The sequence below is a fragment of the Ovis canadensis genome, chromosome 13 (assembly GCF_042477335.2).
Source record: "Ovis canadensis isolate MfBH-ARS-UI-01 breed Bighorn chromosome 13, ARS-UI_OviCan_v2, whole genome shotgun sequence".
Lineage (NCBI taxonomy): Eukaryota > Metazoa > Chordata > Mammalia > Artiodactyla > Bovidae > Ovis > Ovis canadensis.
The window spans coordinates 68,432,043-68,550,983 of NC_091257.1; the positions used below are offsets into that span (position 1 = coordinate 68,432,043).

Consider the following 118,941-nt stretch of genomic DNA (forward strand, 5'->3'; position numbering starts at 1 on the left):
CTGTGAGTTTAAAATTACAAAGCCAATTTCACTACCCACGATCAGTGCTCAGATTATCTATTTCTTTCTGATTTCAGTCTGATTCAGTTGTATGCCTCTAGAAATTTGTCACTTTCTTCTAGATTGTCTAATTTGTTGGCATATAGCTGTTCATAATATTACCATGATATTTTGTATCTCTGTGATACCAGTTGTTATTTCTCTTTCATCATTCCTTTCTTTTTTCTACTCCTTTAAGTTTTTTCCTTTTGTTTTTATTACAAATAGTATTAAAATAAAAGATTTACATGAATTTATCAGGCTTTAGGTGTTCCGAAAATCTTTTTCATCATTTCTTATTTTGTTTATTTCAGTTCACTATCTTTTCTACTTTTGAGCCTGGCTCAAGGTTTATCAATTTCATTAGTTTTTTCAAAAAATCAACTGCAGTTTTCATTTATCTTTTCTATTGTTTTCTGTCTCTATTTTCTTTATATTCTCTCTGATCTTCATTATTTTTTTCATCCTTCTGAATTTTGCCTTTGTTCTCCTTTTCCTAATTCCTTTAAATGGTAGGTGAGGTTGTTTATTTGAGATTTTTCTTGTTTCTTGATGTAGGCCTGTATCACCATAAACTTTCCTCTTCAAACTAGTTTAGCCACATCCCATAGATTTTGAAAAATTGTGTTTTTGTTTCATTTATCTCATGAAATTTTTAAATTTCCCCTTTGATTTCTTTATTGACCCATTGACTTTTTTCATTACATAATATACTTTTTTCAAATTTTTTATTTATTTAATTTTAATTGGAGAATAATTACAAAATTGTGATGGTTTTTGCTATAAATCAACATGAATCAGCCATACGTACATGTGTCCTCCCCATCTGAGCCACCCTCCCACCTCTTCCCCACCTTATCCCTCTAGGTTGTGCCAGAGCACAGGCTTTGAGTGCTCTGCTTCATGCATTGAACTTGCCCTGGTCATCTATTTTACATATGGTAATATGCACGTTTCAATGCTATTCTCTCAAATCATCCCACCCTCTCCTTCTCTCACTAAGTCCAAAAGTCTGTTCTTTACATCTGTGTCTCCTTTGCTGCCCTGCATGTAGGATCGTTGGTGCCATCTTTCTAAATTCCATATATATGCATTAATAACAGTGTTTGTCTTTTTCTTTCTGACTTACTTCAGTCTGTATAATAGACTCCAGATTCATCCACCTCATTAGAACTGACTCAAATGCATCCCTTTTATAGCAGAGTAATATTCCAGTGTGTATAGGTACCACAACTTCCTTATCCATTCACCTGCCAATGGACATTCAGGTTACATCCATGTCCTAGCTATCGTAAATAGTGCTGCAATGAACACTGGGGTACATGTGTCTCTTTCTTTTTTTATTTTTTCCAGCTGTACTGAAATTTAAGATATACAATATGTTGATTTGACACATTTATATTTTTCAAAATTATTACCATTTTAGTGTTAGCTGACATCTCCATCATGTTGCATAATTACCATTTCTTTTTCTGGTCAGAACATTTGATCTATCCTCTATCCTCTTAGCACCTTCCCAGATAGCTTCCCTGATAGCTCAGTTGGTAAAGAATCCGCCTGCAATGCAGGAGACCCTGGTTTGATTCTTGGTTCAGGAAGATACCCTGGAGAAGGGAAAAGCTAACTACTCCAGTATTCTGGCCTGGAGAATTCCATGGAGTCACAAAGAGTCAGACACTACTGAATGACTTTCACTTCACTTCTTAGCAACTTTCAGGCACACGGTACAATATCATCAACTATAATCACCTTGCTGTGAAATAGATCCCAAGAATTCTGGTTTCCTCAGGGTATACGCCCAACAGTGGGATTGCTGGGTCATATGGCAGTTCTATTTCCAGGTTTTTTGTTGTTGTTCACCTTTTTTGTGAACCAAAAAATGATTTAAAAAAAATTTTTTTTCAAGAGAAAAGCACCAGATTATTGTTTTCTTCTTGGGATGGAAAGAAGAGTGGATCAGAAAGTTCACTGCGTGCTTTCTAAAGTGCTTTCTCACTAAACACTGAGGCTGCAAGCCTGGGGAAAAAAAAAAGTCATTGAAACATGTGCGATTGACTATTCTTTGCCTGACACTTAGTGGTAATTTGAAAGAACTGCAGTTTTGACCTGTGGGAGGGAGCTCCATGGGAAACCACAGGGAGGAGAAATGGCTTCGGGTTTTGTTCTCTGCATTCACAGGAACCTGAATGGATCACTAAGAACTGACCCTGGAAACCAGGAAGGTGGGCTGTGGACACAGAGCCTCCCAATCATCTGATTCCCTGCCATGCTTCAAGAGAGACCCAAAAGTAGGAGACAGACAAATGTATTTTCTTATTTGCTCTTTTAATATCATGTCACTTTTCTCAGCTGATGATTTTGTGAAGAAAATAATGAAAATCAACATTGAGTTTTGCAATGAAAAGAGATATTCAGGGCAAGAACTTAAAGAACAAACAACAGGGACTTTCCTGGTGATCTAGTGGTTATGACTTCCCCTTCCAGAGCAAGGGGATGCAAGTTTGATTCCTGGTTGGGGAGCTAAGATCTCCCATGCCTTGGGAACCTGAAAACCAAAACATAAAACAGGAACAATATTGTAACAAATTTAATAAAGACTTTTTAAATGGTCCACATAAAAAAGATCTTTAAAAAAGAAACTAGCTAGGAATATAAATGGGTATCATCTTTCTGGAATCCTGTTTGGCATGCTGTATAAAATTGTTTTTTGAAGTATTGCCTCCTTTCTTGTTATGGATGAATGTTTGCATCCTCTCCCCACCCCTCATGCTTTAGCCCTTCATCAGATTTACAGATTGAAGCCTAATCCCCAGTGTCATGATATTTGGGGATGGAGTTATTATATTCCTAGTTTTTTAAAGAAACTCCACATTGTTCTCCATAGTGGCTGTAGCAGTTTGCAGTCCCACCAAAAGCGTAAAAAGGTTTCCTTTTCTCCACACACTGTCCAGCATTTATTGTTTGTAGACTTATTGATGTTGGCCAGTCTGACCAGTGTGAGATGATATCTCATTGTGGTTTTTATTTGCATTTCTCTAATAATGAGTGAGGTTGAGCATCTTTTCATGTATTTATTAGCCATCTGTATATCTTCTTTGATGAAATATCTGTTTACATCTTTTGCCCACTTTTTGGTTGGGTTGTTCATTTTTCTGGTATTTAACTGCGTGAATATTTTGGAGATTAATTTTTTGTCAGTTTTTTTCATTTGCTGTTATTTGCTCTCATTCTGAGGGCAGTCTTTTCACCTTGCTTATAGTTTCCTTCACTGTGCAAAAGCTTTTAATTAGATCCCATTTGTTTATTTTGTTTTTATTTCCATTACTCTGGGAGGCAGATCATAGAGGATCTTGCTGCGATTTATGCTGGAGAATGTTCTATGTTTTCCTTTGAAGTGAAGTGAAGTGAAGTGAAGTCGCTCAGTCGTGTCCAACTCTTTGTGACCCTGTGGACTGTAGCCTATTAGGCTTTTCCGTCCATGGGATTCTCTAGGCAAGAATACTGGAGTGGGTTACCATTTCCTTCTCCAGGGGATCTTCCCGACCCAGAGACTGAACCCGGGTCTCCTGCATTGGAGGCAGACGCTTTAACCTCTGAGCCACCAGGGAAGCCCATGTTTTCTTTTAAGAGTTGGAAATCATGGAAATTAAGGAAACAATCCCATTTGCCATTGCAACAGAAACAATAAAATACTTAGGAATAAATTTACATGAAGAAACAAAAGACCTGTATATACAGAACTGTAAAATATGATGAAAGAAATCAAAGATGGCACAAATAGATGGAGAAATATACCATTTTCTTGGATTGGAAGAATCAACATAGTGAAAATGAGTATGCTACTCAAAGCAATCTATAGATTCAGTGCTGCTGCTTCTGCTGCTGCTAAGTCGCTTCAGTAGTGCCCAACTCTGTGCGATCCCATAGACGGCAGCCCACCAGGCTCCCCTGTCCCTGGAATTCTCCAGGCAAGAACACTGGAGTGGGTTGCCATTTCCTTCTTCAGTTCATGAAAGTGAAAAGTGAAAGTGAAGTCGCTCAGTCATGTCCAACTCTTAGCGACCCCATAGACCGCAGCCTACCAGGCTCCTCTGTCCATGGGATTTTCCAGGCAAGAGTACAATCCCTATCAAACTACCAAATGTATTTTTCATAGAAACTAAAACAAGTAATTTCACAATATGTATGGAAACACAAAAGACCCTGAATAGCCAAAGCAATCCTGAGAAAGAAGAATGGAACTGGAAGAATCAACCTGCTTGACTTCAGACTATACTACAAAACTACAGTCATCAAGACAGTATGATACTGTCACAAAGACAAAAATATAGATCAGTGGAGCAAAATAGAAAGTCCAGAGATAAATTCACCCACCTATGGACATCTTATCTTTGACAAAGGAGGCAAAAATATAAAATGGAGAAAAGACAGTCTCTTCAACAAGTGGTGATGGGAAAACTGGTCAACTAGGTGTAAAAAAATGAAAACTAGAACACTTTTTAACACCACTCACAAAAATAAACTCATAATGGATTTAAGAGGGTTAAATGTAAGACCTGAAAGTCTTGTTCATGGAATCTTTAAATATTACTAATACTGCTTTCAACAGTTTTGTCTAATGATTGTAATTGAGGTATATCATAAATGTTATTCCAGCAAGCTACAAAACTTTTACCATTGCTAAGAGTTGTTGTTGTTCAGTTGCTGAGTCATGTCCAACACTTTGTGACTCCATGGACTGCAGCACATCAGGATTCTCTGTTCTTCACTGTCTCCCACAGTTGACTCAAACTCATGTCCATTGAGTCATTGATGCCATCCAACCATCTCATCCTCTGTTGCCCCCTTTTCCTCCTGCCCTCTGTCTTTCCCAGTGTTGGCTCTTTGCATCAGATGGTCAAACGACTGGAGCTTCAGCTTCAGCATCAGTCCTTCCAATGAATATTCAGGGTTGATTTCCTTTACGATTGACTGATTTGATATCCTTGCAGTCAAAGGAATTCTCAAAAGTCTCTAGCATCACAGTTCAAAAGTATCAATTCTTCAGTGCTCAGTTCCCTTTATGCTGCAACTCTCACATTCATATGTGACCACAGGAAAAACCATAGCTTTGACTAGAAAGACTTTTGTCAGTAAAGTGATGTCTCTGAACTTTTAATACACTGTCTAGGTTTGTCATAGCTTTTCTTCCAAGGAGCAAGCATCTTTAAATTTCATGGCTGTGGTCACTGCAGTGATTTTGGAGCCTCTAAAAATAAAGTCTGTTACTGTTTCCATTTTCCCCCCATCTATTTGCCATGAAGCAATGTGATGGGATGCCATGATCTTGGTTTTTTTGAATGTTGAGTTTTAAGCCAGGTTTTTCACTTTCCTCTTTCACCTTCATCAAGATGCTCTTTAGTTTCTTGCTTTCTGCCCTTAGGGTGCTGTCTTCTGCATATCTTAAGTTGTTGATATTTCTCCCAGAAATATTGATTCCAGCTTGTGATTCATACAGCCCGACTAAGCAAAGGCATTTTTTAAAAATGTGTAACTCTGTTAACATTAATCCAATCATCCAACTTAGTTTTATCTTTCATAATGACTCATATGCAAATTTTTTATGTGTCAAACATTTCTAAGTTCTCCATATGAGAACTGGAGCCTCCCTAACCTCCTGCCAATTTCCACCTCTGAGAGAAAACCACTTTCAACTCTTTTAACTGATTATTAGATTTTAGTGCCAAATATCATATAGCATGGGTTTCTCAGATGGTGCTAGTGGTAAGGAATCAGCCTACTAATGCAGGTGACATAAGAGATATGGGTTTGATCCCTGGGTTGTGAAGATCCCCTGGAGGAGGGCATGGCAACCTACTCCAGTATTCTTGCCTGGAAAATCCCCATGGACAAAGGAGCCTTACAGTCTCAGTCCATAGGGTCATAGAGAGTCTAACACCACTGAAGTGACTGAGGATGCATGCACATGTCATATAGCATGCTTCTATAGCAACTTCTTGTTTTCTCACCCATAGGCATTATTTATGGAGATGACTCTATGGAAGATGAATATGTAATATTTTGTTACTCCTGACTTCATGCCACACAGATGCATCTGATTTGTATGAAAGTCAAAAAGCAACAGCTAGGATTGGACATGGAACAACAGACTGGTTCCAAATTGGGAAATGAGTATGTCAAGGCTGTATATTGTCACCCCGCTTATTTAACTTACATGCAGAGTACACCATGCAAATGCCAGGCTGGATGAAGCACAAGCTGGAATCAAGATTGTCAGGAGAAATGTCAAAAACCTCAGATATGCAGATGACATGACCCTTATGGCAGAAAGTGAAGAAGAACCAAAGAGCCTCTTGATGAAAGTGAAAGAGGAGAGTGAAAAAGTTGGCTTAAAACTCAACATTCAGAAAACTAAGATCATGACATCTGGTCCCATCACTTCATGGCAAATAGATGGGGAAACAGTGGAAACAGTGGCTGACTTTATTTTGGGGGTCTCCAAAATCACTGCAGATGGTGATTGCAGCCATAAAACTAAAAGATACTTGCTCCTTTGAAGAAAAGCTATGACCAACCTAGACAGAATATTAAAAAGCAGAGACATATCTTTGCCAGAAAAGGTCCGTCTAGTCAAGGCTATGGTTTTTCCAGTAGTCATGTATGGATGTGAGAGTTGGACTACAAAGGAAACTGAGCCCTGAAGAACTGATGCTTTTGAACTGTGGTGTTGGAGAAGACTCTTGAAAGTCCCTTGGACTGCAAGGAGATCCAACCAGTCCATCTTAAAGGAAGTCAGTACTGAATATTCATTGGAAGGACTAATGCTGAAGCTGAAACTTCAATACTTTGGCCACTTGATGCAAAGAACTAACTCATTGGAAAAGACCCTGATGCTGAGAAAGATTGAAAGAGGGAGGAAAAGGGGAATGACAGAGGACAAGATGGTTGGATGGCATCACCAACTTGATGGACATGAGTTTGAGTAAGCTCCGGGAGTTGATGATGGACAGGGAGGACTGGTGTGCTGCAGTCTCTGGGGTCGCAGAGAGTTGGACATGACTGAGCAACTGAACTGAACTGAATATAATTTTGAATAACTTGGTAATGTCTATGTTATGTTATTGTGACTGAGGTTGCTATTTATAGCTGACTTGGTAACATTCCTGGTTTTGGCTTGTGTTGACCCTCTCATCTGTGTGTTTGTATAACCAGCACCATGATCAGGATAAACAGCATCACATCACCACACAGTCTCTCACATGATAGCCCTTTATAATGACATACATCTCCACCAAACCAAACCTCTGGCAAATGCCATTGTATTTTCTTTCCATATAATTTCAAGTATGCTATATCAGTGGAATTCATATTTTGAGACTGGCTTTGTGTACTCAACCTAATACCTTCAAGAAACTTAAAATTGCTGCACACACACATATTTAAAACTCATCCTATGGGCTGTTGAATAGTATTTCCTGTTATGGATGCAGTTTGTTAAATTGTACACATTTGGTAGATTTTTTTTTTCAAGTTTTTTGCTTTACAGAAAAGTCCTCTATAACATTCATGCACAGGTTTTGTGTGGAGGCAGTTTTCATTTTTCTGAATAAATGTCTGGGAGTGTAATTTCTGGGTCATATAATGCACTTCCTTTTGTGAAAGAAGTAAGAAGTGATTCCTCTTTTGGAGGCAGGTCATACAAGTTCTGAGGTCCACATTGCACTGTGAAATTGGCTAAGTTTTACTAATTACATCATTAACGGATTGGAGTAGAAAATCATTACAGGAGCAGACCTGCTTCCATTCCACAGGGTTGAGGGGCCCTGGAAAAACTTCTTTTGGTTGAGGTAGGTGTAAAATGAGACTACAAGCCAGCCACATCCTAGGGTCCTGGAGTTGGTACTTTGGGACAAGCCCACAGCCATAGATTCTTCCTGGGGTCTGTGAGTTTGCCTAGGGCTCCCAAACTGGGGTTCACCATGAGTGGGGTCAGGGGCCCAATGGAGAGAACAGTGCCCCAAGTTCTAGCCAAGTGAGGAGCAAGTTTATTCCTATTAGGCTTGTTCAGTCTCTCCGAAAACATTAGATAAGTGCCGGGAGCCAGCACAGGAGATCCCACCCATGACAAGGTCATGTGGAAGAGACTTGACGAGCAAGGCAGATCAGGACTCGAAGGACCCCATGGACCTGCTCGAGCATACCCCCAAACCAGAGTCTGTCTGTCTTACTATTTCGTGCCTTTCACCAACTCTTCTGACATTAACAGGGGGCTATCCCCGACCACCTTTCTCTGGAAACAAATCAACTTAGGGCTAGTTGATAAGTCTTTGGGGCATGAGAGGAATATTTCAAATCAAACCCCTCTGATGGCTTTCTAGCTTGTCTGACAGGTTTATCCAGACTCTTTCAGCTACGCATGTGATTATTCACAGCCTCCCAACTGTGAGAGGCACAGGAAGCCTAAAACATTCTAAAAATATAGAGTCTTTCGAGTTAAAAACTATTAGAGCAGTGCTGGTATAGGATTTCACTGTTGAGCCAATGCTTGCTGCTAAGTTCCCATATCTCTTATCTACCTGGGAGTGCAATAGTTAATGCAGTTGGAATTTAAGAAAAACAAGCAATAGCCTTGGAATTAACCATATCAGACTTTTGAGCTAATTGGTTCTTTCTTTGTTGTAACTCACTGCACCTTTGCTCCATGAGAATGTAACTCTGTTTAATACTTTCTGAGGCTGACATAGATTAGAAATATAAAGAAAAAACATTTCAAGGGAAAATAAGTTTTCTGGTTGAGCAGCCTTTATCAAAAGAGGGTCATAAAATGTCCACAGGCCTCCAAGGCCAGAAGATAATGTACACAACATTGTTTATGGGAAAGGTATGCAGAAAAAATCCTGGTTTCAATAAAGACAAAATAGATGCAATGTTTGGGATGACTCTGTATGACTTTGCATCTTTCATTTCCCTCTATGTAGAAGTCAAGGTATAAAAGCTTCCCTGAAAAATAAAGTGACAGACCAGGATCAGTTCCACGAAAGCCTGGTTCCCCCGTGTCTTTCTTTCTTTCTCTCTCTTACTCTCTTTTTCAGGCTGATCCCTTGGAGCACAGAGGCTCTCTGCGTTCACTTTCATGCCTGGGCTTCTAAGACCTGAACAGGAAGGCGCTCTGCGTCTTCACTCCCTTGGGAGACCGGGAGGGTGCCTGCGGCCTCCATGAACAGAGCAAGTGCCTTATCTGGAACTTTATTGGCTTTCTATGTAAACCAAGGAATATCAGCCTCTTTTCTCTCCTCTGTTTTCTTATCTGCAACATTCTTTCTTTATCTCTCTCTAAATCTCTTCATTGACACCATCACATTTCGGATACCCTGGATCCAACCGGGGCAGGGCCCCAGCAGATAAGTAACTCCTCACTCTCCATGAGCCTTCTCTGTTTGAATTCTATTTCACCATCTGAAGCAGAAACTGTCTAGAATGTAGAAGCAGATTACAATTTCACAAACATTTCACATCATCATAGGCACTTCCTCTTACATCATGGGAGGTGGGGCTTCTCTCCTCTCCACCAAGCACAGTTCTTTGGGTTTTCCCTAGGACACATTTGGACAGAGCAGGCTCCTCAGGCCTCTATGATGCCCATCCCTGCCTTCTGGGTCCACCCTCCTCCTCTTTGCCTGCTGCTGACTCTGCTGGTGGGACTCACAAGTAAGTATTCCTTTGGGTAGAGTCTCCTTTATCCTGCCCTCTGGACCTTACACTGCCCCAGTATTTTTAGGGTCTCCATGTAAACATGAGTGTTCAATCCATGCTACAGAAGTCCAAGGGGTGGACATTATCTGAGGGCATGAAATCAGGGATCTGAGTGTTTTCTCTGTGGATCCATCACCTGCAGCCTATTACCAGAGGCTTCCAAACAGATACTTCAAACACCAACCCTGAAAGATTTGTGCATATTATCTAATTCTCACAGTGTCCTAGTGTGATAACTATTAACAGTGAACTGCAGATGGGGAAATTGAGGCAGAGAGTAACTTGACCAATGTCACAATGTCATCTAAGGCAGTAGAGCACAAGATTAAAATCCAGGATGTCCAGCTGCAGAATTGATTCTTTGAGCCATGTTGTGCTGCTCAGCTTCTCAGAGGAGCCTAATTGCATAAAAATCAGAAAACAGAGAAGTAAATAATAGGTAAGTCATCACACACCATGCTACTCATTTTAAAATATTGCAGTGTGTACTCCCAAACTTTTGTCGGTGATGTGTTAGATGGTCCCTATCTGCTAATTTTTTTTAAAAACTGGGCTTTAAACATCTGCTATAATGCTGTTTGATCCTCAAACCAGCCTGTACACTATCATGCTAGGCTACACTTTAATACATGTTTGTGGATGCATGTATTTATGTATGTGCATGTTTATGTATGTGAATGAGTGGGTATGAAGAAGTGTTCTCAGATATGAGATTTCAAAAAGACTTTCTTATTTTTCCCATGAATCATTTTTCACTGTGTGTGAAATGACATAGACAGATAATTAGTTTCTGCTGTCTTTCAGCAACAACTCTCCTTTTAACTTCTCTATATATTTATCCCTTGGAAAAGTGAAAATGTTAGTTGCTCTGTTGGGTCTGACTCTCTGAGACACTATGGATTGTAGCCCACCAGGCTCCTCTGTCCATGGAATTCTCCAGGCAAGAATACTGGAATGGGTAGCCATGACTTTCTCCAGGGCATCTTCCCAACCCAGGGATCGAACCCAGGTCTCCTTCATCCCAGGGGGGTTCTTTATTGTCTGAGCCACCAGGGCTTACCCTTCCTCAAACTCTTAAGAAAACTTGGTTTTTGGTAAATGGGTAGAATTTTGTGCATAACCATCTCGGAGTCCCATCTTTTGTGCTGGATGGGGTGAGGAAGAAAGGAGGGGATTAAAGACACAGAGACTCTTGCCTATATGAACTATATACTCATATCCATATCTGCAATTATATTTAATATCCATATTTATAAGAATCTATATCATCTAATGCTGGTTGAAGCCTCCAAGCCTCAGGAAATCTATTGAATAATAACTATTCATTTTCTTGCACATTCGTCATGTGCCAGACACTGTTGAAAATGCTCACAGTTGTTTACTCATGTAACATTATATCCAAACTAGAGCCTCTGGTCACCCCCACCTTACAGAGAAGAAAACAGAGCAAGGAGAAGTTCAAGGTCATTCAGTGGTAAATGGTAGAGGTGTGATTTAAATTCAAGCAATCTGATATTAGCGCTCATGAGTTTAACTTTGGTCTTCTTGATGCTGTGGCCCTGCTTTTATCTCATGATCATGAGATTTCAGCCACTTCTGTCAGTAAGTATGCAAAGCAGAGAGTGTGGGGAAGAGGGTTTGTGGTTTTCTTCTTCTGGGCTCTTCTGCTTCTTGCATACATACAAGTCACTTCTGTTTTTCCCCAAGTCATATATTTATTCTGGCATTTGGTTGACAATAGACTACTGAGGACATAGAAGCAACTAGAACACTTGAGGTTATGATACATGCAAAAAAAGAAGATTTAAAAATGGCTAGCACCTGGACAGTAGCTAGTAGAGATAAGAGGGAAAAAATTCAGGTTCTGGGTGCACGCTGAAGAGGATTTTCTGATGCATAGGATTTGTGGTGGGAGGAAAGACTATGGCTTTGAGATTCGTGCATCTAGAATAAGTATGGTGGCTCAGCTGAGATACAGAGGGTGGGGGGGTGGGGATTCAGTTTGGTTTCAGATGTTGTTAACTGTCAGATATTTATTTCTATCCAAAGAACATGACAAGTGGATAGTTGGACAAGCAAGTTCAGAGGAAAGACCTGGGCCAAAGATGTAAATTTAAAAGTTATTGATTCATGATTGTAGAGATTTTTTTCCCCCTATTCCTTGATTCTCTGATCCCTCTTCTCTACTCCCTCCATTTCTCTCTCCAACTTTTTTTCATGTTTCTTACCGTTTTTGTCTTAGCAGTTCACCTTCCCCAACCTCAGTCTTCTGTTTCAGACTTTAAAAACTAAACCATTTGATGATGTTGGTACATCACAGGACCTTCCCTGTAATAGGGTGCACTTTTGTTAGGAGGCATAATTGGTTACAAATAGTGCATAAGCAAAAGTCACTCAGTTGTGTCCGACTCTTTACAACCCCACAGGCTATACAGTCCATGGAGTTCTCCAGGCCAGAACGCTGGAGTGGGTAGCCTTTCCCTTCTTCAGGGAATCTTCCCAACCCACGTCTCCTGCATTGCAGGCAGATTCTTTACCAGTTGAGCTATGAGGGAAGCCCCAAATAGTGCTTAGTGGGTGGATTTATCAGCTCACACTCTGCTCAGGTGAACCACACATGTTCTGTCTAAGAAGTAGGGAAGAAATAGAAAAAGCAAACAAACAGGATTTGTTTGTGGCAACAAAACAACTTGCTCTTTTGATTTACATCCCAGCAATTAGGCTCATGCATGTTTAATAGGATATTTCAGATAAGAAAGAATGTGTTTGTACTTCTCTGTATCTCCTGAAACTAGATAGTCAGTGAGGCAATGAAATTAACCCTGAAAATTTGTACCTGTAGTTAAACAGTTGGCTCAATGGTGACTCATGTCCCTTCAACTCATAACTCATTGTTCAAATGTATTAAAACCACCCAATGTTCTTTTCAAAACACTATTTTGGAGTTTATTGTTTCCTTGCTTTCTTGCCCTTATAGTTCTCTCTCCCAGTTCATCTACAGGTTCCTCAAATGTATTAACAGTTAGAACCAGACATTTTGTTTTTCCTTGAGTCATGGAGTTCAATTCAAAGGTTCTACATGGGACAGTCACCTTGTTTCATTTTTATTGCAGTAAAATACACATATCACAAAATTTACCAGTTTCACTATTTTTAAGGACACAAAGTGGCAGTAAGTATCTTCACAATGTTGTGGAGGCCTCACCAGTTTGCATTTCCAGAACTTTTTCAGCCTCTATAACAGGAACTCTATTCATTAAATTCATTAAATTATAACTCCTTCTCTGCTTCCCTGGTAACATCTATTCTACTTTTTCTCTGTGAATTTGCCTAGTCTATGTATTTCATATAAGTGAAATCATTTATATGTCCTTTTATATCTGGCTTATTTCACCAAGCATAATTTTAATGTTCATCCATGCTGTAGAAGGTATCAGATAGTCATTGCTTTTTAGGACTTATATATATTCTATTGTATGTATGTAATTTTATTTATATATATATATATATGTATATATATATATATGCATCTCACATTTTATTTACCCATTCATCCATTGATAGAATTTAGATTATTTCTACTACCTTTTTTTATAATCAAAGTGTAAGTACTGTAAACTATTATATAAGTTACAGTTGTACAATATAGTGATTCACACTTTTTAAAGGCTATACTTCATTTATAGTTATAAACTATTGGCTGTATTCCTGGTGTTGTACAATATATCTTAATCCCCTGAGCTATAGTCACCCTCCCACCTTTTCTCTTTCCACTGGTAACCATAGTTTGTTCTCTATCTTTGAGTGTTATGTTTCATTGTTGTTAAATTAACTAATTTGTTGTATTCCTTATATGCCACCTGTAAGTGATATCATACAGTATTTATCTTTTCATTGCTGTTTGACTTACTTCATAATGTCTTCTCAGTCCATCCATGTTGTTGTAAATGACAAAGTTTCATACTTTTTAAAGGCTGAGTAGTAATTCTTTATATATATATTTTTTTCTTGATATATATTTTTTTCTTTATCCATTCTTCTGTTGATGACATTTTGGGTTTTCTGCTGCCTTTTGGTATTGTGAATAATGGTGCTATGAATGTTGATTAAAAAAAGTACGTTCTTGAATTCCTGGTTTTAACTATTTGGGATGTATAACTAAGAGGGAATTATCAGATTAGATGGTAAATTCTATGTTTAACTTAAAAAAACTAACAAAGAATTAAAAGTTTTTTTAAAGAAACACTGATGTTTTCTACAGTAGTAGTAAAATAGTTTAGTTGCTAAGTCATGTCCAACACTTTCAACCCCATAAACTGTAGCCTGCCAGGCTTCTCTGTCCATGGGATTCTCCAGACAAGAATTCTGGAGTGGGTTACCATTTCCTTCTCCACAGAGACTCCACCATTTTTGTACTCCTATCAGCAATGCACAAGGGTTTCAGTATTTCAACATCTTAGACGACCCTTATTTTCAGTTTTGTTTTGTTTTTTGTTTGTTTGTTTTTTGATAATAGCTATCCTAGAGGATATGTAGGGCTATCTCACTGTGATTTAAATTTGCATTTTCCAGTTAGTAGTTATGTTGAGCACTGTTTTATATGCTTGTTGACTGTCTATATATCTCCTTCAGATAAATGCCTGTTCAATCTTTTGATCATTTTTGAGTTGGGTTGTTTGTTATTTTGTTGCTGAATGGTAGGATTTCCCTTTCCAGTTGCTTTCTGTGCATCTCACATGTATTTATATTATGTGTTTATGCTTTCATTTGTCTCCAGGCATTCTCTAATTCCCCTGGTGATTTCATCTTTTACCTACTGATTTTTTAAGAGAATGTTGCTTGATTTTTATGTATTGGTGAATATCTTATTTCTGTTTCTGTTATTGATCTAGTTTGATTTTTCAAACGGTTTGACTGCTGAGCTGCTTGAGTAACTCTCATTCAGATTCCATTAATTTGCCTCATCATTCATCCTGCGTGACAATGACACATACATAGATTTTTGTTATGGCAACTGGTTTCTGTAACTGTCAGGACAGATATGGGTGATAGAAAATAATCCCCCAACATAGGAGGAGCAATCAAAATTGTGAAGTAGGAGGACACCTAAGTGTGGAGTAGGCAAATACTTCAAAAGTACATTTACATACAGAACAATTTTCACAATATTTACTGAGCACTGGCAGAACTTAGACTTTTGAAATGGCAAGAAAATCTCCCTGCAACCGGATAGGACAAAAGACAAAAGAAGAAAGTAAGACAGGAATCAAGAGGGAACCTGCACACCTTGTGGGGAAATGTGAAAGAGACAAGTTCCTGCACCCTAGGAAGACTCCTCACCAGTAGGGATATAAGCTGGGACAGAGGGGGAGCTTCAGAGTCTCAGAGGAGAATACAACACCTGGTTTGCAGTAGTTAGACCAGAGAGAGACTTGCACAGATGATCAGTGCCATTGATCAGCACTCCCCAGCCTGAGAAAATCATGGGCCCATTGGGTGGGAGCTGGGTGCTTGTAGCTCAGGATTCAGAGATCAGACCCTGGCAAAGGATTGTGTGGAAATAGCCTGAAGGTGCAGGAGCCTGATATGACCTCACCTGAGGAACAACAGACTGGTTCCAAATAAGAAAAGGAGGATGTCAAGGCTGTATATTGTCACTCTGCTTATTTAACTTATATGCAGCGTACATCATAAGGAACGCTGGGCTGGAAGAAGCACAAGCTGGAATCAAGATTGCCAGGAGAAATATCAATAACCTCAGATATGCAGATGACACCACCCTTATGGCAGAAAGTGAAGAGGAACTTCACTTTCATCCCTAAGCCTCTTGATGAAAGTGAAAGAGGAGGGGTACTCTTTCTGCCCCCTTCTGATGCCTATGTCAGAAGCTTTCTCCATCTCCTTTATACTTTGATAAAACTTTATTACACAAAAGCTCTGAGCGATCAAGCCTCGTCTCTGGCCCCGGATTAAATTCTTCTCCTCCGGGGGCCAAGAATCCTGGCGTCGTGATTCAACAACAACCTTTCATCTTTGGGGCTCGTCCGGGATCCTTCATGACAAGATGGCAGTTCTTTTGTTCGGGATGGAAAGCGTAAAGCAGGTTATGCCGTGGTGACTGCTGAACAGGTTTTGGAAGCAAAATCTGGATTACAATGAAGTGGGAAGTATCCTGGAGAGGACTGGGAAATTGATTTTACTCATATGCCAAAAGCTAATGGATATTCTTGCTTATAAGTTTGGGTAGATAATTTTACTGGATGGATTGAGGTTTTCTCTGTAGTGAACAGGCTAAGGAGGTTATAAAGATTCTCTTCATCAGTGGAAGGCTTCCCGTGGTGGACATCTCCACTTCAAGGAAAGGACTTTCTCCAAGTCTGTGAATACCTTCAACAACAATCACATGCGATGCCTCTTCTTCATCTGATGACATCTACCAACCCTAAAATGGACTAGTGCAACACTGTACTTTTAACTATGGACATAATGTGACTTTTAATTTTGATTCTGATTGTTTTGTTTTTACTGTTTGCTCCCTGCATCTGTAACTGTGTAACTGGATTTGTTTCTAGCCGCATGAAAGCCTTTAAGTTACAAATGGTTGCTCAAACTCCTGCTACTGCTGCAACTTCCTCCAACTACTATTTGGGGCCCCTGGATCAGATATCCTCAATATGAGGATTAGGAGAATATGTTGCCTCCCCAATTTAGGGACAACGCCCCTTCTCAGCTCGGAAGCAGTTATGGAACTAGAACGACGCCCCTTTTCCCTAAGCAACATAATTCTCCTAAAAGAAAAGGAGGGAATGAGAGAGTCATTTCCTAGGCAGGTTGATAAGAAGTCTAGGGGTCCCCAAGGAGAGAGGGGTCTGGAATTCTCAAGGAGGAAGAAAGGACAAACTTTTTTCCTTCTCTACATTCCTTAGGATTATATAACAACAATGTATTCTGTATTCTGCCTGAGGACAGTCTCTGGATTAAACCTTCTGGCTAATTCCATTATCTTAAAATGTAAATTATGGGAGTAGGTCTGATGAGGTCTTTACAACCTCCAAACATTCTTTTGATTTACTGGAGAGTATATAACTCCATTGTTAACACTAGCAAGGGGGTACTCTTTCTGCTCCCTTCTGATGCCTATGTCAGAAGGTTTCTCTATCTCCTTTATACTTTAATTAAACTTTATTACACACATACACACACACACACACAAAGTGAAAGAGGAGAGTCAAAAAGTTGGCTTAAAGCTCAACATTCAGAAAACTAAGGTCATGGCATCTGGTCCCATCACTTCATGGGAAATAGATGGGGAAACAGTGGAAATAGTGGCTGACTTTATTTTGGGGGCTCCAAAATCACTGCAGATGGTGACTACAGCCATGAAATTAAAAGATGCTTACTCCTTGGAAGGAAAGTTATGACCAACCTAGACAGCATATTCAAAAGCAGAGACATTACTTTGCCAACAAATGTACGTCTAGTCAAGGCTATGGTTTTCCCAGTAGTCATGTATGGATGTGACAGTTGGACTGTGAAGAAAGCTGAGTGCCAAAGAATTGATGCTTTTGAACTGTGGCGTTGGAGAAGACTCTTGAGAGTCCCTTGGACCGCAACGAGATCCAACCAGTCCACATTCTAAAAGAGATCTGTCCTGGGTGTTCTTTGGAAGGAATGATGCTAAAGCTGAAACTCCAGTACTTTGGCAACCTCATGAGAAGAATTGACTCATTGGAAAAGACTCTGATGCTGGGAGAGATTGGGGGCAGGAGGAGAAGGGGACAACAGGGGATGAGATGGCTGGATGGCATCACTAACTCGATGGACATGAGTTTGAGTGAACTCCGGGAGTTGGTGATGGACAGGGAGGCCTGATGTGCTGCGATTCATGGGGTCGCAAAGAGTCGGACACGACTGAGCAACTGAACTGAACTGAGGGTGTATTGTTTCGGGGGTGTGCAAAGGGAGAGGTAGGACCCACCACTGCAGCCTTTTCCTCTGCTCTCAGGTGGCAAGATACTGCCTACACAGCTCCAGGAGGTATCACCAGTCACTCCTGCCAACCCCTTGTTTAGGAGCAGTCTTGAGGAGCAGTTGCACTTAGGAGGGTACTGTTATGCCCTGGGGCTACAAGAATGGTCCAGAGCTATGTCCACTCCCATAATGAGCTCCAAAGGCATGTGTGAGTGACCACCACTGCCATGAACCCAAGAACTAGGCACCAGCCGCCACATCTGCACACTCCCCTCAAGGGAATAAAGGTGAACATACCCTGAGGGAAGAGGTGGCAGGCATCCACACTAAAAATAGCCTCTGCCCCAAAATATTAAACCCACAAAAACTACACAGGGATGCTCCCACAATAAATAGTCCTCCAAGACCACAGAAGATATCTTTTCTTCTAAACTCACAGAATAAGAAAAGTATAGGTAAAATGAAGAAGCAAAGGAATCAATTTCAGTTAAAAGACCAAGAGAATTCCCCTGAAAGAACAAACAATGACACAGACTTTTTAAGACTAATAGACACTGATTTGAAAAAGGAAATAATAATGCAAACAGTGAGAGTTTTACTTCTTTTTTCCAATTTGGATTCCTTTTATTTCTTTTTCTGCTCTGATTGCTATGGCCAAGACTTCCAGGACTATGTTGAATAGTAGTGGTGAGAGTGGGCACCCTTGTCTTGTTCCTCACTTTAGGGGAAATGCTTTCAATTTTTTACCATTGAGGATAATGTTTGCTGTGGGTTTGTCATATATAGCTTTGATTATGTTGAGGTATGTTCCTTCTATTCCTGCTTTCTGGAGAGTTTTTATCATAAATGGATGTTGAGTTTTGTCAAAAGCTTTCTCTGCATCTATTGTGATAATCATATGTCTTTTATTTTTCAATTTTTTAATGTGGTGTATTACATTGGTTGATTTGTGGATATTGAAGAATCCTTGCATCCCTGGGATAAAGCCCACTTGGTTGTAGTGTATGATCTTTTTAATGTGTTGTTGGAATCTGATTGTTAGAATTTTGTTAAGGATTTTTGCATCTACGTTCATCCGTGATATTGGCCGGTAATTGTCTTTTTTGGTGGCATCTTTGTCAGGTTTTGGTATTAGGGTGATGGTGGCCTCATAGAATGAGTTTGGAAGTTTACCTTCCTCTGAAATTTTCTGAAAGAGTTTGAGTAGGATAGGTGTTAGCTCTTCTCGAAATTTTTGGTAGAATTCAGCTGTGAAGCTGTCTGGACCTGGGCTTTTGTTTGCTGGAAGATTTCTGGTTACAGTTTCAATTTCCATGCTTGTGATGGGTCTGTTAAGATTTTCTATTTCTTCCTGGTTCAGTTTTGGAAAGTTGTACTTTTCTAAGAATTTGTCCATGTCTTCCACGTTGTCCATTTTATTGGCATATAATTGCTGATAGTAGTCTCTTATGATCCTTTGTATTTCTGTGTTGTCTGTTGTGATCTCCCCATTTTCATTTCTAATTTTATTTATTTTATTTTTCTCCCTTTGTTTCTTGATGAGTCTGGCTAATGGTTTGTCAATTTTATTTATCTTTTCAAAGGATAAGAAAGCTGTGGTACATATACACAATGGAGTATTAGTCAGCCATTAAAAAGAATACATTTGAATCAGTTCTAATGAGGTGGATGAAACTGGAGCATCTTATACAGAGTGAAGTAAGCCAGAAAGAAAAACACCAATACAGTATACTAATGCATATATATGGAATTTAGAAAGATGGTAATGATAACCTTGTATGCGAGACAGCAAAAGAGACACAGATGTATAGAACAGTCTTTTGGACTCTGTGAGAGAGGGAGAGGGTGGGATGATTTGGGAGAATGGTATTGAAACATGTATAATATCATGTAAGAAACGAATCGCCAGTCTAGCTTCGATGCAGGATACAGGATGCTTGGGGCTGGTGCACTGGGATGACTCAGAGAGATGGTATGGGGAGGGATGTGGGAGGGGGATTCAGGATTGGGAACACGTGTACACCCGTGGTGGATTCATGTTGATGTATAGCAAAACCAATACAATATTGTAAAGTAAAAATAAAATTAAAAGGAAATAATGAAAATACTAAAAAAAAATTAAGCAGGTTATCAACAGACATGCAGAATATTGTAAAAAAGAACTAGAAAAGTCATTTGCTGAGATGAAAAGTGGACTAAAGGCAATATATAGAAGAAAAAATAATGCAGAAGAACAAAAAAGCAATCTGGAAGACAGAGTAATGAAAACCACTGCATCAGGACAGTAGACAGACATTCAAGCAAAAGGAAACCAAAGCAATAAAAGCAATAAAAAAAATATATGAGACTTACGGGATAACAAAAAGCTTGAAAACCTACACATAATAGGGATTCCAGAAAGAAAGAAAGAGAAAAGGGAGTCAAAAATTTGAAGAAATTGTGGCTAGAAACTTCCCAAATCTAAAGAAGGAAACTGGCATTCAGGAACAAGAAGCTCAAAGGGTCCCAAATACCATAAACCCAAACAGATCTATACCAAGGCATATTAAAATAAAAAATGGCAAAAGTTAGAGAATTCTAAAAGGTAGCAAGAGATAAACAAAGAGTTAATTACAAGGGAACCCTCAAAAGGCTACCAGCAGATTTCTCTACAGAAAGATTGCAGGCCAGAGGGGGTGGCAAGACATTGATTCAAAGTCCTAAAAGGGAGAAATCTGCAACCTAGGATATTCTACCCAGCAAGATATTCATTTAGAGTAGAAGGAATGATAAAGAATTTTTCAGACAAGCAAAGTTAAAAGCAAACATCAATACTAAACCTATTCTAAAAGAAACATTGAAAAGTCTTCACTACCTAGAAAAGGAGTACAAACATACAGGAAAGAGAAAGTCACAACTGAAAAGCAAATCACCTAAATAAGCTAATACATATATTTTAAAATAAAAATTCTATGAAAGTGATGATAAACACAGTGAATGGCAAAAGGATTAATATGAAGATGTAAAAGGGGACATCAGAATCATATTGATGAAATGTAGGGAAGGAGAGTAGGAAAACGTACCTTTAAAAAATTTCCTAGAAAGTGTTTGAACCTATATAACTATCAGTTTAAGGCAAGTAGATATATGATGGGGTTAACATACTTGAGAAACATGGTAACCGCATAGCAAAAACATACAATAGATTCACAAAAACCAAAAACATGAGTATAATAGAAAAGAAAATCATCAAACCACAAAAGGAAAAAGAAAGAGACAATATAGAAATATAAAATTGATGGGAAAACAAGGCATAAAGTGATAATAAATACATATTTATCAATAATTAATTTAAATATCGATGGAATGAATGCTCCAATCAAAAGACACAGAGTGGCATGTTGGATTTAAAAAAGTAAGAGCCTACAGTGTGCTGCCTTCAGGAGATTCACTTTAGGGCAAAGGACACACATAGATTGAGAGTAAGGGGATGGGAAAAGATACTTCATGTGAACAGAAATGGCAAGAAAGCAGAGGTCACAATACACATATCAGACAAAAACAGACTAGTATTTGTCAGAGGTTCTAGTTGAAGGTTGGGATGGCAGAGATGACAGGCAACAGGGCAAAACAAGGTATCCATGGTGTAATGGAATTGCTTTGTATATTGAATGTGGTGGTAGATACACAAATACATACACAAAGATAGTGGACTGTAGCAATGCCAATTTCTTGGATGGGATATTGCACTGTAGCTTTGAGAAATGGTATCGCTGTGTCAAGATCAAGGGCACATAAGATCTGTCTCTGTTACTGGTGACAGCTGCAGGTGAATATACAATTACCTAAAAACAGGAAAAAATAAAATGTGTGTGTATGTGGGTATATGTGTATATATATTTTATTTTATTGATTTCAACATTAACTTTTCCATTTTAAGATATCTGAATATTTATTAATGTCATTATGTTGTTATTTGCCACTGTTTTTCTATTTTAATTGCATATAAATTAAAGATGTATTTACCATTTATGGTAAAAAAAAAAAACCAAAGGCCATAAAGATAAATGACAAGGCCACAGTACGTTGATAAAAGAATCAATATAAGAATAGGTTTTAATACTCATCAAAGTATATGCACCTAATATAGGAGCACTGAAATACACAAAACACATACTAACAGAAATAAAGGGAGAAGTTGATAGGAATGAAATAATCATAAGCTACATTAGCACACCATCACATCAATGGACGGATCTAGACAGAAAATCAATAAGGCAGCAGAGATCCTAAATGATATAATAGAACAGTTAGACTTCACTGATATTTTCAGGACATTATAAAAATTTAAAAAAAAAACAGAAAACATTTGTTTCAAGTGTGTATGAAACATTCTCTTGGACTGATCACATACTGGGACACGAAACAGGTCTTAACAAATTTAAGAGTACAGAAAGCATCTCCTGCATCTTTTCTGACTACAACAGCATGAAACTAGAAATGAACCACAGAAAAAGAAATAAGAACAATTACATGGAGAACAAACTACATGCTACTAACAAACCAATTGGGTAAGTGATGAAATCAAAGAGGAAATCAAAAAACACCTTGAGACAAATGACAATAAGAACGCAACCACACAAAATCTGTGGGGTGCAGCAAAAGCCGTCCTGAGAGGGAAGTTCACAGCAATACAGTGTTTCATCAAAAGAAAAAATAAAGAAAGAAAGAAAAATCTCAAATAAGCAACCTGACCTACCACTTAAAAGAATTGGAAAAAGAAGAACAAACAAAACCCAGAGTCAGTTTGTCCCCAAAAGAAGAACAAACAAAACCTAAAAGGAGGAGATAATAAAGATCAGAGAGGAAATAAATAAAGTAGAGATTTTTCAAAAAAGGAGAAAAAAAAATCAATAAAACCAAGAACTGGTTCTTTGAAAGGGTAAACAAGATTGATAAACCTCTGGCCAGAATCACCAAGAAGAAAAGAGAGAGAACCCAAATAAACAAAATAAGAAATGAAAATGGAGACATAATACCCAATACCTTAGAAATGCAAAAGCCCATAAGAGAATACTATAAACAATTATATGCCAAAAAATTTAACAACCTAAAAGAAACAGACAAGTTTCTAGAAACATATACCCACCAAGAAATGAATCAAGAAGAAATTGACAATTTGAACAGACCTGTTACTAGAGGTGACGTAGAATCTGTAATTAAGAAAAAAAAAATTCCTTATAAACAAAAGTCTGGAACCAGATGGCTTCACAGGCAAATTCTACCAAACATATGTAGAAGAACTTACATTAATTCTTCTCAACTCTTCCAAAAAATTAAAGAAGAAAGAGCACTGAGGGCACTCTATGAAGCCACCATCACTCCGATACCAAAACCAGACACAGATAACACCAAAAAGAAAATTATAGCCCAGTTTTTTGATGAAAATAGATGTAAAAATTCTCAACAAAATATTAGCAAGCCAAATCTAACACATAAACAAGATCATACACCACAACTAAGTTGGATTCATGTCAAGTTCACAAGTGTGCTTCAACATATGCAAATCAATCAATGTGATATACTTCATAAACAAAATAATAGACAAACCATGTAATCACTTCAATAGATGCAGAAAAAGCATTTCACAAAATTCAACATCCGTTCATGATAAAAACTAACCAAAGTGGATATACAGGAAACATATCTCAATATAATAAAAGCTATTTATGACAAACCCACAGCTAATATAATATTCAATGATGAAAAGCTGAAAGGTTTTCCACTAAAATCAAGAACAAGACAAGGATACTTACTCTCACCTCTTCTATTCAGCATACTTTTGGAAGTTTGAGCCGCAGAAATCAAGCAAGAAATAAAAGGTATCCAAATTGGAAAAGAAGAGGTGAAATGTCAATATATGCAGATGGCATGATACTGTATTCAGAAAATCTTAAAGATTCCACACAAAATATACTAGAACTCATCAACAAATTATGCAATTTAGCAGGATAGAAGATTAATACAGAGAAATTGGTTGCATTTCCTTATGCTAACAACAAAATATCAGAAAGGGAATGTTAAAAAAAAAAAAGACAATACCTTTTAAAAAATTACAATCCCTAAAATAAAATACTTAGAAGTAAATCTGAGTAAGGAAGTGAGGATGAACCCTCCCAGATTGAAAGGTGTTCAATATTCTACTGGGAAAGAGTAGAGGGCAATTGCTAATAGCTCCGGAAAGAATGAAGTAACTGGGTCAAAGTGGAAACGATGCTCAGTTGTGGATGTGTCTGGTGATGAAGGGCTTTCCCAGCGGCTCAGCCGTGAAGAATCTGGCTGCAATGCAGGAACCACAGGAGACATGTTTTTGATCCATGGGTCGGGAAGATCCTCTGGAGGAGGGCATGGCAACCCACTCGTGTTCTTGTCTGGAAAATCCCATGGACAGAGGAGCTTGGCAGGCTACAGTCCATAGGATCGCAAAGAATCAGACATAACTGAAGTGACTAAGCAGCAGCAGCTGGTGGTGAAAGTAAAGTTTGATGCTATAAAGAATACTATTGGTTAGAAACCTGGAATGTTAGGTCCATGAATCAAGGTAAACTGGATGTGGTCAAGCAGGAGATGGCAAGAGTGAACATCAGCATCTTAGCAATCAGTGAACTAAAATGGATGGGAATTGGCAAATTTAATTCAGATGACCATTATATCTCTCACTTAGAAGAAATGGAGTATCCTTCATAGTCAACAAGAGTCTGAAATGCCGTTCAGTTCAGCTCAGTTCAGTCACTCAGTCGTGTCAGACTCTTTGCGACCCCATGAAGCGCAGCACGTCAAGCCTCCCTGTCCATCACCAATTCCCAGAGTCTACCCAAACCTATGTCCATCACCCATGTTGGTAATGCCATCCAACCATTTCATCCTCTGTCGTCCCCTTCTCCTCCTGCCCTCAATCTTTCCCAGCATCAGGGTCTTTTCCAATGAGTCAGCTCTCCGCATCAGGTGGCCAAAGTAGTGGAGTTTCAGCTTCAACATCAGTCCTTCCAATGAACAATCAGGACTGATCTCCTTTAAGATGGACTGGTTGGATCTCCTTGCAGTCCAAGAGACTCTCAAGAGTCTTCTCCAACACCACAGTTCAAAAGCATCAGTTCTTTGGTGCCAGCTTTCTTTATAGTCCAACTCTCACATCCATACATGACCACTGGAAAAACCATAGCCTTGACTAGACAGACATTTGTTGGCAAAGTAATGTCTCTGCTTTTGAATATACTGTCTAAGTTGGTCATAACTTTCCTTCCAAGGAGTAAGCGTCTTTTAATTTCATTGCTGCAATCACCATCTGCAACAATCTTGGAGCCCAGAAAAAGTCAGCCCCTCTTTCCACTGTTTCCCCATCTATTTGCCATGAAGTGATGGGACTGGATGCCATGATTTTAGTTTTCTGAATGTTGAGCTTTACTTTTTACTCTTCTTTTTCACTTTCATCCAGAGGCTCTTTAGTTCTTCTTCACTTTCTGCCACAAGGGTGGTGTCATCTGCATATCTGAGGTTATTGATATTTCTCCCAGCAATCTTGATTCCAGCTTGTGCTTCTTCCAGCCCAGTGTTTCTCATGATGTACTCTGCATATAAGTTAAATAAGCAGGGTGACAATATACAGCCTTGACTTGGATGCAATCTCAAAAATTACAAAATTATCTCAAGTTCCTTTCCAAGGCAAACCATTTAACATCACAGTATCCAGGTCTATGCCCCAGCCACTGATGCTGTAGAAGCTGAAGTTGACTGGTTCTGTGAAGATCTACAGCACCTTCTATAACCAACACCAAAAAAAGAAAAGTCTTTTTCTTATAGGGGATTGGAATGCAAAAGTAGGAAATCAAGAGATATTCAGAATAACAGGCAAGTTTGACCATAGAGTACAAAATGAATCAGGGCAAATGATAACAGAGTTTTGTCAAGAGAACACACTGGTCATAACAAACAACCTATTCCAACAGCACAAGGGACAACCCTACACACGGGCACCACCAGATGGTCAATATCAAAATCAGATTGGTTATATTCTTTGTAGCCAAAGATGGAGAAGTTCTATACAATCAGCAAAAACAAGAGCTGGAGCTAACTGCGGACCAGATCATGAGCTCCTTATTGCAAAATTCAGGCTTAAATTGAAGAAAGTGGGGGAAATCACTGGACCATTCAGGTACGATATAATCAAATCCCTTATGATTAAACAATGGAAGTGACAATTAGATTCAAGGGATTATATCTGGTAAACAGAATGCCTGAAGAATTATGTATGGAGGTTTGTAACATTGTACAGGAGGTGGTGACCAAAACTATTCCCAAGAAAGAGAAGTGCAAGAAGGCAAAGTGGTTGTCTGAGGAGGCTTTACAAATAGCTGAGGAAAGAAGAGACGTGAAAGGCGAGGGAGAAATGCAAAGATATACCCAACTGAATGCAGAGTTCCAGAGAATAGCAAGGAGAGATAAGAAGGCCTTCTTCAATGAACATTGCAAAGAAATAGAGGAAAGCAATAGAATGGGAAAGGCTAGAGATCTCTTCAAGAAAATTGGAGATATTAAGGAAACATTTCATGCAAGTTTGGGCATGATAAAGGACAGAAATGCTAAAGACTTAACAGGGGCAGAAGAGATTAAGAAGAGGTGGCAAGAATATACAGAGGAACTGTACAAAAAAAGCTCTTAATGACCTGGATAACCATGATGGTATGGTCACTCACCTAGTGCCAGACATCTTGGAGTCCGAAGTCAGGTGGACCTTAGGAGGCATTACTACTGACAAAGCTAGAGGAGGTGACAGAATTCCACCTGAGCTATTTAAAATCCTAAAAGATGATGCTGTGAAAGTGCTGCATTCATTATGCCAGCAAATTTGGAAAACTCAGCAGTGGCCACGGGACTGGAAAAGATCAGTTTTCATTCCAATCCCAAAGAAAGGCAATGCCAGAGAATGTTTAAAGTACCATATAATATGCTCATTTCACATGCTAGCAAGGTAATGCTCCAAATCCTTCAAGCTAGGCTTCAGCAGTACCTGAACTGAGAACTTCCAGATGTACAAGCTGGATTTTAAAGAGGCAGAGGAACCAGAGAGAAAATTGCCAACATTAGTTGGATCAGGGAGGAAGTAAGGGAATTCCAGAAAAACATCTACTTCTGCTTCGTTGGTATTGAATGAGTTCAATAGTATTAGCACAGAAACAAAGATATGAATCAATGGAACAAAATAGAGAGCTCAGAAATTAACCCACACACCTATAGTTAATTAATCTTTGACAAGAAGGGAAGAATATACAATGGGAAAAAGTCTTTCAGCAAATGGTGTTGGTAAAGTTGGACAATTGCATATAAATCAATGAAGTTAGAATACACTCTCTCATGACACTCAAAAATGAACTCAAAATGTCTTAAACACTTAAGCATAAGAAATAACAACATAAAGCTCCTAGAAAGGATCAGAGGCCAAATAGCTTCTGACATAAATTGTCCCAATGTTTTCTTAGTTCAATTCCTCAAGGCAATAGAAATAAAAAACAAAAAAGAGCAAATGAGACTTAAACTTACAAGCTTTTGCATAGCAAAAGAAACAATACATAAAACAAAATGACAACTTATAGAATAGGAGAAAATGTTCAAAAAGGATTTGACTTACAAGGACTTAATGTCCAAGAGTATACAAACAGCTCGTACAACTCAACAACAATAAAGGAAAATATCCAACTTAAAAATGGACAGAAGATGTAACAGACATTTCTACAAAGAGGAAATACAAATGGCCTACAGATACATGAAAAGGTGCTCAAAATCACTAATTATTAGAGAAAAGTGAAAGTGTTAGTCACTCAGCCATGTCTGATTCTTTGCAACTCCATGGATTGTAGCCCATGGGGTCCCTCTGTCCATGGGATTCTCCACGTAAGAATTCTAGAGTGGGTAGGCATTCCCTTTTCCAGGGGATCTTCCCAACCCAGGACCCAAACCCAGGTCTCTTGCAATCCAGGAGGATTCCTTACAGTCTGAGCCACCAGGGGAGCCTCAATTATTAAAGAAATACAAATTAAAACTACAATGATGTACCACTTCACACCAGTCAGAATGACCATCACTGAAAACTCTAAAAATAACAAATGTTGGAGAGGATGTAAAGAAAAGGGAACCCTCCTACACTGTTGACAGGAATATATTAGTAAGTCGATATAGCCACTATGCAAAACAGCATGGAGGTTCCTCAGAAAAATAAAAAAAGAATTGCCATATGATCCACCAATCCCGCTTCAGGGCATATATCCAGATAAAACTCTATTCCAAGAAGGTACATTTACCTTTATGTTCATAGCGGCACAATTCATTGTAACCAAGACTTGGAAACAATCCAACTGTCCATCAACAGACAAATGGATGAAGAAGATGTGGTACACAATATAACTCAGCTATAAAAAAGAATGAAGTAATGCCATTTGCAGCAACATGGATGAAGCTAGAGATTATCATACTAAGTGAAGTAAAAAAAGCGAGAGGCAAATACCATATGATATCACTTACATGAGGCATCTAAAATATGACACAAACATGTCTATGAAACAGAAACAAACTCGCCGTTGCTAAGGGGGAGACGGTAGGTGGAGGGACAAAGTGGAAGGCTGGAGTTAGCAGATGTAAGCTATTGTATATGTGATAGATAAACAACACGGTCCTACTGAAGAGCATAGAGAACTATATTCAGTATCTTATGATAAACTACAATGGAATATAATATATTAAAAATGAATATGCATATGCATATACATGTATATATCTGAATCACTGTGCTGTATAGCTGAAATTAACACAACATTATAAATTAACTATTGTTCAATAAAAAAGTTTTAAACCAAGTAAACAAATTTGCTAAAATGCCCCTAAAGAGATCCATGTCTTAATACTCATCTGTGACTATTTTATTTAACATGGCCAAAGAGATTTTGTAAAAGTGATTGACTCTTGCTATGGGGAGAATAACCTAGATTATCATTGTGGACCAATATACCCTTATAAAAAGGAGGCAGGAAAGCCAAAAGTAAAGAAGCACAAGTGACAATGGAAGCAAGACTGGAGTCATAAGAAGATGGAAACCATGAGAAAAGGAGTGTAGACAGTCTCAAGAATTTGGAGAGGCAATGATCACAGCCTCCAGGAGAAATGTAGCCCACTGACTCCTTGATTTTATTCCAATAATACAATTTTTGGTACTTTGACATTCAGCATTATAATGAGACTGTCATTTTAAACCACTAAATGTTTGAAAATTTCTCTTAGAGCCTTAGGTAACTAATATAACATGACCATGTCATTGGAAAAAAATTCCAAGCACCTGTTCTACTTTCTTCTTAAACTGCATGTTCATTGGGTGTTGGGAGCTCTGCATATCACTGTCACTCAAGTATCTAGGTCGTTGGAGCTAAGTCCAACATGAGAACGTGTATTTCTGGGGAAGGGGGACATTGGTTCATAAAGGTTTTTACAGTTAAATGAAAAACATGCCAAATACATCCATCACTTCTCCTTACAACTCAGTAATCTAAGAGGTCATGTGGTCTCACCTAATGCAAAGGATAGAAATGCATCACTCTCTGAGAACACACAGTGAACAGACAGAAATATTTGGTGGAGCATGACACTTCCAGAGAGGGCTTAATGCACAAATCCAGTCTCTGCCACATCACTGACCTCTCTGTGCCTAGGTTCCTCTCTTGTATAAGGGTCTCATATAACAGGCTGATTGGGGTTACATGCAATGTACACGCAACATACATGCAAAAGGCTGAGTTCAAGGCTGGATCACGGAGTACAAAGTCAACGAAAGCTGTTATTGATAAATAGTGGAGAAAACCTACAGGATCACGTGAGGATGAATACATAACTGCTCTGTGTCTTCCTCCAAGCAGCAGGTGAAGGGGAGCTGCAGGTGATTCAGCCTGAGAGGTCAGTGTCAGTTGCAGCAGGAGAGACGGCCACTCTGCACTGCACCATGACCTCCCTGAGCCCCATGGGGCCCATCAATTGGTTCAGGGGAACTGGGCCAGGTCGCGAGCTACTCTACAGTCAAAAAGGAGGTGTCTCTCCCTGAGTAACAAGTGTTGCAGATACCACAAAGAGGTACAACATGGACTTTTCCATTCGCATCAGTAACATCACCCCAGCAGACACTGGTGTCTATTACTGTGTGAAGTTCCGGAAAGGAGAACAGGGCGACGTGGAGTTTAAGTCTGGACCAGGCACTCATCTCACTGTGAGTGGTGAGTACAGCCTTTGTCCCCTGGATTCTGATAACTTGTCAACAAGAATGCCTTCCACCCTTTGAACCAAAAAACACAATCATGTACAGCAGTGGGTGCTCATATCATGATCTGGATCATGATCAGATTTCACTCCCTTCTATAGATCAGGAGAGTTGAGGCCTGTGGGGTTCGTGCTATTTGTTCAAGGCCCCATGGCTGGTAAAAGTGAGAAAATTCTGAGTCCCCTGTCTGCCTGGCTCCACAGCCCTTGGCTTTTTCACTCCATTCAGCCCTTTGGTTCCAGGGATAAAGGAGATGAATGTCTGAGTGACTTGCCCCATCACTGTCCAGACCTCATTCCTGCCTCCATAGAATGCTCACCTCAATGTGGCTGAGTCTTCTCTTTATTCACACCTACTATTCATAGTGTGTGTGAATACTATTCATACTGAACACCTACTGTGAGCCAGGGCCTGGTCCAGATGCTATGGAAGCAGAAGTGAACAAAGCAGAAAAGGGCTCTTATTCCATGAATTTCCTCTGAAAGAAGAGAGATTCATCTAGGGCAAGGAGTGAAAATTTTGTCTATTTCCTCTTCAGAAGCATCACACCGAGAAGAAATTCCTATAGCACAGGCTCAGTGTTTACTCTGATGGCCCTGCTTGGAGGAGAGGCCTAGAGGTTGGGTGCTTCCTGGGAATCTGTTAAGAAGACCCTCCTGTGATTCAGGGATTGACTCACACAGTCACTGAAGGCTGCCAGCAGAGCTGGGTCATCTCAGAATGTCCCTCCCCAGGGAAGAGGTTCATGTGGGTGACTTAGGAGCAGCCCCACTGCGGTGGCAAAGGTGATCATTTAGAGTGTTCTGACCAAAAACTCAATCCTCTTTCTAATTCCTGAATCCTGGGCTGTCAGCAGAGGAAGGACCTTTAGACACCATCCTCCCAACCTCCCATGTGCACATGGGGGCCTGAGAGCAAGAGGTATAGGGGCCCTGACCACAGTCACATGGTCAGTGAGGGGATCCTTCCAGAACCCAATCTATTTCAAAGCCAGTCTTCTTCCTGCACTAGCACTGGAACTCAATTCATGGAAGAATCTGGCACATAGGATTTGCAGAATAAAAATTCCTGGAATTAATCATGGAATAAGCTCTTTTCATGGTTTTCCCAAAGTTTCTGAAGGCCCCACACATTCAGACCCTGAACCTGATGTGACTGGAAACCACTCCTTACTTTCAGCCGCATGATTCCAAATCCCTCATTTCATATGAGCACCTAGAGCCGCCCTGTTTTCCAACAACTACCTAACTCTCAGCATATGGAGACAGCATCATTCATCTTACAGTCTCCTGTTGATGGACACTAAGTTGTTCCTAACCTTGGGCTACTGAAACAGTGCTGAGGTCAATAATCTTTCTATCTGTCACTCTCCTCAAAGGGGAGGTAACCACTGGAAGTGGCTTTGCTAGGTTGCAGCTGTCAACTGAAAAAAAATGTACAATGTGAGAGTTGTGGGTTTAGTTTTATTTGGAGCAAAATGAGGACTGTAGCCTCAGAGACAGCATTTCAGATAGCTCTGAGAGATTGCTCCAAAGAAGTTGGTGGGGGAGCAATATACATGTGCTTCTGGTGAAGGGAGAACACGCAATCAAGCACACGTTTTTTGCAGAAGGTTTATGCTAGTCACAAGGAACAGATGTCACCATGAAAGATTTTGGTACTTTTCTAGATATGAGGAGATGCAAGAATTGGGCTCATAAAATCATCTTCAGAAAATGTCTAAGTATCTGAAGGCCTGATCTGCCAGGTTTTTCCAGATCACAGAGTGCCTCATTTTTTATCTTCTTTCAGGAGGTGTTGAAGGTCAGCAGCTACAATGGCTCATAGTTTAACCCTTGTAAAGATAGAAAGCAAGTGTCAATTTGTAGGTGACTGAGGATATGTGTACGATTATCTGAGTGGATATTGCTAAATTTCCCTCTTAGTCATGGTAGCAACTGAGCCTCCTCAACCTTCAGACATCAGCAGGGAAGATGGTTTTTTCCTGATTTGCAGATATTACTTAACTTCCTAGATGGTGGGTCCCTTGCTCAACCTCGGTCACAAGTAGTAAGTGTTTCCATCGCCACTCAGATATGTGGCTTCCTGGAAGGTGGATCATTCTCTTCTTCAGGCTGCGTGCCCAGGTGATTCCCTGGATGAGAAAGGAGGGAGGCGAGGGGGCCAGAGAGCATCAGCTTGTCAGATACTGAACCTTTCTCATGATGTTTACTCCTTGTAACCAGTGTTCAGAAAGAAGAGTGTCTGTTTTCCCTTTACAGATGAGGACACTAATGCTCAGAGAAGGGACTTGTTTAGTGAGCATGTAAGGGAGCCAAGATTGAACCCCAGGCACTTTGACACACAGCCCTGCTCTCTGCACACCCCACTGTGCTTGTCAAAGTGTGGGGGAAATCTCCAGCTCTGTCCTCTGAAATCCTTGTATTGTTCTGTTCTTTAGCAGTGGCACTAAAGAGAAGTCCACTGTGGGAGGTAAGTTTACCTTTACAACCTGGACCAGACAGATACTGCAGTGTCTCTTGATGGGATGGGCTGAACCTCTTCTAAATGGCAGCACTCAGCACACTTAGCAGCACCAGGAGAGTTCCTCCATTGCTGTGATGTTGCCCCTTCACTAGGCTCCTATGGAGCAGGTCTGGGAAGGTTAGTGTGGACAGAGCCCAGAGGGACCACTGCAATCCCAGCAGCACCAGGCATGCCCATTCCTGGCTCTACAGACTGAGGATGAGGAGGGGGAGGTGTTCCCTAGAGGGTGGTGGGATCCCCATGTGAGCAAGAGTTCCTATTCTAGACTCAGGTGTCAGGAGCTTGTGTCTTTCCTTGTGGCTTCAGAGACTCTTCAGAGAGACTACAGCCTCCCTGTAGTCACTTGAAGTCAAGAATCTGAGAGAAAAGGGGAAAGTGGTGGTCATTGTGGGGGCTCCTGAAGATGGGTGCTTGCTCTGCTGTTGGAAATGAAAGCTTGGAGCTGACAAGAAATATTGGGACATAGTACTCTTGCCTGGAAAATACCAAGGACGGAGGAGCCTGGTGGGCTGCAGTCCATGGGGTCGCGAAGAGTCAGACATGACTGAGCGACTTCACTTTCACTTTTCACTTCCATGCATTGGAGAAGGAAATGGCAACCCACTCCAATGTTCTTGCCTGGAGAATCCCAGGGACGGAGGAGCCTGGTGGGCTGCTGTCTATGGGGCTGCACAGAGTCGGATGACTGAAGCGACTTAGCAGCAGCAGCAGCAGTGGAGGGAAGGATGAAGACTTAGTCCCTTCGTTTCTTTCAGCTTCAGTTTTCTCTTCTGTAAAATAGTAATCATCACTGTCTCCTTTCAGGAGAGTTGGAAGTGTCTGAGGTGCTCTGTCTAAATCACCAGTGCAGAGTAGAGACACCCAAAGTGGGGTATTATTTCAAAGCTGTGACCCAATTCCCTGTGTCCCCATTTCTCCCCTGTAATGTTTGCAGAATGTACTGAGGGCACATGACCCGGTGACAAGGCAGCCCCTCAGAGAGCAATGGTGCTGACCTCCCAGGCTGTGTGGTCCTCACAGGGCCTCTAGTCCTCAGTTTCCCCATCTGTGAAATGATGGTAATCACACTACCTTTCAGGAGTCTGTGATGACTGGAGAGGGCTAAGAAACCCTGGATGGAGTGGGTTAGGATGTCCCTGAGCTCAGTGCACAGCAGTTGAGAGTCTGAGCTGAGCCCCTGCCTGGGCTCCTATTCCAACTCTGGGGCCTCTGACGAGTCCCTCCCAAGTTGGCGCTCAGTGTCCTCGTCCTTCAGTGATGGCCCCGCCCTCACAGAGCAGCTGCAGGGACTGAATAAGGGACGCATGTCAAGAGCTTAGAGCAGAGCCAGGCATGTGATACGTGTTCCATTAATGTGGGCTCTGATGTGCCACAGACAGAGGACCTCCATAAACCATAAACAAAATGAAAAGACAATCTACAGAAAGGGAGAAAATATTTTCAAATGATGCAGCTGACAAGGGCTTTATTTCCAAAATATACAACAGCTGATATAACTCAAAAATACCAAAAAACAAACAACCCAATTGAAAAATGGGCAGAAGATCTAAGTAGACATTTTTCCAAAGAAGAAATACAAATGACCAAGGCACATGAAAAGATGCTCAACATTACTAATTATTAGAGAAATGCAAATTAAAACTACAGTGAGGCACCACTTCACACTGGTCGGAATGGCCATCATTAAAATTTGTATGACTCATATTGATGTATAGCAAAACCATCACAATACCGTAAAGCAATTATTCTCCATTTAAAATAAATATATATTTTTTAAGTTGTACAAATAACAAATGCTAACGAGGATGTGGAGAAAAGAGGAGCCCTCCTATACTATTGGTGTGAATGTAAATTGATGTGACTGCTATGGAAAATATTATGGAAGTTCCTCATAAAACTAAAAATAGAATTACCATATGATCCAGCAATCCCACCCCAGGGCATATATCTCTTTCTCCAAAAAGATACATACATCCTTATGTTCATAGCAGTACTAATCACAATAGCTAAGACAAGGAAACAAAGTACATGTCCATCAATAGATGAATGGATGAAAAAATGTGGAACATATATACAATGGAACAGCTGTAGTACTGTTACTACTGTACTACTGTTACTACTCAGCTGTAACAAATGAAGAAATAATGCCGTTTGCAACAGCATAGATAAACTAGTGATTATCATACTAAGTGAAGTAAGTCAGAACAAGAAAGACAAATACCATACGATATCACTTGTATGTGGAATCCAAAAAATGACCCAGGGAGTTGCCTGATGGTCCAGTGGTTAGGATTTCATAATTCCATTGCAGGGGCCTGGGATTGATTCCTGGTAGGGGACCAAAGAACCTCAAGGAACACGATGTGGCCTAAAAAAGAAAAAGAGAGAGAGAGACAAATGGACCTACCTATGAAACAGGAATAGACTCAAGGACATAGAGAACAGAGTTGCAGTTGTCAAGGTAATGGGGTAGGGGTTAGGTAAGCTATTATATATAGAAAAGATAAAGAACAAGGTCCTACTGTACAGCACACAGAACTATATTCAGTATCCTGTGATAAACAATAACAGAAAAGAATATATTTTAAAATATGTATAACTGAGTCACATTTTGTACTGCAAAATTAATACAGCATTGTTAATCAATACACTTCAATTAAAACAAGTTATAAATCAAGTAAACAAAACATAGCCCCCCAAAGAGATCCATGTCCTAATACTCACTAGTGAATGTTTTACTTTACATGGAAAAAAAAACTTTGCAAACGTGATTAAGACTCTTGCTATGGGAGACTATCCTTGCTTATAAATGGGAGCCCAATATAATCTTATTAGAAGAGGCAAGAAATCCAAAGTTAGAGTACAGGTGACAATGGAAGCACAATAAGAAGATAGAAACCTTGAGAAGAAAGTAGACAGTGTCAAGAATTTGCAGAGGCAATGATAAGAGCCTCTAGAGAAATGTAGCCCAGTTGACTCCTTGATGTTAGTCCAGCAATCCTGTTTTTGGTCCTTTCACATCCAGAATTATAAGATAATAAAACTATCATTAAGTCACTAAATTTTTGTTAATTTATTACAGCATCCTTAGGTAACTAGTATAACATATGTCATTGTGACACACTGTCACTGTGCCTTTGGAAAAAGTCCCAGGGAGTTGAAACAATGTTTTACTTTCTTCATAAACTAAATGTTCATTGTGTGCTGGAAGCTCTGAATATCACTGTCACTCAAGTATCCAGGTTGTTGGAGCAAATTGCATCATGAGTGTGTGGATCCCTGGGGAGGAGTGAAGTTGGTCCATAAAGGTATTTGCAGTTTAATGAATAACATACAAAATACATGCATCACTTCTCCTCATAACTCAGTGATCTAAGAGGTCATGTTCAGCCCAGTTCAGTTCAGTTCAGTCGCTCAGTCATGTCCAACTCTTTGCGACCCCATGAACCACAGCACGCCAGGCCTCCCTGTCCATCACTAACTCCCGGAGTCAACCCAAACCCATGTCCATTGAGTTGGTGATACCATCCAACCATCTCATCCTCTGTCATCCCCTTCTCCTCCTGCCCTCAATCTTTCCCAGCATCAGGGTCTTTTCAAATGAGTCAGCTCTCCACATCAGGTGGCCAAAGTAGTGGAGTTTCAGCTTCAACATCAGTCCTTCCAATGAACACCCAGGACTGATCTCCTTTAGGATGGACTGGTTGGATCTCCTTGAAGTCCAAGGGACTCTCAAGAGTCTTCTCCAACACCACAGTTCAAAAGCATCAATTCTTCGGCACTCAGCTTTCTTTATAGTCCAACTCTCACATCCATACATGACTACTGGTAAAACCGTAGCCTTGACTAGACAGAACTTTGTGGCAAAGTAATGTCTCTGCTTTTAAATATGCTGTCTATGTTGGTCATAACTTTCCTTCCAAGGAGCAAATGTCTTTTAATTTCATGGCTGCAGTCACCATCCACAGTGATTTTGGAGCCCAAATAAGATATCATGTGGTCCCACCTAATGCAAAGGACAGAATGCAGCACTCCCCGAGGACACACAGTGAGCACTCAGGAATACTGGGTCGATCATGGCACTTCCAGAGAGGGCTCACGTTCTCAGTCCCCGTCTCTGCCACGTCACTGACCTCCGTGCCTCGGTTCCTCTCCTGTATTAGCGTCTTACATCACAGGCTCGTTGTGCAAGCTTCATGCAATGTACATGCAGTGGGCTGAGTGTAAGGCCCATTCATGGTGCAGTCAGACAATGAAAGCTGTTGTTGATTCTTGATAAACATTTGAGAAAACCTACAGGATCACGTGAGGATGAATACATAACTGCTCTGTGTTTTCCTCCAGGAGCGGCAGGTGAGGGGGAGCTGCAGGTGATTCAGCCTGAGAGGTCAGTGTCAGTTGCAGCAGGAGAGACAGCCACTCTGCACTGCACCGTGACCTCCCTGAGCCCCGTGGGGCCCATCAAGTGGTTCAGGGGAACTGGGCCAGGTCGGGAGTTAATCTACAGTCAAAACAGAGGTGTCTCCCCCCGAGTAACAAGTGTTGCAGATACCACAAAGAGAAACAACATGGACTTTTCCATCCGCATCAGGAACATCACCCCAGCAGACACTGGTGTCTACTACTGTGTGAAGTTCCAGAAAGGAGAACAGGGCGACGTGGAGTTTAAGTCTGGACCAGGCACTCATCTCACTGTGAGCGGTGAGTATGGCCTGAGAGTCCTTCATCCCCTGGTCTCTGACAAGTCAACAAGAATGCCTTTCACTGTTTGAGCAAAAAAAGAAATCCAGTACAACAGTGATCTGGACATGATCTGATTTTACTCCCTTCTACAAATCAGAGTATTTGAGGCCATGACGGCTGTGCTATTTGCTCAAGGCCCCACAGCTGGTAAACGTGGGAAAAGTCTGGATCCCCGTCTACCTGGTTCCACAGTCCTTGTCTTTTCCATCTCATTCAGTCCTTTGATTCCAGGGATAAGGGAAATGAAAGTGAGTGACTTGCTGCTTGACAGGCCAGGCCTCACTTCTTACGTCTGGAGAGTGCACCGTCAGTGTGGCTGAGTCTTCTCTTTATTCAGCACTTATTGAGCACCTCCTGTGCACCAGGCCCTGCCCTGGATGCTGTGGAAGCAGCAGTGAACAAAGCAGGCAAGGGCTCCTCTCCCATGAAGCTTATGTCCTCTTCCTCCCAAAGGGGAGAAAGCCATCCAGGGCAGGGAGGGGAGATGTGTTATTCTTTATTTCCTACTCAGAATTTCCTAAACTGGGAAGAAATTCCAAGAGATGCAGTTTCAGTGTTTATTTTTATGGCCCTGCTCGGAGACAATGCCAAGAGGTTGGGTGTTTCCTTCTGTCCTTCAGGGACTGACTCACACAGTCACTAAAGGCTCCCAGCAGAGCTGGTTCATCTCAGAATGTCCCCGCTCAGGGAAGCAGTTCTCCATGTGGGTGACTTAGGAGCAGTGCCATTGAGGCAGCAAAGGTGCTCATTTAGATTTTTCTGACAAAGACCCTGAATCCTTGACTTTCAGCACAGGATGGGCCTTAGGCATCATCCTCCCAACCTCCTATGTACAGATGGGGCCCTGAGGCCAAGAGGTGATGGGGGCCCAGACCACAGTCACATAGTCAGTGAAAGGATCCATCAAGAACCCAGTTTGATTCAAGGCCAATCTCCTTCCTGCACCAGTATTGGAACTTGTTTCATGGAAGAGCCTAGTGCATAGAAATTGCAGAATACAAATACAAATACCAGAGTATTGATTTTTTTTTTTTTTGGCCAGAGTTCCAATATGTTTCTAATGAGCAGCCATGTTTAAAAACAGCTGGACTATATGAGGATCTTTTACTTTTATTTAGTCTGTTCCAGTTTTTCTATTTCATATTCAGTGCTCCCATCTCATTGAGTTTATGTTTTCCAGTTTCTCCATCTCTTCTTTTTGTTGATGTTCATTTCTCAAACCTTTATCAAGCATAGTAGAAAAGCTTTTGTATACATATATATAAATTATATATAACATATATACTTTATAAAACTTATGAATTTTTACCTAACTAAAAAAATATGATATTTTGATTCTACTTGTTTGACTTAGCATTAATAGAATGCTAGATATCTAGTTTAAAAATATAGATATGCAATAAGCAACAAAAGTTCACTATATAGGACAGGGAACTAGAGTCAGTATCTTATAATAATTTATAATGGGAAATAATTTCAAAAATAACATATGTATATATGTAACTGAATCACACACACACAAAATGATTCTACTTTTTGAGATTTAGTTATGTTTATCTTTTGCCAAAAGGTATTATTTCAGTTATTCTTTATCTTGCAACTGGGATTCTGTGCTATTTTCACACGAGTTTCTGATCGTGCCAGAATCTCCCTCACCCCTTTTGGGGAGGGATATACTGAGCAAGGTCCATACCTCTGTTTTCATGAATATGGAGCCCTCGCTTTCTCTCCCTTTATGGAAAATCTGTGGGTCGAGCACAAAATGCTATTCCTGTAATTGTTAAGCTCAACGACCCGCACTTATTTCCACATAAGAATCAGTATCCACTGAAACCTGAGGTTAAGGAAGGGTTAAAACCCCTCATCGAAAATTTAAAGGAACAGAGACTATTAATTCCCTGTAACAGTCCTTGCAACACTCCTATTTTGGGTATAAAGAAATCAAATGGTAAATGGAGACGAGTTCAAGATTTATGTATCATAAATGAGGCTGTAGTTCCTTTACACCCCGTGGTGCCTAATCCTTATACTCTATTGTCTGAAATTCCTGAACGAGCCAAATATTTCTCAGTAATTGATTTAAAAGATGCCTTCTATTCAGTGCCTTTGGCGAAAGAAAGTCAATTTCTATCTGCCTTTGAAGACCTTACACAGCCAGCTTCTCAGTTAACCTGGACAGTTTTGCCCCAGGGATTTTGTGACAGTCCTCACTTATCTGGACAAAGTTTGTCACGGGATCTACAAAACCTTAATAGCTCTGAAGCAGTGGTGTTACAATATGTAGATGATATTTTGCTCTGTGCTGAGACAGAGGAAGCTTGTTTGCGAGCCTCAGAAGATTTCTTAAACTTTCTGGCAGGCTGCGGTTACAAAGCATCAGGAGAAAAGGCTCAGCTTTGTCAACAATTAGTTATCAACAGTCAGATATCAATTAGTTGTCAACAGTTAGATATCTGGGCCTAGTCATATCAGATGGAGAAGGAAATGGCAGCCCACTCCGGTATTCTTGCTAGAGAAACCATGGACAGAGAAGTCCAGCAGGCTATAGTCCGAGTAGCAAGAGTCGGACACTACTTAGTGAGTAAACCACCACCACCCCAAATCTCCTTGAATTAACCAAGGAACAGGCTCTTCTCATTCCTTTCCCCAAGGTTCAGAAGGTCCCTCACATTCAGACCCTGAGCCTGAGGTGACTAGAAAACTCTCCCTACCATGATCCCAAAACCCTCATTCCATATCAGCACCTAGAGCTGCCCTGTTTTTCAACTACTTAACACTCAGCATATGGAGACAGCATCATTTATCTCACAGTCTCCTGTTGATGGAAACTAAGTTGTTCCTAACCTTGGGCTACTCAAACAGTGCTAAGGTGGAAAAGTTTTCCAAGTGTCACTGTACTCAGAGGAGAAATACCCACTGGAAGTGGCATTGCTAGTTCAGACATGGAATGAAGTGAAGTCGCTCAGTCGTGTCCGACTCTTTGTGACCCCATGGACTGTAGCCTACCAGGCTCCTCCCTCCATGGGATTCTCCAGGCAAGAGTACTGGAGTGAGTTGCCATTTCCTTCTCCAGGGGATCTTCCCAAGCCAGGGATCGAACCCAAGTCTCCCACATTCCAGGCAGATGCTTTAACCTCTGAGCCACCAGGGACTCAGCCACCAGTTCAGACAGTATGTGGATTTTAATTTGTGTGATGCTATTGCCTAATTTCCCTCCTAGTCTTGGTAGCAAATAATCTCCCCAAACACCTAGCCATCAGCAGGGAAGGTGTTTTTTCCTGACTTCTCAGATATTACAAAACTTCCCAGATGGTGGGTCCCCTGCTCAGTCTCAATACAGCTAGTAAGTGGCTCCACCATCTCTCAGATCTGCTGGCTCCCAGAGCTCTCTTCCGCAGGCCACCTGCCCAGATGATTCCCTGGTTGAGAAAGGAGGGAGGGGAGGGGAGGAGCAGCCTGTCAGATGGTGAATCCTCCTTAGGCATTTACTCATTATAAACAGTGTTCAGAAGGAAAGGTTGTCTGTTTACCACTTTTACAGATGGGGACCCTGAAGCTCAGAGAGGGAACCTGATTTGTGAACTGGTAGAGGAGCCAAGATCGAATCCCAGGCACTCACAGTCACACAGCCCTGTTCTCTGCACACCCCACTGTGCTTATCAAAGTGTTGAGAAGACTCCAGCCCTGTCCTCTTAAAATCATATTTCATTCTTTTCTTTAGAGATAAACCTTGTAAAAGGCCCTGTAAGGGAGGCAAGTCCAGTTTTACAACCCAGATGAGACAGATCATTCAGTGTCACATGATGTGCTGAAAAGTTCTGCAGTGACAGGGATCAACACTCTTAAAAGCATCAGGAGATTTTCTCCCCATTGATGTGATGCTGCCCCTTCACCAGGCCCCTGTGGAGCAGGTCTGGGAAGGGTGGTGTGCACAGAGCCCAGAGGGGCCACTGCAATCCCAGCAGCATCAGGCACGCCCATTCCTGGTTCGGCGGACTGAGGATGAGGAGGGGGAGGTGTTCCCTAGAGGGTAATGAGGGCCCATGTGAGCAAGAGTTCCTGTTCTAGACTCAGGTGTCGGGAGCCCATGTCTTCCCTTGTTGTTCCAGGGTCCCCAGGGCTGGGCCCTGAGAGGCTCCTCCTCCCTGTAGTCACTTGAATTCAAGAATCTGAGGGAAAAGGCAGGGTGGTGGTCAGTGTGGGGGCTCCTGAAGGTGGGCAGTTGCTCTGCTGATATCCTGAAAGCTTGGACTTGACAGGATATTCCAGGACACAGTCAGGGGTGAGAGGAGACAGACCCTTCATTTCTCTCCACCTCAGTTTCCTCATCTGCACGATGGTGGTCATCATGTCTTTCAGGAGAGCTGGAAGGATTTGAGGAGCTCTGTCCAAATCACCAGCACAGTTCCCTGTACTGGGCACCCCCTTCCTCACCTGGAGAAAGAGGATGATCACACAACCTTTTCAGGGTGTCCTGAGGGCAGAATGACCTGGTGAAAGGAGAGCCCTTCAGGGAGCGATGGTGCTGGCCCACCCAGGCTGTGGGGTCCTGGGCACGTCTCAGTTCCCTCTTGTCTTCAGTTTCCCCATCTACGAAATGATGGTGATCACACAACTTTCAGGGTCAGTGATTGACTAGAGAGGACCTAGGAAGCTCTGGATTGGGGCCCAGGGGGTGGGAGGTGGTTAGGGTGTTCCTGAGCTCAGTGCAGTGTCTGAGAGCCTGGGCCAAACCCCTGCCTGGGAACTCATCCCAACTCTGCCCCGTCCCAGCACTGGGACCTCTGCTGAATCTCTCCCCACTCTGGGCCTAAGTGTCCTCATCCCTCAATGACAGCCCTGTCCTCACAGAGCAGCTGAAAGGACTTAATGAGGGACACATGTCAAGAGCTTAGAGCAGACCCTGGCATGTGATACATCTTCCACTAACATGAGCCCTGATGTTTTGGAGCCAGAAGACCTCAGACAGGGTCACTTTCCTTCCAGGACTGAGTACCATTGAGTTACTGTGGAGCTGGGTGCCTTTCAACCTCAGCTGCTCATTGGAATCACCTGGGAGATGGTGACAAGATCCCAGGACCCTGGCTATACTATAGAAATCCTGATTTAAGTGCACAGACATGGCCTGGACAGCTGAGTGTCTTAACTCCTGCGGAGGATGCTGGTGCCCAGCTAGGGCGGGGAAGCCTGAGCTGTGTGTTCTCTGAGGTCACCAAGAGGGAAGGCTGTGGTTTTTCCCTGATAGAGGTCAGTCCCCTGCTGTGCCTGGGTTATAAGAACAGCTCTCCCAGGTGTGAGAGCTTCAGAATAACCTGTGATGGTGACAGATCTTAGGAGGCCCAAGAAACTCAGCCTGAGTGGAGTGGCAAGGAGACCCACACCCCAACAGAGCTCACCTGCGTTGAGAGGGCCTTCCTACTCACTCAGACCATCCTGTTCAGACCAGAGCTTCATCACTGGGGAAATCTTCCCATCTTTAGACACCTGTGTGCCTAAACAGGCATTGGAATCCCTGCAAACACTCCCTTCTCAGCCTGGAGCCCTCCGGCCTCAACAACCACAGTGACTCTGATGAAATCTGTCCTCTCTCCTTTCAGAGTGCTTCTAGCTTCTATAAAGAACTAATCTGCAGGAAAATGCCCGTGGTCTCTTGTGTGTTTTGAAAGCTAATTCCCCAAACTTATTTCTGATGGGATTTTTTTTATAATCGGGGACAGATTCATAATTTGGTGTTCCTACTATTTTTTTTTAATGTCGATTTTTGCATGGCAGCTGTTTGGAGCAGAATATGACTCTTCTTGGTGCTTCAGCTGTGCTTTTGTTTGGCTTCAGAACTAGAATGACCAGATCTTAGGATAACAAGGGCATCTCTAGTGGCTTAGATGGTAAAGAAAGTGCCTACAATGCTGGAGACCTGGGTTGAATCCTTGGGTCAGGAAGATCCTCTGAAGAAGGAAATGGCAACCCACTCCAGTATTCTTGCCTAGAGAATCTCATAGACAGAGGAGCCTGGAGTGCTACAGTCCATGGGGTTGCAAAGAGTTGGACACAACTGAGTGACTAACACTTTCACTTTTCTTTTATGATAAGATCATGGATGTTATTGATTAAGCACCTACTATATGCCAAGCTCTGTGTTTTATATACATCTTCATCTTACCAGGTGGTGCTTGTATCCACTTTGTCCAGAAACAGTGAGGCTCAAGGGTAAAGAACAGCGACACTAAAATCAATCAGTCCTGTGTGCAGTGAGGTGAACTCTGACCTTAATTGCCGCGTGTCCTTGGACAGCTTCACTCTCTCTGAATTTTGTCCTGTATATGGGGCCTGAATTTTGTCCTGTATACAGCTCTGAGCCTTCCTCTCAGAGCTGTAGGGGGGATTAGAGAGCTGAGGGTGATCAAGAGATCAGGCCATCTTTAGGCTCTGAGGAAACTCTGGATAAGTAGTAACTGATCACAGTACCTCATCCCTTTAGGGATGTCCAGGATGCTGGTGTTTATACAATTTGACATATTAAGGTAGCTAATATGAGGAACATATAGCTATGTATGTCCTCAAATGTTTGATGAGTTTTAGGAAGCAAGCTAAATATTTAGAAATGCAAATATCTGTAATGTTTGCTGTCTACAGACTTTTACAGGAGGTATTGGGTAATAATGAACAATTGAGAGACACCCTACGGGACTCCTCTACAGCGACCCTCACATTTGACTTGCTCATTTGTGTGAATCTGGGTGTTTTGTAGGCCTATGTCTGTGTCTCTGTGGATTTAATACCAGTTAAGAAGCTAAGCACCTGTGGCTTCTCAGCACTCAGTGATCTTTCTTTTCAACCCAAAACTAACCCAAGAGAAAAACCCGACTCAGAAAGATGCCTGTTTGCACCCTCCTTTGAAATTCAGGGATTGATATACTAGTCCTACTGGCATTTTTGTGGGAAGAGTAACTACCTGAAAGACAGTTCTGAACATAAAGAGTCCAGGTTCAAGAGAGAGATGTATTTGTTTAGTTTAGTGAAGCATCTTGTTTTACTCCCAGCAAAAACACTTCCAGCACCGGATTTAACTCTCCCTGAAGCCTGGGCAGGATAATGCCAGCCGCCGTCTTTCATAGATGAGGAGCTAGAAGGCGCCCCGAGCACACCGCTCATCCGCTGGCCACCCTGCTTCAGCTTCTGTGTGGTCCTGCTGTGCTCCTGCTTCCCGCATTTCCTTCTGTAAATGCATTTTCTGAAGTTAGTTAAGTTTTCCAGGCGAGCCCAGTCAGGAATAGTTAATAAAAGAGTGAGCCCCCAAAAGTACTTTTGTTCCTGTGCCCAGATTGGTGGGAAATCCCCTGGCAGAGGAAAGAAGGTGGACTCTGAACTCAGGTCTGGAATTCCAGTCAGCCCTGCCCCTGATTCAAAGTCACCCCTGGGAACCTGTAGGTCTCCCCTTAACGTGACGATGGTAACACTGCCCTCCCAGAATTATTTGAAGAATTTAAAAATAATATATTTGCAATTTCTTAACATTGTCACAAGTTTTTGTTAGTGGTGATAATCATAATCATATTCAGTGTTTATAAATGTTCCTTTTGTAGCCAAGCCCTCCCCGCCCATGGTATCTGGCCCTACAGTGAGGGCTACACCTGAGCAGACAGCGAACTTCACCTGCACATCCCACAGCTTCTCCCCCAGAAACATCTCCCTTTAATGGTTCAAAAATGGCAATGAGCTCTCAGCCTCCCAAACCAGTGTGGATCCAGAGGGAGACAGTGTTTCCTACAGCATCTCCAGCACAACCAAGGTGCTGTGGGCCCCAGGAGATATTCACTCCCAGGTCATCTGCGAGGTGGCCCACCATCTGAGAGGGGGGCCCTCCTCTCCTTGGGATTGCCAACTTGTCCAAGACTATCCAAGGTAGGTGCCCCTCATGTTAGCTCAAGTCCACACCTGCCCCCAAGACCCCAGCTTGCTTCTCCCACCTGCTTTCTGCTCCATGCCTTGAACTGCCTGGAATCTACTTCCTGACATTCCTGCCCAACACCAGGCTTCCAGTTGAGCTCTTCACTCACTTCTATGGATACCTGTGCCAAACTCTATGCTAAATAGTTTTCTTTACTTTATCAATGGCTTCTCCAATTACTGAGCACCTACTATAAGCCATGGAGAAGGAAATGGCAACCCGCTCCAGTGTTCTTGCCTGGAGAGTCCCATAGACAGAAGTCTCTCGGACTGCAGTCCATGGGGTCGCAAGGAGTCGGACACGACTGAGTGACTAGGCGACCTATAAGCTGGTCCCTTATGCGCCTAGGGATTTCATTTGTTTTGCTGCAGTTATTATGTTCCTACTGTATGATAAGGACTGATCCTGCTGATTGCAAACATTATAACCCTAATAGGAGCTATCAGTTTTTGAGCACCCACTGTGTGCCCTGCACTGTGCTTAGTGATTTCATTGCTATGCAGAGAGACCCTTTGAGCACTTGCTGCCCACCTGGCTCTGACCTGGGTGCTATGACCTGTCCCATATTGTCAGAGCTTCTTCTCTGTGCTCTTTCAGTTTTACCCACCTTGGAGCTTACACAACACCCCATGGGGAACCAGGTGAATGTCATTACCTGCCAGGTGAACAAGTTCTACCCCAGAGACTTGCAGTTGACCTGGTTGGAGAATGGAATCATATTCTGAACAGAAGTGACCTTAACCCTCATAGAAAACAAGGATGGAAACTTTAACTGGACGAGCTGGCTCCTGGTGAACTCCTCTGCCCACAGGGAGGCTGTGGTGCTCACCTGCCAGGTGGAGCATGACGGGCAGCTGGCAGTCACCAAAAATCATACCCTGGAGGTCTCTGCTCGTCAGAAGGACCAGGGCACCCACAAACTCCCTGGTGAGGACTCCACTGCAACTGACCCAATTGTTTATAATGAAGGGAGTACTTCATGCTTTATCGAACAATCTAGAAGTCAATAGATATAAACTAGAACTTTAAAGTGAATTCCCTCCTGACCACTGGTAAGAGTATGGTATATTCTTTATAGATCCTTTGACATAAACATCCATGGCATTAAGAGAGAGAGGAAGGAAGAATGTCGTCCTGTTCAGTGTCCTGCCTCTTTCTTTCTTCAAATAACTGTTTCTGTGTTCACCATTCTATGTCTGCCCACTTGCCACCTCCTTATTCTTTCTAACCTCTGCCTGGCCTCTCTTCAGCCTAGACTTTTCCATCCATATCCAGAACATCACGCCAGTAAATGTCTGTACTTACTACTCTGTGCAATTCTGGAAGGGGAGCCGTGAGTTGCCCCAAGCACCCCGGTGACCATGAGCGGCCACCACGTGGGCTCCTTTGCCCTTTGATTTGTGACAGTGGGCCAGAAATGATCACAAGCGCTCACTGCACATTGACTAAATGCAACTGTCAGTTCATCTCCTTTTCTGCTCCAGCCACCCAGTGGGCTTTGAGTTTACAGAAGGGACTCAGGGAGCAGTGGGGATGGGGGTGGCTCTTGTGTTGTTGAAGATTTGTTGCCTGTAGTCCAGGGCACTGGGCTAAAGTAATCAAGGTGAATGAGTTCCTAAGGACAGGAATCCCAAGCCTGCACAAGAGATGCATGCTAATTACAGACTTGTTCTCCCACAGCTTGGACTTGTTCCAATGACAGCACCCCCGCTTTATGTAAATAAAACATCTCGTAGGCTGTCATGTAACATCAAGAGAGGGTCAAGTCAGGTTTCCAGGAATCTTTCTCCAGAAGACCTTTCAAAGGCCCACATTTCTTCCAGCATGCCCTATGGTATTGTCCTCATCTATTGGGTCGATGCTGGGTCACTGAGTGTCCATGTCCCTGCCTGCTGGAAGAATTAAGAGAGGAAAGGGAGAGCAAACAGCTTCCTTTAAACTAGTGGTATAGAGAAGTTGGATAATTGTGTCCACAACTTATGTGTGTCAGTGGTGTCTGCAATTGTGTGGTCTTTTCATTAGGGACATTATTTTCTAGAAAACTAGTACCAATGTACACTTAATATAATCAATACTAATTCCCAATATCATTTAAAGTGGAATATAAATTCAAATTTTTCAAAACATCTTTTATAATTATTTTTTGTTCACCAAAATTGTTTTTAATTCATCTGTAAGTTTTTGACAAAATTTTCCCATGACACCATGTGGGTCATGAGAATCTTTTTTTTTTTTTAATTTGAAGCAAAATTTTAATTGCTTAAGACTATTCAGAACATTCATTTCATATTGTGTGAGCTGTGGTAGGCTGTGCTTTTTGAGTTATTTCTTCCATTGTCTCTGAGTTTTCAAATTGCTGCCTGTACAGTTGTTCATAAAATTCTCTTATTATCCACTGATACCTGCAGAGTCTGTACTAATGTCCTCCATTCCCATTCCTGTTACTGGAAATGTGTCATTCCTCCTTTTTTATTTATTTATTAGAAGCATTTCATTTTAATGGTGTTTTGAAAGAACACACTCTTAGTTTCAGTTATTTTCTCTATTGTTTTTAAGTTTCATTGATTTTTCTTTTCCATTTTTGATTTCTTTTATTTTTCTTATTTCTGTATTATTTCCTCTCTTCCTTTTGCCTTAGGTTATCTTGCTCCTCATTTTCTAATTTCTTGAAGCAGAAATTTAGATTATTGGTTTAAACTTTCTTTTTGTCTAGTGCCACATCTGGGTCTCTTTTTGTGCTAGGGAATTAGGAGAGCGGACCTGGGGGGCTGACTGCTGTGCTCTTCCTCCAGTCCTCAGGTCTCCAGCCTGTTCACCTCTTCTTCCACCCAGAGTTCTCCTATACTTATCCTCTGTGTTATTTCTAGGGTTCAAGTTGTACTTAACAGGGAGTGTAGGAGAGAAGAGTTCATGCAATCTTGTCTACAGTGGCTTGGAAATGCTTTCTAATCTTCCATCTCCTGCTTGGACTCAACCAGGGTTGGTACTTCTGGGCTCTCCCATCAAGGTTGCTAGTGAGTAAGGCTGGAAGCATTTTTTGAAACATTTAGGTTGGCAGGCTGAAGAGAAGTGTAAAAGGCTGATATGACCCTTCCACCCAGACCCAAAGCCTACCCTGAGCATCTGAGGGCTCCAGCCATTGCACTCCTGGGTCCAGTGGGTCTAGTGTGAGGATGCATATCTTATTGTTTGTTCTTACGGTACTGAAATGTCTTACAATATTTCTAGCCTCTCTTCTCTCAGCACAGCATAATCTAACATTTAAAGGAGTTTTTGGTTAGTTGGTTTTCATAGAGGGAGAAAAGTTGTGAGTCCTCTCATTCTTTGGTTCTCTTTCATCTTTCAGGAACGTAAATCCTGAAATCCCTTCCACTATGTTTTTACTTTTTCCCATTTTCCCTTCACTATTCAATAGCCAAACAGTACTTTTTCCTTCTTTTCACCTAGAAGCTGGGGCTTCCCAGGTATCTCAGTGGGTAAAGAATCTGCCTGCAATGTAGGAGTTATAGATGTCACAGTTAGATTCCCGGGTCAGGAAGATCCCCTGGAGGACGGCGTGGCAACCCACTCCAGTATTCTTGCCTGGAAAATCTCATGGTCAGAGAGGCTGGCAGGGGTCACAGGTGTCCATGGGGACACAAAGGGTCAGACATGACTGAAGCGACTGAGCACGCACGCACGCACACGCAGAAGTTAAGCATGTTAAATTGTGACTCTCCTTGAATTAGGTTCCTATAGTCACTGTAAGTAGTTACCATGTTTGGTGATTTAATACAAGCATATTAATACATATATATATATACACACACAAATATGCTTAATATAGTTGTAGAGGTCAGACGTCTACGATGGTGGCTGGGCTGTGTTCCCTCCAAAGGCTCTAGAGGAGAATCCATTTTCTTGCCCTTTCCAGCTCCCAGAGGTGCCCACACTCCTTGGCAAAGGGCCCCGCATCACGCTGACCTCTGCTTCTGACATCGCACCTCCTTCTCTGACTCTCCTGCCTCCATCTTTTACTCATAGGGATCTTCGTGATCACGTGGGCTCCACTCAGAAAATCCAAGATAATGTGCCATCTTAAGATCTTTAACTTGATCACTACCGATCACCTCTTTTGACACATATGGTAATCTATGCACAGATTTGGGGGATTGTGTGCCAACCATATTAAATCAAGAATAGGTTGAAACCCTTTCTTGTGATCTATGCACTGTTCTGCGGGACACTTTTTTTTAAATATTTTCAAAGTTTAGGCAAATTTCACATTCATGATGTTATTTTCAAATATCTAGATTCCTAACCTTATCAGACTTGACTATTTCTCCTGAAATTTTTCTAATGGCTGACTGAGGATGGAATTGCAGCCTAGTGAGAGACTGTGCACTAGGACTTGCTGAATTTTCTCTTGTCTCACAGTTACTTTCACTTCTGGAATTTTGTCTTCAACTTATAGGACCACTGAAGCCTGAGAAAAGAGAGTGTGAGATGAGGGATTCCTGTGCCCTAATGTCTGCCTCAAGCTTGAGGCCAGCAGGCAGGTCAAAGCCACAGAGTGTTGGTGGGCCCAGGTGGCCTCAGATGGAGTAAGTGGAGGCCCTGGGAATGGTTCCTCTGTGATCCTTCTAATCAATCCTCTTATCACCTGATTTCCAGGCCCAGGACAGTCTTCGCCTCTCCTGGTAGTTTTCCTCCTAGTCCCCAAGATGCTGCTATTGGCTGGTGTCTCCATCATCCTAATCTGCAAGAAGTTTTGAGCATAAATGTAAGTTGGGGTGGGATGGAGGGCAGGACAAGTTCTGTCCTAGAGCTTAAGGAGGCTACTCATAGACCACACAAGGTCAGGGCCCACGTGGAGTTAAGAGAAGGTGAAGTAGCTCCCTCAATCCCCTCAGGAGACCCTGCTTCCCTCTCAGCGTTACCCAGTTCTCAGGAGGTGTGTGAGGTCCTAGAGGAGATGGGCTGGATCAGGGGTTTTCAAAGGGTGTCCACAGAGTCTTAGAGGTTCTATAGAGGAAGTGGGCAGAGGGTGCTGAATGAGGAACACCTGAGTGGCTGGTTCACTTAAAATCTGGGACTTCTTGGGGCAAAAGAAATCCATATCTTAGGGCAATGTTGAGAAGTTTGGATTAGCTGTTCTGATCTTGTTCTGATCCTCTGTGTAACAGGAGAAAGGCTTAGGAAGGGGCACCAGGGGCACAGGACCTGGGGAAGGGAAGGAGGCTGAGAGGGTAAAGTCCTATCTCAGGAGCTGCCCATCCTCTCAGGATAGGTATCCTAGGAGGAGGACACCTGGGTACATCAGAGGGATTCATGAAACGTTTCTTGAGTGATGAGCACATAACTATGACATTTTCCCACAGCTCCATCCTTCCCGCCTGCTTGGTGCCACCCTCTGTCTCTGCTGCCTCCTTCCCTCCCTGAAGGGCCCAGCCTTGGAGAAGAACCCAGCTAGAAGCTCCCACAACTTTGCTCCAAATGCCTCCCTTCCATGGAGACCTGCCTGCTCACATGTTCCTGAAGCCCCCAAAGCTGTGTCTTCATACTTGGTCCTGAGTGGGGGTCATGGGAAGTAGTTCTGGGGACTGACTCATGACATATCCCTGGAATGTGAGAAATAAGTCAGATCAACACAGGTCAGGTTATCTCTCGTCTGTAACCCTGGACTTGGCTCACACTAATGTTCTCTGCAGAGAAGTGATTCTGTCTTCTGTTCACTGGACTCCTTGCCCTTTGAGTATAAATGATGCCTTATCTTGGTTTTAAGAAAAATTATTCTCCTCCCTCATTGTCTCAATAGCCTATTTTTCAAACCCACAGAGTAGTGTTCCCTCCTCTCTCTGTGATGGGAAGAGTAGTCTTTCTATCATTTTGCATCCTTCCTAACCCTGGTGCTCATGGTAAATACACTATGTCCAGAAGCCTAGAGTCATCCTTGATTTCTCTTTCTTTTATATCACATATTCAATTCTGTCTTTAAAGTGATTATGTCCAGTAGCATGATGGTAAATCTTTAACAACTGTTAAAAAAGAAAAAATAAGCCCAATTGTTAGTACATGTCAAATTTTGATGTAAAATGCTTTCAATGTGGTCAATTTCAAGTTCACAACCATTTAGCAACTTAAAAAATTCCTGAAAATGTAAATATTGCCTCTCTTGAGCCAGTCCAAGCCTCTCACAGCTCACCACTGAACTCTGTCCATAATCTGTACACTCTCACGCCCATCACCACTCCCTGGTCCCAGACACCATCATCCCTTCCCGCACCACTGCTATGGTCTCTAACTGGCTTTCCTGTTTCAGGCACAGTGATTCTCGGAATGTCAATCAAATCCTATCTCTACCCTCACCTTCTTCCTCCAACATGTCTGCTTGGCTCACTCTTTTCCTTCCTTGCAGTCTCTGCTCAAATGTCACTGTACCAAGGCGCCTTCCATATACCACACTGTATAAAATTTCAGTTCCGCTCTCACCATGGCATTCCATGAGCTCTTAACCTGGTTAGTTTGTTTCCTGAGCACTTATCACCATCTGACATAAAAGATAGGCAGCTCTCACTTTGAATGGTAGAAAAGGACTATAAAAATTACTGTGTAAATGGAATCGTGGAATCTGACCTCAGTAAGGTGGGATGAATAATGATCGTTTTGTGACTTGTAAAATTTGTTTTTAAAGCATTAGAAACTCTCTGATTGTCAGCTACTAACAACATATAGTTTGACAAAGTAGAAACACTGAGTATTAAATCAATTAATTGCTTTATAAAAACTTATCTGAAGTGTTTGAACAGTGCCTGCTTTCTTTTTCTTATGTAATTTATAATATAAGAGCACTTTTTTTCCAACTTGGTGAATTAGGCTCCTTGGTAAGTTTGGATCAGTTTCCGACATTTTGTGCTTATACTCTTGAAGTTGTGGAATCTTTACAAAACTTCCTTTGATTTGAAATTTTTGCTGCTGTCACATCCTCTGGGTCATTTTCACCCTTTTCTCACCACGAGTTTCCTCATTTATGTGGTAAGTTGGCCTTCACTAGGTTCTTCTGACTGCATATCTGGAATCTTTCTTACAGTGTTAACTATTTTTTCTGTAATCCATTTGCATTCAATTTGAATATAACTTCTGGCATCATCACTTTTTGTCTCTCCATTGCACTTTTATTTGTTGCCAATTCCCTTTTACAATTGTTCACCTTGTAAATAACAAATGAGTCCATCACTGGGAGAACAGAGACAACACAGCTCCTTATTTTTCTGTCTGTGCCCAAAACAGAGTAACAGAGTCACAGTGACCAATCCTGCAGACTTTCGAAGAATTAACAGGCTTGGTTATTGATCGTGATGAGCATCTGTTAGTACATAGTGATTTGTGGACCAACGTAGAGCTAGCAGCAAAGTTGGACTGCGTGCAATTGTTCACAGTAAATTTCCTGTGATAACTGAAATCTGAACCATGTGTTGGGGGTTGATGTTACTCAACTAAACTGAAACTAATGCACCATGCAACATGAATTCCGACGTATGTTGTCTCTTCCTCAAACAAGATGTCAGATTTATGAGAATAGACTGAATCCTCAGTTGCCAGAACATTGACTGCCACATACCAGGCCATTAATGTTTAATAAATGAGTGAATTAGTTTTTACTAAATGTTGGGTTTCAAAATAAAAATTGTCTAATTCAGTCACCTGACTCTTGTGTTCTAAAGTCCTTTCATTAAAGGCTAAACTCTCCTCTTTGTGTTTAGAAGTCCTATCAAAAATTCAGTATCCTTCGGAATATAAGGAAGTGAAAAGCCAAAAGAAAACAAAACCAAAATACAAAAACTGACATTTACTAGAGTTTGTCAAAGGGGCTCAGGAAACAACCGAAAGAGGCCCCAGTGGACAAAGCTGGAAAATTTGAGCAACAAATATAATAAGTATTGATGTAATGCTTTTGTCACTTCGAAATTCATATTTAAAATGTTAATGCTCAATGTACCATGCTTCCAGTTGGTGCATTTGGAGCACAACTAGTTCACAAGGGACCCTCTGTCATGAATGGGATTAGTACCTTCCAAAAGAGACCCACAAGGTCTTCCTAGTTCTGTCTGTCATGTGAGGATACAATGAGAAATCTACAATCCAAAAGAAGGATTTTGGATCAATCCAAAATCATGCTGCTACTATGATAGTGGAATTTGAGCCTCCAGAACTGTGAGCAATAAATTTCTGTTTTCTGTCACTCAGTCTGTGATATTTTGTTATAGCAGCCAAAATAAGCTAAGATTACAACTTCAAATATCAAATAAATATCTGTGAGTCCATATTGATGTAAATAAATCATTGAATATATTAATGAATGGAGCAGAATTTTTTAAAATCTTCTGTATAGGGAAGTCTTAAATAATTTATGGCGATCAGTTCAGTTCAGTTCAGTCTCTCAGCCGTGTCCGACTCTTTGCGACCCCGTGAATCGCAGCACACCAGGCCTCCCTGTCCATCACCAACTCCCGGAGTTCACTAAACTCACATCCATTGAGTCGGTGATGCCTTCCAGCATCCTCTGTCGTCCCCTTCTCCTCCTGCCCTCAATCCCTCCCAACATCAGAGTCTTTTCCAGTGAGTCAACTCTTCGCATGAGGTGGCCAAAGTACTGGAGTTTCAGCTTTAGCATCAGTCCTTCCAAAGAACACCCAGGGCTGATCTCCCTCAGAATGGACTGGTTGGATCTCCTTGCAGTCCAAGGGACTCTCAAGAGTCTTCTCCAACACCACAGTTCAAAAGCATCCATTCTTCGGCTATCAGCCTTCTTCACAGTATCCAACTCTCACATCCATACATGACTACTGGGAAAAACCATAGACTTGACTAGACGGACCTTAGTCTGCAAAGTAATGTCTCTGCTTTTGAATATGCTATCTAGGTTAGTCATAGCTTTTCTTCCAAGGAGTAACCGTCTTTTAATTTCATGGCTGCAGTCACCATCTGCAGTGATTTTGGAGATACTTCACTCTAAAAAGGAGAAACCCAGTTTACCACTCCTGAGGTATAGACTGCAATGTGGTGACTCATTTCCAAAGAAGACAGAATGGAAGGAGGAAAATGGATAACTTTATGGATAACTTTATGGATAACTAAATTTGACAAATACAAATTATCCAGGTCATTAAATGTCCTTCAACAATCAAAATCAATATCAATAGACATAAATCATGTAGATCTGATGAAAATGGCACTTTTCCTCTGGGATCTTCTTCCCACGAAACTTATAACCATAGTTTAATTACGAGAAAGGCATCAGAAAAGTTGTATAGAGGGACATCGTACAGTCAATTTGAGAAGTACTTATCAGATCTGTCAAAATCATCGAAAACCAGGAAAGTCAGGAAGCATATCGCAGCTGAGAGGAGCCCAAGGAGAAACATGACAAGTAAACGTGTGTGGTACACATCCTGTGTGATCCTGCACAGGATCATTGAAAAGACAAGGGCTTTATGAGAAATTTAAGGACATCTGTTATGGCCCAAATGTTTGTGTCCTTCCAAAATTCATTCGTTCAAATTTAATCCCTGATGCAATGGTGTTTGGAGGTGGGTATTTGTGAAGGAGTTAAGTCTTGAGGGTGGAGCCCTTTCCTAGACTGTCATATATTTGGAATCATGCAGCATGTAGATTTTTGCTTTCAGTTATTAAAAACAATTTAAGATTCCTCCACATCTGTTAAAGGATTGAGAGCTGATTGCATTTTAGTCCAGAATAATATTTGATTATCTGGATTCACCCATTTCTTTACCAACTCATCTAGGCGATTTTCAAGTTTTTGCAAGTATGAATAAAGCTGCTATGAACTTTAGGGAGAATATTTTCCAGGGCTCTCTCCTGATACCTCAAATATCCCTTGGATTGTGGATATGCTCCATCTGTTTCACAACATCTTCTTTCTGTGAATGACAGCTAAACTGTGCTTGAACTCCTGATTCACACAAGTATGAAATAATAGACTTGTGTTTTTAAGCTACTGTGTTTGTGGTAGCATGTCATTAAGCAACAGAAAACATGCACTGAAACTGAAAAGTCCACCAAGAGGAAGTCCTCCATAGTTTCCTAGAACTCCTCTGGCAAGCACTCTGCATATCTTCTGTGAACTTCATGACAGTGCTGCTTATGTACCACCCAAGAACACATCCAAGAACAATTAACTACTAAGGAATAACATTTCGTTGGCTAGGGTGAGCATTGATTAACATGAAACACTTTGATAGTTAAGAATTTTCACAGACATAGTTAAGAATTTCCACAGTCATAGTTAAGAATTTCACAGTTTTCACCCATTAGGAAAAATATCAATTCCATGGAGAAAAACAAGAATTAACATTTATTTTTGTGAATTGGGATAAGTTGACTTTTGCACCATAAAAGAACTTGTGGAAAATGGAAGGTGGCTTTTTCTCCAGGTAACTCTCTGAGTATTGTTTGTTTTGTTAAGATCACATTGTCCTTAGCCTTAGGCCTTATCTCTGATTCCAAAACATACAGAGTCTGACACAGACTCTATTTGATATTTCTTGTTTATTAGAAGGGATTCCCTCGTGGCTCAGAGGGTAAAGCGTCTGCCTGCAATGCAGGAGACCTGGGTTCCATCCCTGGGTCAGGAAGATCCCCTGGAGAAGGAAATGGCAACCCACTCCAGTACTCTTGCCTGGAAAATCCCATGGACAGAGAAGCCTGGTAGACTACAGTCCACAGGATCACAAAGAGTCGGACACAATGTATTTGTCCTCGTTGTAGTGAAAAGAAAGTGAAGTTGCTCAGTCGTGTCCGACTCTTTGTTACCCCGTGGGGTATAGGCCACCAGACTCCTCTGTCGGTGGGATTTTCTTGGCAAGAATACTGGAGTGGGTTGCCATTTCCTTCTCCAGGGGATCTTCCCAACCCAGGGATTGAATCCAGGTCTCCTGCACTGCAGGCAGATGCTTTAACCTCTAAGTCACCAAGACGCTTACTCCTTGGAAGGAAAGTTATGACCAACCTAGATAGCATATTCAAAAGCAGAGACATTACTTTGCCAACAAAGGTCCATCTAGTCAAGGCTATGGTTTTTCCAGTGGTCATGTATGGATGTGAGAGTTGGACTGTGAAGAAGGCTGAGTGCCGAAGAATGGATGCTTTTGAACTGTGGTGTTGGAGAAGACTCTGGAGAGTCCCTTGGACTGCAAGGAGATCCAACCAGTCCATTCTGAGGGAGATCAGCCCTGGGATTTCTTCGGAAGGACTGATGCTAAAGCTGAAACTCCAGTACTTTGGCCACCTCATGCGAATAGTTGACTCATTGGAAAAGACCTTGATGCTGGGAGGGATTGGGCAGGAGGAGAAGGGGATGATAGAGCATGAGATGGCTAGATGGCATTACTGACTCGATGGACAAGAGTTTGAGTGAACTCTGGGAGTTGGTGAAGGACAGGCAGGCCTGGCGTGCTGCGATTCATGGGGTTGCAAAGAGTCGGACACGACTGAGCAACTGAACTGAACTGAACTATGCTCCAGGCCATCCTTATATCCTAATGGAGAAGAGAGGTGCCATCTTCCTTTCTATGCATTGGTTCCCTTCTTCTAACCCAGGTGGCAACCACATTTATAATTTTTATACTTTGATGCTAGTATACGTGGCTGAAAGAATGTGGAATGAAATCTCACCTTGATTGACACCAGAACTTCAAAACATCTTGAGCAAGACAAAGAAGATGAGCAATGAGGCGACATTTCTTCTAAGAACTTCAGATAAAGAGTTCCAGGTGGACCAGCCTGAGAGTCAAGTGTCAGTCAAGGCTGGAGAGGCTGCAACCAGGGCTGCAACGTGCATTCTCAGTCCCCAGGAGGTCTTGTCTGGTGGTTCAGTTGGGACTGGGCCAGAATGATAACTGATTAATGGTTTCAATGGAAGGCAATTCCCACAACTATTCCAAGTGGAAAACACAGTGAAAAATGAACTAAATAGACTTCATCTGCATCAGTGACGCGTCACACGGGATGTGACACCAACCCTGTGTGTAGTTAACGAAAGGGCATCCTGAGAAGCCCACATATCTTGTTCAGGCAACTAAGTGTTCACAAATGGTAAGGATAATCTGATAAACTACTTCCCTTTGCCTGGTAAAAGTAAATTTTTTATGCAGTGTGCACTAAATCATTATCACACACTGGATATTGTGCTCCTTCATTCACAAACAACCGCACAGGCTAGAATCCTGATGATGGCCCTTCTGGTTATTCTTTTAAGAATCCTGTGTCCAATACTGATTCAAGCCAGGTTGAGATGCTATGCCTTTCTGTGATGGCCAACTTAAGACCCTGGACATTCCAATTAAAACCCAAACATAAGACACTGGGCATTCCCAATTAAAACCTGAATATGACATTGGACATTCCCAATTTAAAAAAAAAAATAGAGGTTGGAAAAAGGCAACTAAATGTGTGCACTGTAGGGTCCAAAAGGCTGGAAAACTGAGACCTGGATGGCTAACAAGTCATTCTAAAATGTGAAAGTGAAAGTCACTCAGTTGTGTCCGACTCTTTGTGACCCCATGGACTATACAGTCCATGGAATTCTCCATGCCAGGATACTGGAGTGGGTAGCCATTCCCTTCTGCAGAGGATCTTCCCAACCCAGGGAGCAAGCCTAGGTCTCCCACATTGCAGGCAGATTCATTACCAGCTGAGCCACCAGGAGAAGTCATTCTGAAGTTTTAGACAAATCCGGGCTCCAAAACATTTATTGCCTCTCTTATGACCTATTTCTTGACCCTGACTATCAGAAACAGATATTTGTAGCTACATTTTCACTTCTGGATTTAGGATGAAATCTCAACATGGGTGAAGTTTGCCCCTAGATCCCTAATATCAACTGAGCCAAAGCAACGGAATCTGCAAGCAAGCAGAATCTCTTCCAGTCTGCAAATTCCAATCACCCATTTCCAACTGGAATATAACTGGGGCCTGTGGCAGTTACCTGAAGGGCCACCACAGTTCAGTGTGGGACCTCATCCCCTACACAGGAAGTCAATGAACGGGTATGTCCTCCTTACTATGGCCAGAATTTGCTCTGGGGAATCATGAGACTAGAAGGAGTGAGTGTCACTCAGTTCCAGATTTTGTTAACAAAATTCTTCCAGGAGAGGTTAAGTCAGACTCCTGACCCTTGACCTTTCCCTGGTCTGCTCTGAGAATTGTACCCTAAGGTCTATTGTTCTTTCGTTCTATGGGAACAACCAATGTTTCCTTGCCACCTTCTGCTTTAATGTTGTGAAATATATTGAGATGAGTGTGTTTTTCTGTTCTGAACACAAAGCCAGCAGAAGGAAGAACATGTGAAAAATTAGAGCAGAGATAAACAAAAGCGATGAAAATCAAAAGAAGGCAGTAGAGAAAAAGGGAGGAGGAGAAAGATACAAGAAACACAGAGAACAATTAACAAAAGAACAATAGTAAGTCCTTCCCTATTAGTAATTATTTTAAACTCAAATTGATTCAGTTCTTCAATACATCAATGTATAGACATAGATCCAGATCACCTGAATCTGTTTGCAATGTGGGAGACATGGATCCCTGAGACAGGAAGATCCCCTGGAGAAGGGAATGGCTACCCACTCCAGCATTCTTGCCTGGAGAATTCCAAGGACAGAGGAGCCTGGCAGGGCTACAGTCCATGAGGTCGCAAAGAGTCGGACACAGCTACTACTTTCACTTCTTGCCCTATTAGCACTTATTTTAATTGAAAATTGATTCAGTTCCCCAATACATTAACACATAGACATAGATTGACTAAATGGGGAAAAAGCAACCAGGATACAAGCATATGGTATCTGTAAGGGTCTAAATTTAGATCTATGAACATACACAGTCTGAAAGTGAAAGAAAAGAATAATGTGCTCCATGAAAATAGTAACAAAAATATAGCAGGGGGTAGAACTATCCCTGTAGTAGATAAAATAGAATTGAACTTTAAAAACTGATACAATAGTCAAAGAGTACATTATGTACTGTCAATAGAGCAATTCAACCAAGAAAATATTATTAATGGTTGTACATCAAATGTCAGTCTTCTACATATAAGAAGCAAACTTTGCCAAAATGGAAGGGAGAACTAGACAGAAATAAAACACTAGAGAGAGATTTTAATACCTCATTTTCCATAATAAATGAAAAACCAGAATGAATATTAATAAGGACAGAGGACTTGAATAACACTATAGATTAATTGACTTCCCAAGTGATGCAGTGTTAAAGAATCCACCTGTCAGTGCAAGAGACACAAGAGACGTGGGTTCAGTCCCTGGGTCGGGAAGATCCCCTTGAGTAGGAAATGGTAACACATTACAGTATTTTTGCCTAGAGAATTCCATGGACAGAGGAGCCTAGTGGGCTATAGTCCATAGGATCACAAAGTGCTGGATATAACTGAGCAACTGAGCACACACACCTAGATTAATTGGACATCACAGGCATGTTCAGGACATTCCACCAAATAACAGCCGAATAGACATTCTTCTCAAGTGCACATGGAATATCCTCCAGGATAGACCATGTGGTAAGCAACAAAATAAGCCTCAACAAATTTTAAAATATTGTAATTACAGAAAGCATCTTCTCTGATTACAGTTGAATGAAATTACAAATCAATAGCAGAAGAAGAACATGAAAACAAAGATATTTGGAAATTAAACATACAACCAATATATGAAAGAAGAAATCATCAGGAAACTTAGATAATACTTTGAGATAAATAAAAACAAAAACACAACTTACCCCCTTACCAACAGTTATGGATACAGAAAGCAAGGCTCTAATACTCCAACCTGTATTTAATTAACAACATTTAGCTCTATTTGCCTTACTTTGAAACATCAAAGAAAAAAGATCTTCTTTTGAGAAAGAACTTGTGACCAGTTCCTGGGAAAAGAAGACACAGAGGGCAGGCAGGCAGGGGTAATTTCAATGGATGTTTCTTTCTGTTTTTTTGTTTAACTGTCCCCACCCCAAAGATCAGTACCAAACCTTCTGGGATACAAATCCAGGTGAACCAGAGAATCTCTGGTGCCATATGCACTACTTCTTTTTTTCAGTGTGTCCAATAATCTTTGCTGGTATTACTAGGTCTGTAATTTATTTTTAAAATTTTATTGAAATGTAGTTGATCCACAATGCTGTATTAGTTTCAGGTGTACAGCAAAGTGATTCAGTTATACATATACACGTATTCATTCCTTTTCAGATTCTTTTCTTGTATAAGTTATAACAAAATATTTAGTAGAGCTCCCCTTGCTATATAGTAAGTCCTTGTTGGTTATCTGTCTTGTGTACAGTAGTGTGTGTTAATCCTTAGCTCCTGATTTATCCTTTCCTCTACGTTTCCCCTTTGGTTAGTGTAAGTTTGTTTTTGATACCTGTAATTAAAAGACTCTGACTCCTTGGAAGGAAAGTTATGACCAACCTAGATAATATATTAAAAAGCAGAGATGTTACTTCGCCAACAAAGGTCCATCTAGTCAAGGCTATGGTTTTTCCAGTGGTCATGTAGGAATGTGAGAGTTGGACTGTAAAGAAAGCTGAGCACCAAAGAATTGATGCTTTTGAACTGTGGTGTTGGAGAAGACTCTTGAGAGTCCCTTGGACTGCAAGGAGATCCAACCAGTCCATCCTAAAAGAGATCAGTGCTGGGTGTTCTTTGGAAGGAATGATGCTAAAGCTGAAACTCCAGTACTTTGGCCACCTCATGTGAAGAGTTGACTCACTGGAAAAGACCCTGATGCTGGGAAGGATTGGGGGCAGGAGGTGAAGGGGACGACAGAGGATGAGATGGCTGGATGGCATCACCGACTCGATGGACATGAGTTTGAGTGAACTCTGGGAGTTGGTGATGGACAGGGAGGCCTGATGTGCTGCGATTCATGGGGTCGCAAAGAGTCAGACACGACTGAGTGACTGAACTGAACTGAACTGAACTGAAGTCTGAAAATAAGTTCATTTGTTCTGAAAACAAGTTCATTTGTAATGACGCTCCACATATGAATGATATCATATGATATTTGTCTTTCTCCATCTGACTTATTTCACTTGGTGTGATACCTCTAGGTCCATCTGTGTTGCTGCAAATGGCATTATTTTGTTCTTTTTTGTAGTTGACTAATATTTCATCCAGAGAAGGCAATGGCACCCCACTCCAGTACTCTTGCCTGGAAAATCCCATGGATGGAGGAGGCTGGTAGGCTGCAGTCCATGGGGTCGCAAAGACTCGGATACGACTGAATGACTTCACTGTCACTTTTCACTTTCATGCATTGGAGAAGGAAATGGCAACCCACTCCAGTGTTCTTGCCTGGAGAATCCCAGAGACGGGGGAGCCTGGTGGGCTGCACTCTATGGGGTTGCACAGAGTCGGACATGACTGAAGGGACTTAGCAGCAGCAGCAGCAGCAGCAGCAGTGTTTCATCACATATATGTACCACATCTTATCCATTTCTCTGCTGATAGACATTTAGTTTGCTTCCATGTCCTGGCTGTCATAAATAGTGCTTCAGTAAACTTTGGGGTGCTTGTATCTCTTTGAATTATGGTTCTCTCCAGATGAATCCCCAGGAGTGGGATTGCTGGATCATATGATACTTTTATTTTTAGTCATTTCAGAAACCTCCATACTCTTCTCCTTAGTGTCTGTACCCATGTGAGCCGCTTCTATCCCACCCACCTGCACCTCGTTGGGTTGGAGAACAGGTCAAAACAAGACCTTTAGAGTCCCCCCAAGTCACTAGAAACCCAAATGGGACCTACTCTCTGGAGCACACCTGGAAGGCAGAGTCCATGCTGTACGGCAGTGAGTTGCCTGCTGGGTGGTCTGGAATGAGCAGCTCCCAGTCCAGGCCAACATCACCCTGCAGGCTCAGGTGCCTAGACTGGGGGAAGGTGGGTACAGTCTCTCGCCAACCCCTCTGCATAGCATGGCTGAAAATATCAGGTGTGAAAACACCTGCCATCTGCCTGGGGTGCAGACAACAGTAGGTCAGGACTCAGGGCAGCAGGTGATGAGGTTAAGGAAGGGAGGACACTCTGGGCTAATGATAAAAGTCTCAGGCACTCATCCTCAAATTTCACTTCTCCATCCTCTACATCCTCCTCGAGAAGAACGAGTCAGACTTCTGTCCCCAGTTCCATGCACTCTTCTGGTTGAAAATTCTCTGTGTTTCTCTGTCTCTCTTGACTGCAGTAAACAATAGACACTAAGGACAGCTGTGCCCCCAGATTCCTCCCAGGAAGGCTTTAATCAATACTGGTTCCGCTGGAAGTTATTGGAAGTCAATTTTAAGGAGAGGCCCAGATTCTTGACTGGCTTAGCTGGGAAACAGGGAGACGCAGGTGTGAGATTCTCATTCTCAGGTGTGTGTGTCTCTCTCTTTCTCTCTTCTATCACTTCAACTCCTCCTGCTCATTCTTCATCTTTCCTCCCCAGCCGAATCCTCTTTCTCCTCCTCATTATTTCACCCTGTGCAGTCTCAGGTGACCTTCTCCACAAGGAAGAGCTGCCTGCTAGCAGCTCAGACCAGAGGAAGGATGACTTTGTAAGTTGGCTTGGGAGAGGGCTTCCTTGGTGGCTCAGCAGAAAAGAATCTGCCTGTTCTGCAGGAGATGTGGGTTTGATCCTTGGAAGTTCCCCTGGAGGAGGGCATCGCAACCCACTCTAGTACTTTTGCCTGGAGAATCCCATGGACCGAGGAGCCTGGGAGACTAGAGTCCATAGGGCTGCGAAGAGCTGGACATGACTGACGAGACAGCACACACACATGGGGCTGGGAGAATGAATGACCGGGAATGAGGGCAGGGATTGTGGGGAGTGGGAAGGGATGGAGAAAAGTTAGGTTCAGGAACAGGATTAACAAGTTCCAGGCCAGGCAAGGATAAAGGAGAGTAGGGAAGGAAAACCCCTTATAGGCAATGAAAACTTCTCTGCCTGCAGCATGTATGACAGCCCAAGCAACCACTAGCAAAAAATGTGTAAGGGATGCTAGGCTACAGATCCACACATCTTCACGATAGGGACACGACCTTGCATTCCATCTCTCCCCGAATGCACTGGCCTTTCCTGCCTGCTCTAGAAATATGCAGGGGAAATGACTCCACTACCTCTCAACTCTCAATGACATGTTTTTGAATCCAGCAGAAATAAGAAAAATGTATGAACATATCATACATTTATAAAGTGAAATACAGAGATCTGGCTGAAAAACTCCAAACTGTTAACTTTGGATTAGAAGCAAGGTACATTATTTTTTTCTTGACTCACCCTGAGTATTTCCTCTGTCTTATTTTTCTCCTTTGTCTGCATACATGGATCTGTCCCAGTCCTGCAAGGTTAATCCCCTAAGAACATCCCTTTGATTCTGTCACCATCCTGTGGAGCTGTTTGATGTGCCCTCTGGGCTGCAGTGGGGAAGGGAAACTTCCTTTTCTGACATCAGGTCCCCTTTTGTTTAGTGTTCATGTGCCTTTGCAGCAACACCTCTGCAGCCTGACCCCTAAACCCCTTCTTCAGCTCCCACCCCTTATACACCCCTACCTCTGTGCCTCTGGTCATGTTTTCTGACACCTGTAGAGCACTAGCCACCCTCACATATGTTGTCTGACATGTGACAGCTGGGACAGGGAGCAGAGGAATCAGATCTCAGGGGTCTCAAACAGCAGAGCTGGGATTCGAAGGGAAAGTTGTCTATTCACAATTTTGGAGTATTTTCTGTATTTTTCTTCCATCCTCTGTGTGAATTCAAACTTTAATGTTATCTAAGTCTTATTTCAAATTTCCACTTCAATTCTCTATATTAGATATTTATTTCTTCCTGAATTGTCATGTCTACACACATTCAGTTCTCACTTTTGGCACTGACTTCAGGCCTCCTGCAAATTCCTGACTGCCATTTGTGCCTCTCTTACACCTGATGTTCTCACAATCAAGAAACTGACACTGGGTCCTATATTTGGAGGTGGCCAGAATTTGGAGCAGAACGGATCTGTGTCACCTCTCAGGGCTGCCCCAGGCCATCTGTGACCTCAGAGAAGGCACAGTCGTTCCAAGCTCAGTTTCCTCAGCTGTGCAATAATGATACTATGTCCATTTCATGGAAATCAGCTAAGATTCCTTCCCTTGAACCCTGTTGGCATCCAGACAGTTGTGTACAGTGGGTACCCTGTGATGACTGTATATAATTTTCATGTTGCCCAGCCCAGAGCTGGACTGAAAGTCGGAAAATATTGAAGTTCATTGATAATAATGGGGACAACTGTGGAGAAACAGAGGCAGCTGTGATGTAACAGAAAGAGTCCTGTACTTGGAGTCAGAATTTCTGGGTTGGAATGCAAGTTCTGTTTGCTGTGAGGCCCTTGGGTGAGTCATTAACCCTCTCCTTTGTTAACTTCTCTCAGTTATGTCCAACTCTTTGCACCCCCAAGGGTTGTAGCCCACCAGGTTCGTCTGTCCATGGAATTCTCCAGGCAAGAATACTGTAGTGGGTAGACATTCCCTTCTCCAGGTAATCTTCCTGACCCAGGATCAAACCAAGGTCTCAGATTTTTTACCGTCTGATCCTCCAGGGAAGCCTATTAACTTTAGAATATGATTAATAAATATTTCTCAGGTAGTTGTAGTGGGTCTACCCTGACAATAGTTACAACTTATAGTGTGAATACTATGTGCCATATATTATGATATATGTCAGTTACTTTACTGAATTTCTTAAATAACCAAGAATTAAGAATCATCCCCATTTTACAGATGAGGAAACCAAGTCTTAGAGAGTTGACCTGTCCAGGCTCATGCACAAAAGCGGCTGGGAGTGCAAACTTGGGCTGAGTGTGACCACAAAGCTTGTGCCCCTACCTTGGTCCTATGCTATCTGCCTTCATATGACCTGTCTTGGGAACACTCAGACACCTTTCCCTATCCAGGGACTGGGGGCAGAGCTGAGCCTGGTCACTGAGCACAGACTCTGGGAACTTATTTTCTGGTTAAGAATCCCAGCCCTACTGACCTGCGGAGGAGCCTGGAGAAGGTACCAAGGTTCTGGCCTCAATGTCCTCATCTGTGAAATGGGGATAAAATCAGCTCCCTATTCCAGGTTACAGTCAGAACTCAGAGGATTAGGTTTTAGGGTCCGTGAGTGGGGTTGTGAGGTGTGGGTGGGAGTCAGGCCTCTTTACACACCCTGAAGTCCCTATAGCTTCATTGCCTGGCCTCTGATATCAGTTTCATATTGAACTCCTGTGAAAATGTAATCTTCAAACACTATGGAAGAGGAGGCAATATGGAGGCAATGCCTCCATAGAGGCATCTCCTCTATGGAGATGCTGAGGATTTGCTCACACTGGGTTTGGGCTCCTCCACATCCTCTCACAGGCAGGGTCTCTACTACAGGCAGGAGCAGCCACTCTTCGGCCCTGCAAGGCCCCCTTCAGCAATCTGAGCTGGGCATTATCATCCAACTGACCTTTATATTCCATAGATTCCCCACAGGCCAGGTTACTATGACTTGGCTTTAAAAAGACCAGAGGCTATTAGAGATCAGTGTCCACCCTCGAGGAGAAACCTAGAATGTGACAAGCAGCGTTCTCATTCTGCAGGGTGATGATGGGCACGCCCTTCTCTACCAGTCAAGCAGAGATCACCACTGGTTTCCCAGGAAACCATCAGTCTGGACCTTCTCAGGAGCTGTAATATAGAGTTAGGCTGTCATGTCTCTGAACCCATTTCCTCATCTGAAAAACGGGACGTCCCTCACTTGACTGTGGCAAGGATACCATACTTTACAATGGTAAAGTGCTCGGCGTATAAAGCATTTGTATTAACCACACAGAAGTGGTAATTATTAGTTATTCTTATTGACTATTCACATCACCCCTCAGAATTCAGTCTCCTTTCCCATTTTTAAAATGGAGATAAAATAATATACCAATTTAATATCAACATTTTGAAATTAATGTATATGAAGAGGATATAAAGATTATTGTGAACTTTAAATTTTAGGGACTATGCTATCTTAGGCCATTAGTCATGCCTGGGTAAAGACTTGAATTCATTCTGACTTTTTGTTGAATTTCCGGCCTATATAGGTGCTTAGTAGGTCTGTGATTCACGGAGGTTATAAGGTATCATGCCTAAAGAGAATCTTAGTGATCATCCCTCTGCTTATGACCCTAAAATCCTGAGAAAGCAAGTGAGGGGTCCAAGGTTACACAGCACTAACATTAATTATGTACATATCAGACTTCAAAGTTTACAAAATGTTTCCCCCTCATTTTGTGTGCTATTATCACTTCATTTTACCTGGATAAGAATCATATCTCAAATGAGCCCAGCACTGGGTCAGCAAAGTATATTTGAATGGGCTAACTTATTTAATGTGTATTACTGCCCTATTTTGCTTGTCCCATTCACTTCCAGAAGGAATTCGATTTCAAGAAGTGAAGCCTGCCTGAGATTGTAAAGGTGGGTGAGCAAACATTGACATGAATTCAGGCTTCAGATGGTGCTGTTTAGCAGTTATGGGACCTCTTGCTTGATACTTAAGTTCTCTTAGCCGCAGTATGTTTGATTGTAAGTTGAAGAATTATAGTTCAGGGGGTCCCCCTTATATGAATATTTATTAAATAAACACTATGTATTAGGACAATTGTATAGAGAGGCTGCTGCTTCAGTCATGTCCAACTCTGTGCAATCCCAGAGACGGCAGCCCACCAGGCTCCGCCATCCCTGGGATTCTCCAGGCAAGAACACTAGAGTGGGTTCCTATTTCCTTCTGCAGTGCATGAGAGTGAAAAGTGAAAGTGAAGTCACTCAGTCATGTCCGACTCTTCGCAACCCCATGGACTGCAGCCTACCAGGCTCCTCCGTTCATGGGATTTTCCAGGCAAGAGTACTGGAGTGGGTGTATAGAGAGGCAAATATTGTCCAAAACACAGATTTTCACAAATGAATTGATCACCTATGAAGTTTGCCCCTGTTCAACAATGCCCGCCTCTCAGGTTGGGTTTCCCATGACAGAAATAACTCATGGGTCTCTTTATTTGGGTTTCCTAAAAAGCAGAGCCTAAAACTAGGTCTTGCATGTAGGTGATTGGAAGGTAATCCATTGGAACTGGGATAAGACATATGGAAAGTGAGAGAGGGGGTGAGGGAAACCCTTAAATGAGTGAATTATTGAATTGGGTATCCCTGTGGATAACTGAGGCTAAACACCACTGAGGACACTCTGAGGAACTGTGTGGACTACTCCTTAGGATTGTCCCATTGAGAAAAGAGGCTTGAATGTGCCTGGACAGGCTTGTTTCATGGGTGTGGAGAAATCCCCAGGCAGAGCCTCATGGAGGAAGTGTTTTAGGAAACTGAGTTGGGACATGTCATCACCCAGCTCTGCTGCTCTGAGATCAGGTGGATTCAAGAGGTGGTAGGGAGCCCAGAAACCCTCTGCTTTAGGATTTGAATGATGGGTAGAAAATTTTAGATGATACTGTGTAATCAGACTCTCACACCCATCACAAAGCAAAATCAGAGATTTGGCGAAGTGTATTTCAAGAAGTTGATGCAAATGATGCTGGGGAAATGCTGGGATCATAGGTTGTCTTCTGAGCATTTAAAGATGGAAAAAGAAAAACTATCTATGATACCAATGACCTCTGAGCACTTGAAAAGAGAACATTTTGATTGGGGCTGGTGCATGGGGATGACCCAGAAAGATGTTCTGGGGAGGGAGGTGGGAGGGGGGTTCATGTTTGGGAATGCATGTAAGAATTAAAGATTTTAAAATTTAAAAAATAAAAAACTAAAAATTAAAAAAAAAAAACAAAAAAAAATAAATAAAAGAGGCCTCTGTGAAGTGTGATAGAACACTCAAATAATTTCAAAGACACATGTACCCCAATGTTCACTGCAGCACTATTGAAAATAGCCAGGTCATGGAAGCAGTCTAGAAGTCCGTCAACAAGAATGGCATTGAAACATGTATAATATCTCTTTCCTTCTTAATGAGCCTGTCTAAAGGTTTATTAACTTTGTTTATCTTTTCAAATAACCAGCTCTCAAAAAACCAGGTTTCATTTATCTTTTCTAGTGTATTTTGTCTCTTTTATCTATATCTATTCTGATCTTTATTATTTTCTTCCTTCTTCTGACTTTTCATCTCATCTGTTCTCCCAGTTCTAATTCATTTAGATGGTAGATTAGGTTGTTTATTTAAGATTTTCCTTGTTTCTTGAGGTAGGCCCGTATCACTATAAGCTTTCCTCTTCAAACTACTTTTGCTGCATCACACAGATTTTGAAAAGTGTCATTTTGAATTTCATTTGTCTCATGGTGTTTTCTGATTTCCTCTTTGGTTTCTTTTCTTTGACCATTGGTTTTCTAGTATCATGTGTTTTAGTCTCCAAGTGTTTGTTCTTTTGCATTCCTCTCCCTGTAATTTATTTCTGCTTTCATCCCATTGTGGTTAGAAAAAGTAGTTGATCTAATTTTTATCCTCTTAAATGTACTGTGACTTGAATTTTGGCCTAATATGTGAACTATCTTGGAGAATGTTCCATGTATGCTTGAAAAGATGTATATTCTACTGCTTTATAGTATATATCTATTAATTCCAACCAGTCTACTCTGTCATTTAAGACCACCTTATTGATTTACTCTTGGATAATTTGTACATTGATGTAAGGGGTCTTCAAGTCCCCTACTATTGCTGTATTATTGCCAACTTCTCCTTTAATGCCTGTTAATATTTGCTATATATTTAGATGCTTCTGTATTAGGTGTATGTATGTTAATGAGTTTAATAATCTCCTCTTAGACTGATCACTTTACCATTATATAATGCCTCATTTGTCTTTTGTGTAGCCTTGCTTTAAAGTCTGTTTTTTCTGATATGAGTATTAGTATCCCTGTTTTCTTGGCATTTCCATTTGTATGACATCACTTTTTCATCTCCTCAGTTTCAATCTCCTGATGCATTTTCATGAAAAACTATTTTAGAATTATTGCTTGATTTCATTGAATTTATATATGAATTGGGGAATATTGAAAATTTTCAAATATTGAGTTCTCTCATTCATGTATATAATATGCCTCTGTTTATTTAGTTTTTCAAGTGATTTTAAATTCACAATTTTACAGTTGTTTTTACCACGAATGGTCTTATTCATCTCTAGTTAAAGCTGTCTTCAATACTTTCTAGCTTATGGAATCTTTAAAAATTATTATTACTGCTTTCAATAGTTTTGACTATAAGATTGTATTTGATGTAGATCATCATTGTTTTGTCCGGCAAGCTTTAAAGTTATTACCATTGCTGAACAGTAAAGGCATTCTTTTTATGTGTAACTCTATTGACATCAATCCAATCATCTTTATATCTATTAAAGTTTCATATGCAGATAGTTTATGAGTCCAATAGTTCTACAAGTTATACATATGAAAACTGGAGTCTCTCTAACCTCCTGCCATTCTCCACCTCTGAGACAAAACCGCTTTCAACTCTTTTAACTGATTTTAGGTTTCAATGCCAAATGTCACATAGTATGCTTACTGATACTTCTTGATTTTTTTCACTCTTAGGCATTATTTATAGACATCCCAGTGTGGAGGATGAGGATGTAACGTTCTGTTACTTCTGACCTATGCACACATTATTCCTCATCACTCTAATATAATTATAATTTTGGATAGCTTAATAGTGTCCATGTTATTGTTACTATGAGATTATTATTTATAGCTGAGTTTGTAACACTCTTAATTTTGATTTATGTTGATCCTTTCGTGAGTATGTATAACCACCACTGTGGGCAGGCTGTAGAACGTTCCATAGCCACAGGGTCTCCCACGTGCTAGCATGACAAATTGACACACATCCCCTCCAAACCAAACCTCTGGCAAATGCCATTCTGTTTTATATATATAATTTTGATAATGTTGTGCAAGTGGAGTGATACTTTGAGACTGGCTTTGTTCAGTCAGCTTAATGCCTTCAAGAGACAAAGCTGTACTCATATACAACTCATTTTTTTTTGTACTGTTGAATAGTATTTCCTCAGATAGGTTGTTAAACTCTTCCCTTTTATTAGACATTTTGCTTTTTCCACTGTTTTGACTCAAAAAGAAACATTTTAAAACATTTGTGCACAGATTTTGTATGGACAGAGTTTTCACTTCTCTGAGATAAATGCCTGGAAGTATAATTTCTGGGTCATATAATCTACTTCTTCTCCTAAAAGAAGTAGAAAATGATTCCTTTTTTGAGTGCTGGCCATAAAAGTCTAGGTCCACATTGCACTTTGCAATTGGGCAAAATTTTACTAGTGACATCAATAAAGGTTTTGAATAGGAAATCATTTCAGGTGCTGATCTGGTTCCATTCCAAAACAGAGAAGGCCCTGGTGAACCCTCTTCCTTTTTCTAGCAAAGAGCAGGTCTTTGCTGAGGCAAGTACAGAAGGAGACCACAGACCAGTCAAATCCTAGGGTCCTGGGCTTGTGTCTTTAGGACATAGACCATAACCACAGATCCTCTTGGTTTATGTGAGTTTGCTTCGTGCTTTTGAAAGAGGGGTCACCATGAATGGGACAAGGGACCCAGAGGAGAAAGCAGAGACCCCAGGTAGGGAGGAAGCATTATTTCTGCTAGGCTTGTCCAATCTCTCTGAAAACACAAAACTCATAACTTGTACCTATGTTTTCTGCCCGAGTCCTATTTCATTGTCTAGAAAAAAGAACTACAAGAATCCAGAAGCAGATTACTTTCTCACAGACATTTCACCCCATCACAGGCACTTCCTTTTATATTATGGTAGGTGGAGTTTTTCTCTTCTCCACAGAGCACAGAAATTCAAGTTCTCTCAACTGACATGTTTGGACAGAGCAACTCCACAGGCCTCCACAATGACATTCTCTGCCTGCTACTTCCGTCCTCCTCCTTCTTGCCTGTTGCTTACTCTACTCCTGGGACTCATAGGTGAGCATTGCTTAGAGTAGAATCCCCTCCCCCTGTCCCCTGGACTTTCCCCCTTCCTTGTGCTTTTAGGGTCTCCATGTAAACATGGGTATGCTACCTGAGGCAGTCACATACGGCCAAGGGCTGGGCCTTATCTGAGAGCATGAAATCAGGGATCTGAATTTTCTCTGTAGATCCATCATTTGCAGCTGGTTACCAGAGGCTTCCAAACAGAGGATGTTTTAAACACTGACAGCTTTGTGCACATTTACTTGGCTAATCCTCACAACATCCCTATTTGATAACTATCACTCCAATTGTAAATGGAGAAATTGAGGCACAGAGTAACTTGTCTAATGTCACCTATCTAAAGCAGTGGAGCATAGAATTCAAATCCAGGCTGTCCAGCTCCAGAGTTGATTCTCTGAATAATGTGCTGCTCAGCTTCTCAGAAGAGCCCAATTGCAGAAATATCAGAAAATACCAAGAAGCAAACAGTATATTAGTCATCACCCATCATGCCGCTCAGAGAAGAGTTCAAATTTTTCAGTATATTGCATGGGTCCTATGCGATGACATTTTTACTGAGATTTTAATATGTGTTATAATTTCTTTTAATGCTCCAAACAGCTTGTACATTAGATTGCTAGGGTACTTTTTAATACATGTTTGTGGGTGAGTGTGTTTATGTGTGTGTATGTGCGTGTATGTATGTGTGGGTATGAGAAAGTGTTTCCAGACACATGGTATTTCAAGAAGACTTTTTCTGTTTTTCCCCTTAAAACATTTTTCAATCTACATGAAACGATATGGACAAGATTCAGTTTTTGAGGTCTTTAGCAACATCTCTCCTTTTCTATTTCTCCATAAATCTACCCCTTCAGTTCAGTTCAGTTCAGTCGCTCAGTCGTGTCCAACTCTTTGTGACCCCATGAACTGCAGCACGCCAGGTCTGTCAATCACCAACTCCCGGAGTTCACTCAGATTCACGTCCATCGAGTCAGTGATGCCATCCAGCCATCTCATCCTCTGTCGTTCCCTTCTCCTCCTGCCCCCAATCTCTCCCAGCATCAAAGTCTTTTCCAGTGAGTCAACTCTTCGCATGAGGTAGCCAAAGTACTGGAGTTTCAGCTTTAGCATCATTCCTTCCAAAGAAATCCCAGAGCTGATCTCCTTCAGAATGGACTGGTTGGATCTCCTTGGAATCCAAGGGACTCTCAAGAGTCTTCTCCAACACCACAGTTCAAATGCATCAACTCTTCGGCACTCAGCCTTCTTCACAGTCCAACTCTCACATCCATACATGACCACAGGAAAAACCATAGCCTTGACTAGACGGACCTTAGTCGGCAAAGTAATATCTCTGCTTTTGAATATGCTATCTAAGTTGGTCATAACTTTTCTTCCAAGGAGTAAGCATCTTTTAATTTCATGGCTTCAGTCACCATCTGCAGTAATTTTGGAGCCCAAAAAAAGAAAGTCTGACACTGTTTCCACTGTTTCCCCATCTATTTGCCATGAAGTGATGGGACCAGATGCCATGATCTTCATTTTCTGAATGTTGAGCTTTAAGCCAACTTTTTCACTCTCCTCTTTCACTTTCATCAAGAGGCTTTTAGCTCTTCTTCACTTTCTGCCATAAGGGTGATGTCATCTGCATATCTGAGGTTATTGATATTTCTCCTAGTAATATTGATTCCAGCTTGTGATTCTTCCAGTCCAGCATTTCTCATGATATACTCTGCATATAAGTTAAAGAAGCAGGGTGACAATATACAGCCTTGACGTACTCCTTTTCCTATTTGGAACCAGTCTGTTGTTCCATGTCCAGTTCTAACTGTTGCTTCCTGACCTGCATACAGATTTCTCAAGAGGCAGGTCAGGTGGTCTGGTATTCCCATCTCTCTCAGAATTTTCCACGGTTTACTGTGATCCACACAGTCTATTGTGATCCACACAGTCAAAGGCTTTGCAGAAGATATTAAGAAGAAGTGGCAAGAAAACACGGAAGAACTGTACAAAAAAGATCTTCAGGACCCAGATAATCATGATGGTGTGATCACTAATCTAGAGGCAGACATCCTGGAATATGAAGTCAAGTGGGCCTTAGAAAGCATCACTATGAACAAAGCTAGTGGAGGTGATGGAATTCCAGTTGAGCTATTTCAAATCCTGAAAGATGATGCTGTCAAAGTGCTGCACTCTATATGCCAGCAAATTTGGAAAACTCAGCAGTGGCCACAGGACTCGAAAAGGTCAGTTTTCATTCCAATCCCAAAGAAAAGCAATGCCAAAGAATGCTCAAACTACCACACAATTGCACTCATCTCACATGCTAGTAAAGTAATGCTCAAAATTCTCCAAGCCAGGCTTCAGCAATATGCAAACCGTGAACTTCTTGATGTTCAAGCTGGTTTTAGGAAAGGCAGAGGAACCAGAGATCAAATTGCCAACATCTGCTGGATCATCGAAAAAGCAAGAGAGTTCCAAAAAAAACATCTATTTCTGCTTTATTGACTATGCCAAATCTACCCCTTACCCTCACTCAAATTCTTAAGAAAACTTTTCTCTTGGGTAAAGAATAGAATTTCTTGCATTGTTATCTTAGTCTCTGCTTCCATGCTGGGTAGAAGTGAGGAGGAAAGGATGGATAAAAGACACAAGAATTTTGCCTATATCACCTATATATTCATATCTATATCTATATCTATAATTACAACCACATCCATATCTATAACATATATATACACACATATACATATACATATACATATATATATATATATATATATATATATATATATATAATCTAATGCTATCTGAAGCTTCCATGCCTTAGGAAATCTAATGAGTAATAACTATTCACTTTATTGACCACTCAGCATGTGCCAGACAATGTTGGAAATGCCCACAGCATTTACTCATGTGATCATTATATCCAAGCTAGATCCTCTTCTCAACCCTTACCTTACAGATAAGAAAACTGAGCAAGGAAAGTTCAGGGTCACTCAGTAAGGTACCTGATAAAGGTATGATTTGAACTCAAGCAACCTGGTAGTTAAGCTCATGAGTTTAACCGCAGCTCTTCTTGATCATGTGCCCTTTTTCCATCCCATGATATTTCTGCACCTTCTGCCAGTGGGTGTGGAGAAGTATGGAGCGTGGGAAAGAGGGTTTATGGTTTTCTTCTCCTGGGCTCTTCCTCTTCCTGTATAAGTGCAAATTTCTTTTGTTTTTCATAAACTGACCTATGTGGACAACTCAACTTCTGATATACTAGTAATTTCCAGAGAAATCTCCACTTAAAATAGAATTCAGTGTCTCATGGAGATGTCACAGTGGGCAATTCAAAAACATATATTTTGGGGATACTTTCTATATTGCAGGAAGGAACTTGGGGTACTTTGGTGAATAAAAGAGACTAAGAAGTTGTCCTCATGGATATTCAGCCTAGTGGAAGAAATGACAATAAACAATAGACTTATACTTAAATAACATAGTATATTAGAAAGTGATAAGTGTTTTTAAAAAGAGTAGCTAGATAACAAATTGGGAGAATATGTTGGGTGCAATGTATTTCAAACCTGGTGATCTTGGGTGGGCATCTCTGAGAAGGGGAATTATGAGCAAAGATGAAAAGAAAATTCCAAAGTGAGCCATGTGGTTATCTGGGGGAGGAGCCTTCCTGGCAGGGAGCAGCATGTACAAAAGTCCTGAGAGTAGAATCATCCTCCTGTGTTGAAGGATTTGGTTTTGCTGTGAGTGAAATGGTTACCATTGCAGTTTCTTCTTTTAAGATTTCATTTAGTTTATTGGACACAAACTTTTCCAGGAGTATGCCCTATTTTATTTATTTATTTTTTAAGGTAGTTTTATTTCAAGTTTTTAAAGGATCTCCATACTGGTCTCTGTAGTCACCATGTAAATTTATATTCCCAGACACAGATGTAAAGAAGAGACTTTTGGATTCAATGGGAGAAAGCGAGGGTGGGATGATTTGAGAGAATAGCGTTGAAACATGTACATTGCCATACGTAAAACAGATGAACTGTGCAAATTCAATGCATGAAATAGGGGACCCAAAGCTGGTGTTCTGGGACAACCCAGAGGGATAGGGTAGGGAGGGAGGTGGGAGGGGGGTTCAGGATGAGGGGGACACATGTAAACCTGTGGCCAATTCATGTTGATATAAGGCAAGCACCATCACAATATTGTAAAGTAATTATCCTCCAATTAAAATAAATAAATTATTTAAAAATTTTATATTTCCACCAAGAGTGTTCCCCTTTTCTCACATTCTCTCCAGTATTTGTTGTTTATGGATTTTTTTATGATGGCCAACTTGATTGGGATGAGGTTGTTTTGACTTGCATTGTAGCTTTGACTTGCATTGGTTTAATAATAAGCAACACTGGGTATTTTTTATGTGTTTATTAACCATCTTGTATGTCTTCTGTGGAGAAATGTCGCTTTTTATGATATTGAGGTGCATGAGCTGCTTGTAGATTTTGGAGATTAATCCTTTGTCGGTTGCTTCATTTGCAATTATTTTTTCCCATTCTGAGGATTGTCTTTTCATCTTGTTTATGGTTACATTTGTTGTGCAAAAGCTTTTAAGTTTAATTAGGTCCCTTAGGTCCCATTTGCTTATTTTTGGTTTTGTTTCCATTACTCTAGGAGGTGGGTCATAGAGGATCTTGCTGTGACTGATGTCAAAGACTGTACTGCCTATGTTTTCCTCTAAGAGTTTTATAGTTTCTCATCTTACATTTACGTTTTAATCTGTTTTGAGTTTATCTTTGTATATGATATTAGGAAGTGTTCTAATTTCATTCTTTTAAATGTAGCTGTCCAGTTTTTCCAGCACCACTTATTGAAGAGACTATCTTTTCTCCATTGAATATTCTTGCCTCCTTTGTCAAAGATAAGGTGTATATAGGTGTGTGGACTTATCTTTGGACTTTGTATCTTGTTTCATTGGTCTATATTTCTGTTTTTGTGTCAGTACCATACTGTCTTTATGATGAAGTTTGTAATACAATCTGAAGTCAGGAAGGTTGATTGCTCCAGCTCCATTATTCTTTCTAAAGATTACTTTGGCTATTCAGGGCATTTGCATTTTTATATGAATTGTGAATTTTTTTCTAGTTCTATGAAAAAAATGCTGTTGGTAATTTGATAGGGGCTTCATTGAATCTGATATTGCTTTGGGTAGTATAGTCATTTTCACAATATTGGTTCTTCCAGTCCAAGAACAATATGAGCATCTATTTATAGTGTCTTTGATTTCTTTCAGCAGTGTCTTATAGTTTTCTATATACAACTTTTATGTCTCCTTAGGTAGGTCTATTCCTAGGTATTTTACTCTTCCTATTTCAGCCCTCATAGTTTTGAAGACAGAAGAGACATAATCTGACATGAGTTTTAATTTATTCTACTATTTGATTGAGAACAGACTATACATAACAGAAACAAGTAGCTGCTGCTGCTGCTAAGTCGCTTCAGTCGTATCAGACTCTGTGTGACCCCAGACAGCAGCCCACCAGGCTCCCCCATCCCTGGGATTCTCCAGGCAATAATACTGGAGTGGGTTGCCATTTCCTTCTCCAATGCATAAAAGTGAAAAGTGAAAGTGAAGTCACTCAGTCTATCCGACTCCTAGCAACCCCATGGACTGCAGTCTACCAGGCTCCTCTGTCCATGGGATTTTCCAGGCAAGAGTACTAAGAAACAAGTAGATCATTTGAGATAATCACATTCAAGCAAAAAAAAAAAAAAAAAGTAAAAGTGACTTGCACCTGGGCAGGAGCTAATAGAGATAAGAGAAGAAAGTCAGATTCCAGATGCATGCTGATGAGGAGGCAACAGAATTTTCTAATGCATAGGATTTGAGGTGGAAGAAAAAGACTCCAATGTTTTGAGACTTCTGCATCTGTGTTTTGGTGAAGGTTTTCACTTTTGTCCCAGGTTCAAAGGATTTGTTAACAAAATAAGCTACTCATTGTATACAAATCCAGTAGTCATGTATGAATGTGAAAGCTGGACTATAAAGAAAGCTGAGCAGTGGAGAATCTATGCTTTTGAACTGTGGTGTTGGAGAAGACTCTTAAGAGTCCCTTGGATTGCAAGGAGATCAAACCAGTCAATCCTAAAGGAAATCAGTTCTGAATATTCATTGGAAGGACAAATGCTGAAGCTGAAACTCCAATACTTTGCTCACCTGATGCGAAGAACTGACTCTGGAAAAGACTGTGATGTTGGGAAAGATTGAAGGCAGGAGAAGAAGGAGACAACAGAGGATGAGATTGTTGGACGGCATCACTAATGAGAGGGACATGAGTTTTTAGCAAACTCCGGGAGTTGGTGATGGACAGGGAAGCCTGGCGTGCTGCAGTCTATTGGGTTGCAAAGAGTCAGACCTGACTGAGTGACTGAACTGAACTGAACTGATTAGAGAATTATCTAGCTTACTTTCAATATACTAACTTTTTTTTTTCAAGAGAGAAATAGAAACAGCAGAGGATATTTAATCAAATTGGGTTTTGACCAACATCCAGACTCAAACAGCACTGGGAAGTCCCCGTGACAGAGCACATCTGGAGTCCCAGTTGGGAAAAGGTCTCAGGCAGAATGTCTGTTCTGTAGGTGAGAATTCAAAAACTGCAGTTCAGGATTCCCAGTTATAATCACAGAATGCAAACTGATAGCATCATCAATCTGTGAGCAAACTGCAGTTCTGGTTTCACGTTAATGCTGTTTGTTTTGTCGTATAAAACTTGGAATGTTGAGCCTGTGACTTGGTTAGCCAGGGCCCCTCCAGCGGCTCAACAATTTTAAGATTCTTATCCATGGTGCTACAAGATTTGCACTCACAGCAGGCAAGTCAGGGCACTCACAGTCAGGTCAGTGTCCAGGCAGGCTAGAAGCAAGGTCACAGGCCTGCTCTGCTTTGTCTCTGAAGCTTAAACAAGACTATTTTTTAAATTTCCCTAACAATCTGGAAGAAGAAGAGTGGCTCAGCTGAGATACAGAGAATGTGGGGGAAATTCAGTCCAGTTTTAGATGTTTTAACTGTGAGATGGTTATATCTATACAAAGAACATGAAGAGTATATAGTTGGACATTCAATTCAGAGTTTAGAGGAAAGGTCTGGAGCAGAGATGTAAATAGGATAATTATTGATTCACAAATTGTAGAGTATTTTTTTTTAATTCTTTGGCTCCTGACCCTTGTTCTCTTCCCCCTCCTCCTCTCCTTCCATTCCTCCCTCCAATGTTCTTTCCTATTTCTTCCAATTTTTGTCTTAACAGTTCAACTTCCTTAACCTCAATCTTGTCTAGACTTAAAAACCTAAACCATTTGATGATGTTGGTACATCACAGTACTTACCCTGTAATAGCATGCACCCTCATTAAGAGGCGTGATTGGTTACAAATAGTGCTTAGGTCCGTATAGTCAAAGCTCCAGTAGTCATATATGGATGTGAGAGTTGGACCATAATGAAAGTTGAGCACAGAAGAACTGAAGCTCTTGAACAGTGGTGTTGGAGAAAACTCTTGAGAGTCCCTTGCAGCAAGGAGACAAACCAGTCCATCCTAAAGGAAATCAGTCCTGAATATTCATTGGAAGGACAGATGCTGAAGCTGAAACTCAAATACTTTGGCCACCTGATGCGAAGAACTGACTCACTGGAAAAGACCCTGATGCTGGGAAAGATTGAAGGCAGGAGGAGAAGGGGATGACAGAGGATGAGATGGTTAGATGGCATCATTGAGTCGATGGACATGAGTTTGAGCAAGCTCCTGGAGTTTGTGATGGACAGGGAAGCTTGGCATGCTGCAGTCCATGGAATCACAAAGAGTAGGACATGACTGAATGACTGAATTGAACTGAAGTGAGTGGGTTACCAGCTCATACTCTGCAAAGATGAACCACACATTTTCTGCTTAAGGAATAGGGAAGAAACAGAAAAGAACACAGAATTTGTTTGTGGCACAACAGCCTGCTCCTCTGATTTATACCCCTGTAATTAGACCCTTGCCTGTTTAATAGAACATTCCAGATAAGGAATATGTTTGTATTTCTCTGTATCTCCAGAAACTGGGTAGTTAAGGAGGCAGCGAAATCAATCTGGTACACTTGCACATGTAATAAAATAATTGGCCCCATGGTGACTCGTGTCCCTTTAACTTGTAACTCATTGTCCAAATGTAGTCAGCCACCTGCAGTTCTTTTCAAAACATGATTTTGGAGTTTGCTGTTTCCTTGCTTGCTTGTCCCCATGGTTCTACCTTCCTATTCACTTGTAGTTTCCTCAAATGTATCAACATTTAGAATCACACATTTATCACTTCTTGGCCTTTCGGCTAAGATCAAGTGTAGAATCACACATTTAATTTTTCCTTGAACCATTTAGTTCAATTGAAAAGCTTTATTTGGGGCAATCACCGTGTTTCAGATCTCTCTCTTTTTTTTTTTTTTTTGCAGTGAAATATAAAAAACATAAAATTTACCATTTTAACTACTTTAAAAGATACAAAGTGGCACTAAGGACCTTCACAGTGTTGTGAAGCATTACCAGTACATATTGCCAGAAATTTTTCAACATCTGTAGCAGAAAATCTATTCATTAAACTGTAACTCCCCATTTCTTTTTCCCTGCAACCACTGGAAACATCTATTCTGTGAATTTGCCTATTCTGTGTACCATAAGTGGAATCATCTACTTGTCCTTTTTTATCTGGCTTATTTCACTGAGTGTATTTTTAAGGTTCATCCATGCCATGATGTAGATGTCAAAATGTTTTGCTTTTTAGGACTGAAATATTATATACAAATATATATATATATATATCACATTTAATTTATCTATTCATCTATTGATGGAATTTTGGGCTATTTCCTTTATATTGAAGTATAGTTGCTATAAAATAATTTGTAAACTACAAGTGTAAAATATAGTGATTCACAATTTTTTAAAGTTATACTCCATTTATTGTTATTATAAAATATTGGTTGTATTCCTGGTGTAGTACAATATATCCTTGTAGCTTATTTCATATGTAATAATTTGTACCTCTTTACCCCTTAGCCTATATTTACCTCTTCCTTTCTTTGTTCCCACTAGTTTGCCCTCTATATCTTTGAGTCTGTCTCTTTATTGTTATATTAACTAGTTTGTTGTATTTTTTATTTTCCACATATAAGTTGTATCATACACTATTTGTCTTTCTCTGTCTTATTTATTTCATTTAGCATAATGCCTTCCAAGTCCATCTATTTTGCTGCAAATGGCAAAATTTCATTTTTATGGCTGGGCAATATTACATTATAAATGGAAACCTGTTTGCAGGTTCAGAAGCAGCAGTTAGAACAAGACATGGAACAACAGAATGGTTCAAAATTGGGAAAGGAGTACGTCAAGACTATATATCATCGCACAGCTTACTGAACTTAATGCAGAGTGAAAAGTGAAAGTGAAAATCACTCAGTCATGTCCAAGTCTTTGCGACATCATGTGAAATGCAAGGTTGGATAAATCACAAGCTGGAATAGAGATTTCTGGAATCAAAACATGTCAATAACCTCAGAAAGTTAAGATGAACTAAAGAACCTCTTGATAAAGGTGAAAGAGGAGAATGAAAAAACTGGCTTAAAATTCAACATTCAAAAAACTAAGATCATGGCATCTGGTCCCGTCAGTTCATGGCAAATAGATGGGGGGGAAAAATGGAAACAATGACAGACTTTATTTTCTTGGGCTCCAAAATCACCGCGGACTGTGACTGCAGCCATGAAATTAAAAGACACCTGCTCTTTGGAAGAAAAGCTATGACAAAACTCAACAGAGTGTTAAAAAGCAGAGATATCACTTTGCTGATAAAGATCCACATAGTCAAAGCTATGGTTTTTCCAATAGTTATGTACAGATGTGAGAGTTGGACCATAAAGAAGGCTGAGCACTGAAGAATTGATATTTTTGAACTTTGATTCTGGGGTCTGAGAAGACTCTTGAGGGTCCCTTGGACAGCAAGGAAATCAAAGCCATCAATCCTAAAGGAAATCAACCCTGGATATTCACGGGAAGGACTGATGCTGAAGCTCCAATATTTGGCCACCTGATCTGAAGAGCTGATTCTCTGACAAAGCCCTGATGGTGGAAAACATTGAGGGCATGAGGAGAAGGGAGTAACAGAGGACAAGATGATTGTATAGCATCACCAACTCAATGGACATGAGTTCTTCCTTCCTTCCTTCCTCCCTCCCTCCCTCCCTCCCTCCCTTCTTTCTTTCATTTTCTTTCTAAGACAAATAGTTATAGGAGAGATTGACATACTTATAAAACAGGGTAACCACAAATTTAAAACACACAATAGATTCAGGCAAAACAAAAAGAAGAGAACGTAAGTATAATACAAAAGAAAATCATAAAACCACAAAGGAAAAAAGTGAAAGAAAAAGAGAAAGAAGAAATATAAAATCAATTGGAAAGAAAAACTTAAAATGGCAACAAATATATACTCATCTATCAATACTTACCTTATATGTCAGTGGACTAAATGGTCCAATCAAAAGACACAGACTGACAGATTACATTTAAAAAATAAGAGCCTACAATATGCTGCATACAAGAGAACCAATTTAGGGCAAAGGGCTCACATAAATTGAAAGTGAATGAATGGAAAAAAATATTTCATGTAAGTAGAAATGAGAAGAAAGTGGGAGTTGCAATACACATATCAGACAAACTGGATTTTAACAAAGGCCACAAAGGTAAAAAGGACACTATAAAATGATAAAAGAATCAATATAAGAAGAGAATTTTATCAACATATATGCACCTAAATATAGGAGCACCCAAATACATAAAACAAATAGTATCAGATACAAGGGTAGAAATTGACATGAATAGTAGGAGACTTTCCACCCCACTCACATCAATGGGCAGATTTTCTAGAGAGAAAAGCAATAAAGCAACAGAGATCCTAAATTATATAAAAGAACAGTTAGACTAATTGACATTTTCAGGACATTATATCCTTCCAAAAGCAGAGCACACATTCTTTGTAAGTATTCATGGAGCATTTTCTCAGACTGACCACATATTGGGGCACAAAACAAGACCTAACAAATTTAAGAGTATAGAAACTATCTCAAGTAATTTTTCTGACTACATGGCATGAATCTAGAAATCAACCACAAAAAAAGAAATGAGAAAAAACAATTACATGGAGAGCAAATGACATGCTACTAAAAAACCAATGGATCAATGATGAAATCAAAGAGAAAATTTAAAAATACCTTAGTTCAGTTCGGGCTTCCCTGGTGACTCAGACGGTAAAGCGTCTGCCTGCAATGCAGGAGACCTGGGTTCCATTCCTGGGTCGGGAAAATCCCCTGGAGAAGGAAATGGCAATCCACTCCAGCACTCTTGCCTGGAAAATCCCATGGAGGGAGGAGCCTGGTAGGCTACAGTCCATGGGGTCGCAAAGAGTCGGACACGACAGAATGACTTCACTTTCACTTTCACTTTAGTTCAGTTCACTCAGTCGTGTCCAACTGTTTGCGACCCCATGAACTGCAGCACACCAGGCCTCCCTGTCCATCACCAACTCCCAGAGTCTACCCAAACTCATGTCCATCACCCATGTCGGTGATGCCATCCAACCATCTCATCCTCTGTTATCCCCTTCTCCTTCTGCCCTCAATCTTTTCCAGCATCAGGGTCTTTTCAAGTGAGTCAGCTCTTCGCATCAGGTGGCCAAAATACTGGAGTTTCAGCTTCAGCATCAGTCCTTCCGATGAACACATAGGACTGATCTCCTTTTTTTTTTTTTTTTTTTTTTTTTTTAATTTTTAGTTTTTTATTTTTTAAATTTTAAAATCTTTAATTCTTACATGCATTCCCAAACATGACCCCCCCTCATGGACTGGTTGGATCTCCTTGCAGTCCAAGGGACTCTCAAGAGTCTTCTCCAATACCACAGTTCAAAAGCATTAATTCTTCAGCAGTCAGCTTTCTTTATAGTCCAACTCTCACATCCATACATGACCACAGGAAAAACCATAGCCTTGACTAGACAGACATTTGTTGGCAAAGTAATGTCTCTGCTTTTTAATATGCTATCTAGGTTGGTCATAACTTTCCTTCCAAGGAGTAAGCGTCTTTTAATTTCATGGCTGCAATCACCATCTGCAGTGATTTTGAGCCCAGAAAAATGAAGTCAGCCACTGTTTCCAACTGTTTCCCCATCTATTTCCCATGAAGTGATGGGACCATATACCATGATCTTAGCTTTCTGAATGTTGAGTTTTAAGCCAACTTTTCCACTCTCTTTCTCTTTCATCAAGAGGCTCTTTAGTTCTTCACTTTCTGCCATAAGGGTGGTGTCATCTGCATATCTGAGGTTATTGAGATTTCTCCCGGCAATCTTGATTCTAGCTTGTGCTTCTTCCAGCCCAGCGTTTCTCATGATGTACTCTGCAAATAAGTTAAATAAGCAGGGTGACAATATACAGCCTTGATGTACTCCTTTTCCTATTTGGAACCAATCTGTTGTTCCATGTCCAATTCTAACTGTTGCTTCTTGACCTGCATATAGGTTTCTTAAGAGGCAGGTCAGGTGGTCTGGTATTCCCATCTCTTTCAGGATTTTCCACAGTTAACTGTGATCCACACAGTCAAAGGCTTTGATATAGTCAATATAGCAGAAATAGATGTTTTTCTGGAACTCTCTTGCTTTTTCCATGATCCAGCAGATGTTGGCAATTTGATCTCTGGTTCCTCTGCCTTTTCTAAAACCAGCTTGAAAATCTGGAAGTTCACGGTTCACGTATTGCTGAAGCCTGGCTTGGAGAATTTTGAGCATTACTTTTCTAGCATGTGAGATGAGTGCAATTGTGTGGTAGGTTGAGCATTCTTTGGCATTGCCTTTCTTTGGGATTGGAATGAAAACTGACCTTTTCCAGTCCTGTGGCCACTGCTGACTTTTCCAAATTTGCTGGCATATGGAGTGCAGCACTTTCACAGCATCATCTTTCAGGATTTGAAATAGCTCAACTGGAATTCCATCACCTCCACTAGCTTTGGTCGTAGTGATGCTTTCTAAGGCCCACTTGACTTCACATTCCAGGATATCTGGCTCTAGGTGAGTGATCACACCATTATGATTATCTGGGTCGTGAAGATCTTTTTGGAACAGTTCTTCTGTGTATTCTTGCCACCTCTTCTTAATATCTTCTGCTTCTGTTAGAAATACCTTAAGACAAATGATAATGAAAACACAACCACACAAACTCTATGGGATGTTGCAAAAGCAGTTCTTAAGAGAAAAGTATCACAGGCCTTCATTAAAAAAAAAAAAAAAGAAGAAAAATCTCAAGTTAGAAATCTAACCTACCTAACCTAATAGAATTAGAAAAAAAGGAACAAACAAAATCTAAAGTCAACAGAAGCAAAAGAATAATAAAGATCAGAGAGGACATAAATAAAATAGAAATTAAAGAAACTATGGAAGAAATCTATAAAACCAAGAGCCAATTCTTTGAAAGAGTAAATAAGATTGACAGACCTCTGGCCAGACTCACCAAGAAGAAAAAGGAGAACCCAAATAAACAAAATAAACAATGGAAAAGGAAACATAACAACTGATACTGCAGTATCAGTTAAATATATATATATATATATATATATATATATATATACACACACACACATATTTATATATCTTATGTGTATATGTGTAGAACACAAGAGAATCCTATGAATTCATAATCCTATGAATTATATGCCAACAAATTTGACAACCTAGAAGATATGGACATACAGTCCACCAAATTTGAACCAAGAAGAAATAGATAATTTGAATGGACCAATCACTAGAAGTGAAATAGAATCTTTAATTTAAAAACTCCTGGGGATTTCTCTGGTGCTCCAGTGGTTAAGAATCCTCCTTGCAATGCAAGGGACACTGGTTCCATCCCTAGTCCAGGAAGATCCCACTTCTAAGAGCAAGTAAGCCTGCATATCACAACTACTGAATCAGGACTCTAGAACTTGTAAGCTGTAATGCTGAGGCCATGTGTTGCAGCTATGGCAGCCCACATGCCTAGAGCCTGTGCTCCACAGCAAGAGAAGCCAGCACAATGAGGAGCCCACATACTACAAGGAAGAGTAGCCCACTTGCCACAGCTAGAGAAAGCCAGCATGCAGCAACAAAGACCCACTGCAGCCAAAAAAAATACATAAAAAATAAATATATATTTTTTAATCTAAGGAAAGAAAAAAACTCCTTACAAATAAAAGTATAGGACAAGATGGCTTCTCAGGTAAAGCCAACCAAGCATACAAAGATGAACTTTTATTAATAATTCTCAAACTCTTCCAAAATGTTAAGAGGAGGGAACACTTCCAAAGACGTTCTATGAAGCCAACATCACTCTGATACAAAACCCAGGCAAAGACACCATCAAAAAAGAAAATTATAAGCCAATATTTTTGATAGATATCAATGAAAAACTTCTCAACAAAATATTAGAAAACCAAATGCAGTGACACATAAAAGAGATCATATACTAAAACCAAATGAGATACATCCCAAGTTCACAAGAATGATTCAACATATGCAAATAAACCAGTGTGATACACCACATCATAAAGGAAAACACAAAAGCCACATGATCATCTCAATAGGTGCAAAAAAAGCATTTGACAGAATTCAGCAGCCAAACAGGATGAACTAAGCAGGAAGTATAACCCTCCCAGACGTCAGACACTATGATACAAAGCTACAGTAATCAAAACAGTATGGTATTAGCACAAAAATAGACACATGGATAAATGGAGCAGAATAGAGAGCCCAGAAATAAACCTATGAGTCTACATTCAATTAAACTTTGACAAAGGAGGCAATATACAATGGGAAAAAGATAGTTTCTTCAGAAAATGGCATTGAGAAAGTTGGACAGTTGCATGTAAGTCAATAAAATTAGAACACACCCTCTCACCATGCACAAAAATAAACCCAAATGTCTTAAAGCCTCAAGTATTAAACATGGCATCACAAAAGTCCTAGAACAGATCATAGGCAAAGCATCCATTGACATAAATTGTAGCAATGTTTTCTTATGTCAGTCCCCCAAGGCAATACAAGTGAAAACAAAAATAAAGTGGGACCTGATCAAACTATAAACTTTTGCACAGCAAAAGAAATTATAAACAAAACAAAAAGACAACATATGGAATGGGAGAAAATATTTGCAAATGATGTGACTGACAAGGGCTTAATTTCCAAAATACATAACAATTCATGTAACTCAACAACAAAATAACAAAACACCTAACTGAAAAATGAGCAGAAAATATAAGTAAACATTTCTCCAAAGAAATAAGGATGGCTAATAGGTATATGAAAAGACATTCACTAATTATTAGAGAAACGCAAATCAAAACTACAATGAGGTTCCGCCTCACACTAAGAATGGTCATCATTAAAAGTTCTACAAATAGAGTATTACTCAGCTGTTAAAAAGAATTCATTTGAATCAGTTCTGATGAGATGGATGAAACTGGAGCCGATTATACAGAGTGAAGTAAGCCAGAAAGAAAAACACCAATACAGTATACTAACACATATATATGGAATTTAGGAAGATGGCAATGACGACCCTGTATGCAAGACAGGGAAAGAGACACAGATGTGTATAACGGACTTTTGGACTCAGAGGGAGAGGGAGAGGGTGGGATGATTTGGGAGAATGCCATTCTAACATGTATACTATCATGTGAATTGAATCGCCAGTCTATGTCTGACGCAGGATGCAGCATGCTTGGGGCTGGTGCATGGGGATGACCCAGAAAGATGTTATGGGGAGGGAGGTGGGAGGGGGGTTCATGTTTGGGAATGCATGTAAGAATTAAAGATTTTAAAATTTAAAAAAATAAAAAACTAATAAAAAAAATAAAATAAAAGTTCTACAAATAATAAATACTGGAGAGGATGTGGAGAAAAGGGATCCTCCTACACTGCTGGTGGAAATGGAAGTTGGTACAATCACTATGGAAAACATATGAAGTTTCTTCAGTAAAATAAAAATAGAATTACCATATTATTCAGTGATCCCACTCCTAGGCATATATCCAGACAAAACTCTAATCCATAAAGATACATGCATCCATATGCTCAAAGCAGCCCTATCCACAATATCTAAGATACAGCCACAACACTGAAGTCCGTCAACAGTTGAATGGATAAAGAAGTGTGGTACATGTATACAATGAAATGCTACTCAAACCCACACAAAAAATGAAATAATGCCATTTGAAGCAACATGGACCAACTAGAGATTATCATGGGCTTCCCTGGTGGTTCAGATGATAAAGAATCTGCCTGCAATGCAGGAGATCCAGGTTCAATCCCTGGGTCAGGAAGATCCCTTGAAAAAGGGAATGGAGATTATCATAATAAATGAACTAAATTAGAAAGAGAGAGATAAATACCTTATAACTTATATGTGGAATCTAAAAGATGACATGGGGAATTCCCTGGTGGTCCGGTGGCAAGGACTCTTGAATTTTCACTGTAGACAGCCCAGGTTTGACCCCTGTTGGGGAACTAGTATCCAAAAAGCCATGCCAGAAAAAGAAAATGACACAAATGAGAACCTACCTGTGAAACAGCAACTGACTTGCTGATGTAGAAAACAGACTTGTGGTTGCCAGGGGGGAGAGCATAGGGGATTATAAGATATTATGTATGGTATGGATAAACAACAAGGTCCTTCTATATAGCATGGAGAGCTGTATTCAGCATCCTGTGATACACCAAAATGGAAAAGAATATATTTAAAAAAACAATATATATATGTGTATAACTGAGTCATTTTCTGTACAGCAGAAATCAACACAACATTGTAAATCAACAGTTGTTGTTTAGTTACTAAGTCACGTCTGACTCCTTTGCAACCCCATGTACTGTAGCCTGCCAGGCTCCTATGTCCATCGGGTTTCCCAGATAAGAATACTGAAGTGAATTGCCATTTCCTTCTCCAGGGTATTTCCCCCAACCAGGGATCAATCCTGCATCTTCTGCTTGGCCAGCGGATTCTTTACCACTGATGCATCAAGGAAGCTAACCCTAACCCACATCTGTTTTTAAAAGTTATAAATCAAGTAAACAAACAAGAATAGTGTTCCCCAAAGTGATCCAGGTCCTAATACTCATCTATGACTATTTTATGTGGCAAAAGAGAGTTTGTAAAAGTGAATTAAGTTAAGACTCTTGCTATGGGGAGAATATCCTAGATTATCAGTGTGAGCCTAATATAATCTGGTAAGAAGGAGACAGGAAATACAAAGTTAGAGAAGGACAAATGACAATGGAAGCGCTTCTCGAGTCATAAGAAGATGGAAACCATGAAGAAAGGAGTGTAGACAATCTCAAGAATTTGGAGAGGCAATGATCACAGCCTCCAGGAATGTAACCCAGCTGACTCCTTGATTTTAGTCCAGTAATACCATTTTTGGTCCTTTGACATCCAGAATTATCATTTTAAGACACTAAATTTTTGTCAGTTTATTACAGTAGCCTAAGGTAACTAACTTAACATGACTATGTCATTGGAGGGCTTCCCTGGTGGCTCGGCTGGTAAAGAATCTGCATGCAATGTGGGAGGCTTGCGTTCAATCCCTGTGTTGGGAAGATCCCTGGAGAAAGGAACAGCTACCCACTCCAGTATTATGGCCTGGAGAATTCCATGAACTATTCCATGGGGTTGCAGAGAGTCAGACATGACTGAGCAACTTTCACTCACTCGTTCATGTCATTGGGATAAAATCCCAGGGACTTCAAACAATGTTTTACTTTCTTCTTGAACTAAATGTGCATTTTGTATTGGGAGCTCTGCTCATCACTGTCACTTATGTAACCAGGTTGTTGAAGTCAACCCCAGCATGAGAATGTGGATCTCTGGGGAAGAAAGAAGTTGTTTCATAAAATTTTTCTCATTAAATAAATAGCCTACAAAATACATCCATCACTTCTCACAACTCAGTGGTCTAAAAAAGACATGTGGTTCCAGTTAATGCAAAGGTCAGAAGTGTGACATGAGGCCACAAGAAGAGCCAGAAATATTTGGTGTAGCACGACTGAGCGACTTCCCTTTCACTTTTCACTTTCATGCATTGGAGAAGGAAATGGCAACCCACTCCAGCCTTCTTGCCTGGAGAATCCCAGGGACGGGGGAGCCTGGTGGGCTGCTGTCTTTGGGGTCACACAGAGTCGGACACGACTGAAGCAACTTAGCAGCAGCAGCAGACACATCCAAAGAGGGCTCAAGTACTCAATCCCATTCTCTGCCACATCATTTGACCCCTCTGTGCCTCAGTTACTCTCTTGTGTTAGTGCCTCACATTACAGGCTCATGGTATAGGTCACATGCAATGTACATGCAACGAGCTGAGTTCAAGGCTGGCTCATGGTGCACTAAGTCAATAAAACCTGTTGTTGATACATACTGAAGAAAACACATAGGATCACATAAGGATGGACAAATAACTACTTTGTGTTTTCTTCCAGGAGCAGCAGGTTAAGGAAGAGCTGCAGGAGATTCAGCCTGAGAGGTCAGTGTCAGTTGCAGCAGGAGAGACGGCCACTCTGCACTGTATTGTGACCTCCCTGAGCCCTGTGGGGCCCATCTTGTGGTTCAGAGGAACTGCGCCAGGTCAGGAGTTAATCTACAGTCCAAAAGAAGCCCCTCTCCCCAGAGTAACAAATGTTGCAGATGCCACAAAGAGAAACAACAGGGACTTTTCCATCCGTATCAGGAACATCACCCCAGCAGACACTGGTGTCTACCACTGTGTGAAGTTCCGGAAAAGAGAACAGGGCGACGTGGAGTTTAAGTCTGGACCAGGCACTCATCTCACTGTGAGTGGTGAGTACGGCCTTTGTCCCCTGGACTATGATAATATGTCAATAGGAACGCCCTCCACTCTTTTGGGGAAAAAAGAAAACTCAGGTGCAACAGTGGGTGCTTATTCATGATCTGGACATAGTATAATTTCACTCTCTTCTACAGATCAGGGAAGTTGAAGCCTGTTGGGGTCGTGCTATTTGCTCAAGGCCCTGTGGCTAGTAAAGGTCGGGAAAGGCAGGAGGCCAGTCTGCCTGGCTCTACAGCCCATAGTCCTCTCCATCTTGTCCAGGCTTTGGTTCCAGGGATGAGGGAACTGAGAGTCTGAGTGACTCGCCCTGCCACAGGCCAGGTATCACCTCCCACTTCCAGAGAGTGCTCCCCTCAGTGTCGCAGAGTCTTCTCCTCATTCAGCAGTTACTGAGCACCTACTGTGTGCCAGACCCTGCTCTGGATGCTGTGGAATAAGCAGTGAACAAAACAGACGGGGGCTCTTCTCCCATGAAGCTTGTGTCCTCTTCCCTCCTAAAGAGGAGAAATCCATCCAAGGCAGGGAGGGGAAAGTGTGTTTCCTTATTTTCTCTTCAGAATGCTACACTGAGAAGAAATTCCGATGGCACCAGCTCAGTGTTTACTCTGATGGCCCTGCTTGGAGGAGAGGCCTAGAGGTTGGGTGTTTCCTGGGAATCTGTTGAGAAAACCCTCCTGTGATTCGGGGACTGACACACAGTCACTGAAGGCTCCCAGCAGAGCTGGGTCATCTCAGAATGTCCCTCCCCAGGGAATAGGTTCCCCTTGTGGGTGACTTAGGAGGAGCCCCAGTGAGGTAGCAAAGGTGCTCACTTAGAGTGTTCTGACAAAGATCCTGGATCCTCTTTCTAACTCCTGAATCCTGGACTGTCAGTAGAGGAAGTACCTTTAGATTCTACCATCCTCCCAAGCCCACATGTATCGATGGGGGCCTGAGGCAAAGAGGTGACAGGGGCCCAGACCACAACCACATGGTCAGCGAGGGGAATCCATCAAGAGCCCAGTACGATTCAAGGTCAGTCTCCTTCCTGTGCCAGCACTGGAACTCGTTTCATGGAAGAATCAGGCACAGAGAAGCTGCAGAATAAAAGCTCCTTGAATTAATCATGGAACAGGCATTGTTTCCCAAAGGTGTGGAAAGCCCCTCACATTCAGACCCTGAGCCTGAGGTGACTGGAAAACTCTCCCTACTTCCAGCCACGTGATCTCAAATCCCTCATTCCGTATCAGCACCTAGAGCTGGCCTATGCTTCAACAGTCACTTAATACTCAGCATATGGAGACAGCATCATTTACTGTACTGCTGATGGACACTAAGTTGTTCCTAACCTTGGGCTACTGAAACAGTGCTGAAGAGATAACTTTTCATGCGTCCCTCTCCTCAGAGGAGGAACACCCACTGGAAGTGGCACTGCTAGATCAGAGAGCATGTGGATTTTAATTTGTGTGATGATATTGCCTAATTTCCCTCCTAGTCATGGTAGCAGATGAATCTCCCCAAACCTCCAGACATCAGCAGGGCAGGTGGCTTTATCCTGATTTTGAAGGTATTACTAAATTTCCCAGATGGTGGGTCTCCTGCTAAGTCTGAATACAGCTAGTAAGTGGCTCCCCCACCTCTCAGATCTGCTGGCTTCCAGGACTGCGCATCCTGTTCCCCAGGCCGCCTGCCCAGATAATCCCCTAGATGAGAAAGGAGGGAGGGGAGGGGAGCAGCAGCCGGTCAGGTGCTGAATCTTCTTCATGGTGTTTACTTCTTATAAGCAGTGTCTGGGGGAGGGGCTCATCTGTTTTCCCTTTACAGATGAGGACACTGAGGCTCAGAGAGGGGACCTGGCTGGTGGGCAGGTAGGGGAGCCAGGGTTGAAGCCCAAGCACCTTGACTCACAGCTCTGCTATCTGCACCCCCTGCTGTACCTGTCAAAGTGTGGAGGAAACTCTCCTGTTAACTCTTGTATTTTTCTCTTCTTCAGCAATAAGCATTTTTGAAAAGTCTCTTGTGGGAAGCACAGCTAGCTTTACAAACCAGATTAGATAAACGCTGCAGTGTCTCATGATGTGCTGAAATATTCCTAAAAGTCAGGGCTCAGCACACGTAGCAGCATCAGGAATCTTTTATTCTGCTCATTGTTGTGATGTTGCCCCTTCACCAGGCTCCTGTGGAGCAGGTCCGGAAGGTGAGTGTGGACAGAGTCCAGAGGGGCCACTGCAAACCCAGCAGCACCAGACACGCCCATTCCTGGCTCTGCAGACTGAGGATGAGGAGGGGGAGGTGTTCCCTAGAGGGTAATGAGGACCCCGCGTGAGCAAGAGTTCCTAGTCTAGACTCAGGTGTCAGGAGCCCATGTCTTTCCTTGTTGCTACAGGGCCCCCAGCTCTTGGCCCTTAGAGGTCTCTCCTCCCTGTAGTCGCTGGAAGTCAGGAATCTGAGGGAAAAGGGGAGGGTGGTGGTCAGTGTGGAGGCTCCTGAAGGTGGGCACTTGCTCTGCTGATGGATATGAAACTTCGGAGGTGGCAGGAAATACTCCTGGGACAGAGTGGAGTGGTGCTGAGGAAACAGTCCCTTCATTCCTCTCAGCCTCAGTTTTATCATCTATAAAATGGTCATCCTCATGGTCTCCTTTTAGGAGAGTTGGAAGGATTTGAGATGCTCTGTCTAAATCAGCACAGCATAGGGAATTCCCCGATTGAGGTCTTATTTCAAGGCTGAGACCCAGTTCCCTATGCTGGGCATCCTCTCCTTCACCTGTAGAAAGGATAATCACACAACCTTTGCAGGGTGTCCTGAGGGCAGAATGACCTGGTGAAAGGACAGCTCCTCAGGGAGCTCGTCTCAGTTTCCTCGTCTGCGAAATGGTGGTGATCATACTACCTTTCAGGGGTCCACGATGACTGGAAACGGTCTAGGAAGTCCTGAATGGTGTGGGTTAGAGTTGGTCATGACTGGAGCAACTAAGCACCCACGTACACACGCAGATGTTATGATAACAATCATAGGTGCTATTGATTAAGCACCTATTATATGCAGGCTCTGTGGTTTACAAACATCCTCACTTATCTTACCAGGGGGAGCTATTGTCCACGTTGTATGGAATCAGACACTGAAGCTCAAAGATAGAAAACAAAGCCGTTAAAATCAATCAGTCCTGCTGTTATGATCTCTGAACATTCCTTGACGAGTGTCCTTGGTCAGCTGCTTCCTCCCTGAGCCTTGTCCCGCCAGTGGAGCCGCTCTCAGCCCTCCCGCTCAGTACTGATGCAAGGGTTAAATAGCTGAGGGTCCTAGAGAAATCAGCCCATCTTTATGCTCTGAAGAAACTTTCAATAAGTTTCACAGCATCTTCTCCCTTTGGAGGCATCCAGGATGCTGTTGTTTTTATGACTCAACATATTCAAGTAACGTCTCCTCACTGCGTCCTCAAATGTTTGATGAAATTTAGGAAGAAAGTTAAATGCTTAAAAATGAAAATATCTGTAACATTTGCTGTCTGCGAACTTTTACAGGAGATGTTGGGTGATAATGAGCAATTTGGAGACACCCTCCAGCACCCTACACAGGGAGAAATCACCCTCACTTTTATTGGCTGATTTGTGTACTTTTTTAGGACACAGGAGATACTTCTGCCTGCTTCTGAGGCCTGTGTCTATGTTTCTTCTGATTTAAGAACCATTAGGAAATTAACCACCTTTGGCTGCTCAGCACTCAGTGATCTTTGTTTTCAACCCAAAACTAACCCAAAAGAAAAACCCATATTCAGAAAAACATCTCATTGCCCTCTTACTTTGAAACTCTGGAATCAGCACATTATTCCTACTGGAATATTAATGGAAAGAATGGAAATTATGGAGTAAATTCACAGACACCTGAAGGGACAGCTCTGAATACAAAGTTTGGGTTCAAGATAGACCTGTGTTTAGTTTTGTAAACTATCTTGTGTTATATGCACAGAAGAAATGCCTGATTTAAACCTCACTGCAGTCCCAGAAAGGGAAATGCCTGCTGTCCCCTTTCGCTTCAGTCGTGTCCAACTCTGTGTAACCCCAGAGACGGCAGCCCTCCAGGGTCCCCCGTCCCTGGGATTCTCCAGGGAAGAACACGGGAGTGGGTTGCCATTTCTTTCTCCAATGTATGAAAGTGAAAAGTGAAAGTGAAAGTCACTCAGTCGTGTCTGACTCCTAGTGACACCATGGACTGCTGTCCACCAGGCTCCTCCATCCATGGGATTTTCCAGGCAAGAGTGCTGGAGTGGGGTGCCATTGCCTTCTCCAAATAATCCCCTAATATCATTTAGAGTGCAGTATACGTTCAAATTTTCTAAGTATATCTTTTATCATTGTTTTTTGTTCACCAAAAATGCCTTTTAATTCATCTATAAATGCATGGTCAAATTTTCCTGTGACACCATCTGGCCCTTGAGGATCTTTATTTCTTTTTTTAATTTGAAAATGTATCAGAATTGTTAAGGGCTATTTAAAGTATTCATTTCATATTATGTGAACTGTGATAGCTTTTGCTTTTTGAAGTATTTGGTCCATGTTGTCTATGCTGTCAAGTTTCTCCTTATAGCTGTTCATCAGTTCAGTTCAGTTCAGTCACTCAGTCGTGTCCGACTCTTTGCGACCCCATGAATTGCAGCACACCAGGCCTCCCTGTCCATCATCAACTCCCGGAGTTCACTCAGACTCACATCCATTGAGTCAGTGATGCCATCCAGCCATCTCATCCTCGGTCGTCCCCTTCTCCTCCTGCCCCTAATCCCTCCCAGCATCAGAGTCTTTTCCAATGAGTCAACTCTTCGCATGAGGTGGCCAAAGTACTGGAGTTTCAGCTTTAGCATCATTCCTTCCAAAGAAATCCCAGGGCTGATCTCCTTCAGAACGGACTGGTTGGATCTCCCTGCAGTCCAAGGGACTCTCAAGAGTCTTCTCCAACACCACAGTTCAAAAGCATCAATTCTTCGGCACTCAGCCTTCTTCACAGTCCAACTCTCACATCCATACATGACCACTGGAAAAACCATAGCCTTGACTAGATGGATCTATTTTGGCAAAGTAATGTCTCTGCTTTTAAATAGGCTATCTAGGTTGGTCATAACTTTCCTTCCAAGGAGTAAGCGTCTTTCATCTGCAGTGATTTTGGAGCCCAAAAAAATAAAGTCTGGCACTGTTTCCACTGTTTCCCCATCTATTTCCCATGAAGTGATGGGACCAGATGCCATGATCTTCATTTTCTGAATGTTGAGCTTTAAGCCAACTTTTTCACTCTCCACTTTCACTTTCATCAAGAGGCTTTTTAGTTCCTCTTCACTTTCTGCCATAAGGGTGTTGTCATCTGCATATCTGAGGTTATTGATATTTCTCCCAGCAATCTTCATAGTATTCCCTTATTATACTTTTGATATCTGCAGAGTTTGTAGTGATGTCCTCTGTTTCATTTCTGATAGTAGAAATGTGTCATTCTTCCTTTTTCTTTCTCTGTTATACTGGAAGTTTTTCAACTTTATTGGTCTTTAAAAAGAAACTTTCAGTTATTTTCTTTATTGTTTCTCTGTTTTCAATTTCACTGATTTTTCGTCTTTATGATTTCCTTCCCTCTGCTTGCTCTGGGTTTACTTTGGTCCTTCTTTTCTTGTTTCTTGAGTAAGGAACTAAGATTATTGGTTTAGACATTTTTTTCTGGTGCCATACCAGGGTCTCCTCTTTTGCTGGGGAGTTAGGAGAGTGGGCCTGGGTGCCTGACCGCTAGGTTACTTCTCCAGTACCTGGGTCTCTAAGTCTGTCTCCTCTTCCACCTCAGAGTTCTCCTATGCTTTTCCCTTGTGTTATTTCTAGGGTTCAAGTTGTACTGATCTGGGTGAGCAGGAGAGAAGAATCCACTCCATCTTGCCTGGAGCACCTTGGAAATACTTCCGTCTCCTGCTGGGGCTCAGGCCAGGGCTGGCATTTCTCGGTCCTGCAGTGTGCCTAACCCAGCGTGCCTGCTGGGTCTCAAGTCTGGAAATGTTTCCAGGGACATCCAGGTTGTGAGGCTTGAGCCAAGTGTAAGATGCCCGTGTGATCCTGCTGCTGCTCAAGTTGGTCTCCTATGAGCATGCACATCTTATTGCTCGTTTCCTTGAAATTGGGGTGTTTTTAGAATTGGTGTGTTTCCAGCCTGATGGACCTCTCGTCTCTCAGTACATAATAATCCAATAAGTTAATGGAGTTTTGGGTGGGTTGGTTGGTTGGTTTTTATAGAGGGAGAAAGGTTCTGAGTCCTCTAATTTCTTGGTTCTATTTTGTCTTTCAGGAACCTAAATACCTCCCCCTACTTTTTTCTTTTTCCCTTCACCACTCAATTGCCAAATTACACTTTTTACTCCTTTTCGTCTCTTCTCCCCAGATGTTGTATATTTTAACTTATTCCTGTCCTTTTCTTTTTTTATTGACTTCCCTGGTGGCTCAGATGGTAAAGCATCTGCCTACAATGCAGGAGACCCAGGTTCGATCCCTGGGTTGTGACGATCCTCTGGAGAAGGAAATGGTAACCCACTCCAGTACTCTTGCCTGGGAAATCTCCAGTACTCTTGTCTGGAAAATGGACTGAGGAGCGTGGTAGGCTACAGTCCATGGGGTCGCAAAGAGTCGGACACAACTGGGCGACTTCACTTTCTTTCTTTCTTGCCCATTTATTCACATCTCTCCTTGAATTAAGTTCCGATAGTCACTGTAAGTAACTACCATGTTTAGTGATTTAATGTGTGTGTGTTAAGTCACTTCAGTTGTGCTGATTCTTTGCAACCCTATGGAGTGTGGCCCACCAGGCTCCTCTGTCCATGGGATTCTCCAGGCAAGAATACTAGAGTGGATTGCCATGCCCTCCTCCAGGGGATCTTCCTGACCAAGGAGATCTTTTACATCTCCTGCATTGACAGGCAGGTTCTTTACCATAGTGCCGCCTGGGAAGCCCTCATACAGTTGCAGCACGCAGAAATCTACAACAGGCCAGCTATTGTAGACTAGAGTTCTCCTACAGAGAACTCCTTCTGAAGTCCCTTCTGAAGGCTGTAGGGGAGAGTCCATTTCCCTGCCATTTTCAGCTCCCAGAGGTGCCCACAGTCCTTGGCAAACGGCCCCACATCACTCTGACCTCTGCTTCTGACATCACATCTCCTTTTCCAATTGTCCTGCCTCCGTCTTTTACTTATAAGAATCTTGGTGATCACATGGGCTCTACTTGGAAAACCCAAGATAATGTGCCATCTCAAGGTTCTTGACTTGATCGCTACGGATCATCCCTTGTGACATATGTAGTAATATATGCACACATTCTGGAGATTCTGTGTCGACCCTTTTCAATCAAGCATAAATTGAATCCCCTTCCTATGATCTGTGCACTGCTCTGTAGGACACTTTTCCAGTATTTTCAAATTTAGGCAAATTTAATATCACTTGTGGTATGTTGAAGTAACTCTGGGTTCCTCTTCTATCTGTCTTGTCTCTTTCTCCTGAAGTTTTCCAGGTGGCTGGCTGAGGATGGGATTGCAACCTAGTGAGATATTGTGCCCTAGGATCTGTTGAATTTTCCCTTGTCTCACAGTTATTTTTACTTCTGGCATTTTCTGTATAAGAAAGAGGACACTTGCAGTCTGGTAGACAGTGAGTAAGAATGAATGAATGACCTTTTTACTCTGATTTCTGCCTTGAGCTGAGCCCAGAACAGGACGCAGTCAACGGCTCAGGGTGGGGATGGGCCTACATAGCCTCAGGTAGAGTAAGTGAAGACCACTGAGAATGGCTCCTGTGTGATCCCTCTAATCATTCCTCTTGTCCCCTGATTGCCAGGCCCAGAGATTCTCCTGGCAGTTCTCCTCCTCAGCCCCAAGCTGCTGCTGCTGGTCAGTGTGTCTGTCATCTTTGTCCACAGGAAGCATTGAGCCTGACTGTAAGTTGGGGTGGGAGGGATGGCAGGACAAGATCTGTCCTTGAAGACACAAGGTCATCAAGGGGGCCACCTGCAGGCCACACAGGGTCAGAGCCCACATGGAGTTAAGAGGTGACACACCTCTCTCAATACCCTCGGGAGTATCCTGTTTCCCTCTAAGAGATTCCCAACTCCCAGGGGGTGTGTGAAGTCCTGGAGGATGTGAGTTGGACTTGGGGTTTTCATAGTCTTAGCAGTTCTCTGGAGGAAGTAGCGAGAAGGTGCTATATGAGGGGAAGCTGAGTGGAGCACATTTCTAGATCCCTTGAACTCTACGGCATTTATTTGGAGGCAAAAGGAATCCATGTTTTAGGGTAAAGTTGAGAAGTCCTTGATCAGCTGTTCTGAGGGGTGTCTTGCTCTGATTCTGTGTGTGATGGAGTGGAAGGGCTGGAGAGGGGGTAGCAGGACTTGGGGAAGAGGGGAGGAGTCCAAGGGGGCAGAGTCTTTTATCTCAGAGGCTACCCATCCTCCTAGGACAGGCATCCAGGAGGAGAACACCTGGGCATGTGGGAAGCATGCAGGGAAGATTTTTTGATTGATGAGCAGATAATTAAGGATCAACATGTTTTCTACCTCCCTCCTTCCTCCCTACTAGGTGCCACCGCAGCCTCTACTGCTTCCTTCCCTCCTTGAGGGCCCCAGCCTAAGAGAATGACCCAGCTGGTATGTTCCATATGCCTCCCCTCCATGGAGACCTGCATACCTGCTCCTGAGCTCCTTCCCACAGTCCTTGGTGTCCCTTGAGCTGGGTCTTCATACGTGATCTTGAGCAGGGATCATGGGAAGTAGCTCTGGGCACTGACTCAGGACATCTCCCAGAAATGTGAGAACTAGATCTACGCAGACAGGTTATCTCTCATCCATCACCTCTGACTTGCATGACTACACATTAATGGACCCTGTACTGAGGAGTTACTCTGTTCTGGATTCCTGCTTTCACCTAACTCCTGATCCTCAGAGGTTCTCTATTTCCTCTTCAGTACAAATATTCCTCATCTTTGTTTAAGAGAAATTACTCTCTTTGTCCATTGTCTAAATGGCCTATTTGTCAATTCTGGAAAGTAGTGTCCCCTCTTCTCTCTGCGATGGGAAGAGGAGTTTTTCTATTACTGTGCATCCTTCTCAACCCTGTTGCTCATAAAATATACCATGTCCAGAAACCTGGAGTCATATCTTTCTTTTATAGACAATATTCAAAATGGTTATGTCCAGTGGTGAGATGGTAAATCTTTAATAATTGACTTTTAAAAGAAAAAAAAAAGCTTGATTGATAGTACAATTTTTTGGTGTAAATACTCCCAATGTGGTTAATTTCAAGTTAGCAAAATCAATAATTAGCTTGCAAAATTCCTCAAAATGTAAATATCAGCTTTCATCAGTCCAAGCCTCCTCTAGCACACCACAGAGCTCTTTCCAGTGGGTAAGAATCTGCCCATTCTTATGCCCATCTCTACTCTGTGATCCCAGACATCATTATCTCTTCCTGCACCATTGCTATGGTCTCTAACTGGTTTTCCCGTTTCAGGCACAGTGATTCTCTGGAAATGTCGGTCAAATCTGGTTGCTCCTCTGCTCCCTTCCCTCACATACCTGCATGGTTCATTCTATCTTCCTACAAGCCTCTGCTCAAATGCCACTTTATCAAAGGCACCTTTCATACACCACCCCGTACAAAATATCAATTCCATTTCACCCTGGCGTTCCATGCCTCTTCACCTGATTGGTTTTTTCCTGAGAACTTTTTACCATCTGATGTAGGAAGTGCTAACTGTGCATCATAGAGAAGAACCATAAAAATGACTATGTACGCTGAATCCTGGACAATGATCTCAGTAATCAATGGGAAAAATAATGATTATTCTATGATCTTTAAAATTTACTTTCAAAACCTTAAAAACTACCTTACTCTCATCTTTAAATATATGGAGACATTTTTTAAAAGTAAATCCAATAATATATAGTTTGACAAATTAGAAACACTGAGCGTTAATAAAACTTATTTCTTTATAAAAACTTATCCAAAGTGTTTCAACAGTGCTTGACGTCTCCTTTTTGTATAATTTACAATGATTCAAGTCAATGTATGGCAAAACCAATACAATATGTAAAGTAAAATTAATTAATTAAATTTTTTAAAAAGAGTATCTTTTTTATGACGTGATGAATTACCAAGCTCCTTGCTATGTTTGGATCAGTTTCAGACATGATATGCCTTGTACTCTCAGTGTTGTGAAATCTTTACGAGACTTTCTTTAATTTGCTGCTCTCACTCCCTCTGGGATCTTTTCACTCTTGGTCCCTCACCACCAGCTTCCTCATTTATGTGGTCAGCGGGCCTTCGCTAAGCTCTTCTCGCTGCACATCTGAAATTTTTCTAACAGTATAAAGTTACTACTCCCATGATCAGCTATTTCTTCTGTAATCCATTAATTTTCAGTTTGAACATTAGTTTCAGTATCATTTGTCATCTCTTCATTGCACTTTTCATTTTTGCTGCCAATTCCTTTCTACGATTTTTTTTTTGTAAATGTCATGTAGATTTATCATCAGATGAGGGGAGACAACAAAAGTACATATTTTAATGTTTCTGCCTAAACTAACAGAGTAAACTAACAGAGTAACAGTGGCCAGTAACTTGAAGAAAGGACATGATGGATATAGATCACAATGAGCATCTATTAGCACATAGTGATTTGTGGTCTGCAGGACAGTTAGCAGCAAAGCTGTACTTTATGCAATTGCTCACAGCAAATTTCTTGTGGTAAATGACATCTGAACTGTCATGTATGGATCTGAGAGTTGGGCTGTGAACAAGGCTGAGTGCCGAAGAACTGATGCTTTTGAACTGTGGTGTTGGAGAAGACTCTTGAGAGTCCCTTGAACTGCAAGGAGATCCAACCAGTCCATCCTAAGGGAGATCAACCCTGGGATTTCTTTGGAAGGAATGATGCTAAAGCTGAAGCTCCAGTACTTTGGCCACCTCATGAGAAGAGCTGACACATTGGAAAAGACTCTGATGCTGGGAGGGATTGGGGGCAGGAGGAGAAGGGGACGACAGAGGATGAGATGGCTGGATGGCATCACTGACTCGATGGACGTGAGTCTGAGTGAACTCCGGGAGATGGTGATGGACAGGAAGGCCTGGCGTGCTGCAGTTCATGGGGTCGCAAAGAGTCGGACATGACTGAGCAACTGAACTGAACTGAACTGAACTGAACTGTGTGTTGGGGGATTGGTGCTATTCAACTAAACTGAAATTCAGGCACCATGCAAATGTAATGTTTCTTCCTCAAACAGAAAGTCAGTTCTAATGAGAAGTGACTTTGAATCCTCAGTTGCCAAAACAGTGACTGCAACATACTAGGCTGTTAATATTTAATTTAATAAATGATTGAATTAGTTTTTACTAGATAATGATTTCAAAATAAAAATTACCTAAGTCAGTCACCTGGATCTTGTATTTTAAAGTCCTTTCATCAAAGGCTAATCTCTCTTCTTGTGTTCAGAAATCCTATAATCAATTCAATATTCTTCAGAAAGCAAGGAATTTAAAAACCAAAAGAATACAGAAAAAGCAAAATTGTCATTGATTGGAGTTTGTCAAAGGGGCTCAGAACCAATGAAAAGAGGTACTAATGGTCAACAATGGAACAATTTGAGCAACAAATATATAAAGCATTGGAGATACATATGTATGTGTGTGTATGTATATATATGCATATTCTGAATGTTTTTATCCCCTCAAACCTCACATTTTAGAATACTATTGTCCAAGGTGATCCTGTTACAAACTGGCACATTTGGAATGTGATTACTTTATGAGGGCTCTCCATTCATGCATGGAATTAGTACCCTTGATTGCAGCCATGAAATTATAAGATGCTTACTCCTTGGAAGGAAAGTTATGACCAACTTGGATAGCATATTCAAAAGCAACAAAGGTCCATCTAGTCAAGGCTATGGTTTTTCCAGTAGTCATGTATGGATGTGAGAGTTGGACTGTGAAGAAAGCTGTGCGCCGAAGAATTGATGCTTTTGAACTGTGGTGTTGGAGAAGACTCTTGAGAGTCCCTTGGACTGCAAGGAGATCCAACCAGTCCATCCTAAGGGAGATCAACCCTGGGATTTCTTTGGAGGGAATGATGCTAAAGCTGAAACTCCAGTACTCTGGCCACCTAATGCAAAGAGCTGACTCATTGGAAAAGACTCTGATGCTGGGAGGGATTTGGGGCAGGAAGAGAAGGGGATGACAGAGGATGAGATGGCTGGATGTCATCACCGACTTGATGGATGTGAGTTTGAGTGACCTCCGGGAGTTGGTGATGGACAGGGAGGCCTGACGTGCTGCGATTCATGGGGTCACAAAGAGTCGGACACGACTGAGTGAGTGAACTGAAATGCCGGGGTCCAGCCCTGGTGGATCCAGGGAATTCGACGCAAGGACGGCATTGGCAAGGAGAAACTTATTTATTTATTAATATAGAAATATAAGATTAGATTAGGAAGAAATGGTATAGTAGGAAATTTAGGCAGAGAAAAGGAGGCTGAATAACTTGGTTTACATAGAAAGCCACTAAAGTTCCAGACAAGGAACTTGCACCATCTACGTTAGGCCACCGGCGTCCGTTTGAATATCGGAGAGTGCCCCGCCTTGGGCTCTCTCTCTTACGGATCTTAGAAGCCAGGACAAGTAAGTAGACGTGGTGAGCCTCCCCGCTTCAGATGGGAATTCAGCCGAAAAAGGGAAGAAAAGAACGACATGGGGAAGCCCAGCATCAGTGCAAGACTCCAAAGACTCCACTTTCAAAATCAGCTTATATACCCCAAGTTGTACATAAAGAAATAATGGAATATGCAGAGTTATGCAGGGGCAGCAGTCCTGACCCTCATTGAGACAAGGCTTTCTTTTTGCATACCCTCCCATTATCTTCCGGCCAAGAGGCCTGATAACGTTTTTATGGCTCTCTTCCTGGATAACTGTCTATCAAACAGAAAAGTCCTTTTCCCTAGAAGTGTTTTTTCTTTACTCTGCATCACCCTCAAAGTACTAAATAAAGTTTCATTCCTGTAGAACAAAGGTGTAGTGGGTTATAACAAAGAAAGTACTTAACTCAAAGATCTAATATTGCTAATACCAGGTCTACTACCTGTTTTTCTATATACCAACTATATCTAAAAATAAAGGATATGAAAATTTGGCAGCAAGTATTGGCTCAACAAATGAAACCTTTAATCAGTCTTATTCTAATGATTTTGACTTCTCGGAAGCCCCTACATTCCTAGGATGTTTTAAGCTTCCTACGCCTCCGCAGTCAGGAGGCCTCAAACAATCACATGCGCAGCTGTACCAGTCCTGCAGGCAGGCTAGAAAGCCATCAGAGGGGTTTTTGGATTGAAACAGTCGTATTATGCCCAGGAGATTTATTATCTAAAAGCTCTAAATTAATTTTTTTTTCTTTTCCAGAAAAAGGGGGGGGGGACAGCCCCCTGTTAATATCAGAAGAGTAGGTGGAAAGCATAACACAGTAAAGCAGACTGGTCTTGGGGGGTGGATGCTCAGGAAATTCCAGGGGGAACCCCTGAAGCCTGATCACGTCCTTGCTTTTTGCCAGGCTTCCTTCCTCATGACCTTGTCACGGTGGGATTCCTCACGTTGGCTCCCAGCACTGAAAAAGACATCCAGTATCTTAGCATCTTCTGCCATGTGAAGATACAATGAGAAATCTGACATCCAGGAAGACCCTCACCCAATCATGCTGCCACCCTGATCGTGTACTTCGAGTCCCCATAACTATGAGCAATAAATTTCCGCTGTGAGCTGTTCAGTCTGAGATGTTTCGTTCTGTGCGTGTGTGCTCGGTCAGGTCTGACTCTTTTTGACCCCATGGTTTATAGCCCAGAAGGCTCCTCTGTCCATTGAATTTTACAGGCAAGAATACTGGAGTAGCTGGCCATTTCCCACTCCAGGGGATCTTCCTGAACCAGGGATCGAACCTGAGTCCTTTGCATCTCCTGCATTGGTAGGTGGATTCTTTACCACTGAATCACCTGGGAAGCCTTGTGACATTTTGTAATAACAGCTCAAATAGACTAAGACAGATTATAGCCCAAATTATAAAAGAAATATATATGAGCCTATGTTGGTATAAATAAATAATTTAATATATTAATAAATGGAGGAAATTTTATTAATGAATTTTAATTGTAAATTTAATTACAATGTTGTGATGTGTTTTGTCACCCATCAACATGAATCGGCCACAGGTATACATGTGTCCCCCTCATCCTGAACCCCACCACCACCTCCCTCTCCAAAAGTTTTCTGTGCAGGAAAGTCCCAAGAAATTTATGCACAAATAGATACTTTGGTCTAAATAAGGGAAAATCAAGTTCACCACTCCAAAAGTATGGGCTACACTTGTTAACTCCCTTTCAAAGAGGACAGAAAGAAAAGAGGAAAAAGGTAACTTCAAGGTAGGGAATCTAACAAAAATAAGTTAGCCAAGTCATCAAGAGTTTATCACCAATCAAAAATCAATATCAATAGGCATAAATCATATAGATTTGATTAAAAAAAATGGCACTTTTCCTCTGGGATCTTCTTCCCTAAAGCCCTTAACCCTAGTTTAATTATGAGCAATGCATGGGACAAATTGTACTAATACTAGAGAAATTTCTGATAATACATCTGAATAATATTCATTCAAAAACAAGGAAAGTCAGAGGTGTCACAATTGAGAATAACCTAAGGAGACATGACAAGTAAATGTGTACAGTATCCAGCGTGGGATGTTGGAAAGGACAAGGACTTATGGAAAACTTAAGGAAGTCAGGTATAGGCTGAATGTTTGTGTCCGTTCAAAGTTCACATATTCAGATATGATCCCTGAGGTGATGGTGCTCAGCAGTGTGTCTTTGGGAAAGAATTAGATCATGAAGGTAGAGCCCTTTCCCAGAATGTCACATTGTTGGAATCATGAAGCATGTAGGTTTTTGCTTTCAATTATTAATAGCATTTAAGATTCCTCCACATTATGTCAAGGCTTGAGAGCTCATTTTATTTTAGTTCTGAATAATATTTATCTGGGTTTATCAATTTCTTTATCAATTCACCTACTGAAGGTCATCAGGGTTGTTTTCAAGTTTTTGCAAGTATAAATAAAGCTGCTATGAACTTCAGGGAGAGTCTTTTCCAGGTCTCTTCCTAGTTGGTACCCCAAATATTCCTTGGGTTGTAGATGGCATTCCCCTGTGTCTTCACACTGAAACCGTGTACAAGCCCCTGTGTCCTTGCCTCTTGAAGTAAAATGTTGACTCGAGAGTTAATGACCGGGAAATGTGAAGATGTAGAAACAAAGAATAGTTGTTGAGCTGGGGCACTGGTAAAAATGTAGACTAAGATTCTGCCACATAACAGAGTCACTGAACTCCCAGTTCCCTGAAAGACATAGATAAAGGCCTGATACACATTCCAAGTTGTTTTTACAGGAAGCAGACCCCCATCCAGATGAAAACTGTTGGCCACAAGAACATAGACCCTCGACTGATTGAAATCAGAAGGTTGATGCTGCTTGAAACATCACCATGATGCTAACCAGTCTAAGAAATGTCCATGAGCTGATCACGCTCTGCTCCATGAACACTATAAAACTCCTCCCTAACCTCTCCAGGGTGGGTCACATGGTCTTCAGAGCATTAGCCCATTGTGGATCCTTATGCCTGGCAAAGCGATAAAATCTACTCTCTTCTAATTCACCCAAAACTCTGTCTCTGTGTTTCTATTTGGTGCCAGTGAACAGAGGCCAAGTTTTGGCAACAACACCATCTTCTTTCTGTGAATGACCACTAAGATAAGTTGTGTCTGAACTCCTGATTCACATAAACTATGAAATAATGGACTTGTGTCTTTTAAGCCACTATATTTGTGGTAATATGTTATTCAGCAATAGAAAACAAATGCAATAAATTTGAGAAATCTGTCTAGAAAAAGTCCTCCATAGTTTTGTAGAACTCATCTCAAATACATTCTGTGTGTATCTTCCATGAACTCAGTGACAATGATGGTTGTGGGATACCTAAGAACACATAGCAAGAGTATTAAATACTGAAGAATAAGATCTGCTGGGTAAGGTAGAGCACTGATTACTATGAAACATTGTGATAGTTCAGATTGTTTCACATGATAATTCTCATCCATTTGGAAAGATATCAATTTCATTGAGAAAGCAAGTCTTAACATTCATTTTCATGAAAGTGAACTTTCAGAAAATGGGAGATGGCTCTTTCTCCAGGTAACTCTTATAACATTGTATGCTGGTTATCAACACATTCTTAGATTGGGGCCTTGTCTCCGATCCCAGAACATAAAGAAAAGTCTAACATAAATTCTATTTGACACTTCTTGTTTAATTAAAATGTATTTGTCCTCATTGTAAGTGTGTTAAATTGTGTCTGCTATGCTCTGGGCCATCCTCATATCCTGATGCAGAAGGAAGATGCCAGCCTCCTTCCTGTGCATTGCCCCCCTCCTATTGACTCATGTGGCAACCACATTTATAAGTTGGTGCCAGTACATGTGGCTAAAAGGATGTGTAATGAGATCTCACCCTGATCTTAGGAGAACATCAGAATATCTTGGGCCAAGACAAGGAACCTGAGCAATGAAGTGGCATTCCCTACAGGAACTTCAGGTGAAGAGTTCTGGGTTAATTAACCTGAGAGTTGTGACGGTCAAGGCTGGAGATGCTCTAACCAGGACTACAACGTGTCTTCTTTGTCCCCAGGAAGTCCTTTCTAGTGGCTCAATTGCAACTGGGCAAGAAAGATAACTAATCTATGGTTTCAATAGAAGACATTTCCCACAAGTATTCCAAGTAGAAAACACAATAAGGATCAAAACAGGTTGATCCCATCTTCATCAGTGATGTGTCACAGGAACTGTGGAACCCTAGCTGTGTGAAGCGGGGCTTCCCTAGTCGCTCAGATGGTAAAGAATCTGCCTGCAATGCAGGAGACCCAGGTTCAGTCCCTGGGTTGGAAAGATCCACTGGAGAAGGGATAGGCTACCCACTCCAGTATTCTTGCCTGGAGAATTCCACAGACTGTATAGTCCATAGGGTCGCAAAGAGTCAGACACAACTGAGCAACTTTCACTTTCGCTTTCTGTTGTGTGAAGTTAATGACAGGACATCCTGACATGCCGTGTATCTGGTTCAGGCACTTATGTGTCCATGAATGGTGCTAATAATCTGATAATTCTATGCCCTTGCTTGGCAAAAGTAAAATTTTTAAAAATCTGCAATATGCTGTAGATCATTGTCACATACTAGGTTCTGTTCCCCTTCATTCACAAACAACCCTGTAGACTGACATCCTGCTGATGGCCCTTCTGGTTATTCACACTAGGGTCCTTTGTCCAATATTGAATCAAGCCCTTCTGTGGTGGCCAAATATGGTATATCCCAAATGTAAGGCATTGGACATTCCAAAGTAAAAATATTTGACATAGGAGCAAAGCAACTTCCAAAAAGTTGGGAACTGAGACCTGGAAGGCTGATTAGTCATTCTGAACTTTTGGAGCAAATCTGGGCTCCAAAATGTATGTTGTGTCTCTTATGACCTATTTCTTGACCTTGAATATCAGAAACAGATACTTGTAGCTGCCTTCTATCTTCTGGACTCAGGATGAAATCTCAGCATGGGTGAAACTTGCCCCCAGATTCCCAATATCAACTGAGCCAAAACAAGGGAATCCTTAAGCAAGCAGAATCTCTTCCCATCTTCACAATTCTATGCAACAATTTCCAACTGGAATATGAATGGGGCCTGTGGCAGGTACCTGAGGCATCACCACCGTTTAGTCAGGGACTTCATTCATTTACCACATAGGAAGTCAGTGAATGAGTGTGTCCTCCTACTAAGGCCAGGAGTAGCTCTGGGGAATTGTGAGACTGGAAGGAGAGGTCTCGAGTGTCACCCACTTACAGGTCATGTTTAGAAAAGCTCTCCAGGAGGGGTTGATTCACTCTCCTATCCCCTGACCTTTCCTTGGTCTGCCCTGAGAATTCTCCTCCAAGGTCTGCCCTTCTCTTATTCTCTGGGAATGTGTGTTTCCTCCCCCCTGCCATCCTCTGAATTAATATTGTGAAATACATTTAGATGACTGTGTTCTTCTTGAACACAAAACCAGCAGAAGGAAGAAAATGAGAAGATTAGGGCAGATTAGAGCAAAGATTAAAACAATGCAAAATCAAAACAAGGCATTAAGAGAGGAAAGGAGGGAAAGATATGATATACAGAAAACAATGAACAAAATGGCAATAGTAAGCACTTCTCCAATAGTAATTATTTTAAATGTAAATGAATTCAACTCCTCAATAAATAGACATAGATTGACTAAATAAGAAAAAGCAACTAGGACCCAAGCACATTCTATCTATAAGAGACTCATTTTAGATCTGAAAAAACATATTTAAACTGAGACTGAAAGAAAGGAAAATCATGTTCATTAAAATGGTAACCAAATAGCAGGGGTCACTATACTAAGAGTAGATAAAATAGAATTTAAGTAAAAACCTGATACTAGAAACCAAAAGGATTACATAGTGATCAAAAGGTCACTATGTATCAATTCAACCGGGAAAATATAACTGATATTTATACATCAAATGTCAGAGTTCTAAGTATAAGAAGCAAACGTTGAAATGACGGAAGGGAGAACTGGACTGAAATAAAATACTGAAAAGGAGACTTTCTCAGGAATCCAGGCTGGAAAAAGGTGGATGAAGCCTCTTGCCAGCCCCTCTGGGCAGCCTGGCAGGAAGGTCATATGTGAAAACACCTGCTATTTGCCTTGGGTGTAGACAGTCGTAAGCTAAGGACTCAGGGTAAAAAGGGATGAAGGTGAAGAAAGGGAGGATACCTTGGACTGGTGATAAAACTCTCAAGTACCCACCCCCAAATTCCATTTCTCCACCCCCTGCTGCTGCTGCTGCTGCTGCTGCTGCTGCTGCTGCTAAGTCGCTTCAGTCGTGTCTGACTCTGTGCGACCCCAGAGATGGCAGCCCACCAGGCTCCCCGTCCCTGGGATTCTCCAGGCAAGAACACTGGAGTGGGTTGCCATTTCCTTCTCCAATGCATGAAAGTGAAAAGTGAAAGTGAAGTCACTCAGTCGTGTCCGACTCTTAGCGACCCCATGAACTGCAGCCTACCAGGCTCCTCTGTCCATGGGATTTTCCAGGCAAGAGTGCTGGAGTAGGGTGCCATTGCCTTCTCTGCTCCACCCCCTACATCCTCCTAAAGAAGAAGGAGTCAAACTCCTGTCCCCAACTCCATGTACTCTTCAGGTTGAATGTTCTCTGAATTAATAATTAGACTGGAGGAAACAGTAGACATTATGCCCAGCTATGCACCAAAGTCCCTTCCAGGAAGGCTTCAATCAACACTGGCTCAGCAGGAAGTTATTCAACGTCAACTTTAAAGACAGGCCGGAATTCTTTCCTGACTGGCTTAGCTGGGAAACAGGTGGATGTGGGTTCAAGATTCTCATTCTCCCTACTATTAATTTTGATCATTCTTTATCCTCCACTCCCCCTCCCCACCCTGACTCTTCACAGACTCTTGTTCTTTCTCCCTCTTTCCTCTCCATCTTAATCTTTTCTCCCCTCCTTATCTCACCCTGTGTAGCTTCAGAGGTCTTTTTCCACAAGAGGGAGCTGCCAGCAAGCAGTTCAGCCCAAAGGGAGGGGGTTTTTTTGTGCTCCAACATTGCTAAATGAGTTAGCTCGGCAAAAGAACAACTGAGCGGAAGGGCAGAAATGTGGAGAGAGAAGAGGTGGAAAAAATTTCAGGTCAAGTTTAGCATTAGCCAGTTCTGGGCCAAGCAAGAATGAACCAGAGTCGGGAAAAGCTCTGTATGAGCAATGGGAACTTCTGTGACTGCAATCTGTATTACAGCCCAAGTAACCACCTGCATAAAAGGTAGAAGGGATACTGGGCTGGAAAACCACACATATTTACCACAAGGGCACTGACCCTGCATTCATTCTCTCTCTGGAAGAACTGGCCTTTTCTGCCTGCTCCAAGAATAGTCAGAAAGAACGAATGACCCCACTACCTTTCAACTTCTGTGTGCCTTCTTTTTTATCCAGCAGAAAATAAGAAAAATGTTCACCCAGTAGGATTCCAGATTGGTGTGAAAAACTCCAAACTGGTCCTTTCTGATCAGAATCAAGTTATAATATTTCTTTCTTCTTCACTCTGAATATTTCTTCTTTGTCTTGTTTTTCTTCTTTGCCTGCACGAGTGTATCTGTCCAGCTGCTGCAAGGTTAGCCCCATGAGAGCATCACTTTGATTCTGCCACCTCCCTGTGCAGCTGATTGAGGGCACTGTGGTCTGCAGTGGGGAAGGGAAACTTCCTTTTCTGGCATCAGGCCCTCTTCTGCTTGGACTTACTGCGCCTTTGCAGTAACACCTCCTCAGGTTAACCCTAAGCCCCTTCTTCAGCTCCCACCCCTTACACACTCCCACCTCTATGCCTCTGGTCATGTTCGCTGACCCCTGTACAGCACTTTCTGTGTACCAGCTGTCCCCATGTATGTTGTCTGATGTATGAGATGGGACAGGCAGCAGGGGGATCAGAGAGACCAGGTCTTAAGGGTCTCAAACGACAGAGCTGGGGTTAGAGGCAGGGTTGTCTGTTTACACATTCAATGTGCTTTCCATACTTTTTTTTCTTCCATTCTCCATAAGAATACGAATCTTAAAGTTATAGAAGTCTTATTTCAATCTCCATTTCAGTTCTCCATATTTAATATCCTGAACTCTCTTGTCTGTACACATTCAGTTCTCACAGTTGGCACCGAGACTTCAGGTCTCCCGAGAGTTTCCGACTGGGAATTTGATGCATTTAAGCCTCTCCTCTCTGTTGAGACCCTCACAACTGGCAAGCAGACACTGCCTCTTACGTTTGGAGGTGGCCAGTCTTTGGAGTGGAATGGGTCGGTGTCACCTCTCATGGCTGCCCTGAGCCATCTGTGACACCAGAAAAAGAACTGTACTCCTGAGCTTAGTTTCCTCAACTGTGCAATAACAATGTTATGTCCACCTCAGGGGGATCAGCTGGGGACCCCTTCCCTTGACCCCTGCTTGGCATCCAGACAGTGGGGCCCACAGTGGGTGCTCTTAGATGACTTTATATAGTTTCCATGCTGCCCAGTCCAAAACTGAAGTGAAAGTAGGAAAATACTGAAGGTCATTGATTATAATGGTGACAACTATGGAGAAATAGAGACAGCTGTGATGCAACAGTCAAAATTCCTGAGCTGGAATGTGAGTTCTGTTTGCTGTGAGGCCTTTGGGTGAGTCATCCCTCTCTTCTGTCAACTTTAGAAATATGATTTAAAAGGTTTCTCAGATGGTTGTAGTGGATATATAATGGTGATAGCTATAACTTGTAGAGTGAGTACTGTATTTTAGGTGGGTTACTTTACTGAATTTCCTAAATAACTCTGAGAATTAAGGATCATTCCCACTTTACAGATGAGGAGACTAAGGCTTAGAGAGTTGAGTTATCCAGGCTCATGCCATGGAGGGTCTGAAAGTGCAAACTTTGGCTGAGTGTGACCCCAAAGCCTGTGCTCCTACCCCTTCTCTGTACTGCCTGCCTTCATCTGACCTGTCCTCGAGCAGTAATACACCCTTCCCTGTCCCGGGACTGAAGACAGAGCTGATCTTAGTCAGCGAGCACAGATCCTAGGTCCTTAATTCCTGGCTAAGAACCCTGACTCTACTGACCAGCTGTGGAGCTTGAACAAGGTACTTAGGCTCTGGACTCAGGATCCTCATCTGTGAAATGAGAATAGGAGCAGCTCCCTCCTAGGGTTCAATGAGGACTCGATGGCTTAGGTTTCATAGTCAGTAAGCAGGGTCGTGAGGTGTGGGTGGGAGTCAGTCCTCCTTATAAACTTCCATGGACCCTGTAACTTCCTTGTCTTCCTTCTGAAATCAGCTTCATAATTAAGCTCACTTCGGAAGGTAATCTTCAAACTGTGTGGAAGAGGAGGCGATGTGCCTTGTCGATGGAGATGCTGACGATTTGTTCGCGTTGGATTTGGGCTCCTCTGCATCATCTCATAGGTGGTGTCTCCCCTATAGACAGGAGCAGCTACTCTTAAGCCTTGCAAGGCCCCCTTCAGCGATCTGAGCTAGGTGCAAACATCCAACTGACCTTCATATCCCATAGACACCTCACAGACCACATTACTGTGACCAGGATTAAAAAAGACCAGGGCTGTTAAAGATCAGCATCCACTCTACTAGAAATGCCTACAGTGTAACCAGCAGTGTGCTTGTTCTGGAGGCTGATGGTATGTGCTCCCTTGTCCTTTGCCATGTCAAGCACAGGTCCAGATTGCTTTCCCAAGAAACTATTAGCCTAGATTTTCTTAGAATGGTTAGTGCAGAGTTAGGCTGTAATGTCTCTGGACCTCAGTTTCCTCATCTGAAAAATGGGACATCCCTCACTTGGTTGTGGTAAGGATACAGTACTCAACACATAAAGTACTCATGTTAACCACACAGATTGCAGCCTGTTATTACTCATTGCAATTGCAATTATTCATTCTTGTTAACTATTTACCTTATCTCTTAGAATTTAGTTTCCTTCCTATTTGTAAAATGGAGACAAAACATTGCACTAATTTAGTATTATCATTAATATTTTTAAGTTAATGTGTATGAAGAGGGGATAAAGGTCCTTGTGAACTTTAAATTTTGAGGACTAAGATGTCTTTAGATAATTAATCATACCTGGTTGAAGACCTTATTTTTATTCTAGCTTTCTGTTGAATTTGGCCTGTGTCAGTGATTAGCAGGTATGTAAATTCATTGTGGTTATAAATATCAAGACTAAACAGAATCTTATTGATCATCCCTTTGTTTATGACTGGAAAGTCCTGAGAAAGCAATTGAGTGGCCCAAAGTTGCACAGCAGTAAAATTAATTACCTATATATATCAGACTTTTAGGCTTCAAAGATGACTCACACAGTAAAGAATCTACCTGCAATGTGGGAGACCTGGATTTGATCCCTGGGTTGAGAAGATCTCCTGGAGAACGGAATGGCAACCCACTCCTGTATTCTTGCCTGAACAGTTCCATGGACAGAGGATTCTGGAAGGCTGCAGTGCATGAAGTCACAGAGAGACATGACTGAGCAACTAACACTGTCACACTTTCACATATCAGACTTTAAAGTTTATAAAATATTTTCCCCTTTGCTTTGTGTGTTATTATCACATCATTATGCCTGGTTAAAAATAATGGTATCCTTATCGCAAAAGAGGACAGCACAGTGTCAGCAAAGCATATTGGAATGGATTGACTTATTCAGTGTGTGTAACTGCCCTAGCCTATTTGTCTCAGCCAGTTATAGAAGGAATTTTACTTCAAGAAGTGAAGGCTGCCTGAGATTGTAAAGTGAGTGAATGAGAGACCACTGACATGAATTCAGGCTTCAGATATGGGACCAGCTAGGAGACTGTCTGCTTCTTACTTTAGTTCTCTCAGCCTTGGTATATTTGATTGTTAAGTTGAAGAATTATAATTTAGGAGAAGGCAATGGCAACCCACTCCAGTACTCTTGCCTGGAGAATCCCATGGACAGAGGAGCCTGGTGGGCTGCAGTCCATGGCGTCACTAAGAGTTGGACATGACTGAGCGGCTTCACTTTCACTTTTCACTTTCATGCATTGGAGAAAGAAATGGCAACTCACTCCAGTGTTCTTCCTTGGAGAATCCCAGGGATGGGGGAGCTTGATGGGCTGCTGTCTATGGGGTAGCAGAGTCAGACATGACTGAAGTGACTTAGCAGCACCAGCAGCAGCTTTATATGAATATTTATTAAATAAATGCCATGGTGTTAGAGAATTGTGTGGAGAGGAAAATATTGTAGAAAATACAGATATTTACAAATGAATTTATTACTTATAAAGTTAGCCCCTGCTCAACACTGTATGCATCTCAGGTTGGATTTCCTATCACAGAAATAATACTGTGGTTGACTTTATTGGGATTCTTCTGAAAGCAGAGCCTAAAACAAGGTCTTGCATTAACCTTGTAGGTGGATGGAAGAGGATCCAGAGGACTTGGGAATAAACATAAGGAAAGTGAGACAGGGAATGAGGGATGGCCCAAAAGAGTGAGTTAATGAATTGAGTGCCCCTGTGGATGACTGAGACTAAATGCTGCTGAGGACCCTCTGAGAAACTCTGTAGACCGTTCCTTAAGATTGTCCATGCAGGGGGGGAGGCTGGGAAGTGTCCACAAGGGCTGGGTGGCATTTCATGGATGTGGAGAAATCCCAAGGCAGAGCATCAGGGAAGTCAAATAAATTTTTAAATTATCTTTTGCACTGTGAATTGAAATTTGAAGTGAAAGGTTTAATGGTATTTGGCACAAATTTTTAGGAAACATATTATGCCAATGTCCTTACACTCCCAATTGTTCTTTCTAAGAGTTGATGCATAGTTGTCATAATATTCTGTGCTTAATTAAAATGTAAATTAAATAAAACTTTTTAATAATTGAAATGCTTTTCAAATTCAAATTTGAAGTAATTCTGCTTCGAGAGTTTCACTGAAACTGGAGCCTCATAGTGTGTGGGGCCCTTCTGTAGACTGTTTGATGTCTTTTCTGACACCAAGTAGCTCTTTGTGTTTTTATCATTTGGTTGTGAAGAATAATTAAGAAAACACATACACAGTAACTCAAATATTGCTCTTGGTGCATGGGAGTAGTTATTATCATCGACTGTGTCTTGGTCTCTGTCCTGCAACACTCTCCTGGATATCTTACAGCCCAGACAACTCACTGGCGGCTGGAATGGTCTGTCTCAGACCCTCCATCCTTTTAGTGATCCTTTTCACTTCCTGGAACCCATGGCACTTGTTTGGTGGTACCTTAACCTGGCCTGTTCTCTATGGGTACCACCTAGTTACTAGGGCTTCACAATCCTTTCTCAGGTGCTGCTCTTCACTTGGTAGGAATCCCTGCCTGTGTGCAGAAGAGGAAAGATTGAGCACAGATAGTTACCTTCTGGGGATGGTGTCTTGCTTCGTGGTCCTACGCGTGAGCAGCATCATTGATGTAACCATATAGATCAAGGTGACTTGAGAATAAAGAAACTATATTTGGAGAAAAAAATACTGTTAGTTTTATCAAAATGCAGTACATAGAAGGAGTTACTTCTTCTACTTTAGACCAAGAGCTGAAGTCTGTCTTAACTAGAACCAAGAGAGCTGATCTGACCTTGGACGATTTCGTAGTAAGAGACTTGGAACAGAGGGGAGGTAATCTGCACAAGGTCTTGTATTTGGCTATTGTGTCAGTACAGGGACCAGAATCTGGTTCTTCCATCCCCTAGTTTACTGTGTGAACTGCACCATGCTGTGTGTTCCTATGAATTGTACTGAAACTCTTAATTATTTTTGTATTTTAAAATTTCCCCCAAAATTTTGAGGATGCATATATTCTACTTTATAGCTGCAAAATATGGTTGAAAAAATTCTAGAAGTTCCTGGGTCATAATTCCAGAAGCCTGCAATCAAATATTCTTGTAGTCTTAAATTTTGCCTGTCAGAATAGCAAATGATAACACATATGGTCTTCAGATAACCCCTGCTTTGCCACTTGTGACCTTAGGTAAATACTTCTCCAAACCTAAGATCCTTCGCATGTCTAATGTTAGTATCCTGCAGTCATCAAGATTAGAGGCTAGGAGTAAGTCCTGGAGTGAGTCAACTGATTCATAAGTTCGAAATGGAATTTGAAAAATTGCAACTCACCATTGAACACCATCAACAGGAGAATGCTGGATCCCACCAAAAAAGGTACCCCATGTCCAGGGCAAAGGAGAAGCCCCAGCAAGACAGGGAGGAGTGAAATCGAGTTTAGAATCAAACTTGATACCTGCCAGAGACACTTGGAGGGCTCAAACAAAACCTTGTGTGCACCAGGACCCAGGCACCCCAGAGGAGACTGAGCCAGACCTGTCTCTGAGTGTTTGAGTATCTCCTGCAGAGGCACCAGTTAGCAGTGGCCTACTGCAGGGACAGCAGCTCTGGCTGGAGCGGACCTGGCTGCAGCAGACCAAAATAGATATCCTTTCATCATAGGAGATTGGAATGCAAAAGGTAGTTGAGATACCTTGAGTAACAGGCAAGTTTGTCCTTAGAGTACAAAATGAAGCAGGGCAAAGGCTAACAGAGTTTCACCAAGAGAACACACTGGTCATAGCAAACACTTGCTTCCAACAACACAAGATATGACTCTACACATAGACATCACCAGATGGTCAATACCAAAATCAGATTGATTATATTCTTTGCAGCCAAAGATGGAGAAGCTCTATACAGGCAATAAAAATAAGACCACGAGCTGACTGTGGCTCAGATCATGAACTCCTTATTGCAAAATTCAGACTTAAATTGAAGAAAGTAGGGAAAACCACTAGACCATTCAGGTATGACCTAAATCAAACCCCATACAATTGTCTGATGGAAGTAACAAATAGATTCAAGGGAGACATCTGATAGATAGAGCATCTGAAGAACTATGGACAGAGGTTCATAACATTGTACAGGAGGCAGTGATCAAAACTTCCCAAACAAAAAGAAATGCAAAAAGACAAAATGGTTGCCTGAGAAAGCCTTACAAATAGCTGAGAAAAGAAGAGAAGTGAAAGGCAAAGGAGAAAGGGAAATACGTACCCATTTGAATGCAGAGTTCTTGAGAATAATAGCAAGGAGAGATAAGAAAGTTTTCTTAAGAGAACAATGCAAAGAAATAGAGGAAAACAATAGAATGGGAAAGACTGGGATCTCTTCAAGAAAATTAGAGATACCAAGGGAATACTTCATGCAAAGATGGGCACAATAAAAGACAGAAATCATATGGACCTAACAGAAGCAGAAGATATTAAGAAGAGGTGGCAAAAACACATAGAAGAACTATACAAAAAAGATCTTAATGACCCACATAACCATGATGGTGTGATCACTCGCCTGGAGCCAGACATCCTGGAGTGCAAAGTCAAGTGGGCCTTAGGAAGCATCACTAGGAACAAAGCTAGTGGAGGTGATGAAATTCCAGTGAGGCTATTACAAATCCTAAAAGATGATAGTGTTAAAGTGTTGCACTTAATATGCCAGCAAATTTGACTCCAGCAAAGCCAGCAGTGGCCACAAACTGGAAAAGGTCTCTTTTCATCCCAATCCCAAAGAAAGGCAATGCCAAAGAATGTTCAAACTATCGCACAATTGCACTCATCTCATATGTTAGCAAAGTAATGCTCAAAATTATCTAAGAGAGGGTTCAACAGTATGTGAACTGAGAACTTCCAGATGTTCAGGTTGGATTTGGAAAAGGAGAGGAACATCCATTGGATCATAGAAAAAAACAAGAGAATTCCAGAAAAACATCTACTTCTGCTTCATTGACTACGCTAAAGCCTTTGACTATGTGGATCATAACAACCTGAAAAATTCTTAAAGAGATGGAAATACCAGACCACCTGACCTGCCTCCTGAGAAATTTGTATGCAGGTCAAGAAGCAACAGTTAGTACTGGACATGGAACAATAGACTGGTTCCAAATTGAGAAAGGGGTACATCAAGGCTATATATTGTCACCTTGCTTATTTAACATCATGTGAAATGCCAGACTGGATGACGCACAAGCTGGAATCAAGATTGCCAGGAGAAAAATCAATAAACTCAGATATGCAGATTACACCACCCTCATGGCAGGAAGTGAAGAGGAACTAAAGAGCCTCTTGATGAAAGTGAAAGAGAAGAGTGAAAAAGCTGGCTTAAAACTCAACATTCAAAAAACTAAGATCATGGTATCTGGTCCCATCACTTCATGGCAAATAGATGGGGAAACAATGGAAACAGTAAGAGATTTAATTTTCTTGGGCTCCAAAAATCACTGCAGATGGTGACTGCAGCCATGAAATTAAAAGACGCTTACTCCTTGGAAGAAAAGGTATAACCAATAGACAGCATATTAAGAAGCAGAGACATTATCTTACCAAGAAAGGTCCATATAGTCAAAGCTATGGTTTTTCCAGTAGTCATGTATGGATGTGAGAGTTGGACTATACAAAAAGCTGAGCACCAGAGAACTGATGCTTTTGAACTGTGGTGTTGGAGAAGACTCTTGAGAGTCCCTTGGATCGCAAGGAGATCAAACCAGTCAATCCTAAAGGAAATCAGTTCTGAATATTCATTGGAAGGACTGATGTTGAAGCTGGAGCTCCAATAATTTGGCCATCTGATGCAAAGAACTAACTCTTTGAAAAAGACCCTGATGCTGGAAAAAATTGAAGGTAGGAGAAGGGGATGACAGAGGTTGAGATAGTTGGATGATATCACTGACTCAATGGACAAGAATTTGAGCAATCTTTGGGAGCTGGTGATAGACAGGGAAGCATGGCATGCTGCAGTCCATGGGGTTGAAAAGAGTCAGACATGACTAAGCAACTGAACTGAATTGAAATGGAATTCAGGTTCACCTTTTCCTATTGAATTTCCACAAGAGAAAACAAAGGAAAGATTAAGATGACTTCATCATTCCATGCTTCCATCCAAGCATGCATTCATCATGCATTCCCATGTTCATTCGGTCACCCCTTTACTTATGCATCATCTGTTAACCAGTGTCTAACTCCTCCTCTG

General features: G+C 41.5%; 2 pseudogenes; both read left to right on the forward strand.

The window, feature by feature from the left end:
• Positions 1-9,613: 9,613 nt before the first annotated feature.
• On the forward strand, positions 9,614-93,826 carry LOC138417259 (signal-regulatory protein beta-1-like; annotated as a pseudogene).
• LOC138417951 (U2 spliceosomal RNA) lies at positions 79,643-79,805 on the forward strand (annotated as a pseudogene).
• Positions 93,827-118,941: the final 25,115 nt, after the last annotated feature.